This window comes from Papilio xuthus, unplaced genomic scaffold (assembly GCF_000836235.2).
Source record: "Papilio xuthus unplaced genomic scaffold, Pxut_1.1 DF828780.1, whole genome shotgun sequence".
Classification (NCBI taxonomy): Eukaryota; Metazoa; Arthropoda; class Insecta; order Lepidoptera; family Papilionidae; genus Papilio; species Papilio xuthus.
The window spans coordinates 1,496,300-1,614,392 of NW_013529869.1; the positions used below are offsets into that span (position 1 = coordinate 1,496,300).

General features: G+C 32.7%; 8 protein-coding genes and 1 long non-coding RNA gene across 14 annotated transcripts; 3 read left to right on the forward strand and 6 right to left on the reverse strand.

The window, feature by feature from the left end:
* The first annotated feature begins 22,199 nt into the window (after positions 1-22,199).
* On the forward strand, positions 22,200-24,822 carry Ser-4 (serotonin receptor 4). Its single transcript, XM_013326592.1, has 4 exons — positions 22,200-22,281; positions 22,355-22,612; positions 23,032-23,275; positions 23,804-24,822. Exons 2-4 carry the CDS (start codon positions 22,381-22,383, stop codon positions 24,666-24,668), a joined length of 1,341 nt encoding a protein of 446 aa, XP_013182046.1. The 5' UTR covers positions 22,200-22,281; positions 22,355-22,380; the 3' UTR covers positions 24,669-24,822.
* Positions 24,823-59,423: 34,601 nt separating this feature from the next.
* LOC106128208 (intraflagellar transport protein 81 homolog) lies at positions 59,424-63,712 on the reverse strand. The gene is made up of 11 exons (XM_013326500.1): positions 63,510-63,712; positions 62,891-63,096; positions 62,516-62,703; positions 62,288-62,409; positions 62,055-62,186; positions 61,850-61,981; positions 61,513-61,713; positions 60,724-60,843; positions 60,482-60,655; positions 59,865-60,251; positions 59,424-59,588 (listed from the first exon to the last, which is right to left on the reverse strand). The coding sequence occupies exons 1-11, from the start codon at positions 63,654-63,656 to the stop codon at positions 59,424-59,426; spliced, it is 1,974 nt and encodes a 657-aa protein (XP_013181954.1). The 5' UTR covers positions 63,657-63,712.
* Positions 63,713-64,093: 381 nt separating this feature from the next.
* Positions 64,094-91,903, reverse strand: milt (trafficking kinesin-binding protein milt). 6 transcript variants are annotated; one of them, XM_013326726.1, is made up of 14 exons: positions 90,226-91,903; positions 85,813-85,917; positions 83,262-83,366; positions 75,257-75,333; positions 74,821-74,985; positions 72,543-72,741; positions 69,930-70,060; positions 69,469-69,558; positions 68,945-69,165; positions 68,607-68,804; positions 68,261-68,403; positions 67,720-67,875; positions 67,479-67,626; positions 64,094-67,384 (listed from the first exon to the last, which is right to left on the reverse strand). In XM_013326726.1, the coding sequence occupies exons 1-14, from the start codon at positions 90,371-90,373 to the stop codon at positions 66,625-66,627; spliced, it is 2,646 nt and encodes an 881-aa protein (XP_013182180.1). In that variant the 5' UTR covers positions 90,374-91,903; the 3' UTR covers positions 64,094-66,624. The 6 variants fall into 6 exon arrangements, with proteins under 6 accessions (XP_013182180.1, XP_013182179.1, XP_013182182.1 ...); XM_013326725.1 differs by having other exon boundaries at positions 64,094-67,399; XM_013326728.1 differs by lacking the exons at positions 83,262-83,366; positions 85,813-85,917; positions 90,226-91,903 and adding an exon at positions 81,819-81,896 and having other exon boundaries at positions 64,094-67,399.
* Positions 91,904-93,499: 1,596 nt separating this feature from the next.
* Positions 93,500-95,078, reverse strand: LOC106128374 (uncharacterized). The gene is made up of 3 exons (XR_001228440.1): positions 94,809-95,078; positions 94,463-94,505; positions 93,500-93,589 (listed from the first exon to the last, which is right to left on the reverse strand). It is a non-coding gene; the product is annotated as an uncharacterized LOC106128374 (long non-coding RNA).
* A 361-nt stretch (positions 95,079-95,439) lies between these two features.
* On the reverse strand, positions 95,440-96,072 carry LOC106128313 (uncharacterized). The gene is made up of 3 exons (XM_013326629.1): positions 95,953-96,072; positions 95,670-95,873; positions 95,440-95,589 (listed from the first exon to the last, which is right to left on the reverse strand). Exons 1-3 carry the CDS (start codon positions 96,002-96,004, stop codon positions 95,501-95,503), a joined length of 345 nt encoding a protein of 114 aa, XP_013182083.1. The 5' UTR covers positions 96,005-96,072; the 3' UTR covers positions 95,440-95,500.
* Positions 96,073-96,365: 293 nt separating this feature from the next.
* On the forward strand, positions 96,366-98,648 carry DNApol-alpha50 (DNA primase small subunit). Its single transcript, XM_013326770.1, has 7 exons — positions 96,366-96,493; positions 96,571-96,824; positions 96,904-97,073; positions 97,353-97,551; positions 97,694-97,904; positions 97,983-98,322; positions 98,529-98,648. Exons 1-7 carry the CDS (start codon positions 96,491-96,493, stop codon positions 98,546-98,548), a joined length of 1,197 nt encoding a protein of 398 aa, XP_013182224.1. The 5' UTR covers positions 96,366-96,490; the 3' UTR covers positions 98,549-98,648.
* On the reverse strand, positions 98,636-106,689 carry Pef (penta-EF-hand domain containing protein peflin). Its single transcript, NM_001311868.1, is given in 5 exon segments — positions 98,636-99,065; positions 99,196-99,339; positions 99,519-99,750; positions 106,459-106,480; positions 106,563-106,689. Coding segments are annotated over 4 exon segments (612 nt in total). The 5' UTR covers positions 106,471-106,480; positions 106,563-106,689; the 3' UTR covers positions 98,636-98,841.
* On the reverse strand, positions 101,580-105,194 carry LOC106128400 (leucine-rich repeats and immunoglobulin-like domains protein lambik). Its single transcript, XM_013326769.1, has one exon. The coding sequence runs from the start codon at positions 104,852-104,854 to the stop codon at positions 102,173-102,175; it is 2,682 nt and encodes an 893-aa protein (XP_013182223.1). The 5' UTR covers positions 104,855-105,194; the 3' UTR covers positions 101,580-102,172.
* Positions 106,690-107,152: 463 nt separating the features above from the next.
* LOC106128236 (NECAP-like protein CG9132) lies at positions 107,153-109,762 on the forward strand. Its single transcript, XM_013326534.1, has 5 exons — positions 107,153-107,416; positions 107,489-107,694; positions 107,886-108,067; positions 108,866-109,050; positions 109,504-109,762. Exons 1-5 carry the CDS (start codon positions 107,331-107,333, stop codon positions 109,559-109,561), a joined length of 717 nt encoding a protein of 238 aa, XP_013181988.1. The 5' UTR covers positions 107,153-107,330; the 3' UTR covers positions 109,562-109,762.
* Positions 109,763-118,093: the final 8,331 nt, after the last annotated feature.

Sequence of the window (118,093 nt, forward strand, 5' to 3'; positions counted from 1 at the left end):
AATTTTGTGTTTTATTGAGTAAAAAATATCTACCTAATACGGTTTATGATTTTCAATAGGCCTACATGTTACAATATCGGGTTAGTGTCAAAAATATAATAGAACAGGTATACTTACTACTTTTTGAGTTCTAATTAAGTTAAATTAAAGACATGATTATTCGTACTTTTATCATTGTTAGAGATGTCAGAAATAATATTTTCATTTTTTTAATCTGCAATTAGTCAATTCTAAATTTTTGCTCTTAATTTTCAACAGTATACACTAACTGCAAAGATAATATGATTATAAATTTATTAACTCAGTATATTCAGAATATCTATACCGAAACTACGCTAACTGCAGTTGCGAGTTTGTATTTAAATGTACGAGTAGAGCGGTTAACTGTAATATTTTATCAGTTTTGTAAAGTTTCATATAATTTAGTATTAAACTTGTTCTGTTTTATATTAAACTGCAGCAAAGAGACAACCTTAAATCATTTAGTTCCATAATAATTTTGGGGAATAAAGTTGCTTGCAGGAATGAACAAGTCATCTTGGACTTAACACTAGGTTGGTATATAAGCAGAACTTATTGCTAGTATGGCAAGCGTCGCGAGGAATGAATACAACAACTATACCTTTACGATAGTAACTATACCTCCATGATAGTGTCGTTACTGAATAGAAAATCAACGTCAAGTATCCTCGAAAAGTTATTACTAATATTATTACTACGTATCTCCAAAAGGACGTAACGGTCTCTATGAAATTTGGCACAAATATAGAAATTGGCCTAAAAGAACATATACGCTACTTCCCAAGATTTTCTTTATTCCGCGCGAACGAAGTCGAGAGCAAAAGGTATTAAGGCGTAATCTGAACGAGTCTACAACAAGATTTGGAACGTAATATCATTGTTTATTTATCGATATAACAAAAAAGACAGGACATCGTAACTTATCTACTTTATGAGTTATTGCAACTTATTCAGACGTCGGCGTTACGTCATAAAATATATTTTGATGACCAAAACAGTTAGAAGCGCAATACTGCTTTAGGTAAATAAATAAGGTCTAATTATAGAATGGCCTTCTGTAACGAAGGTAATTTAAGCGTTAAAAGCTTCATTTCTCAAGAGACAAAATTTATGTGTGCTATTCGAACTCTCTTTCCTTGAGCGCAATTAAGAGGAGCGTGGATTAATTGGGTTAAGTAAAGCCACAGAGCATCTGTGGTAACCTAATGCGATACTGTAGGTGAACATACTCCATCAGCCAACACGGACATAAGCACTATGTATTTTATACAGGAGAGAAATAAAATGTTTAAAAAATTGTTACCTATTTTCTGGTTGAGAATTTGGTTGGCAACAATGGTAGCAGAAAAACGATAAAGGAACTGATGGGTTGTGTGAAACAGAATATTTTAATAGATTATTAGTAGTAGGTATTCGTTATTCATAAATACTTCGTCAATCCTTCATAGAGCACATACTGTTTTATTTAGTATACATAAATAGACACATTACATAAAAGTTGTCGCCCGTGACTCCGTCCGCGCGGAAAAATAAAAAAACATAATTAGTAACCTATGAGTTCTTCCAGACTATGTTAAATAGGTATGCCAAATTTCATCGAGATCCATTGAGCCGTTCTGGAGTTTCTTTCAAACATCCCTCCATCATAAGATTTGGATTTATAATATTAGCAAGATCTGAGTTTTCTACGTAATGCTTAAATTTTATTTTTGATTTTAAATTCGTATCACTACAGTATAAAAGCGTCTGAGTATAATTTATTCAAAAAGTTCGACACAGACTTTGTAATAGCTAATAGAAAATCTTCAGACAGTCGTTTATCAGAGGCAGTTTATCCTTATTGATGTTAAATATATGTTTGAGTTAAAAATAAAATAAGCTTCATTCGGATACGAAATGTTTAGAATAAGTGGCTTAAGTGTCTTCGAAAAATGAAATGGAAAACCCTCAGAGACTATTTAACATATAGATTAATAAAATAATGAATGCAAAAAAACTTGTGTAACTTAGGATTTGTTATTAAATTAAGTTGGTAAAAAAAAGATCTTATGTTACATCCGACAACAAGATGTTAATGAATTTATATTCTATGAGATTGTATTTCGTAAGTCGCTCGAGTAAGGGACTAAAAATCGCCCGTTATTATTGAAGCAAGATATTTTGAACACAATCTAGTGTTTTCGATATGATGGATAAAACATTTGAATAAAATTCTGAACATAAAACAAGAACACAGGGTGCATTGTTGCAATAATGTCCTCACGAATTCCCAGCTTCCCCTCGGTCTAGTCATTTGAAGCTACAACTTGCTCGATAGCAACAATAGCATCTTGACTTTCAATATTCCTTTTATTCGAGTTACAATACAAAATTCTAAGCCAAATTCTTGCGCTTTAAATTAAGTGTGTAATGGCGGCCATGGACAGGTCGACGCAGCGTGGACATGCCTCCTGCAAGACAGAAGACCGATACCGACCGATCTGATCATGATTGGGGAAGGCCTATGCCCATACCCATATGGCTAAAAAGAAGAAAAGTAAAATAACTATGTGCTGTATGTATGTGAATGTAAAACATTTAAAAATTAAAATATTTTTCAATCCTTTGAAATTTATTCGATGGCATTCAAATATTTCAGATACTGAATGAGCTTATTTATTATATGTACTGCATTTTTTAAGTATAACGAATGTGCCGTCAAAGCGGAAAGGTACACGTGTAGTTCTCAGTTATTCGTTTGTAAATCGCTGTACGAGAGAACCGCGATAACATAAATGTTATAAGTCTTACACTTGAATACTTCTGCATAAACAAGAATGAGTATTTATTGCCGCAAATACTTGTTGCAGTGTGTAGTAATTAATTACTAGAATGGCGTTGCTGACGCCCTTTTCTTAGCTGTAGCAAGAGACTCCGGCATTAAAAAAAAACTTAATTTGTTGACAACGGAAACGAATATTGTAGGGAAAGGAAACTCGAGCGGAAGAATTAAGGAAAAATTTGGAACATAAAATAATTAAATTGAAATATAAATGAAAATGAAAAGATTAGCACTCATTATTTATTTAAAACTGAAATTTCATGGAAACGTAAAAAGAAAGGAAAAAAATAAACATTCTAATTTTAAAATAATAATAAGTAAAAAATGTCCAAAAACAATATACAACAAGAACATATGTATAGGCAACATAGCCTATACATATGTTCTTCCAAGCTATGTTACACATCTATACCAAATTTTAACGAGATTCATGGAGCCGTTCTGGAGATACCTTCTTACAAACATCATAATATTAGTAAGATAAAACAAAATATCGAAGAGCAAAATTCTTTGAAAAAAGTAAATTAGATTACAACCCCTGGGAGGTTTAATTTCTTTCTAAATTTAGACTGAAATTTAGTCACATCACTTATGTTAATGGAGGTTCTGAAAAATAAATTGCGTCTCGTCTGAAATGACTTGAAGCGCTGTTCGATGTATAAATGTCACTGCCTCCCTTATTTTGCTGCAGAATTATACGGGCTGGTACTTTTTAGTATTAACACAAACATGCTGTATATCTCATTCACTAATTAAATTTAATCTTTATAATTGTTACAACAGCAAGTATCTCTGTTTTATAAAAAGAAAATGAGGGGGAGGGAAATATTATCCGAATTGTCTATGTTTTTGTCTAGTATTTAACAGATATATTTAATCTACTTATTATCGTATATTATAAATGCGAATGTTTGGATGGATGGATGAATATTTGTTTGAAGGTATCTCCAAAGGAACGGCTCCATGTATCTTGCTGAAATTTGACATAGATGTAGAACATAGTCTAGAAGAACGAATAGGCTACTTATTAGATTTGTTTAATTTTGCGTGGACGGAGTCACCGACGACAATTAGTTCGTTATAAAATAGCAATAAAAATGTGATATTAAATATCGTAAGGAAATAAATTAAGCAATAAATACAATACTAAGTTTTACACCGAGTTTATTATCGATACAATCACAGAAAGTTATTGAGTCAAATCTTTATAGGCCATTATTGTAGCTGTAAGAAATCATATAGTGTTTCATACTTGTAGTCAGTGTGTCTGGAATACAAAAGAGGATTCGCTTACTTTGGTAGCAATTATAAAGATTTATTGAGATAGTAATATTTACTTTCAGCTCGTACTCTTTATATGTGTAAATAATTATCTAGTAACTCCCCCTAGTGTTACATGAGTAGACAAATAAAATGTACACATAATGTATTATAACAAAAAAAGTATTTATGAGAAAAAAGATTTGTAACTGGCAGGTGAAACTTGTATACTTATATTCTTCTATAAGCATATTTTTTCTTTTTCTGTCTTTTGTTTAATTTGCGTAAAAAGTAACTTTATTAATTTATAATATTTAGACCCAAAAACAACTTTAAGTAAATACGATGTATTATAGAATTTACCTTTTGAGGTTGTTGTAACGATTTCAAAAATCAGGAGTTTAAGGCCCGGGTGCATGTAAGTGGAAAAAGATCCGACATGCAATCATCGTCTAACGAGGGTCAAACGGGGTAAGATGGCCAACATAACGAAACCTTTGTCAAATATAAATGCGAGTGTCACAATCGTATACTAACAATGCTATAGATTACATGTCTGTCATAAAAACTGTACATACAATATGTAAGAAATTCAATATTAACTTCATGTTACTTATAGATAAGCAGACCTTTTTTGTGGTCATAATGGGAGTCGAATAGTGGATGTTATCTTACTTCTAACTAATATTATAAATGCGAATGTTTGGATGGATGGATCGATTTATGTTACCAGGTCTCTTCCGAACAGCTCAACGGTATTCTTGATAAAATTTGGCACAGATATAAAACATGGTCTGGAAGAATAGATAGGCTACTATGATTTCTTTTTAATTCCGGACTAAAAACAACTTTCGTTTTTAAAACAACTATTACAATATAAATATAGGAAACACACATTCAAAAGTGATACAGCGATATGGTTTATATTTTGCAATTTCCCGAAGCGCCTTTCCAATTCATAAAACATGAATATTAAAATGTAATCTTTTAGAGGCATTTTTCTATCAGACTTCCCAAAGCTATGCGAATTCAGTCGTAACTATAAAAATTCGGTCAAAAATGGAATTGCTTTACTTACAGAAATTGGCAATTTACTTAAAACTGTATAAGGAATAGGAGAAATCTAAATCACGTATCGCTTTATGTGAAATAATTTTTTTTGGAATATCGGAAATTTTTCGATAACACCGGTAAAACCCGAACTACATAACTAAAATAATGTTGTTCTTTTGCATATTCTCTGTTAAGTGAACCGCAACTTTTTCTTACCCGCGTCCGTTTTTAGAATACAACTGAAACAATTCTTAACTTACTATGCAGTGAAACATAAGAAACAAAGTCCTTCGTATTGTATTTTATCATTTGTAAGCAAAAACATATTTTATCTTTATGAAGAAAATATAAAACAGACAACAAAAAAAGAAAATTACAACATCGTTTATAAAAGTCTTTTCGTTCATGAATATAAAGTTAAATAATGTAAAATTTTCAAAGCGAGTTAAACAGATAAGCAGCTCCCAAAGGCAAAACTTTTTAATCCTTTTCATCTGGGATAATTTATGTAAAGAGTTTTAACGACACTCCGTGACGTAGTAACGTTAAACAGACAAGTTATATGACACTCTGAAAGCGCTTAATCCTGATTATCGCCTGAACAATGGTGGAATCGTGCGTACATTGCACAATCATATCTCAACTTACATTTTAAAAACGTTAAAATAATAAGCTATATTATCATATTTCTAATACTCTATTCTAATATCTAATATCTATAATTATTTATATTATATTTAAATGCGAATGTTTACATGGATGGATGGATATTTGCAAGCAAGTATACCTTCAAGAAGGTATCTCCAGAATGGCTGAATGGATCTCGATGAAATTTGGCATACATATATTACATAATCTGGAAGTATATAGGCAATAATACATAGTTTATAAATTAAATTTATTTTTAATGGCACGCGGAGGGAGTCGCAAACGATAGCTAGTATAGGTATAAATGTTAAACCTTTAAGTAGAAAATGCACATAGTATAATTTAGTTTTAAATGAAATCGATTTTATATCCAGCGATAGTTTTAATATTTAGTTATAGTACTCAAATTACACGACACCACCAAACTGTCATTTCGTAAGTAGCAATGAACAAAGTTTGTGTCTTGTTTGTTGGTAGTTTAATTGCTCCCTCGGAGGTTTGACTTGTTTGACATCTCAGACAAGGAACTTCATTTACTTTTTCATTAATACACCTCCCGCGTGACACCTTTATCCTACGCGTCGCGCGATCATAAATCATTTTTATCGAAGCTCTCGTCCGTTCTTGCAAATTTTATGACGTCGTTGGTTGAAAAATGCGTTGTAAATATGGCTTTTTATACTTCTAATTAATTATAAATCAAGATATGCATCATTTAAGTGCTTAAGAGCATTCTTAGGGTTCGGTACCTCGAAAGGAAAAAACCGGAACCCTTATAGAATAACTTTGTTGTCCGTCCGTATGTCTGTCAAGGCCCTTTCTCTCAGGAACGCAGGAAGCTGGAATTTATATAAGTTTTGCAAATTGTTTTTGTTTGTTAAAATGTGTCTGACATCTGCAAACCTAACTACCGAATACCTTTAGGTGAATCGGTTGTGCTTTTACCATATTTTTCTATAGAATAACTCTTACGTATTGTTTATAGTTGTTATATATTTGTGTTCAGAATTGTGATGCAGTGGTAATGAGACTTTTTTTTACAAAAGTCACGTCTGAACGTCTCCGACCCATTTCATACTCGAACAGGTAACGGCATTTTTATATTGTGCATTGTTACAAATGCAACAAGCGACGTACAACGTCTCTTCGCTTGTAAAATATTCATTTCTCATTAAGAAATGGAACACTTTTTTTTAGAATTCTGTAAGAATGGAAACATAACTTTTGTATGCAGACTCTGTTTTTTTACCTTAATTGGGATAAATTCGACGTTGTTAATTTAACATAAGATCTATGTTTTTTTTTTGACTTATTACTTGTTGTGAGGTCGAAGTTATGTTAAATTAGAGATTAAAACAAACCTTTACAAACAATTTTACCTTTATAAGGCTGTAATCATAGACTTATTATAATAAAAACAAATATGTTTATATCATTAAATTAAACACTTAAACTTTTCAAAATAAATCCAAATACTAAGCGTGTGTAAAATGAATTTCTCATTTTGAATTCTACTACAAGTAAGTTGTATATAACAGTCATGTCGTAGTAAATTAGGAGAATCCTTTTAAGTTAGGTATAATTATATCTTTACCTCTGTTCTCTTACAAAAAAGCGACGCAAATGTCGTTAGCGAGGAATGGCAACGACATTTCACATTTGCTCAGAAATCGAATGTAATGCGCAAATGGATTTCACGGATGTATCGCGTTCCGAAATGCCTTAATGGATATCGTCGCTCAGCTTCACGTATTCTATTTTTATTTTGTATTGACATTTACACAAAAAGCTATAAATTGTCTAACAAATTGGATAACTTCAGACCGTTATTGATACAGTTTTCTCGTGTATACAATATTGCTTTTGTTTCAATGATTAATTTCCCGGAAACGCAGAGACGTAAGAAAGATTAACACTGTCCCGAAATATCGAAGAAAAATATACCTTTCTTGTGAAAGAGATGATTCTAGACAGTTTTTGTGGCAGTGAAGAGAAAAAAATAACAACGTATTATGTTTAATCTTAAGTAAATTTTACGTAGAATCATTTAAATTCTATTTATATAATAATATTGTGTTATGTGTTGTATATAAATAAATTTAAATGAAACACACAACAATAAGTGTACAAACATAATTAATTTAACCAGATTAATTTTGGCGCATACAAAACAATTATATATTCTGCATCTCCATTAAAGTGTCAAAGAACTTAATTTGCATAATCCTTATTTATGCTACGTTTCTCGCGGGTCGCCCAAAAATACTTTTATAAAAATGGAAGCGAGAGGTGGGTTCAATTATATAAATTTTACAAATACCGCAAACGTTGACCCTACGCATTGGAATAAGGTAACGCCTCTGATTTACATTTTAACTTTTTTTATATGCTAGGTTCACTGTAATGCGTTTAACTTAACAATTTAAACAAAACATGAAGTGATTTTTATTTAAATAGTTAAAAAAGGAATGCAGTAGTCAAAACATTATCAGCGTTTATTACAGTTTTAAAATTATATTATTGTAGCTTGAATATTTGCAATATTTGATCTTCGCTTTTTCTTTTGTTACCCCTTACATGGAAACAAATCTATAATTAATTATTAAAATTGGAGTATTTGTACTTAACAAAAAAATAAAAAATCGTACACATGATGTATTTTCGTATCTTAAAACGAAAAAGCATTTTTTTTAATTTTTATCTGTCTGTCTGCAAGTCGGTTTGTCTGTATGTCTATCAGCAAGTTCGCGTTTGTTTCAGGTTATCTCCGAAACGGCTAGTCCGATTTTTAATGTATTATTACTGGAAGATAGCTTATATTTGCTTGCGTAACTTACAGTAACTTTTTTTTAATGTCCCGCGCTGACGACGGGCGACCGCCAGTATTCGCCAATAATGTAATTCAATTCCCTTCAGAGATTCGTTAGTGTGGATAAACTCCCTGGAGCCTAGAATATGTTCCAATGACGTGCACAAACTTCTCTATTCTAAATAGATTACTGCGGACCCCAGCTTGTTATGTCGTATTCATAAGTTATGTTTCCTCGCTCGTAAATTTTCTCATATACCCATACAATCAGCATATGTTTAAGGAGTTCACACTAAATTAATGGAGTACACACAAAAAATACTAGCTGTTGCCCGCGACTATGTCCGTGTGGAATGAAAAAAATGTAATTAAATCCCGGCAATTATTTGAATTTTTTTCACCTTTCAAACCTTTCCTAGACGAATATTTCAAGAACAAGATAAGATAAATCTATTCAGCCGTTCTCGAGGTTTAGAGAGACTAACGAACAACACTTGATTTTTAGGGTTCCGTACCTCATAGGAATAAAACGTAACCATTATAGGATCACTTTGTTGTCCGTCCGTCTGTCTGTCAAGACCTTTTTTTCACATTTATAAGATTATTACTGTTTAAAAATTAATAAGTAAACTTTTTCGTATGTGAAATGTAGCATCTGTGCGTCTCAGGATTCCGCGAAAAGCGTCTCTTAAGCTACGATTAATAAAATATAATTCAAAGAAATGATATCAGTTAAAACCATATTTTATGTACAACCGTGAAAGTCTCGCGTAACACGTGTAAAATATTGTCATCTCTGTTTTTTAAAAGATAATGAAAGGGATGGCAAAATATTTATACATGTAGACAGTTGAAATATACAGTATATCGCTGTTTTCTTGATAAAGTAAATGTCTCACGTAATTCCATTAATCATTGAGTATTTTCTTTTGAGATACGATTGCTCACAAAAGTCATACTGAAACGTATTTTATATACAATTTGTATCGAGTAAAAAGTATTTTATTTACTACATATGATATTCATTTCAGTTGAAATCAGTGTGTGATCTTTTTGCTTGTAACGTGTTAAACTTAACAAAGGACACACGTACCTAGACAAAGTCATACTGAATAGGGTGTATGAATTTTTAGAATAAAAATGGATTGGACTCTATTAAGATAAATTGATTTTATTTTTAGGACATAATTTTTCAAGATATACCACCTGCTATAATATACTTAGACTTACTTATATTATAAATGGAAAAGTTTATATGGATGGATGTTTGTTTGAAGATATCTCATGAACAGCTCTACGGATCTTTTTGGTATAGCTGTAGAACATTATCTATAAGAACACATAGGGACTTCTTAAGTTTTTTTTTTAAATTGTGCACGGGCGTAGTCGCTGGCGACCGCTAGTAATTTAATAAATGTATTTTTACTATCGCGATTGACGCATAGCGATAGTATGACATAATACGTATAAGTATTACACTCGAACAGAATACGAGACCCCTATAATGAGTGTTACCACAAACCGCTATTATTCTCATACCTTTTATGTTGAAAGCGTATGGTGGTCCCTTTCTATTTCATCCTCTTCACGCAGAGTTCGTGTAGAAAATAGTAAATTTCATACAATTATATTACGATTTACTGTTTTTTTTTTACGTTTTAGGCTTGAGTGTAAATGATTGAGGAAAAAATGAAGCGCAAATTCTTGTATAAAATTAGATTTCGCGCATGTGAATGAATAGCGATTACATGTCAGTTTTACATCAACAAAAAAAAATTAACAAAGTAATCAAACCGTCGCAATTTTTGTTTTCTACAATCATTTTAATTATTATTTCATAATTAATTTTTACTATTATTCTTATATATTTAATCGTTTCACAATGTTAGTTACAATAATAATCCGATGCGGCTTGACTGATTGAAATTTTATATGCATATTCAGTACATCTGAGAATCATCTACAATCTATTTTTTAATCCGGCGCGGACAGAGTCGCGGGCAATAGCTAGTAATTTACATATAATCATAAATTTACACTAGATACTCAAAGCCTATATGTATATTTAATATCTTATATATAAAATTCTCGTGTCACAATATTCGTTCCCATACTCCTCCGAAACGGCTTGACCGATTCTCATCAAATTTTGTGAGCATATTGAGTAGGTCTGAGAATCGGCCAACATCTATTTTTCATCCCCCTAAGTGTCCACCCCTAAATTTTTATTTTTTAGCTAAACTCGCGGACGGAGTCGCGGCGACAGCTAGTACATTTATATATTTTACATAATTGAGTCATATGTTCTATGTTTTATTTTATGTGCGTAGGTGGACAACTTAAATTGTGACAATTAAATCGAGGTGAATGAGAATTCGGTCTCTAATCGCTCAAATAATGACCCTTTGTATAATAATAGATGTCATTAGGTTTTACATTACTCGGTTACAATTCGCTTTGTTCTTTACATAAAAGCTTATAGTAGACATGTAATGTTAATTCAGTAATAATCAACGTCAAAACTACGAGAACAAAAAACAAGATTATTTGGCACCTTTTAAAAAACGTTTAAATTAAATTGTTAAATCATCAATTGTCAGGCCAATTCTGAGTGTGCAATTGATCTAAAATAAAGCAATTCATTTTATTCCTAAACTAGCTGTCGCCGGCGACTCTATCCGCGCGGTATTAAAAAAAACTTAGTAGCCTATGTGTCCTTACAGGGTATGTGCTACATCTATCCCAAGTTTCAGCGAGATCCATGCAACTGTTCCGGACATACCTTCAAACAAACATCCATCCATTCAAACATTCGCTTTTATAATATTAGTAAGACTAGTAAGATTTAAACTCAGACCAGATCATCGTCCCTTCGAGTACTTTAGTAACAAAAGGTAAATATCTGTAACAAATGAAGGTAAAATCTTCATCAACCTTAATGCTTTGGGTTTCAACTTCTCGACTTAAGTATTCTTGAAACTGTAACAACTTTGGCTTGAAGTGAATCGAAAAGCCATTGTTACTGAAAGATTAATGAGAAATTTCTTGTAAACTTTCTTTGACGAATACATTTCACGGGGGGTTTCGGTAAAGCCAAGATTTTCCTTCGACTTACTGTGATTAACTATAAATAATAATTTCACTGTCTTATAAAATATAATCAACATTTAACATATGAGTAAGGTCAGAAGTAACGTAAGTAACCGTTAGTTTCTGAACCAAAATACCCTTTTTTATATCAAATGGTGGCAAATGAGCGAGCGGCCACCTGAAATCACTGAAATAGCGAAGTGACTGTTGCCCATAGACATATGCAATTGCATATGCGTTGCCTACCTCAAATCGACGGAGGAGAGGATGCACAGAAAGAAAACATTTTCATGCATCCTCTCATCCGGAAAGTCCACTTACACTTCCCATCTTTTCCTTATAAAGAAAAGAATGGGAAGGGAAAGAGAACTAAATTAGGCCTCCGGGACGCACACTCATCAGACGAAACGCGGAATTGCTCCCACTTGACGCCTGTCTTCTGTGTGGTCGTGGTATTTCACCGGGCGAGCCGGGCCGATTCGTGCGAAGATGTTAAAGCGGGCTCTACCACTGTTAAACCCTTTTAAAATATGTTGTTACCTCTGTTTTTGTAAAAGAAAATTTACGATATGTTTTCTACAGAGATTTTGTTGTCAGAAACTCACAGTTAGTGAGCGTAGTACATTCGGTTTTATTACAATAATTTCGAAAAAAAATCTAAAATGACTAGAATTATTTATCATACTACTAGCTGTCGCCCGCGAATCCATCCGTGCGGAATAAAAGAAATAACTTGATTAGTAGCCTACGTGTTCTTTCATGCTATGTTCTACATCTAAGCCAAATTTCAGTGAGATCCATGCATCCGTTCTTTAGTTACCTTCAAACAAACATCCATCCAAACATTCGCATTTATAATATTAGTAAGAAGTAAGATTGAGGCAGTTTGGACAAAAAATATATGTATTATTCGAAAACCATTATACCGTCGTTGATTAAATTAAAGGATATTAATTTAAAAGAAAGAAAATGTATCATTTTGTAGACTGGAAGGTTGCTTAAAAATGTATATGCGTATAGTTAAATATTTATAATAAAAGCATTTGATGTGATATGTGGTGATAAACAAGGACGGCAGTAGTTAAGCGAATGCAGCCTCTGTGAGTGTAGTTAAACTTAATTATTCAGGAGCGGCACGACACAAGGAGCGGGCTTTGAGAGACCTTTGTTTCCTGAGCTTTCGAGCTTTCATTTACCCTTCTAAATGGTAAAGGTCACGAGGCACTGTGTTTTGAATCAAATAGTCAATTGTCCAATAGTTATAAAAAACTATTTTTTTTTAAAAAATGCTCTTAACAGGCAGACGGACGGACAACAAAGTGATCCTATAAGGATTCCGTTTTTTGTCTTTTGAGGTACACAACCCAAAAAGGAAGAACTATTTTAACTTACCGTATTAACTGTTTTTAATTGTATAAAGTTAGTAGCTCTAAGCAACTGGTATCTTGATAGGTTTTTATGTGATTTATGAGACGAAAATATATAATATTATATATTTGCACATAATTACACATAATAATAGCCGAAAGTAACAAAAATAGATGATCTTTAAATGAAATAATGGTATAATATATCAGTAAAACCTAATTGTAAAATAAAAATTAATTTTAATTGTGTCTCATATTTTTTTTAATTCATAAGCTGCTTAATTTTATTACAACGTTTGAATCAATTTCCATAAGTCGTCGAACTCTTACTTATCATGGGATTATTAAAAACAGTGATTTCTTTGGAAGATTTAATTTCAAACAAAAGCCATTGTGATTTGTCCCAAAATCTCCAGAGTTGACAACAAAGTGTCTAACCGCTCGCCATTGTGACTTATCAAAGTTGTTTATTTTGGTGAAGGAAAATTTTGCTTAGAACTAATTCAACGTCTGTTGAAAACACTCCTGTTGTTTTCTTTTATAAGTATTGTGAATAGGCCTCGTCCGGGACAAAAAATATCTCTCAGAGGCCTTTATTCCTTTCCTTAATTTTTAACACAATAGAGGCATCTTATATATAAAATTCTCGTGTCACAATTTTCGTTCCCATACTCCTCCGAAACGGCTTGACCGATTCTCATGAAATTTTGTGTGTTTCAATCTTGCGCGGACGGAGTCGCGGGCGACAGCTAGATTACAAGATTCGTGATGTAAACATTGAATTTGTGCGCTATTATTAAAGCACTAAAGTTTATTATTGAACTGAACATTTGTTTATTATCATTACACTGTGCTGAAGCATTAATGGTTTTAATTGTTATATCAATAGTACGTATCTACAGTACGATGTTTTGTTAGGAAATTGCAGATTAACGGTCTAAATAATTAATTGTCAATTACTGCGGAATTTTCGAGAGTGGGCCGATATTAAGAATTCATTACAATATTTTAAAACTAGTAAAGTCTAGTGTATACTTTACTCTTAATATCCATAAAGATTTCTGTTTATTTTGCCCTCGTATTCAGATTAGTGTGTAGACAACATTTAAACCGTAAATTAAACTACTAATTTCTTACTTTTGCATACAAACTGGTACAATTTACAGTTATGAAGGCCTAATTTTAATTTAGTAAGAGAAATGTACATCAAGGGACTCCTGAGAGACTAATTAATATTGTTTCTGAGTAAGAAGGATGTAACTAAATAAATGTCCCATATATAACTGAGCAGAACAATATATTGAATCGTTGACGTCAACATGTTCTTTGTTAACATCTTCCATGAGTAAAAGTTACGCAATGGGATGTAATTTTTTGGTCAACAATAGTCACTAGTGTAGGCACTTCATTGAACATCAAACTCTAAGTGGATTAAATGCCCTACAAAAGACCGTTTATTGCGCACCGTCGCCCCAGTTGCGGATACAAACACTTTGTTAGGCGCAATCTTCTATTGTTTGTTCCCCAAACAATCTGTTGACCACAGCTTAAATATTTCTAGATATTGCTCTTCAACCAGTAGGAACTCCCTTTAAAGGATCAAGATAACTTTTCGTTGCTGGAAAATGGAACTAAATTGAATCACGTAGCGCTCTTTATTCTTCTAACGTTAAGTTTTATGTAAATTGGAGTCGAAATTTTTGATAAGGGTATAAGGCAAATGGCCGATAAATCTTTATTGAAAATATTAAACAAATAAATTAAAATATATTATCTCGTAAAAATATTTAATCGAATATTTTAATGAACACTAAATGTATAAGAATGCCTAACACTAGAATAATCTCTAATCTTAAATAATCTCAGATGCTAACCGAAATCGAACACCCTATCGCCGTAATCGTGCAGAGGTAATTAATAATCTATACGAGACGGTATCAATGTAAACGTTTCGGTGAGAAATTACGGCTCTGAGGTGAGAAAATCTAACCGTTGCAATAAAGCGGGCGCGTGAATTTCGGTAGGTTCGTGACGTCAGAGGGTGCGAGGGGCAAACGGAGTGTTGCGGAGCGGTGCGGGGAGAGGCGGGGCGAAGCGCGCGCCGGCGGCCGGGCCGCGTACCAAGTGGAAACTGTTGCGCGGCGGTCGCAGTCGCCGTGTTACGCGGTACAGTCGCGTACAGTAGCGCCGCCCGCCCTAGGACCCGCGCTATACGTAAACAAAACATAACTAACCATCGAAAGTTGAATGACTCCGGTGAATATTATTTTTTGACTGTCAATTGATAGTGATTTAAATCAGTGCTGATAAACAGAGACGCTGTGTGAGAGTGTACGACCGGCGTCCGCCCACTGACCGTAGTAAGGCTGTAGTAACTTCACCAGACATAACGGGGTGGATGCACCTTTATCGACACACTCAAGTAGGACACAAGTAAATATATTTCTTATATTTAACTAGCATAAAATTATTTTCATTTTAAATCAATTTATATTATGTAAGATGTACTTTGTAACTATATATTGAATTTTCTTTTGTTTTAATATGTATTATACTTGACTTAAAGTTCCACGGATTTTAATGTTAGTAAGACTCTAATAAATTCACAAAGATAAGATTAGTATTTCTATAGTAGTAGTACTATTTCTTTAATAAAGTATAATAGCACAATAGAAATATATAAATTAAATAAAAACTTTAATGATGATGTAAGGCTTTGTTAATTTATTGAAATTAAAATCATATAGAACACTAGTAAGAAATATAACTTTCTCTCTTCTTTTAAGATAGATGACATTTGCTTAGATTAAAGTCTCGTTAGTCATCAGTAAACATAATTCGTCTTAGAAATAGATAATGTACGCACGACACAATGATAAAGGCTAATTAATATGAACGGTAACGCGCTCCCATCCTTGTTAATTACTTTAACGGTTGTACAAGTAACGTCTACGCGACACTGTTTGATTTATGATGCCAGTTACTTGTTCATTACGCTTTGCTAAGCAATGCCTTTCTGTGGCATATTTAATAGGAGTATGTACTACATTTACCAGACACACTCGGGAAAGTAATTTTGATGTTTGTATGTCACTACAGTTATGACATTTTGTAGCCTAAACGACTGAATTGATTTTTATGAGTGAAGTGTCATTTCCTCTGAGTATGATGTGATATATTCAGTCAGGCATTTTGTTTTTTTAATTAACAATAGTGCTTTTTATGTCTTATTGTTGTTTATGAAGGTTATCGTTGTAAGCAGGACTTTCCATACCTAAATGTTAGTATCATTTTAGCTAGGGCTTTCTGTATCTAATATTATATAGGTTCGTACTTAATTACTATCTCTCTTCGGTGTACATGATGATTTTCTTGGGAAAATACCAGTGGTTTCCCCTTGTCTTCTGCACCAGCACTTTATGGGGTCACTTACACCCCAAGGCTTGCTGTGGCCTCTGCCAATCGGTCTCGCAATAATAACCAGTTCTTTGGTCCAACACCTTTGACCAAAAAAAGTAGTAGTAGATAAACCAAAAGCTAGAAAGAGTGGAAAAGCGTTAAGGCTTCTAGCACTATATTCATCCAACGAGAAATAAATGTATGTGTCTTATACTTATCTCAAATTCAAGTCACAATTCTGCTGTTTTTATTGTCTTCTAAAATATGAAATACATATTATTTTCCTGGCGTTAAAATAGCTCTGTTACTATTCCTCTATTTTAAGACTAAAGGAATTGTCTGTGGTCTTATTTCTGGTTTACGATACTTGTCGTAAGATATTATTTACTTTGTGGTGACTTCCTTTTATTGATTGAGGCTTATGCTATTTGAGATTCATATAAAAACTAAGTAAAGTAATTTATTGCATAAAAACAAAAAGTGTGGACGATGTCTCGTAGTATGGAAACAATTTGAAAAGTTAGTTTAAGTCAAGACGTTAAAGAAATTCTTTGTTTATTAATATTATTTATATTACATTTATTTGTGTTGTTTAATTTATTTACATTTTATTTTGTACCATATTAATAGTATCTTCGTAATTTAATTTATTCACTGGTTAATTTTTAATACGTAAAAAGGACGCTGTAAGGATACAGTTCAATGGATTTAAAGTTTAGTCCTTATACTAATGTAGTAACACAGAAACGGGTAAAAATTATATTTAAACCGTACTTTATAAATATTTTATTAGTTTTAAAAATTTTAATATGAAAGTACACTGCCTTTAATAATTACATTATTATTGTATGATTATTTTAATCAAATTAAATGTTAATAAAAAAAATTGGAACAACTTTTATAAATATTTATCGTCAAAACTAAGATTGTAAAAGCAAACCTTTATGAGTATTAATCGTTCCAAAGTGTATAAAGCGAAACTTTTTAGTAGCTCTTAAACGCAATAGTTTGCCAAAAGTGCAGTAATAAATATTTTTACACATCTAGAAATATCTAGAAGCATTTAGTATGGAAAATGATTTTCATTGGCGTATATCCAAATAGCTATTTAGCAACATACAAAACATTTGACTTGAATACTTTGTTATCCGTTGAAAACATTTTTTTTGTTTTTTTTTTTAAATTTCTTTATAAAATCGCTTAAAGGAAACAACTGTTGTAGGATTAAGTATCACAAAAGAATATAATAGGCCATTAGAAATGTTTGTTATAAAGTGATATATTCATATAAATAATATTGAAATCCTCCTTCGAAAGCCTCTCCTGCGGCTATTAGGGTTGAGAAAACCTTTCAAACTCCGATAAAGGTCAGCACTTATTAGTATCGAGAGGATTTATATGAATCTGTATTTAATTTATATTGTAACTACCAGTTCATATTCATTTGTGTATGAAATAAAAAAAATTGTTACATAAAAACATATAGGAACGTTCCTGTGTTCTCAAATATAATAGATATCGTTTTTTTTTGTTTTACATACTAATGCAACGGCTTATTACCTAACAATATTTTTATTTGCTACTCAAACAATTTGACTTTTCGATTTTTTCAACCGTGGGTTTCTTATACCCAAATCTCTGTATAAAATATATCGTCTTCTCTGTGTTTTATCTTTGACAAAACAGTATGTTTTAAACGGAAATTTTGGTATCAGAAACCCACTGTAAATCTAATTGTTTGAAGTAAAATTTCTTGTACAAATGCTTCCTAACTTAAAATAAAACACAACCACCACAAAGAGGAGACAGACCGGGATTAATAGAAGCGATTAGTAGCTGTGTTCCGTTTATAATTAAACTCTGTTATAAACTCTGATCATTTACAACATCATTTTGTAGTTAAAATCAAATTTTAATAAAGATTTCATACTTTAGTAACAAAATAAATAATGTCTTCTATATATATATATATATATATCTGACAGATTTATGGACAGACTATTTACTCTGGACGTGACATTTCCTTGTAAAATACGTCTATAGGCTAATCTTTCTCATCTAGCTATATTACACTTCATTACCTAGACTCCAAATATAATGAAACTTGTACAAAATATTAATGAACATTATATTTTTGTTTCAGAGACATTTTTTGAAGTCCGTATTTTCTTAAGACAAAGGTAAAGAATAAGGTTGACAAAGAAAACACATTTATCCACGCAAAAACAAGCTTTTATATTTCAGTATCAAACTATTCGTATCTTTTTAATGTACGAGTCAAGATACATTACAAAGACGCGAGTGAATCTACTTCGGATCGGAAACGTTGTTTCCGTCCCGTTCGGGGCGTTTAACGGAAGCCTCCGTGATACGGTTTTGTGTCGCGGATTTCTTATTCAATATTTTACCCTCTCAGGCCTACGATTTCACATTAAGAATTTGAAACGGTTTTCTTTATACTTTGATAAAAACTTTTTAAGGAATATAAATAATTTATTTCAGGTTATTTCATAACTTGCTGTTTGCGATATGCTTTTTAACGATTACTAACATTTCCGACGTTTCTGTTCTCTTTAAAAACTGTTTTGTATAACTGTTTTTCGAGAATTTCTAAATTTAAATAAAATTTATTTTTAAAGTGTGTGAACTATTTGTTCTAACCGCGCGCTTTCACTGCCTAAAACAAAAATATATTTTTTAAAAATAGAATGTTTTTCAACACAAACTATGCAATTATTTAAAAAATATATTGAATATGTTTTACTTTTAATAACATTTATTAGTAACCAGTGCTCTAATAAAATCTCAAGTGAACCGGTTTTCCATCTCTTATTTCTATTATTAAAAATAATAATTTATATAGATCTTAATGTCGCTCATCAGCTAAGTGACATTTACCCTTTTGTCCATCACTAATGGCATTCCACACAGCCATGTACATTAAATCAAATGCCATAATAATTATAAATAAACACAATAGGTTTATAAAATGGTGTTTATGAAATAAAAGTAACTCGTTCAGTATTAAATTCAAATAAAAACATTTCTCGTAACAAAAATACCTCCACATTCTTACGTACCTTTAGGCGTTTTCGTCGAAAATTGATTTTGAAACGCAAGTGATTGCCTTTTATACAAACACTTAGTTTGCCGTATATGGATTGAATTCGCGACCCCTTCAATCGATCGTTAACAGATTTTAGTACACTTGTTATTTATATTGAGAATATGGAGGCAATTTTACAAAATACATTTGAACGTAAATTGACAAGTAATTGCAAAGAAATATGTTGTGTAATATCAATGGTGTATCAATACGTGATTATGTTCTCTTAAGTAGCTATATAAATAACATACATGAATCAGTAAATTCTGTTACCGTAACATTGTTAAATCTGGCAAATTGTAAAATCAAAATAATAACAGCCTTGACGGAAAACTACAACAGTTTTCTCTATTATTTAAAAAATAAATTGAAAACAACTTAGTTGAATTCAGCGAGGTGTGATGCTCACAGCTTGTGCAGTCAGCAAACAAGGCGCCGCTAGCAATATCCCCCCCCCCCCCGAGCCGGACCCCTTCCATATTCTCTCCTCAGACAAAGCGACTCAAACTGCTTGTTTCTTAGCTAAGCCAGACCTTGTTTGTCAGAAACAAGATATTACAATTGCATTCTGAATTGGATTGTCCATTAAAATTTAAAGGATAAAGTATTCGAAATGAATTTCCACTTCTAGTAGCTTTCAATTTATTTATAAAAAAAATTCTATTAGTTTTTGGATATAGTTTTTATTGTATGAGTTTTTTATAAAAAAAAAAATTCCACTTTTTTTTCATATAATTTCTACGAAATAGTTATTTCAATACGATTTTTATGAAAATGTCATTGATATTCTATCACAATTCAATTTATTAAAAAAATTCGTAACCTTTGTTATATTACAATAAAGCGATTGACTACCATCGAATTACTTAGCTTAATGTAGTTATTTGGAACAAACCTAAAATTCTTTCGCCTGTTTTATTGTTCATGGAAAACTTTTTCAAATTATCGTCCTCGAATAAAAGTTTCTCTAATCACTCCAATTTGGGGACAGGTTTTAACGTTAAAGTTTCTAATCAAATCATATTCCTTTAAGATGATAAACTTGTAATGTCTATACAATATTTGAATATTTAGAAAAAATATTGTGATATAAAAAAACATTTACGGTTTTTAGTAACAATACAGCGCCAATAGCGTAATGGTTAAGGATACGGATTTTCGATCACGAGGCCGGGGGTTCGAATCCCGTCATTCGACTATTGTTGTGAACCATATCCTAGCACAAGCATAGAGCTTAGTTGGAATGGTAAAAGAAATATTAGTAAATTTACAAAAAAAAATCTGCTAATATTTTTATAAAAAAAAATACAGTTCTTTAAGGTTTTAGAGGACTTTTTGAAAATTTTAATCGTTTATAATAAAATTAAAATGATATTAAAATAATAATCAAATACTTATTAACATGACTTTTACCGCGTTTGTCTCCTAACTATTTAAGTTTATACATCTTATGTATACCTAAATTCTATGAAATGTAGAGTTTATTATTATAAACATCGCCAGTTGTACGTGCATAACTGGGTCGTGAAAGTCACCATACAGTAATGGGAAAATGCTATCGTTTCCGGAAACAGAGCCTTTTCCGCTGCGACATCGCGATACCGGATGTACCCATACACTCTGTTTTAATTCACATTTAGTTCAGAGTATTTAATTTTGCTTTACATTTTAACTTAAGTACTGGCTTCATTAATCGTTTAACTAATGCATCATACTAAATTTACACAAAGGAACGTAATGACTTTGAGTGCAACAATAGCTTAGCAATCCTGCAGTTTATAATTTTTCTCTTTTAATCTATGTAAACAGTAATCTCTATTTCCCTGTAATGTTGTCGCGTCACGCGTGAACGGATGGAACAATTTGGGTAATTCTTTTTTTGTTGCGTTTATAAAGCAAAAAAATGCGGAACATTTTAATTCATATTTAATATAATCTGTCATCAGCGGTTTATCCAAACAGTTACGACTTAGGGGCCTTCAAGAAAAGAGCTCCCTTAAAGGCCAGCAACGAATCTGCGGTTCCTCTGGCATTGCGGATGTCCATGGGCGTCGGACCAAATAATTTTAGGCGATTTGTTGCTCGTTTGCTCCCTTCTCCTATAAAAAAATATTCGTAGTTGAAACAGGAGAACTTCTTTTGTATCGGCTAATTGTAAATATTTGTTAATACATAGAGAAATACTTAAATAAGCGGTACAACGATTAAGAAACTTAATTTAAATCGTGTACCCTGAGGTATCATTAAAGGTTACATTTACCTCATTATTTGTAATAAGATTTCGTCTGCGGTTTCGTCGCGTCACCTACGAATACCAATTAATGATTAGTTTTAAAAGACAACATAACATTTTGCATTTAATCAATAATTCAGTATGGATTATTCCGAAAAATTAACTATATTCTCCATCTAACACAGGAAACTTTTTATAGCACGTAGTGAAACGTATAAAAATCTATTTTTTTAATTTCCTGCGATTGTTGACTATCATTAAGTCAAATTTGACTCGTCAACACGCTGTTCTGAATAGGGTTTTTTGCTACTTTTGCCAAAAAAATCTTATATTTTTATCAAAAATCTCGTACCTATTTCATAAATAAAAATTTTCCTTACAGTTTGACAACCACGGAAGGTTAAATAAACATAGATAGGATGACGATGGCGGAGCAAGCACTGGACTATACGACTAATAGTTACACGACAAACAGTAAGTAAAAAAGTATTTATTTTAAATGTTACAAATTTTATCTGTGATGATTAATATGTTTGGTGAATTACAGTAGAGGGCGTGCTTCGGTGAGACAACATGGAGGGCGCGGACGGCGAGGATCTGTTTGAATGGGAGGCGCTATACTTGCGACTGCCGGTGCAGAACTTGACCTTGAACAGCACAGACTGGGTGCCCGAAACCTGGAACGTCACCGCTGCCAACACCACCTGGTGGGACGCCGCCGCGCCCTTCGATACGCCCGCTGCAGTTCTACGCGCGGCAGTAAAAGCCGTCGCCCTTGGCTTATTGATTCTAGCAACAGTAATCGGTATGTGTAAATTTAATCTTATTTATACCTGCATTAATAAATTGTATTTGCTTCTTGAGTGTTTTTAGTATCGTAAAACTTCTAGTCGTCTCGAGATGTCGTAAAAAGTGAACTTCAAGATCCCGCGGGGTACGTATGTTTCGTTCAGCGTGTAAAATGTACTGTAGTTTCTACACACACGCTCAGAGACCTCTTAAAATGTTTAAAGTCTTTTTAGGAATTGAAAACAATACGTTTTACGAGTTACAACGAGTTACAGGTAACCAATTACCAAAGACATCCACAACAACAGAACTGTCGTAGATTAAGGAAAAAGGAACGGTGACAGGATGTTTTCATCTTAAAGGTCTAGGCTAGATCGTATTGGTTTGGAGGTCATGTCCTAGCGATCAATATTAACGTTATATTATACTTAACAGGTAACGTATTCGTGATAGCAGCTATACTTCTGGAAAGACATCTGAGAAGCGCTGCCAACCAACTGATCCTGTCTCTGGCTGTCGCCGATCTGCTAGTGGCATGTCTAGTGATGCCCCTGGGCGCAGTGTATGAGGTGGCGCAGCGCTGGACTCTCGGCCCGGAGCTCTGCGACATGTGGACCTCGGGAGACGTGCTCTGCTGCACTGCTTCTATTTTACATCTAGTTGCGATCGCGTTAGATAGGTAAGATGAAAAAAGTGCAAACGACGATGTTAACTTGAACCACTCTGTGGATAGACATGCAAATCTTGATGAGTTGCAAATAGACAAGTCCTTTAAATGAAAGGATACGATGGAAGAGTAGACATTGCCACTGAACATAAGAATAAAATTCTAGCTTTAAAATAAAAGCAAAACTATATACTTTTCAGTAGTTGCATAATTTAATCTCGACCACATATACCAAATTTTAAATCCAACAGTCAAAAGACGTTGGATTACGACTCTGAGCTTATATTATTCGTTCGAAAAGTAATATCGTAAAGAATTAGTATTAAGATATGTAGCTACCTCATTTATTGCAATTTTTTAATAATATAGGAAGTGGCAAGTTACAATCTAATGTCTGAATCTAATGGAAAATTGGCCCCATCTGTTCTCCGAAACCTCTCACCAAAATAATATTTGTGTTGGTACATTATTTATGTTATGTTAATAGATGAGATTTATTTTTGGCCTTATATAGTACATAACTTTCGCTGTCTTTTCCAGGTACTGGGCTGTGACAAATATTGACTATATTCACGCACGAACCGTTCGCCGAGTGGGCTTGATGATTGCGTGTGTTTGGATCGTGAGCTTCTTGGTGTGCATTGCACCACTTTTGGGTTGGAAGGACCCCGACTGGAATCGGCGCGTCGCCGAGGACATGCGCTGTGTTGTCAGCCAAGATGTAGGCTACCAAATATTCGCAACGGCATCATCATTCTATGTACCTGTACTGGTTATATTAATTCTGTATTGGAGAATATACCAAACTGCCAGAAAAAGAATACGAAGACGACGCGGCGCAACTGCCCGCGGCGGTGTCGGGCCCCCGCCGGTGCCTGCGGGCGGCGCGCTCGTGGCGGCCGGAGGAAGCGGCGGCATCGCAGCCGCGGTGGTGGCCGTCATAGGCCGACCTTTGCCAACCATATCAGAAACCACCACCACTGGGTTTACAAATGTTTCATCAAACAATACGAGCCCAGAGAAGCAATCATGTGCCAACGGTCTGGAGGCGGATCCGCCTACGACCGGATACGGAGCCGTGGCTGCCGCCTACTATCCGAGTTTGGTGCGACGCAAACCGAAAGAGGCCGTCGATTCGAAACGAGAGCGGAAAGCGGCGAAGACATTAGCAATAATAACTGGTGCGTTTGTAGCGTGTTGGCTCCCATTCTTTGTGCTTGCTATATTAGTTCCAACGTGTGATTGTGAAGTAAGTCCCGTGTTGACGTCATTATCCTTATGGTTAGGCTATTTTAATTCAACATTGAACCCTGTGATCTACACGGTGTTCAGCCCGGAGTTCCGGCACGCGTTCCAGCGGTTGCTGTGCGGGCGAAGGGCGCGCCGGCGCAGGCCGCCGCCATAGCCTACCCCGCTCACCCCGCCTCTTCTCCTCCAGTCGACTGACGTCATGTAGCTCCAATACACATTGTGTTACCTCGTTACATTTTCAGAGATATATTTACACCCCTTTATTTTTTGTACGTGAAGAATGGTTATTAAAATAGTTAGTCTAGATAATAAACCACAATTTTCTTTAAACGTTTGTTTTATTTACCTTTAAATTCGTATTTCTTATTATTATAAAGTACTTTACCAGTAGTACCTGTTACTTCTTATTATGCTTATTTAAAAACATTTGAAAAAGATTAGCAGATTCACCTCAGACATCAATGCGAAAAATTAAAAAAAATGTATGGAATATTCTACGTTTGTTTAAAAAATAATATTAAGAGAAAAGAATGGACCGAGGGAGTTTTTGGAGCTCACTTCTATTTGTAAGAGATGCTAAAATTGTTATAACGACATGCAAGCAACCACACGGTTCTTCTGATGTATACACCAACATTTGCTGCAATTAATATGTTCTGGTAATCGGAGATGCTAAGCTAAACGAAGAAAGAAACTATACGGAACCGGTACTCACATAACCTAAACAAAGCACAGAATAAGCTTCCAACCCGAATTTCGATACAATGCTCAGTCGAACAGTACAATCGATCAACAATGCTACTGCTAATGTTGCTACTGAATATAATTGTAAAATTAAAACACTTATCACTCTATATACAATGTAGATTAATTTTTAATATAAATTTAATGTTGTGATTTAATTTTCCCTATCTTTACAACATAATGTACCCCGTCTCCTCTAGCATTGATCGTAAACTCTAAGGGTGTCATTTAAGAACGTAATGTTCATATCTTTTATGTGCTATTAGGTTCCCCATTCGTTCGTTATAGGTCTGTGGGCAGTAACATTTTAACAGCGTTATTGAAAAGATAAGAAGTAATTACATTTTTAGATGTAATAATAGGGGACTATAAAGATGTTAGATTGATATTTAAATTTATAAATAGACTTTTTTTATAGTAGAAGGTGGTGTTGGTATGATATTAATCATCGGCTACTTGAGTTTTTCATCAAGAGCCAAAACAACAGGAATAAAGTGGGACTACTAAAATTATTACTTTTTAATTGTTATAGATTGAGATTTTTTTATATTAAAAGGAGGCAAACGAGCGAGCGGCCACCTGTAATCTCTGAAATAGCGAAGTAACCATTTCCCATAAACATACGCAATTGCATATGCGTTGCTTACCTTTAAACGACGAAGGAAGGGCACAGAAAGATTTTTTTTCCATTCATTTTCTCGTCCACAAAGTCCACTTTCACTTCCCATCCTTTCCTTATAAAAACAGGTGGGAAGAGGGCTATAATTAGGCCTCTGGGACGCAAAATTGGATAGAAGATGGAAAATTGTGATTATCACCCAGAAATAGATGAATTAAAAATACCAAATACTTAGATTAGAAACTCATACAAACAAATACTGGTATATACTTTGTTCTAGTATTTGAGGAATTCGTGAAACTCCCTCTGTACTGCCTTCATCGACGTATGACAAAACAACACGAAACTTTAGTGTGTTTTGTTTTGACCCTATTCCCCTTTCGAACAATGGAAGTGTCGATGTTCTCGGAGTAGTTGAGACGATTGTCAAGGTCAATACAACTTGGCTATAAATAAAGCAACATTTCTATTTCTCCGCTTTTATTTGAATGTTCATCTTCGTGAATACTTAATGATGTATTCAATATTTTATTTTTTGAAATAAAAGCATATAAATTGGCATATTCTAGTCAAATTTTGAATTTAATTGGACGTTGCATGTTTTATTAGTTGGTGCTGCGGATTGGCTTTCGGTTCAATAACTTCGTTAACAAAACTTTGAAAATTAAGTGTCATATGGAAGAATTAAGTTTGAGTATAGTTCTTTACAAAATAAGAAACTGTTGTTGATGTTAGTGTGCATTAAAATTATTGTGTTATATAATATAGCAGATGAATAATAATCAACATTTCCGTACCAACTTCATTAATCTCACACTTCACAGAGGAACGAAGCGCTCGGTACATTCCATACGAGTCCGTTCTTAACATACTCAAAGATTAATTTATCACATATGAATGGTAAATGTTAGCAAATGTTTATCTACGTTATATATGCTTAATAATATAAAAATTGGATGACCGAGCTTCGCTCGGTATTTTTTTTTTAAATTGTGTTTTATGGAAATTATATTTAAGTACGAATTACTAATAAAATGATGAAATATAAATACAATTTTTCGATTTTACAGATAGAAAAAGTTAAGTTTATGTTTAAGTTGATTATCGATAAAACACGAATAAAATGACATTTTCTAAAAATGATTCCTAGCTAGATCGATTTATCGCCCCCGAAACCACCTATAAACTAAATTTTATGAAAATCGTTGGAGCCGATTCCGAGATTTCAATTATATATTTATATATATACAAGAATTGCTCATTTAAAGATATAAGATATAAATTTAACAAGTCCTAGTCAAATTACAAAGGTAATGGACCACATAAATAACCAATCAATCAACCAAGTAATCCTAATGATGAACTTGAAAGTTATTTTAATTATTTTACATGAGGGTATACAAAAAAAGATCGTTAGCACTCTAAGCGAGACATCACATATTATTATTGCTGCCTTGGAGAATATAAAAAGTTTGAATGGATAGATAGACCGATGAATGTATGAATGTTAGAAGTTATCTTTAAAACGGCTTCATGGATATCACTGAAATTTAGCATAGCTGTCGAACATAGCCTGGGAGAACTAGGCTACTATTTTTTTTTAATTCCTCGCGGACAGAGTCGCGGTGACATCTAGTAATATCCTTCTGAAATAATTTAACAATAAAGGAAATATTAGACCGAAATGTTATAATTAGTTGTGAAATAAACAGTAAATTTACTTGAATTCGCATATAAATCACAGTTGATGGCTCCGACAAACGCTAGAAAATCCAATTTCAGTTTATAACTCAACATCGTAAAACGTTATTCGTATACAATTTGAACTGAGTTGAGTTTTGACTGTAACAATGAAACTCTGTGATTAAGATATAAGCATCTACATTACACTACGGATTTTAAAGAACAAAAAACATTTTTGCTTATGTTAGTAGAGATTCGTTTTATTGACTGTAACAAAAAAAAACTTTAACAAGAAAGAAAAATATGTGAAAATACGTTCTCGTTTAGTCCATGGGCGTCGTTAAACACCTCGGTGTTCACGATGCTCGTTTGCCAGCTTCTGTTTAAAAAACTATAGTAGTACCTCTCATAGAGTACTCTTTGTGAATTAGTTATTAAAAAATGCCACTAGGTAACAAATTGGTGTTATCTGGATAACTTTGTTCCAAAATCAATTTAAATCAGTCTTCTATATTTGATGTGTAAATATCACAAAATGTATTTACAATGATCTTTGTAATGTAAATAAAATAAATATTTAAAAAATATTTTATTATATTAATTAATTTCATATAACTCGGTTATTTACGTTGATTGTGTTTTAACTACAGCGTGAACGTCGCTCAGAGCAACGATGTCACCAAAAATGATCTCATTATGTTCTTACATAACACCGCAATTACCAACGTTAATAGCTTTTTGTTTATGTATTTATAACGTTTTAAAACTATGTTATTTTTAAAAAAAAAGGATTCAAGAACAGAGAGTATAAAAACAATATGCAGATGGTGCATTTATATCATTATATACGTCCCCACCGAGGGGCTCGGAGCCTACCCTCAGTTAATGGTGATTAGGCCATAGTCAACCACGCTGGCCAAGTGCGGGTTGGTTGACTTCACACATATCTTGGAATTTCTTCTCAGATATGTGCAGGTTGCATCACGATGTTTTCCTTCACCGTAAGAACGTCGGATAAATGTGCATATGTAAATCGGAAATAGAAAAACACATTGGTACATGACGGGATTCGAACCCAGGACCTGCAGATTGTATTTATATCGTTTGGGTGATTTTCAATGTTTTACTGCATTATATTAATTCATTATGTTTGTTTACATTGAAAATATTAAACAGATTAGTAAAATTATTTAGGTGTTAGAGAGCTATATTATCCCCGGACATCATACTTGATTGCTAAGTCCCGGGCAGTGTTATATAAACAAATATCCTAATTCATTTAAATGTACAAAAATTCAAGTTAAATTATTATATTATAAGAAATAATAACACGGTATCTAACTAATTCATTAGAGTAGAAATTATACTTTGGCAAACTATTATCTTATTAGACATGTTTATTACAAATCTAGTGTAATATAACAAAGTTTTTATAAGATAGAGAAGAAAGCAAATAAATAAAACGGTAAAACTACTTTATTACCCAAACGTTACAGTTCCGTCGCTCAAAGGAAATGTTTTAGATTGTTTGACACTTTCTCATTAGTTAGAAGCAAACTTCTGCTTTGGTTTAAAATGTTGCTTTCGATTTTCTCTTGTTTTACGACAGACATTACGTTGTAATGTACATTTAAATGTATTTTGCCGCACAATCAAATTAACTGTTTATTGTCTTTGCCGAAAGATCGGTAGAGTACTTCAAGAAGCGAACGTAACACCATCTCAAAGATCGGCGACGCTTCCTCTGGTATTGCTAATGTCCATGGGCGTCGTTAAATACCTGGGTGTTCCCGCTGCTCGTTTGCCCCTTTCTGTTATAAAAAAAAAGATCGGTACTGAAACATGTTGTCTCTGTTTCTTAAATAGAATTTAAAACACAATACTATGTTTCAGCAGTGAAAAAATTTAACTGTTAAATAAATGTCTTTTGATTCTAGGTCATTAGAAATAGCTAGCTTTTTTCTTTTATGTATTTTTATTCTATTGCCTTTAGGTATTTTAATTCACCAAAATAAAAGTAGAAAGGAACCACTTATGAAATAAAATAATGAAATGATACTTTTTCATTTTACAGTTTCATTTATATCTATGTTTATTTAATTTATCACTATTAAGTGTATAATACATGTTAAGCATGGTACTTATCAATATGGAATGTTTCGCTTAAAGGCGCACTTAAAATGCGTGTCAGTTGTTATCTACATTATTGTAAAGTTTCAAGTAGTTTAAGTTAACACTTTTGATGAAAGTACTATCCAATAAACACATTTCTGCATGAAAAAATTGTTTTAAGTTATGTAAAAATATTTTTAGCTACGGATATGGTCTACGACGTAGATACGTAGCCTCATACTACGGTATACTCTACGTCGTAGTATAACGTAGCATTGGACTTTTTGTAGCATTATAAAACCAAAAGCAAACGACATTTTATTCATTTGGATGACAAAAGTATTTTTTAATTTCGGGTTGATACCGGATTCTTGTCCTCTTTTTTTTCTCCGCTTTTACTTATTTTCTGCAATTTTCTTCTTACTTTCTATTTCCTATATATACCACAACATTTCATTTAATTCTTAACAAAACAGAAATTTATTTACAATCAAATTTGTAGATCGTCGTTGTATTTAAAACAATAAAATTTTGTATCGCTGTAATTTGCCTTTCTCTAATCTAGTAGATAAAATTAACATAAAGTTACGCACAAGAGAGACATTAGGAAAATAAAAGGATATGAATTATTCAAAATCTACGAATATCTTTACCGCGTGAGATAAAATAATCACATCATTATACCTTTATTATCTTATTGAACAAAACTCTGAGACAAGTAACAAGTTAAACTATTGATAAATGCCAATAACAAAATCAAGAAATATAAAAAAGTCGCTGAAAAAAAAAACAAACAGGACAAGTATTTGCTTGACTTTTACAGTTTCTGTATTCAAGTTATATTTACCTTTTTTATAACTTTATCGACTTTTTTTGTTGAATTACGATAATTTTTATTCGACAATTAAATTGTAGAAAAATTTTAATACAAAATTTGGACGTTGTCATTTGAAACCTAAAGATAGTATTGGGTAAATCAGTGATATTAGGGTACTATGCAATGGAAAGAGGCCCACGAGTTTCACGCAACGTTACTGCCTCATCTGTATGTAAATTGAGTTAATTCGAGACGGCGCGGCGGCATGAGGTGGAAGCAGAGCTTTACAGATCTATTTTTAGTTATTTAAAGTAGTTTTTTATATGCTAAGTTTCCTGATAAAATCTAGCCAACCGGTATTAATCATTACGATTACCAAATTATATTTTATTATAAAAAATAATTCATATTATTCCAAATTATTTTGTATCGGAAATAGAAAACATGATACGAGAATAGGCAAAGTATGAAATGGAACAACTTCCTTTTAAACGATAAATACAATGTTTTACTATCTATTACAATATGTATATCAATCTTAGACTATATATATATCTCTAAGAATAAATAATATTGTATAGACATGGACAAAAATTGGTCGAAATCAATTACTAGTTTTCCCCTTGGGCAATAATGAGTGTATTGACCATAAGCCCTTGAATTAATATTCTTACTATTTCCATTATTATCGTCTTAACCGATCTCGGCTCGTCCTATATTAATTTCATCACGAAGCTGTTAGTGGGCTTTTACTCCGTAACGGCTAACTCACCCTCTTACGATATGGCTTGCCAATACACTCGCCGATAGAGGGTTAATGAATGATCGGTCTAAGGATAATTACCACCAGTCTATAGTCTCTTAAAAGCTATTGAACGGCAGTTACTTTATAAAATGTCGTAATATTGAAAAAAATAAATCAAGCAAAATGCATAAAAAAATAATGTTACAAATTTTATTATAATAAAAGATGTTAATTTTTAATGCTTTGTAGTCTTATTCGGAAAACGATAAGTCGAAATTAAATAACTGGAACAAAACTATAAAAATATATTTAAGAAATGTTGACTTATTTGTTTTCTAAAACATTCCCCAGCCTATGAACCGAAACGTGTCGTATCAGCGCCATCATAGCCTGCGTCAACTAAACTAGAGCATATCCGTACATATTTGTTTACCTTCACGTTTCTTCGGGAGCAAAGCCTGGCTGAGTTTCAACTACCGTGTTAACCCTTAATTCGACGAAATTTATTATTGTAGCAAAAAAACTGTTTTTTTTTAGTAAAGTCATACGTAATTTTGTCTAAACTAGTTTAGTCGATTTTTTAATGAGTTGTTCGTCACACTGGACACCATCGAATTCCCTTAATTGACATATATAGTTCTGTTTTTTCAAAGATAAATTGTGAGATGACAATATATATCAGTACAAATTTCGCGTGTTTTCTTCGTGATATGTATGTAATTCATTTAATTAATCATGTTAAGGAGATAAGCATGAATGTTGAAAAGCAATTTTTTTTTTATATCATAAGGTGGCAAACGAGCGAGCGGCCACCTGAAATCGCTGAAATAGCGAAGCGACCGTTGCCCATAGACATACGCAATTGCATATGCGTTGCCTACCTTTAATCGACGGAGGAGAGGATGCACAGAAAGAAAATATTTTCCCTTTTGCATGCATCCTCTCAACAGGAAAGTCCACTTCCACTTCCCATCCTTTCCTTATAAGAAAAAGGGTGGGAAAGGAAAGAGGACTAATATTGGCCTCCGGGACGCACACTCATCAGACGAAACGCGGAATTGCTTCCACTTCACGCCTGTCTTCTGTGTGGTCGTGGTATTTCACCGGGCGAGCCAGGCCAATTTGTGCGAAGATGTTAAAGCGGGCTCTACCACTGTTAAAAGTTTTCAGGGATAAATAACAGGCTTTTGTGGATGCGCAAGTAGCGAACGTTTGTAAACTATTATTTTAAAAATTGGACCAGATCGAAACAATTCTTTAAACAGTTGGAAAAATATATGTATTATTAACAATTTTTGTGTAGGTAAGTGTAGTGAACGATGTTAGAGCAATGTTCTTTAGTGACATACTTTACGATTGCAACTGTAAAATTGTTTAAACTAATTGGATGACTAATAAATACTTGATTTCGCACTTGTTACATTATTGTAACTGATTATCAGCAAAGTCCTACATTAATGTTTGTTATGAACGTTGAAGATAAAATAATGGTAAGCATTTCTTTTTTTTTATAGCAGTCGAATGCTTTTTTTGCGTGGAAAACTTTTTTTTTAAATAAATATTCCTCATTTATATTCCATTAAAAATATTTTCTGAGGCGCTCGCCTTCCAACTGCCGTAACAATCTAAGTCTGAGTGTATAGTTCAAAAAAAATAGTTACATTTTGAAATGGAAGCTTTTCTGGAACGCGTTCAAGTTGCAGTCGAGATTTTTTGTTTTAAAAACAATTAGTAACACTAGTACAATTGTTTCTCGTACATAAATGTTTGCTAAGTTAACGAAAAGAGGCCATAAGTTCAAGACAGTGCTTAATGTTCCCCATTAACGCTGCAAGAGCTGAGAACAATTTAAGCTTCTTGTAAAATTTGTAACTTGAAATTGTAGCTAACATAAAAGTTTAAAATAAATTACATTTAAAACATTGTAGACTATATTATAATAGTACTTATACTTTTAAATTACAATATTTACTATTATATTTATTGTAAATACTCAATACTGGAACCCCCTTCTTACACTAAGCGACGTATTTCGAATCTAATATTTCATAGTTGCATCGGGAGTATCGCGTTGAGCTGCGTACACATTGAATCGTCAACACGAGTCTTCTACTCAGTGAGCAACTATATGTCGACTGTATAGATTTGCTAAACCAACATGAACATTTTCTCACCACGATAAAAATCACCGAATTTGATTGATTATTGATGTTGGCATTTGCGTGAGCCAAACGTTTCGATGTACGATTGTGGGCTTTTCAAACATTGTACAAACTTTATAGAGCAGTCCTAGTCAAACTGAATTATATATTCTTTAGGAACCAAAAGTAGAAAAACTTAGTCCACTTATCATACTTCTTACACGGACTAAAGTTTTCCCGACATCAGACCAAGACTTCATAAGTTTTGTCTTTTAGTATATTTATTTTAATTTTATGATATAACTTTAAGAAAACTTTTATAAATTATACACATATGAAGTTTATTAGATTAGCAAAGAAAAAGAAATGTTCCTATTTGCTTAAAATTCTGATTAAAAATACGATGTGTACGAAGCTAGTATTTTATTTAAATTTAAGTCAAAGACAGTAAGGCTAAACAAATTTATGTTGCGGTCGAAATTAATTAATCTAAATGATCAAATATTTGATTTAACTAACTATCAATGTGTAGTGATCTTGGTTAGTCAATTAATCGTTTGAAGTATCGTTGAAAATCTATATGTTATATTATTCTAAAAGTTTCACACGCAACGTGTCTGCAATATGAGGGATTAGATTGTATCAACTAAATACGACCAGAACCAGCGCCTTGTCGGTGGTTAAATATAAGGTTGCGTAAATATTCGTTGCACTATTTTACCGGCTAACATAATGTCATAATTAACGCCAACCATCAAGACGACATAATTTAAAAGTTGATATCTATTATATAATTGGGAAAAAATCTTTCAAGCGATGTTTTTAATAGGTAAAAATAATTATAAGCCATACCCATCGATCACAAAAAGCCTGCGAAGCAATTGATTACTCCACGGGGACGAAATGATCGATATTATAATTGGGGGAGCATTTACGTATTCATTATTTATTAAGACTACAAATCATTTTGTGCTGTCGATAATTGAATGGTACAATAAACAATTTTTTTTATAATTATCAAAAACATTGCTTCAAAATAATAACTCAATTTCCGACAGCCGATAATTGCTTGAATACTCGAATATTTATCTGTTTTTTTCAGATATAAATAAAGGAAATAACAATCTACTATCGCTTAAAACTCATCCGGAGATAAAATTGTTAAAATTTAACCTTTAGTAGAATAAATAAGATACTCGGAATATGTTTTATAATAAAAGGTCAGCTGGTAATAACCTCTAATATAATATCTTGATACTGTATTTGTTTTCAACGTTCAAAACGAATCGATTATTGAGCTTTACTCATCAATGTAAAACAATTTAGATTTCCACGAAAGCGATCATTAATTTCAATAGAAATGTACTCAGTACTCGTAATAACTGTAAATGTTTCGATCTTAGCTCTGAGTGCTTTTACAAAATTGTTTATAGTAGCCACTAAATATTACAACTACTGTTTGGTTTTCAAAACAAAGAACCAAAATTTCTAAGTCGAAATAGCTTCTGCTATTTATAACGTTCATTTCTGCTTTTGGTGGTGTTTCCCATTGCTGGTGATGAATATTCCATGTGAATTAATATTGGCAGTACAGACACAATGATTGCGAGATGTAGACTCGAAAACGCGGCGCTACCAAACTCATAAACTTTGAAATTAAACGTCAATTTTTCATTTCCCCAAGCGACATGATGGATGGCGCCTACTGCTTCAATTCGATTTTCTCAACGCCTTTGGTAAACCACAATTGTAAGGGTTTATTGCAGTACTTTTATAGCTTTTTATAAACGTTATGAATAATGACAATATGATTTTTTTAATATTGAATATTAAACTTCTGAAAGCTATGAAATTGGGGAGAAGATCGAAAAATTTTATGAGCCGATCATCATAACTTTTATCAGCAAATGTTATTGTTTACCGTGATCCACTATAGTGTTATTGCAAAGAACAAGAGATTATATTTAACTTAAAATCAGTGGAATGGTTTGTCAACACGCTTATTAGGTCCTAATGAACTATGATTAGCAACGTACAAGGTCAGCAAAGGGGTGACTATATTTATAGAAACACATTCATAACAAATACAATATGTTAATAATCTGCAGGATTGACCTCGAGACCTGACCGTCACAAATCAAGTTCTTAATAGCTCCTGAGTCATAAAATTTATACTAAAATCTATAAACGAATATCAAGTATAAGATACAAGTTATGAGTTAGCGCTCAGCATATTTTCTGCCGACAAAACCCCTGAATCTTGAGCACTCAAAATAAATTACATAATCTTATTTTACGGCATTCCTTGTCTCACAAATAGAATTACATGTTAGGCGATACAAGAAAAACATTACTCGGCTTCAAAGTTGACCCAATTTGGTGTATCTCCTCAGAATGCGGGTAACCAATTTTATATGTATAGATGTGCATAAAACTTTCGTATTTGCGAGCAATAGGAATCGTAATTCTTACACGATGATAATAAATTGTCTCTGTGAATTTGTAATCTATATATATAAAAGAAAGTCGTGTTAGTTATACTATTTATAACTCAAAAACGGCTTTACTGATATGGTTGAAAATTGGTGAGGAGGTAGCTTAAAGCCAGGAGACGGACATAGGATACTATTTATACATTTTTTTCGAATTTATGCCTTGAAAAGCTGCTTTTTTATATATCCACACGGATGAAGTCGCGGGCGACAGCTAGTATTTAATATTGATATATTTGTTAGTCTTGTTAAAAATAATTACCATTCTATAATAACAACAGACCGTTATTTTCTAAAATAAATGATGTTAATAAACTATTTAAATCTTTGTATGAAATTATATTTTTATTACAATACGTTTGACTTTGTAAAGTTAATACAGTTTCCTTGAAGTATACTTTTTACCTTCGACATTCAAATGCCATTATTTTTTATGTAAATCGCATTCTAACAATTGCTTTCCTTGACCGTGAAAAAGTTTTAAGGTCGCAATTTTGTGCAATGTAAAAGCTTGACATAATGACTTACCTTTGACTTACAGGCATAAATGCAAAACATTGTTTCATTTAGTAATCTACGGATATTGCTTGTAGAACAAATACTAGCATTTTAATTGCCACCATCATCAGAAGAAAATTGATTCGACTTTTCTTTCAAGTAGAAGTAGAGGCTTTTTGTAAGCTTATAAAATTCCTACGTCTTACAAAGACTTCCATACATATAGAACAAGAAAGCTCGATATTTTTTCTTCTTATAAGTTTGACTGAGCAACTTTACTCTCCCACGTCTTGCCACACTCAACAAATGTGACCTGCATCTTAATATTCATTGATCGATCTCAAGGTTTCTGTTAAAACCATCAATTTGCTGCTCATACATGCGTGGCAATTTAAAATTACTATGAGGAAGATAACTTACTGGTTATCTTTGATATGAAAATGTGTAGCACTTAAAGGGTTAACAAAACAACGAATATAATGTTGGAAAGAATTACATATTAAGATGAATAATGAGTACTTACTTCTGTTTCTGAAATTTGTAGTTCAAAGGTTTAATGTTTTGAATATCGCAATTTCAACTTAGTAGAAGAAAAACAAATAGTTGTTATCATTTTATTTGTATGTACTTCGCAAATAAAAGTTACCAATTTAATCTTCTTTTGATAGTTAAATTATAAAAGTAATAGAAACACGTAACTCTTTCAAAATGCCACAAGTAAACAATACGGAGTATTTCATTAAAATGATTTATAAAAGCTTAAGAAAGAAAATGAAACAATAAAACTTTATAGCATTGTTACAAGCGGGAATGGTAATAAATTTCAACAAAGTTTACTTTTCCTTGTAGTTTAAAACCTAGTTACAAGTTTTATATAAAAAAAATTTGTACTGAAACTCGCAGGAGAATACAATAATAATAAAAAAGACATTTCAGCAATGTGCCTTTATTCTTAATCACACTGTAACAAATCCCAAACAGTTTCGTATTCATGGTATGAGTTTTCATTGTCGTAAAACACGTACAAAACATGTCATCTCAACAAGTCATTAAATATGTAAACCAGTACAGGTTCATACGCGTTTATAAAATGGATCATAAAAACTTGAGAGGCAAACTATTTTCATTAAAACTTACACTATCACTGAGCTTGAATCTAAATAAATGATGCTATCAGGCGCTCTGCGGTTTAAACTCTTACATTGATGTACTTTGTCTATTGTCCTTTAAAGAAAATTGGAACGAAATTGTATAATATATGGCACAAAATAAAATAAAAAGAAGGACACTTTTCTTTAATTCTTTCTCACTGCTGGAAGTGTCCCAAAGCATTCTTCTACCAGATTAGGATTCTACGTCTAAGTACTACGTAAAATTTTCTCGATTTAGATACTCAAAATCGTTAAAATATGTATTAAATAATGACATTTTAATATATTAATATACTTTGGCTTAAGACGTACATTTAAAAAAGTAAATAACCTAAAAGCACTATTTCTAGACTAATCACGTTTGTCATGTGACGAGGGATCCCTAAATGAATTTGTAAATTAAGGAACCAAATTAAATTTCCTTTACGTCTTCATAAAACTTTATTACATGAACAAAATAATTAGTTTTGAAAATGTCAGATCGCACTTTTTATTATTAATAAAAATTAAGGTTAAATCGTTTGAAGTCTTTGTATATTATGCTTCGAAAGAATACCGAAAACATTGTAGGGATAGAAACATTATAATAAGTTAAAACATTTGTAACAACAATGAAACGTCCAAAGTAATAAATTGTTGTTTTAGACGCGCGCAGAGAGGAAACATTTTTAAGGCTCGTTAACTGAGTGATGGATTGCGTTTGACTTGACGTCGACGTCGACTGCCGTCAGGAGCAGCCACTAACATCGGGTTTAATTTTAATTACAGTTCAACTAGTTTTTTTTAATGATAATTGTAATTTAATGACACTGGGGTTATAAATTTTTAATTTTGCACAATTAGCTAATGCGAATGAACGAAATGCTTCTACTATATACTAATACTACCTGTACGCGTGGAATTTAAAAAAATATCTTAGTAAGTAGCCTATGTGTTCTTCCAGACTGTGTTCTACATCTGTGCCAAAGTTCATCCAGATCTGTTGAGCCGTTAAAGAGTTACCTTCTAACAAACATCCATCTAAACATTCGCATTTGTAATATTAGTAAGAAGTAAGTTTAGATCTTGAGTTCCACTTAAGGTAGCATTTATTTTAGGTACACATTCAAAGTATTTACGACAACATAAAACGTACATTACAAAAATTGGTTTTTTAAAAATCAATATTCATGCATTTATTCCTAAAATTGCTACCCATTTATATGGGAATTGTATAAAGAGTACACAATTTTCTCATAGTGCAGACGGTTTTTGAATGAAATTTGGCCGATAAAGTTTCCGTTCGCCGCGACTAACTTTAACTATGTTTAATTTGCATTTTAAAGCGTTAACTTCTCCCTACTGCGACGTATTCACATTCTATTGTTTTTGATACATTGAGGGAAATAATCGGTGGTCTTAAGACAACGAAATAAGAATGTATCATTTTGTACCCTTTGGATTTTCAAGCAACATATGAGAGCAAACGAAACAAATGAGAAAAACCTATCAAAGCAAGAATTACTAATAACGATTATATCTATGTTTGCATAAATGTGATTTTTATATATAATATATATAAATATTGACGAAAGCTGATATTTAATAAGAGACCAAAAAAATATAGGCGCTTACATTTTGCCAGCATTATCGGTCGATTTTAATATGATACCTGATTTATCTTGCCAGGTAACTTAAGCTACAATTCATAAAATGTAAGAGACTAGGTTACCCGCTAGTGTTTGTCGAGAGCCATTACTGACGCCATTAGCTAATGGACATCAAGATAAGTTAATGGGAAACAGTAAACGATTTTTCGCTAAGGTACCAAGAAAATACATCTTTTAGTGCCTATTTCCACAGCGGTTAGTTGCGCGATAGGTTGCATTTGCATGGAATTATATGTCCAATTTCTTCTGGCTAATAATCACTTACTTATTTGTTTGTCGAACATAAAAGACGTATAATAATATTCAACATAGAATATTGACATTTTATGTATAATAGAATTTAGGCAAATAAAAACAATTGCCAAACTATGGCGGATATATTTGGTGCTCACAAAAAGAATCCTCGTCAAGATGCGGTACAGTCGGAGGCAAATATTTACATAAACGAGATTACGTGACTGTGGCAAACCGACTTCCTTCCAAGTTCCACTCACGTATGCGCCATGCTCTAGACGAAACTAATTTACCTCACTTATCTTTACAGAATATTTACATTTGTTTTCTAGAAGCTTTATAAATAAAGCTTAATGTACATATGATTGAATCATGATCTCATGGCGGGTGCAACGTTAAGATTTTTTAATATTATGAAGCAATTTAAAAAAGACTAAGGTTTTTGAACCAAAATCCCCGTTTTGGTACAGACGAGAGACAGTGATGACGATATCTTTATACTGATATTTTGGTGTCAGAACCCCACGGTAAGCTGTTTCAAACAGGAAAATTCTTTTTATAGTTTTTTACGTTTTATCCAAGCCTTTTATTTTTGATTTTGTACAATCAATAAATAGAACTAACATTAGTTGTCTATGTATTAATAATGCTAACATTTCTATTAGAAATATTTTTTTCTTTTAAAAACGTAAAAATTATAAATCAGCGCTAGATAAATTGTGTTTCTATTTCACATTTTGCAACGTTAAGCGAACAAGGCACTAATTAAAGTGCAAAATGAACCGGCAAGCTTCTTTGATGCGATATGAAAAATTTAATTAGAGAAAAAATGCATATTATTTTTCCATAAAAGCAAAGCTAAATCATAGTCACGAGAGTTGGAATTAAATTAAAGGTTTAAATAAAGCCATTTTACTATTCATGTCACGTGAACAATTTTTAGCGAATCTCCTCCCAACCCGCAAGAGTATAAAGGCAATTTAAAAATTATGTATTTAAAATTAAATTACTATTTTGCTTAACTACTAATTAATCTCCTTAATCTTTTCTTCTTTGATATCTAATTTATTCAATACAAGCTATCGCCCGCGACTCCGTACGCGTGGAATGAAAAAAAAAAACTTAATCAGAAGCCTAAGTGTTCTTCTAGATTATAGTCTACATCTATGCCAAATTTCAACTATATATATGCAGCCGTTCTGAAGATACCTTCAAACATCCATCCATCCAAACATTCGCATTTATAATATAAGTAAAATGACAAGTAAGATATGTACATCTCCACTATCATAATTACGTGCTACAACATAGCCATCTCTTTTACTCTCTATTAAAAAGCAGAGATAACAGTATTAATGTAATTTATGTCTGAGGTCAGAAATGTCACCTTAATGACTTTACATACATATATTCAAATAGGGTATCGAGTATTCAGGTCCCGTGAGCGATCGATTGTGCTTGATTTATGCCAGACGTGACTTGCCAAATCAAATATATGGCACTCCAAATTTTCCAATATCATGAACGCTTCACCTAAATTGCAGCTATGAACAAAATGAAAAAAAAAACCTAAAACATTTCGATTATCTTATTATCGATATTTAGAGATATACCACCACCATATAGATGTGCGAAAATACTAAAAGTTTTAAATGATGCACTCTAATCTGTTTAATGGTACAAAGTAAGTAGGAATCTTGTAAGAACCAATTTTCAAGGTCTTATCTTGGATCTGATATCAAAATCACCTTTTAAAACATGTTAAACTTATATAAAAATGGCTAAAACACGAACGTATGTTCGAACTATTTAAACTATATTGTTATGTCTGTAATGTCGAAGATAATTACAGGAATGATGATATGTTGTATACAAAGATTTTAGTCCCAGAAACCCACGGTTAAAGTACTCTGATACTTCATCTTATTAGACAAAACATATTACATTACTTCTTATTTCCTAATTTCTTTTGTAAGGTTTTTTTTTTACAAAAATATTAGCAGATTTTTTTGTAAATTTACTATTATTTCTTTTACCACTCCAACTAAGCTCTAGGCTTGTGCTAGGATATGGTTTACGACAATAGTCGAATGGTGGGATTCGAACCCCGACCTCGTGATCGGAAATCCGTAACCTTAACCATTAGGCTATTGACGCTTCAAACAACAGTGTGATGTCTTGATAGTGCGTAATCTGCCATTGCTCTATCTTCGAAATTATAAAGAAATATTGTCTAGTTGTAGAAATACATTATTAAAATATTTAATGTTATAGAAATATGAATGATCCGATCCTTATTTAATTAACTTCGTCTCGAGCGACAAGCGTTATGACATTACGATGTCAGTTTGTCAAACAGACGAGCGTGACTCAGTTATTTAATTTCCTTCAAGTACGAAGTACTTAAAAATGTGTCTATTTATAACCCTGATAGTAGGCAGTAAATTAATATATATATGTCTTTTATAAATGTAATATTAGCTGTAGCCCGCGACTCCGATCGCGCGAGATTATAAAATAGTCCGATTCGCAGACCTATTGCATATGTATATAAAATTTCAATAAAATCGGTCAAGCTGTTTCGGACGAGTATCTTAACTAACATTTATTTATTTATTTTGACACAAGAATTTTAGATCTAACATAAACGCTATTTGAGTTTTTTTTTTATATTAAAAGTTAAACCTTATGTTCATTTTGTATAGCACCATACATACAACTTTATAAAAATATACGATCACTATAAAATAATTTTTAACTTTGTTTTTTGCTTTTCTACAAAAAAAGAAATCTTGCCACAATAAGGGTTGAGTAAGTTTTAAATTTTAGCGATAGGTTAAATGTTAAAAGAAACTTTGCTGATATAAATAATGAATGTCAGTAAAGTTTTAACACAATAGGCATTAGTGCTTAATGAACGAAGTTGCCGACCTAAAATTAATCAAGTGGTTAATTCAAAGTTTCCCGACTGTTTACAGTTAAATGAACCTTATCTAGAATGCCGTCAACCTCTGACCTCTTAACATATGCAGCTGAATAAGTTATTGAACCGTCAACGGGACCTTTTTCACTGACATAGGTTAAGATTTCTCTTCCTCTCATTAAACAAATTATACAAATGTCATTGAATACAAAAAATAATTTAGTAAAAAAAAATCGATGTCTCGGTTAATTAATAACTTAACTTGTCTATTAGTGATATATCAAAACTACAAATATGCAATACTTAAATTAAATATTTGTAATGTGTTATTTTATCGTACGAAAAATACAATTTCACTTTTATTATTGCTAAAAAAATGTTTTTCTGACATAATCTGAATTCAGTACTAAGCAGCGTTTGTTGTGAAACGATGGAATAAAAATCATAAACATCGATTACAATGCTGTAACAAAGTGACGAGGGTTAAAAACTCCCTAAAGTAAGGCCTAAAAGTTTGAAATTAAACGTCATTCCTACCCTTAGCAAGTGATGGATGATTTACTATGCGTTTTTACCACAGTCGCTGTTGTAAACGATAACATGATGCTATTATAAGATTTTCTTAATAAACAAAATTTTTCTTTCCTTTTACTGCATTTTTTTGTAAAAAATGTTAATTAAAAAACCTTGAGAGTTAAAAATATAACAGGAGATTGAAAAAAGTTAATTGAAATGTTAAAAAGTTTTTATTTATGAAAAGGGTTTTTAAGGAGCGTTTTTAGATTATTCTTAGTTTAATTAAAAAGTTTTGAGTCATTTTCATCGAGGTGTATTCGTTGAAAGTTTGCAGAAAACAATACGGCGAAATAGAATTAAAATACGGTGATAAAAATTTAAACGCACACTTTTCAAAATACTAACGTTGTATTAAATTAACGTAAAAGATTTATGTAATATTTTTTTAATTACTATTAATTATTACTATTAAGTTACTATTAAAAATAGTACTAGTTTAATTACTATTAAGTACTTTTAAATATAGTATTCTTAAAAAATGAAAATAATTTTTCTTTAAATAAAATTACACTGTTTTTAGTAAGAAGAGTAAGAATTTGAAAAGTGATCTACGAAAGCAGCAAGCATCGTATGTGTACCATAATTTAGAGAAAAAGTAGGTTGTTAACTTTAAACTTAAAGACATGACATCCCTCGTCAATGTTAACAAACTATAAAGTAAAAGTCAGCGTTTGTTCCCGACAACAACCTATTTTCTTGAGTGATAAATTTAATTGAGGCGCCAATAGTCTAATAGTTAAGGATATGAACATCTGATCACGAGATTGAGGGTTCGAATCCCACCATTCTACTATTGTCGTATACCATATCCAAGCGATACTTTCTTGAGGAGCGTTGGTGGCTCAGGAGTCAAACACTTGACTTGCAATCTGCATGTGCTGCGTTCGAATCCCGCCATGTACCAATGTGTTTTTCGATTTCCGATTTACATATGTACATTTATCCGACGTTCTTACGATGAAGGAAACCATAATGAGAAGAAACATAGAAGAAAATCAAATATAATATATGTGTGAAGTCAATCAACCCGCACTTGGCCAGCGTGGTTGACCATGGCCTAGTCACCGCTAAATTAGAATAGGCTCCGAGCCCCTCGGTGGGGACATATATGACAGCTGATGATGACTTTCTTGAAGTTTGACATTTCCCATCAGACTAAGTTTCTTAACTAAATAAGAGTATAACAAGAGGAACAATATCCATAAGAACAAATGGTATTCCATAAGAACAATAAAGTTATATACATTTAAGTAAAGTTTGTCGATCACGCTGTACGATCACCCATTAGCTAATGGACCACTCGTTGAATTTATGGCGGCAAAAGGGTAACCTTTCATCGATTTTACTTTATAATTCACCCCCTAAGTGAAATATTCTCGGACAGATATATGATATATGTGAAAAACATGACATCCTGTATTATTTTCGAAACGCTGAATATTTATGTGAAAAGTAATGTATTCAAATTTGCTTAAAAAACATTGAGTTGACAAAACATAATATTTGTTATGAAATAATTTAACATACGCAACTGAATAGTTAAATGAATAGTTTATAGTATATTATATAATTTACATATACATGGAATAGATGTAACACAATAGTCTGGAATCTTGATCTTAATAGAAACCAACCCTTGGATCCGGGCGCTTAGAATTCCAGGATCTATTTTACCTTTTAATCGGCCCCAGCTAAAGGGAATTCAATAATAATTTTCTTAAGAATCAAAGGCAAATATTTCAAAGCTACTGTCAAAGAATTTCCCCGTAGACGTGGAGCGATCAATTTACACGAAACCAAGATAAACGACAGTTGATAAACATATGCGAGAGTAAACTAAAATCGATGGGATTCCACAAAATGGGTCAACTTTGAGGGTAAGAAATGTTTTGCTGGTATCGCCGAACATATTATCTTATTTGGTAGAAAAGGAATGTCAAAGAATGGGGTTACGTTATTTATTTTGCGTGCGTACGATAGGGGAGGAATTGTCAACTGAAAATATGCCAACCGCAGTGGTATTCTGAACTCACGACCACCTATCTCTACGTATTTGGATTGCCTTTGTATCGATAGAATTGTAAGTAACGAAGATTATTTTGACAATGTATCAATATGATTGCTTAATTTAGGTTTTTTCTTTGAGAATTAGGCCAACATTTATTCTTTTTATTACTAATGTTTTTGTTTATTTTTGTTAGGGCACTTAAACTATGAAGAATTGTGAAAAACAAAAGCATAATATATTAAATATGTGTTCTAAATTCAAAACAAAATAATATAGTTGAAATGCTTTAAAATTTTAATGATTTTTTTTAAACTCAGTATAAATTAATGTATAAATCAGGAAATGTAAGTAGGTCAACATTCTCCCGATGGAGCGATGTTTGCCTATCAAGTCCATAATAGAAACTTAAGACGAAAACTATTTTCATTTAAACTTATTCCACCGCATTTCGAATCTCAATAAATGATCCCATCAAAAGCTCTACGGTTGAATGTTATTTATTACATGTGCTGAAAGTATTTACAACAGAGGCAAAAATAATTAAATAAATGTAAAACATTTTATAAATAAATCATTTTATAGAAATATTAATTAAAATGCTTTGAAGCCATTTCAAATTTTAATATAATCGATAGCTTTAACTTATTGAAATTAATAACCTGTCTTCGCTTCCCTTTCGTGAAACTGTCAAGGGTCATAACTCCCGTCTTCAGAATGTCCTAGCAATTTAATAAAATTGTGATTCATCTGTTTTTATAAATGAGTTTAGACAGCAATTGTTTAAAAGTCCACTACAGTATGCTCGCAATTACATTTCTAACAAAAAAATTAAAAAAATCACTATACCAAAGATATAATTAAAATCAGTCTTATGAGCTTATTAACTAAACAACTGTTAAAGACATTAAGCATTGTATGCTCTCTAGCAGAAGGAAGAAAATATATTCTGAAATCCCGTCCGAATCCCGTGCGAATTGACAAACATCTCAAGCTAAATGTTACCAAGATGTTTATTTTTCTCAATCTTAAGAGTATACATTTTTATATCGTGTAAATATATATGATGAATTGAAGAAAAGTTTTTGTAAAAACTTTGTAAACAATCGGCATAATTAATGGATTAGGAAAACTTGCGACTAAAAATACGGTGCAAAAAAAAAGAATAATTGAAAAAGTTTTCAGAAACCTCTGATAATGTCTACAATAAAAGAATATATGAGAGCGAAAATCTGTTGTGCCGACCCTACATAGATGTTACTACAAAGAGAAAAACAGAGCTGTACACATCTTCCAGCAAAACGATGGTGTTTAAATGTAATTTAGTTTAATTTAAATGTAATTGTAACACAGTGTTAGTTGACAGTCATGAGATAATAATGGGGAAGCACATCCCTTAATATTCCGACCCTTTATTACGTCATAAAGCATGACAAAGGGAGGTTGCGATCGGCCTTATTCAGTGGCAATCTACATATTAGATTAACTCGTCAAAACCTAATACCTCTGGCAACTGTAATGTATGATAGAACGACAATCATTAATATTGATAGGCTTTCAGTTGAGATCCTAATTGTTCGTAGAAATCTAAAACTAATTATCTAAAGCTCAGTGAATACATTTTGCCGTTAATCTTATTAATATAACACATACTACAAAAGTTTAGATGGATGGATTGATGATTGGATGAATGGATGGATGTTTCCAAAACGTGTCTCCAAAACGGATAAAAAGATCTCTCTAAAATCTGGCAAAGATGTAGAATTTAGTATGGATGAATACAGGCTACAATTTTTTTTTTAATTTCGCGCGGACCGAGTCTCGGTCACCGGCTAGTTGTAGATATATTTAAACCTTAAAATGTATGTTAATTATTTTTATTATTTACGGAATTAAAAAAATATTATAATAAACATATACATAGATGTATTCTCACACAATACTCCAGAAAGGTTGTTTGTGTGTGTGATCTGGATGTTTGAGACAAAGATAGACAGACTGGAGTGTTAGATATTATTATTATATTACGAGGACGAAGTCACGTACGACATACTAGACCCAACATCAGTTACAATTGGGCGTGACATAGTAACTATTCCCGATTGTATAAAGAAATGGATTAAAAAAATATTTCGTTGAATATTTGATAGGATACTAATGGATCAAATACTAATGGTTACATTTTGTGGGGACGAATATAAATGGTTATTTTGTCATTAATTGTTAAATGGCTTATCATATATCAATTACTGTGCCACGATATAAAAATACGAAGACTTGAATGTATCACATCGCTTTCATTGTAGTGTTTTGTTGGAATAATATAATAACCAAATATATAATTACCTAATATTTTGGGAAAAACGATGCATTTAAATGGGATAATTTGATATATTTTCTGCTAATGATTTATATTTAATGTTTTTTTTATAAAAACGAGTTAAATTTTTTCTAACACCGCATTAATACTACAAAATTAAAGGCAACTGCGCTGTACTTTACGAATCAAATAAAACAGTTTGCTATAAATATATTTATTTATTTACTGCAAAATAGTGTACTGTGAAATAGTATTTAAGTAACGAAATATAATCATAAAACACGTACCCGAGTTATATTTTTTAGATTGTTCGGGCTGTAGAACGAAAGGAAATCTTTAATTAAACATTCTGGCATTACAAAATTACGTAATATTTAAATAATACAGCCAGATAACAAAAAGAATGGATTTCCTTCAAAGTTTTAATAAACTGACAGCAGATGTTCTTGTACGAATTCTTTTTCAAATATACTTTCTCCAAGATAAATTGGACAGCGTTATAAATTAGTACAGACAAAAATAAAATTACGTACCCAGTTTTTTAATGATATATATATTATTTCAAAATTAATGAAGAGATTATAATATAACAAGGAGACCTTTTGATATAAATGTGTGGGGTACAAAGGTAGCGGTGGACTTAAGAAGATTGCTTTATATGTCTGTTGAATTAATTAAAAATTTGAAATAACGAATCATAGATCGATTTGGAGAATAAATATCTTGCACATGATGGTGATATTTCTAAACTAATATGTTCTTAGTATAAATGCGAGTGTTTAGATGGATGGATTGATATTTGTTAGAAGGTATCTCCAGAACTGCTAAACGGATCTCACCGAAATTTGGCATACATGTAGAACTACTGTACTAATTAAGTTCATTTAATTCATCGTAACAGCTAGTTTTTAATTATTTAAAAGGCGCTAGGTACATAGAAAGGGAATTTATATTAAATACTTTAGATATATAAGCGATGTTTGTGTAACATGTGTACGTCTTAAGCAATTAAGAAGATGCGTGTTGTATCATGCTTAAGCAGGGGCTGATCGCTTCGCTAAATAGGTCACTGGGGTGCTTGCGCGCCCTCTATTGTTAACTTAAACTCTTAGCGGATTATGTAACGCTTGACATCCGTGCAGCTATAAAATATAGATTTATAGTGCACATTTTTCATACCAAAAAGTTTTTATAATATAAATCAAAATTATAACGGTGACAATTCGTAAAACAAGACTGTTTTTAGCAGACATAGGCATGTAAATTATCTCAATATAAGAAATACTAGTATTTTTATCATATTAAACATTTATTTACAGACATAAATAACTTTTTTGGAATAATTATAAACATAATTTTAGTTGTTATTAAATGTTGCGTATAGTTCGTTCAATGCTTAAAAACATTCTTGGGTCTTTACGATTGCAATCAAATGAATGTTCAACCGTATACAGACTTTCTAATTTAATACTGCCTACAAAAGGAAAAGCAACGACTAAACATAAAAAAGAAACGCACTATAGGGAAAGATAATCGCCAGCAGTATTGAGATTATGTTACTGAAAGGCGTCCGGGAGTTTTTTGTGTTTTTTTTTCTTTTCAGACTTTTCTTTTTTGAACAAACATGACAATCTTTAGTCACTAAACATTAAGCATATGGAAATAAAATATTTATTTGTTAAATAAAATCTCTCATAAATTCCGAGAAATATTAAATAACTATGTTAATAAGTACGAATAATATTCTATTTCTTTTTCTTAAAATAAACTTTATCTTGGAACTAAAAGTAATATAATTATGCATTAACCGTTTCACTGCGTATAACTTTCGATAAATATTTTATAGATTACTGATATTTGATACAGCTAAACATAATATAGACTACAATATGTAACATAACATAGTTCTTTCACTTATTTTGTAGTAAAAGTGAAAAGTTGCTGGTAAACATTCTGTGAGCTGCACGATGAAGATAACACACATGTTAGTGTGAACATTTCCACATATTGTACAGGACGGCGCTTATACAAAACATCAGCTGAGAGAATTTTATTCGCGTATATTAAGCTCGGTGTAATTTAAATACAAATTCTGTCGATAACGTTCTCACCAATATTCATGCTAAAACCTCTGAAAACTGACGCTCATTGCTAATTAAATGCTAGCCTTCGTCAGCGCAGAAAAAAGCAGCCTGTAGCTAGCATGTATCGGTCAATTTCCCGTCAAAGTCCCTTCAAAATCGAAACAGCTGTTCGGAGATCATCCGGATCAAACGCGGCCTTGGTTTTTCGGTATCAGCGACGTAAATACATCATGTGTACGATTTTTTTTAATGATACATTCAAAGACTCCAATTTTTTTAGCATGTATAGCTATACAAACTCACATACATTTTTATTTATTCTACGTACCCTCGAAATTCCCATCCTGTCAGTCGGGAAAACAGAGGAATGTCTATTTGTCTGCCGGTAGTTCTCCGACTATTGAGTGTTTGAAAACTTCAGGAACAACCGAAACTTTCTAGTTTTAGCTATTTATCTCAAACTGCAAATTAAACGAATTTTGGAAATTTAAATAAATATAACCTTAAAACTTATTAGTCTGATTTTTACTAATATTGATAATTAATTTTGCCGATATACATTTTAACAGCATTAATTAATATTAAATTTAAGAAGCAGCTGATCAAATAGAAAAGTAGAACTAAACGACAACGTAATAAAAGTCAAAAAGCGTAATGGTTAAGGGGACGGATTTCCGATCACGAGGTTGGGTGTTCGAATCCCGCCATTCGACTATTGTCGTAAACCATATCCCAGCAAAAGCCTAGAGTTTATTTGGAATGGTAAAAGAAATTTTAGTAAATTTACAAAAAAAATCTGCTAATATTTTATAAAAAAAAACAACGCATATGCAAGTGCGTATGTCTATGAACAACGCTCACTTCGCTATTTCAGCGATTTCAGGGTGCTCGCTCGTTTGCCACTTTATTAAAAAAAAAAAATTTAAAAAAAAATTGTTTACATTTAATTTCATTCATATGACTGGGTCTCAAAAATTCCGCATACATACGTAAGCTTAAGTTAGTAATGTTCAGTGGTCATGCTCGATGGTGGTAATTTATAGTCTGAAAGCTTTTTCCAAAAAAATTTATTGAGACATTGGTTTGTTTTATTACTGTTGCCGTAACATCTAAACATAAATCACTAGGTAACGTAACGCTACGTGAGGTTTTACACACTTTAAAACTACATTTAATTACCGTTATTTACTGATATAGCGTTAGCGACTTAAATAACAGAAGAACGTTTTATCTTGTTGTCCATATCAAGATAGACAAAAATAAGAAATATTTGCTTCCTCTTTTTTGAGTTAATTCATACAACTTACATTCTGTCAACAAAAACCGAAAAAAATGAACATTAAAAATAGCGTAAGGTTATCAACATTTCATCTCAATCCTGAACACTAAAAAGGCAATAATTAATCTAAAAATTTAAACCGTATTAGTTGCATCCCTACTCCATAGAAAAGTGTAATTCAAACAATACTAACACTTATGATACGAGTCACAATTTAACGAATATCCCAATGATAATCACAATTTAACGAATAACAATATTAAACTCGTATATGTTATATTAACATAGGCACGGTTGTAATAGAAAATAGCATTAAATAAGATGAAAAAAATCTAATCTTTTCTTAAAGATAACAAGCTTACATTAAACGATACAGGACACTCCAGTTTATATACACTGTCATAATAATAAAATCGTTTTTGTTCGCAGACATATAAAAAGCAAAGAGAACAGCTAATGGCACATTAAAGTTATGAATGTTTCTCCGCTAAAGGACTCGGAATACTTCGAATATCAGACTCCTCGATGAATACGACAAAAGATTACACGATTATAATACATTTTCAAGCAGTAATAAACATTTATAATGTCTCCTATATTTTCGTTTCAGTAGTCAAAATAAATTTACGGTATCTTATAACATTGCGACATTCTTACTGTAGATTTTCATTGTTGAAACCCTTGTTTGAAAACATATGTCATCTCTATAATTCATTTAGATAAGACAAAGACAACAACATGTGATTTAGTGTTTCACGCTAATTTTAATTATACTTTTGTAAAGTCTATAAAATATTTATAACTTGAAATTTTATAATCTTACTTATTAACAATATTATAAATGCTAATGCTTAGTTGGATAGATATTTGTTTAAAGATATCTCTGGAACGGCTTATCGGATTTTGATGCAATTTGACATAGTTGTTGAGGATTGACTGGAAAAACATAGGCTACTTATTAAGTTTTTTTTAATTCCGCGCAGACGGAGTCACGGGCGAAGGGTAGTATAGAAATAAAGTCAATCTTGTTAAAAATAATTAAATTCAATTGACTTTGTTTTGACTTTCGTTATTGTTAGTACTGAAATAAATCGTGTATCCAATTTCGTCCAAGTGGATTGAATGATGGCAACAAAATTTAAAAGTTTTGATATAAATATAAAATGTTATTGTTTTAACATTCGAGCTTTCTAAGTGATTGTTTTATTAACTTTAATTGTTTATTCCAGTACAGTTTTTTAGTTACAGAGAGAAAATAATTATGGAGAGTACAATAAAATAGGCAAGTAAAACTTGATACATATTAATAACTACAATAATTTAATTAGAAAAATCTATATATATATATATATAAAATAAAGTTGTGTTAGTTACACTATTTATAACTCAAGAACGGCTTCACCGATATGGCTGAAAATTGGTGACGAGGTAGCTTAGAGACAAGAGACGGACATAGGATAATATTTATTCATTTTTTTTTTCGAATTTATGCCTTGAAGAGCTGCTTTTTATTTAACTTACTAATATTATAAATCTGAATGTTTAGATGGATGTGATGTGGATGGATGGATGGGGGGCCACACTAATTAAGTTTTTTTATAAATCCACGCGGACGGAGTCGCGGGCGTCAGCTATAATTTATAAGTATACGTATACAAAGCTTAATAAGTAATTAAGGTCTAACCACTACTTATTTTATTAATAACCATGCATGCTTGAGTACGCCACTCTACAATTTTCCAATTAAAATTGTGGATTTTATGCGGATGAATTGATGAAGTTTGATCCACAATATTTTTAATTATAATGCTACGAAATGGTTACGAAGGATGTCTACGCAAAATATGATATCATACTTTTAAATTAATTTATATTTAACTAGCTGTCGCCCGCGACTCCGTAAGCGTGGATATATAAAAAAACTTAATTAGTGTAGCCTATGTGTTCTTTCAGACTATGTTCTATACGTATGCCAAATTTAATCGAGCTCCGTTCAGTCATTTTAGAGATATCTTCAAACACCCACATCTCATCCATCTAAATATTCGCATTTATAATATTAGTAAGTTAAATAAAAAGCAGCTCTTCAAGGCATAAATTCGAAAAAAACAACTAAAAAAAAATTAATAAATAGTATCCTATGTCCGTCTCCTGGCTCTAAGCTACCTCCTCACCAATTTTCAGCCATATCAGTAAAGCCGTTCTTGAGTTATAGTGTAACTAACACGACTTTCTTTTATAATATATATATACATAAATAAGATCAAAAATTTCTTTCAAGTTCAGTATCTCAAATAAATCTAGATTTATTTTATAAAAAATAGCATAAGTTATGAACTAGGTAGACGTATAAATTTAAGGATGAAATAAGTACTTATGTGTCTAGATTCTAAGCACGTCGCCCATATACTTTCCTAAATCTTTCTACGCAAACGCGAAGGAATATGAAGGCAATTTTGAAAGAAATAAATAAAGTACATTGCACCTCTCTCACCATACTACTTCAAGCTAACAACTTGCGATATTACATCTTGAAATTGGAAATATGAAGAAGCTTATGTCTGGAATCTTTTATCATATTAAAAATAATATAATCGGAACATTCTTACATATTGCAGAGTTCTTCGGTACAGGGAATAATTAGAAAATGTTCACTGTAGAGGATGCCGGCGATGAGGAGAAATAAAACCGTCCGATCAACAAAAAAATCACATAAAAAAATACTGACGAATTGAAAAACTCAGAGTTTCGAATTATATTTTCAATTAAAATTTAAAATATTTAATGCCTTCTTAAAATTCATTAAAATGAAACAACTTTTACTTCATGATACTCTAACCCAATAGAAACTTTTGTTTAGTTTAGTTTTCGCTCCTTATTTTATGTTATACAGAGTCAAAAGTTTTCCTCGAAGCAAAAATTCTACGCAGTTTGGTTACTGTAACTTAATGTTAATGTTGGTAACATATGTATATTAGTAACTAGTGGTTGCTCAAGATTGCGTCAGCGCAGGAAACAAAAATAATGTAAGGGACTTCCGCACATACTAAGCTACCTTCTAGTAACAGTCCCGTGAAAATTGGTCCAGCCGTTTCGAAGATTACACGAAACAAACGCGAACTTGCCGACAGACAGATAGGAAAACATTTTAGAAATTGGTTTTTCATTACAACAAAAAATCATATTTCTAAAATGTTTTTTTTTGTTATTAAATATGACAAAAAATAAATCAAGTTTATGATTTGTATAGGCATTTAGCTTTTGCCAACAGCAACGCAAATACTTACAATGTGTTGATTTCAATAAATATAACCTTTCTAATTTTATTCAGTTAATTTCGTTGCAAATGAATCAAATAGCTGGATCAGAAAATTCGATTTCGATGGCGAATGGTACGAAAAGTGGCGTAGAAATATTAATGGTTAGCGAAGTGCAAAAGGTAGTTAAGGTTCACGAGCTTTTTTGCAAGAGGTATTTCATGTGCAAGCGGGGACGACGCCCGTCATGTCATTAAAATTCTACGCCTATTACAAAACAACATTTTAAAGACATCGACGGTAATTAATTATTGCCTTACTAGCTGACGCCCGCGACTCCGTTCGCGCAGATTTAAACATCAAAACATAATAAACTTATGTGTTCCGGAGACAAAAAACAAAAATCCATCCATCCAACTAAACTTACGCATTTATTAAATAATTTTCTTTAATGTAACATAATTCTCTTTATTGTCGAGGTCTACAACAATAATATTGTTGTTATTTAAATAACTATTGACTTATATTTTACGAAAGAGAAAAAATACGAAGTATCAATTTCTTTAAAGAATATATAGAATGTAGGATCTTAATACTTCATTAAAATTTAAACACCTGGGAAATGTATTCACGCATCACGTCTTTGAAGTTTATTGAAATTTACAACGTATACAGTCCTAGATAATGAGCTTTATGTTAGAAAGCTTTTAGAGTAGTTATATATCGCAAATCAGTCTTATTTTGGTAAATTTAATTCTAATTTGTGTTTATATAAGATATGTATGCTATTAAATAATTATTCAACGCGAAAACAAGACAAAACGCTTTTAATGTACGATGTTTTCATTGATAAATAAAAAAATGTTTCGTTCTTCGAATTGTAAGCAATGAAATTACCTTTAAATTTAAATTCAAAATGTATTTCTTTGTTACGAAAATTTTATTATCGTTTCTTTAATATATTATATTGAATAACTGTACTTTAGCGGTGATTAACCATGTCTTGATTAATATTTGTCAATTTCTAGAAAAGTGACGTTGTGGCGTTTAACTAGTGTATAGATATTATGTTAATCTTTATAAACAATTTTTTCATCTAGCAGACAGTCATCTGATAAATAAAATTACACGGTTTATAATTAATTCTCTTGTTATTAATTAATCAGAGAGCAACTTTCATTACTTGCTCGAAAGGAAACTCTCCCTTTAATTAAATTGTCAATAATAATCAGTCATGCTTCGTACAAATTTACCATAGAAACGGCCATGTTGGAAAATAAGATTGGCTTAAGTAAAGAAGCCCGTAGTTTCGTTAAATATTCTATAATTTCGCTTCTACTTGAAAATTTAAATAACAAGTACGTTTCGCTCTGTTCTCTTAAATGTTTTATATTAAAACTAGCTTTTGCCCGCGACTCCGTCCATACGAAATTAAAATAAACTTAATTAGTAGCCTATGTGTTCTTCCAGACTATGTTCAACATCTGTGCCAAATTTAAGCAAGATCCATGCAACCGTTTTGGAGATACCATCAGACCAACATCCATCCATCCATCTAAATGTTCGCATTTATAATATTAGTAAAACATGTTGTATAGATGGATGATAAAATTATTGTTCTGTTAAAAAGATCATATGATCATTAAGAATTTAAATGCCAGTTCACTAGTTATTTTCAGTACTTTAAAAATGTACACTATAAAATTGTATCCTTCATCCTGTTACTGTCACATAGTTCCATACGACAAAAGAAAGCAATCTAGTAACGGTAATAGAAAGAATACGAGTTACGGCTTAAACTTACCGCTCCAGCCCCAATAATGTCCAAAATAACTTCTTTGGTTGAAATAAAATGTAAAAAAGTGCTATTTAAATAAGTGGATGTTAGGATACACTTTAATATAAATATCAGTAAATTTTTATAAAGTCTAGACGTTGTTGATATCCTTTTGATATAAAACGCGACACTGAAATGTCAACAAATATAAAATATTCAGTTGAAAGAAACCGCTTTTGGAGTTCGTAAATTGGTTTCATTTTACCGTTTATCCTTTGTAAACGGATCGCTACGTGGCGTCTTGTTAGCTGCTGAAATATGCTACGTTACCTTTACCGCGACATACAGACAACCGAATATGAGAAAGGTTAAGTAAAAAATATAATAATAATTGATTATGCTTTTTGTAAACCGTTCGTTGAACTCGAATAGATCAACGTTTGACATACAAGTAACTGAGAGGTTAACTGATGTTGCACGTAATATTTTTAATAGTATAAGGGTTTTGTATATTTACATATCGAAATATTAATATAAAACATTTTATCAACACTCGTTCTTTAAAAAAACAGATATATGTTTTTGCATGTGTTTATTTGCATTGACGGCGGAATTAGTAAAACATTTTGATTAAGCAATTCAATTTGTTATATTTCCGCGTTTATTTTTAATTAAGGCATCAGTAGACGATGAAAGCTTTATCTAAAATATAATTATATTTGATTAAAAGGGCGTCGAAATAATTACAACTCGCCTTGAAAATAAGGCAGGAAAAGCACTGGCAGTAAAGAAATATTTTAATTTATTTTTATGAATGATACGATGATTTTCTGTGTAATAAATAACATGGGGGAGGATTAAAGAATAAATCAAAATTGTATGTGTGTGTGTGTGTGGGTGTGTGTGTATGTATTCATCACAATATTTATTTCATAGATCTTAAAAAAATAATAAACTTAACAATACTTTTTTCTCTACATTTCAACCTTTCAGCAATTAGTTGCTGATGCAAATAACCTTATCTATTCATAGAAGAATAAAAAGTGAAATATATTTTAAAGAAGAAGCTTTAAATGTCAATTGAATTAATTGCAATCTCTGAGTGGTTTATCTGCAATTCAAAGTGGCGCACGAGGCGACGCGACGCCAAAAGGCGAGCGCGGCTTAATACGATTTGCATGTCTCTTGTCATTTAGTTCTATTATTTAATGTAACATTTAGTTTATAAAGAGCATACGTAACAACTTAATTTGTTAAAAAAAAAACTATAACTGTTCAAGCGTAATTCAATGTCTTTACGTTAGAGGGCGCCACCATAAAAGTAATAAGTACTGGCACATATGGGCGCCGTGAGATTTTATATTTTTATCAAATCGAGTAGTCTTTTGTTTTATTTTTTCATTATATTTAAGAGTGAGTTTTTCCAATGAGCTGAGAAAGTGTCCTTAAAGTTTTTATTTATTATAATATATCGTAGTGTCTTGTATATGTTTTGTGTAAAGTTGTAATGATAATGATTCATAATCAACATTTTGATCGAAGAGTGTGTTGCTTTTATTTGAACAATAACAATCAACTTCTGTAATTATTTAACTAGTACACCTACATATATTTTTACATTTAAATAAACTTATCTTACTAATATAAATGCGAATGTTTAGATGGATTAATGGATGTTTGGATGGATTTTTGTTTGAAGATAGAACGGCTGAACGGATCTCGATAAAATCTGGCACAGGAGTAGAATATAGTCTGGAAGAACATATAGGCTACTAATTAAGTTTTTTTTTTTAATTTTGCGCGACGCAGTCGTTCGCGACCGTTAGATGTTTATATTTCAATATTTTTTTTTACAAAATCAAAAAACTTTCGGATGTGTAATGAAACCACTATTTTAAGATAGAAACTGGCATTTATTATAAAAAAAATAATGTTATGACTACCCTTTCTACATAATTAGACCGTCAACTACAAAACTACAACATTTTAAATAATTGTTTTGACAATTGAAATACGTCCAGAGTACTTAGAGTAGTAGATGAGATTTTCGTACTTATTGACCAATAGCAAATTATTAACAAAAAAATAGTTTAGTTAAGTTAAAGAAAATTCAAGCTCTATAAAGCCCTATGAGATAAATTTTATAAAATAAAGTAACTTTATCCTCACCGGCTGCAGAATATTAATGCGCACTTTATATTGAACTAGTGTGCAAACTTCAAGCGGCTACAAAAATTTCAGTAAACAATATTAAAATTTCTACTACGCTGCAATTTTTTCTACTGCGTTTTAAATAGTTACAATATTACTTCAAAATGTGAATTAAATGAAGAATTCGTTGTAATTGTAAAAAAAAATAGTTTTGTAAAAATTTCGACTTTTATATTATAATACACAGAAACCAAAAATATTATTCAACATAAACTGATATATAAACACGGCTAAACACTCACGTATATACGTCCGGTGGCGGCACCAACTAGTATCGAGCCCATCAGGATGAGTGGTACTGGTATTATTTAGCGGACGCGGCCGCGAAATAAAGAAATAAATAATTTAGCCGTGTTTATAGATCAGTTTAGTATAATGTCTCACGAAAGTTTGAATAATTTAATATTATTCAACAAGTATCTGAACCATTAGACATCAGAATACATCTGAATTTAAAAGAGAGGTATCCAATTATTCAGCAACACTGACAATCAGCGTATTGTCTCAAGCACTTTGCGTTACGGCAAAGGTCACGCCGTGAAACATCGCCGGCTGTTAGTATAGATAAATTTAAATTACAAATTGAATCGCAATTTGAAAAGGAAATATTGTAATATAATATTCAATGTGTATGTATACTGTACCTTTTGATCCTAACCGAATATTTCCCGAAATTCAATCCCAGAATAGGGCTCACTCGACATTGAAACGTCCGCGCAGGCCTAATCAAATTATCACACCCAACACTCTATACAGTTTAGAATTGTAGATTATCTGTTTTATTTTTATTAATCAGTTTAAATAATATATTTATTAAGGCGTTTTATTTGGCAAAATGCGTGAACTGGACATCTAAAAAAAATTGTGTCGGTGTGTCGCGATAAGCTCTCGCTCTTTCAATGTTTTAGTTCAAGAGCTATAGTCAAAAAAACCAACGCGATATTATTACTTCTTTCTGCAAAAACATAAAAATTTGGTATATTCTCTTATCTTCATCACCGAGAAAATAAAAACACATTTTCTGAATTACAAAATAAATAGAATATTTTACAAGATAAAATATATCAACTTTTTAGTGACTTCAATTTTTTATGTGTATAATGTGAACACTGAGTTTTCTTACAGATTTATTTTTAATTCATAAATTCTTTTTAATTTAACCATACTTATATTAATTTCTAAATAAAAAAATCAATCCTAAGAAAGTTTTTTTTGTTTATCTGTGCTTTCTAAAATATTTAGTCTTTGATTATGAACTAATGGTCTATGTTACCAGGATATAAAATTATTAGAAAAAAAAATCAGTCTTTGACACAGACTGCCGTCCCAAGTGATGAACTAAGAGTCTTACGAATAATTTTAGCAGTTCCTGCATCAAATAATTATAGCGCGTTGTAAAGTGCGTTGTGATTGAAATAATGAAATGAATAGTTTAAATAGAAAATTAATGACAAAAACCAACACACTGGTTGTTTCTTTCCATCACCATCAGGTTATATCGCAATTTTTTAAATCAGATATTGCTACACTCATTAAATTAATGATTAAACAATCATTTAGTGTACATTTCCCCCTTAGTGACCAATTAACAATTAATTAAGCGTGAGCATTTGTGAATGCTGAGTGATATGCATCTTGCCCTGCGGGACAGTCTCTGTACGAGCCTGCAACTTGCAGCGCAACAAGCGCAGCGTGCCCTCCCACAGCTGGATCTGCTCCTCAACCTCTCCCTGTCGGGAACTGATCTCGCGTTGCTCCTGAAATACAACCGTAAGATACCGTTCATTGACGCATCACAACACTATTGGCTAATGTTTACTGAGTGTTTTTGCGTATTTTAGATTTACCTATCCCCGTGATTTTATTTTGCAAATATTAAAACGTAAAAATTATACTACAAATCAAAATATAACTTATAAGTCGGCCTTAAAAGTGCTATCTTTTGTAGTTTATAACGCATTAAGTCAGTGAATGAACTTATTTCTGTATGAATGTAATTCAAAAAACGAAACAGAAAAGTTCATTTAAGCTACCTCTTCTAAATTCTTTACTATTTCCTCCAATTCTTTGACTCTCTTTTTCAATGTTTCCATTTTAGAGGGTTTACGCGGCGACTGCATTGCATTTTTCATTTCAAACATCACGTCCTCTTGTAAGCTTTCAGCTTTTGTTATTTTCTGCCGCAGATTTTTCCACTCGAGCTCCTTACTATTCAACTTGTCAGTCAACTCTTTGACTTGATTCTTCAAAGGCTCCATCTGGGAAGTAATGTTGATTGACGTCGCCTCGTATATTCTTTTCTTCTGTTCGTATTGCTGTTGTACCGTTTGATATTCATCTTTTATTGGTTTAATCTTGTCTGCAAGTGGTTGTATTTCTTGACGCATTTCTGACAGCTTTTGAGCCGTTTGTGCTACGATCTGGAAGAAATAAACTATTATACTTTAATATTATTTGGATTGTAACGAATTAACTCAAAAACTACTGGACCGATTAAAAACTGCATTATAACTGAGCAACAGTAGACGATATTTATTACTGGAAGAATATTTTTTATTCAACGCGGACGAAGTCACGGGCAAAGTTTAGTATTAGCATAAACTTTCTTAACCAAATGTAAATTATTATTGAAAAGTTTTTATAAATATACCTGTGATAAGTCATGTAAAGATTTTTTCGCAATCTCTGAAGGTTTATTCCTGTCTTTTTCTATCAAATCGTCTTCATCTATTTTCATCTTTTTGTGATTGAGCAATGCCATCTCGATCGTTGGGTCTGCGGTGTTCAGAATATTTAATGTTCTTGATAGTATTCCAGCTTCTACCTACGTAAAATATACATTTATATTAAACAGATAAAAGTTGCTATTGTTTAAAAAAAAACATTTCAAACCTTAAATGTGGCCAAGTTAGCTCGCTGACGTTTGTACAAGGAACTCTTTGTCCGTAACGAACTTACGTATTTCTTTAATTCTTCACCTCTTAATACCATATCTCCTAGAAGTTGCTTCACCTTTGTAATAAAACAAACATTTTTTTAATAAAACCAAAAATATACATGTAAAAATGTCTTAAGATCTTTTATCTTAGACTGAAGGCGAACAGATAAAATACGACTACCAAAAAATAAATCACGAAACCTGACACGAATCAATGCGTTTATTTGATCATCATTCTGAATATAAATAATGAAGGTATTATCGTAGCTGAATCTCCCGACGGTTCGACATAATGACCGATAACTTGAAATGGGAAAAATATCTTATTCCATCAACATCGCTTGATGGCGAAGATTTGCTTTCAGTGGAGGCGTAGGAAAGCGTTTATCTTTATATACCATTGGTTTTTCATAATGTAGTATTTGCTTCGAAGAGCGTCCGCAAATGAATAAAAGGTTCGATTTAATTATATTTTTACCTGTGGATTATTACGTATCTAAATGAGTAACGGAAATCTTAAGTCTTTTCTCCAATCTCAACAAATCTCAGAACCTTATTAAGTTTTACTTTAAGTAACATTAACTTTATTAGTAAGAGCAGTTCAAGTATTTTGTCATTTACAGTTAAACTAAACCACTAAATACGTAAAACGTAGCATTAAACGAAGTAATCTTCTACAAAAAGTGTATCAAGTCTATATATATTTTTATTGTTCATAGTAAATATATTGTCTGCTACATTACTTGCGACTGCAAATCAGCCAGTACAGCCTCATGCTCCTTAAGAGTGGCAGTGAGGTCATTGACACGGTCTGCACTGGCTTCCTTATTGCGCCTGATAACTGTCGCTTGTTGACGGAACGGTGCCAGCTTGTCGTCCTGAGGACCTGCCGCGGCCAGACGACGCTGTACCGTCTGCTCCACTTCGCTGTTCACTGCCGCTAACTATATTAAAAGTCTGAATGTATACTTTTGTATTGGATCGTCACGAGTTCTGAAATGAGCTAATATATGTACGTGTATAGCATAACATTTGTATTAAATCATTTTGTTATGTCTGTTCAAAGAGTTCAGTTCATACCTTTTCTTGCACGGCGACAATGTCTGACCGCGTTGGATGTTGTTCCATAGCAACGTTTTGCATTATGTTGAGCTCTTTTTGTAGTTGTGCACTTTCCTGTGGTAGCTTTTCCTTGACTAGATAATTATTTAGCTAAAAACAACAAACAATGAATAGTAAATAATTCAAACTACTAAGATTTTCTTATTGTTTTAAATGTTTGTACCTGGATCTCTTCTTGCAAACGTTTGATCACGTCATTCACAGATTTTGGTGTTGCGCTTTGTCCATGAATAACGTTTAAATATCTCTTCAACTGATCGGACGATAGTTTTAGTTGCGACTGTTGCATTTCATACTAAAGAAAATTGACAAAGCAAACATCGTGATGTTAAATCAAGACACTAGAGGATATTTTGATACCTTTTAAGAACGCTAAATTTAAATTTATTTTGATACCTGATTTTCCAATTCCTTTGCCCTTTCTTGTTGTAATCTCAAAGCTTTACTGTAGCTTAGTAATTCTTCCTTATTATTCACATCAATTAAGTGAACTTGAACGTTTTCTAAACGTTTAATCACTTGAATATAAAACAAAACAAATAGTATATAAATTGAAAAGAAACACTGAGACGTAAAAATAATATAAGTGTTAGTTAAATTATAAAACTATTTAAAAAGTTATACCTATATCCCTTTCGACTGCCATTTCTTTGATGTCATTGATAATCTCAGTAGCATTCTCCTTTTCCAAAAGTCTTGTTCTTTTATGAACTTCTTTGAATTCGTCCATCAAATTCTGATACAAATCCAAAAGATCTTGAATAGTGTTGTTCTGGACTACATCGGGAGGAATGTCTGGTACTTTTAGATATCTGATGAAAGAAAAAAAAACTAAACAGCTACACAATATAATGAATAAACGCCAAAATTAGACCGAATTCCTTTTATTTTCTGATTACTACATGATCCCTGAATTACGTAGACTAAATTTAATATTGTTAAAGATTTTTTATAAATGGGCGATAGTTTACGTATAGTTTCTGCTACAAAAATTCGTACTTTGCAAGATAAGCGGTCTTCTTAACTTGTTCCTTGTTAGTAAGTATCCAATGCATGACGTGGTGGATTGTCCTTGAGTCACCGGCGAGTAACTGAGCTCTGAACTGCGAGGGTTCCACGGTCGCAGGTGGACGATACTTCACACTGCCCAACATCTCTAAAAGTCGCACCGATATCGTCTCCAAATCATCTTCGCGAACGTCCAACTAATTTTCAGAATAGAATGCATATATTATGTAGTATAACTAAACGATACATAAAATAACTAATAAAAGTAACGAAATATTAAGTTGGCCAAAAAGGTTTTACTACGCATTTTTACGACCTCCGACCACCATACAACATAAAAATGTTAGTGCGAACGAGCAAGCGGATCACCTTATTTAAAGTAAACGCTGTCAATAGCTCTAACAATTACTAATTTACGGTGAGAAAATGAGACTAATGAGCACTATTAGGATAAATTAAGGCTCACAAAATCTAGATAAAATGTTTTGGTATTATTCAGCATTTGTTGCAAGCTGTTCGACTATTAAATATTACAAACCTGACTCATACATTAGGATTAGGAAAAATTGTTAGCAAAAAAATCTATGTATAACTAAAGCGAATAACTTACTTTGTCACCAGCTTTGAAGTGAACCAACAAATCGATGAGCAGTTGCAGGAGTTGCTTTTCATCCAATGAATCGAATTTGATCAAATCATAGTTTCTACCTAAAGTAGAATTTATTTCCTTCAGAATAAACTTCATCTGCTCAGTCATTTTTATTAAGATCTCTTAGCAAATTACCAAATTAAATCAAATGTTTTATAGTGATCACGAGTTTGTTACTTTGTTTTATTTAAGCCCGTTGTTTCTATGGAAACGTCAGACAACATATGAATTTTGGAATAACCGACCTCTATCGCTATGAATGCGGAAGACGCAAAGAATAAATTTTGAAGCAACGCCATCTATTGGTAATGAGAGTATTAGTAAGTTAGTTATTAGCTATGTGCATAAAGAAATTTTATTAACTTTTGATAAAAATACAGTTGAATTTTACCGCTGGGTGTCCTCTTTTCTTATTACCTGGAAAATATTAATAGGCACTAGTTCAGCATCTTTCCCTGAATGTATCAATGCATATTAATGGGAAAGAGTTGTTCCAATATTTTTTTTATTTAAATCTTTAGTAATAGGGAATGAAAAAGACATGGTAATTTTCAGAATAAATTATATTTCTATTATAATACAATCGGAGCTACTTGTATAATATTGTTTGATTCGTCAAATCTCAATCTTTCCTTACAATTTACAATTTGTGCTTCTTAGCAAACATTTTAGCTTCAATGACGATCTTATCAATTCCACACAAATATCCCCTTCACAGCTCACAGCCTTTCGTCAATACCAATCGAATATTAATCATTTTCATTTAAGATAACGACACCGATTGTAGCCACAACGGAAATTATTGACAAAAACAATTGCACCTATACAATAAATCTACCAGCGACTCTTAATATGGTTTATTCAGTTTACAAACATTTAAACCTTCACTATGGTTATCTTTTAAAATTAATCTTGACATACATTTCAACATATGTGATTTTGCGCTTGATGTTATGTATTCATTTTTAAAAACAGAATTTCAATTTAAGACAAAACTATGTAGAAAACATGCAAAAGACTCCACTGCATCTTCTCTTTCATTTTCGCTACTAACAAGAAATAGCAATATGTTTTCGTGTCTATGTTTCGGTAGTGAATACCCTAACGCCATCTGGTGTATTCTTTGTATGTTTGAAAACTGAATTAACTGCAATTAGTAAAAGTGCGATTTCCTGCTAATCGCTGTGTTGGCATAGTAACTATCTAGCACCAACGGGGAGGAGGGGCTTGAACCAATGCAAAATCCTCTATACGTGACATTTGTGGTCGAAAATTCTTTGGTAATACTGCGATATAAATTTTTATTATTTTTTATTTTCAAATATCATCAGTTAATATTGAATAAGGGATGTTCGATGATCCTATTTGTACAAAAGCACATTCTCGTGCCTCTTCCTCTGAAAAAACTGAAATGAAAATATTTTTTGATAGCTAACAGTAGAAAAAAAACTGTTAATTACTTACATGATGTAACTATTTAAAAAATTCTTTATTGATTTTTTAAACGTTCCATTAGAAACATCGATCATCCCTTAATTATATCGCCACTTGATTGAATTGTCACTTCCTCTCCCCCATTCAATAACTTAATCAACATTAATTAATAAATGTAGTAAAACAATATTCTGACAGCACGGACAGGAAACATCTGACATCTGTATATTGTGTAATTCACAATGTTCTACAATTAGTAGCCAACACTATTATCCTACTTAGCCTATGGCATGCACCATTACGCCTTTAAAACCCTGAATCTTTAAATTCTACAAAAAGAAAGAAAAGATTAACTTGAATTATTTATATGAATTATTAACGGTACATACAAATATTGGACGAACACAAAATTAACCTGCCTTTTAAAATTATTAATAATCGTATCTAATTCTCGATATTACTTGGTGATATTTTATTAAAAACATAAATAATTTGTACTCTTCTAAATTAATGATTACATTAGTTATTTACAAGTTTTCATGACTAATTGTTAGATTAGAAAAATGATTTATGTTTTTTTTCAATGGAAAATTTTAAAGCCAAAAATATTACCGTCAATGCGACTGTCAATCTAATGCACCTAATATTAACTATAATATACAATCAATTGATAACAACCTTAAAACACTTCGATACACAAAATAATACACAAATTAAGTATCTAAAGGTAAAGAATACTGGGTTATCTGTGATGTATTGATGTAAAAAATATTATCAAATCAATAAAAACCTCGCATGCTTGGTCCTTGTAATGTATCTCTCTTCGTTTTTGAGCGATCTTCAAATAAAATACTGCGTTTGTTAGGAATGTGTAAGAGAGAGAACAAAAATGCCATTACATGAGTAGAAGCGATGCCCAACACGTTCAGTATAGATCGTACAAGTCAAATTGGTGCATAGCAAATAGTGTGTCATATTTTACTGTGACATGCTCATAAGTATAACAAGAGATTTACCCAGCGATGAAATCCAAACACACAGCACCACGCACCAAAATGCTTTGAACCATCTACACTTATCATTTTTCTTTAATCAGTCGTTATAAATGCACGAATGCGCGCTCTTTGTTGAAAAAATTAACTACAAAATAAAACAATGTCAAAAAATTAACACAATAATAGGACGATACAATTAAACAAAATTCAAAAGGTAAAAAAATCTCATCTATAGGATGAATATTTGGATGACTACTTAAAAACTAATGATAGGTACCGCATACAAACTCCTCACCGAGAAATCCGATCTAAATCTAAATCACAAGTGATAAAATTATAACGGCAACTACCCGCACCTTTATCGTATTCTCAATAGCAGAAAAAATATGTAAACAATTAGTGTTTTTCAAACATTTAATGCAAAGTTAGACTTTGTCCACTCTATAAGTGTTTATGTGCATGGTTACTGTAGTATGATTTGTGTGTAGTAAATGCAACGACAAATTGACTTTAAATAATTATCAACGTAATTTATTAATAATCAATTTGCTTCTACATGAAATCTCATACTAATGTGAATACTCGATTTAGATTAAGGGTCGAGTAGCGCCAAACGTATAAGTCTCGATGCAACGAAAATTATTTATTTACAATAGTCCACCCTTTCTGCCGAACAGAAGGGAGCTGAGCGTGCCCAAAGGGGAGGACGACTGCACGGGCGGACAGGGCGCCGGAGCCGCGCCCGCAGCTCCTACCGTGCCTAGATCGGTGCGCGGCCGCGGCGCCCGCACCCGACCCCGCCGACCATTTCCTCCGCTCTTCATACTGTCTAAAGCACCGGGTGTGTCGAGAGCTCCCTGGCCAGGATGTGCGGGCACCCCGAGTGGCGTATCCGCGGGCGGGGTGGAGGGCACGGGTGCGGCGGGAGCGGCGGGTGAGCGCAGCGTGCGCTTGAGACAGGTGAGCTGCTCCATGGGGCTACGGTGAACGAGACCGGTGTAGAGCGAGCCCGGCGTCTGCAGCGCGAGCGGGGCCAGCGCCCCGTCGGCGGCTGGCGAGGCGAGGTACCGGCGGCGCAGGATGGAGGTGCCGCTGGCGATGAGGGCGTGCAGCGAGGGCGGGGCGTCGCCGGGACGAGGCGTGGCGGGCGGAGTGGCCTCCGGCGAGCCCAGCAGCGGGCTGTTGGCGGGCGTAGCGGTGGGCGAGTAGTGGTGGCGCGAGGGCGGCGCACAGAGGGAGTCGCGACGCGAGCGGTCTGGCGAGCCGGCGGCGGAGGAGCGGCGCGAGGTGAGGCGCGAGCTCCACGCGGTGCCGAGCACGCTGCTGGACAGACTGCTCATGCCGCTGCCGCATACGCTGCTCGTGCTGCTGCCCGCCAGGCTGCCGTCGTTCGGGTGCAGCACCGTACTGTCGCACACAGAACTGATTATATTATTTCTGTGTGCGACAAATGAATGAGAACCTTAAAAGCAGGCATAAAAAAGACTAAGTTGACAAATACCTGTTGGTGAAGGTGTAGATGTGGCTGGAGTGCGGTAGGCGCAGCATATCGTCGTCCTCCTCGACGTCGGACAGTCGGTACAGTCGCGAGCCCACACCCGTTGACCGACTGCCACGCACCGCGACGCCCTCTTGTTCCTCTAATAAACCTATAAATTATTGATTGATGAATGAATTGTTTTATTTTCATAAATAAACAAATTAAGATACACTAATATTTTCGGTATGTGTGTTTCACTCGCCTGACATGTTCGGCTTGGCGAGCTGCGCCCAGGTGTGCAACGTAAGCGAACCCTCCAGCGGCTTGACGATCTGCAGCTTGTGCGGCGCGCGGAACCGCGCCAGCCCGCCGCCTGCGCCCGCGCCCCACACCGCGCTCTCCTCGCTCACGTCCCGCTCTACACAACACACATACAAACGTACTTTAATATGAGTTTAAAATCGCCTATTACTTTTCAATTAAAGTATGTCACTTCGCGTCCTTTTCTGACCACAAACGGCAATGTAAGACACTTTACAAGCAGTAAAATACTTAAGCTTGCGATACTTCAACTAAACTTCGTTATCTACGTTTGCACAGCACTTGTAACTTTTGAAATTGATTGTCTTTGTTTGGTTTCAATGATGTTATTTACACACTCTACATTCCTTCGATACGTAAATACAAATATTGGACAATGTTGTAATTGATCATAACATAGCAGCGGTTCTTACGTGTCGATAACGAAGTGAACACAGTGAAGAGTAGTTTACAAGGTTTCTTATTGTTTGTAGTTAATTTACCATTGTGTTTGCGGTGTCGCAGAATGTGCGAGGCGGCGAGCGAGGCGCGGCGCGAGTCGATCTCCTGCGGCGTGAGACGACGCAGCGCGGCCGCAAGCTCCGCCGCGCCCGGAGCGCCCGGCACGCCCACACCCGACCCGCCCCTGACACAAAACAATTACATTAGTAACCTAAATTAAAATATAAAGTAGTAGATATTTTATAGTAATATAATAAAACGAAATAATAATAGATTACTACTGCTTAGAAACAAAACCTGTGAGTTAAGAAGTACTGAACAATTTGAGCCAGTGCCTTTGTAAAAATATGCTAAACTGTAACAATTTATGATTCGTTATAGACTTACGGATAAAGATCCTCAGATTCAGCGTCGGAGGAGTAGTCCAGGAAGGAGTCCGCGGATGGGGGCTTGAGCGGTGGCTTGTATGCATGCAGCGGGCCGTCCGCAACGTCGGAGCCCGCCAACGACGCGCCCGACGCGCCAGATGCACCAGACCATCTGGACGCGCACTGCACCGTCTCAAACACCTTCTGCATGCTTGAACTGGAAACAATATACTTATATATTATTGTGTCAATTGATATCGTGATAGTAATATATTTTTAACAAAATGAAATGACAGAATCTGCGTCTCACTGTCAATAAAACAGCAAAAACGATGACAAAAGGATGTATGTACTGACTGTGCGAGGGGATCGCCGATGCCGGAGTCGAGACTGAGCTCGGAGTACACAGAGGCGTGCATCTCGCGGTGCAAACTGGGCAGAGTGGGCAGGCCGGGTAGCAGGCCGGCGGCGGCCGCCACGCTTGGCATGAGGCCGCGCGCCGGCTCGCCGCGCCGCCGCAACTGCCGCATCTGCTCCTGCGCCTCCGCCAGGTGCGCCGCCACCTCCATGTACCGCTCCTGATGGAACATCAATTATCATCGTCAGCTCACTATATGTCCCCGCTGAGAGGCTCGGAGCCTAGCTTAAGACCGGGGTGACTAGGTCAGTCAACCACGCTAATAAAGTGCGGGTTGATTTATCACACGATGCGTCGAATAAATGTACATGTTCAAATCAAAAATCACACTTTCAATAATGCAAGATGAAATTAGATGATTTGGTGGTTCAAAAATGAACTATTTATAGTTCAAGAACATCGTGTGGCTATAATAAAGATGTTTAAAGTGTCTTGATAAAGAAAGAATGATAATAAAACCTACCTTGGCATCAGCCAACTCCGCTGCGAGTGCATTTTGATTTTCCCTAGTTATTTCTAAAATTCGTAACGTGTGTTCGTGTTCGGCTGACAGCTGTGAACAAAGAAATATCATAAAAAAAAACTTTAGAAAAAGTGCTTAAATCATATCCAAGTTTTCATATATAAAATTAAAAATTACAATTTGTTAATGATGATAAAAATTTGGAATGTCAATGATTGGAGATAAAAGCGCGATAACTCTATTTTTAGATTTTTTCGACCTAATTAGCTTGTTTACTTGCAAATATTATTTATGTTTTCAAGGAGGTTAACAAAATGTTTTCATTGAAGTGCTTTAAAATTTGACTAGCATGAAACTTATCTTAATACATATTTTAGTCCTTATTTTATTAAAGAGCAGATAATATATGTTTTAATATAAATGTACCAACAGTGAAGTTCTACGGTTATACTATACAATACCTGTTGCAAATTACGTTCTGTGACGACAAGCCTGGAGTTAGCACTGTCCAGTTGCTGCTGCAGATCCGCGGAGCGCTGCCTCTCCTCCGACAGTTCGGAACTCAGCACGTTCGCCTCAGTATTTGCACTGGCTGAATACATTTTATTACATTTAGTATCAGTAACCTAACAAATTACATACTATAATATTAATTATCAAATTTCATCTTGTTACTGTCAAAATTGATTAAAATAAATAAATTTAATTTTCATAAATACATTAAAAAAAAACTTAAAATTCGACGACTTAAGAAGCGAAGATAAATCATCAATAAATTTATAATCCAAGCATGGGACATATTTTCTCTCGTTACATAAAGTTTTCTTTTTGTCTTAACGGGATCGAGTTAATCTTGAGAACTAATCAAAGTTAGTAAATCCGTTTATTAATTTCTTTGTATCAGTACAAATACTTGCAACACAATAATTGCGAACGACAAAATAGTTAATTAAGATATTGAGTGCATGAATACCGATTGCTTTGGCTATGAAGAAAGTTACAGTGAACGCGCACGCCATCTATTGTTGGGCCGGCCTTGATGTTTATCAGCGAAACAATTGTTTCTTTGTTTGTACGTATATAAGTGTGTAAATATAAAAAGTACAACAAATACATTTTGATAAAATATTATATTAACAATAAATAGAAAAATAATAGATAATACGCGCTTATGCCTGTCTGCGTGTGAATTCAATAGATGGTTTTTTTTTATAATAAAAAGCGTAACTTAGTTGAAGCTAAGCTTTCAGTATTAGAAGCTTATTGAAAAAATCTTGGACTAGGTTCGATAATCTAAACAGTTTTGTTATCCTAATTTTTAATATATTGATAAACGGGAAACTTTATAATATATTACGATTTTTTTATTTGGGTTTTCTATCGGCTATTAATACAAATGTAAAAAGTTAAAAATGTTCGCGGACTTTCTTCTTCCTATATTTTCTTCTTTACGTTGACTCTTCTTACTCGATGATAAAGAATTCGTTGAAACAAGTATGGTCTGACAGGGTGCAAGTCTTCTAGAAAACACACTGCTAGGCCACCTTGTTACACCGAACTCAAATCTTCTCTTTCCTTCCTTATCTTCTGCGTAATCTTGTCCATTTTCAAAAATCGATTTACCTAAGAATTCAGACTATATTCTAACTAAACTTCGTATCATATAACATTGGTTGAATCGTTGTTAATTGATATGAAACTGAGTTTAATAGAATATGACTGACCGTGGGTTTCTTAGACTAAAATCCCCAATTACAACATATTGTTATCTCTATGTTGTCGAAGATAATGACAGGGATGACGATATGTTTTATACAGAGATTTTAATCTGAAAAGCCAACGGTTAAAAGTATAAAAATGACATAGTAGAGTTAAATAAAAGACGAGCTTTATTTTAGTTGCAAAGTTGTGTATAATTCTGTTTATCGGACGAGGAAAATGTTTAAGAAAACCACATTTTAAAGTATCATTGTGCCTTATACTTGTGATAACGTAATAACCTTGCAGTGATTTGATTTGCACTACACTAATACAAGTTCGAACGACTTACATTCGTGTGAATAGCTTATGCAATCTATAAATATATTTACTTTATCTGTTATTTGTTAAATAACAAAATTATCACATATTAGATATAAATTATTTACAATAAATAAAATTCATACCCATAGTACATTAAAACAAAATAAATTAACAATTTTAAACGCTTTGCTGTTATTTAAAACACACAAACTAAACCAAACTTAACCAAGACAATGTAAAGTATACAAAGTTAAACAGTCGTCTGTATTTTTTGTTCGAAATAAACAATGAGAACAAAGTTATTTCAAGCAGTTAACAAATTACTGCAGTAGTTAGCACGCTATTGCGGTGTAAACGGAATTTGCACAAAACAACAAATACATAATTTTGTATATATTTAAATGACAAAGGGAGAAAATAATTTCTTTTAATTACACACTGAATGATAGATTATTGAGGTTTATTTATCTGAATAGCGAACGTAGCAATATAATAAAATTAACATTTATGACAAAATAATATATGCCTGTTAATATTACAAAATATATATAAATACATATGTTTTATGTATTCCAATCGTCTCAGGCAGAATAAACTTTAATTAATGTGTGTTGTTTATCCGAACTGTTGTTAACTGAACTTAAGTTGCGATCGATTCTCCGTAGTTTCCATTGTCCGCGCGATTGGTTCCGCGCCGAGCTTTGAATTACATACCGATGTTGTAATACAACATGACGAAGCGCGAATTATATAAACAATTTGACACACAACTTATTTAGCTGTTTTTGTACTAAACGACGGCCTTATATTATTTCGTTTTACGGCCATCGGATAACACGAACATCATGAATTCCGTCTCCATACATCCATCATTTGCTCATGCGTACTAAGACATGGCTAGTATTGTCATATACACCACCATTTACATTTCTTCTTGCTATTGTTACTGTTTAACGTTAAAGTTTTGTCTCGTATTTTTTATCCATTAGATCCATAGTCAGGCTAGACAAGAGAGTAGTTGCTGAAATAAGGTAAGTAATGTGTATACTTACAGAGCTGGTTGGCGATATCCCGGAGCAGCTGTCGCTCGGCCAGCTCGGCGGAGTCAGCGCCGGCAGCGAGCCTGGCCGCCTCGTCGCGCAGCGCGCGGTTCTCCCGCTCCAGCGCGCTCGTGCGTTTGCGCAGCGCCACCGCCGTGGGTGGCTCCTGCTCCTCCGTCGGAGTGCTGTCCTCTGTGTCATTTGTTAGCACCTACATCCCAATACAAACAATATTTTTATAATTTATGGCAAAATAATATCAGTCAAAGTACTAAAGAAAAAAAAATCTTGATATGCTTTGGAAGTAACAAATGAATTTGTGAAAAATTTCAATTTAAAATGTATAATTTACTTTATTATCTAATTGACAATATGCCCAACATTTAAATAATTAATAAAATGCAAAGTAAAAATGATAATTAAAACGCTAACATCGCTCCGGTTTATACAATTTTTATCTAATAAGATAAAAATATGACACAATATTATTAAAGTCACGTAAAGGATATGCGTACGGTTATCTCGAGATTGCGATCTTTTAAATACATGCGACACCTACCCCATTTAATGTTAAAAATATAAACAAAGTACACGAGCATATGGTATCACTATGCAAACATCATATTTATGTTAAACAGTACCTAAGATCTTGACAGTGAACTCTTAAGTCTGAGTCTTTCGATTTTTTTTAATACTTCATCTTGTTCTGTCATATTATTGTTTAAACATATTCCTTTATAATCTGCACAATAAATGATTTGAACAATCGGCGTCAGCGTTACCGTAAAGTTATGACGTGGTAAACTTGAAGAATAGAATAAATAGGGCAATATACTAGTTCAATCATCAATAACATAAATAAAATACAATGATTATTGTCACATTTAAATTATTTAAAAAGAATAACACGTTAATATACCATTTAAACTTACCATTAGGCAAAACACCGGCTTGTCTTAGGTTAACGACATTGAAATAACTACCGTTGATAAATGAAGGTCAATTATCAAATGTAACAAAACATTCTGTTTATTTCCAGAGTAATAATATGAAAAACAAAAGAATACTAGCAATTACTTAATAAAAATCTATAAAACATAGTTCTATTTGACATTTTATTTAATAAAATGACGAATCTGCAAGATATTTGCATTGATCATATCACGTGATTTGTTTTTGGTAGACATCAATGTTGCCATATTGTTATTTTCACTTTATTACTTTTTATAGAATATTGAATTATACTTTAAATAATTTGCGTCTGTATTTCACATTTTTCTTTATCGAAGTATTTATTATAGTGACTTTAGTGCGGAAGATGCTTATATTGATATTTCCCATTTCCAATACTGATGTAACGGTAACGCTTGGAAGTGGATTTGCATACGGTACTAGAAGTATAGTTACGTTTAAAATAACTGATTTGAAACAGCTATGATTGAATAAAATTGTGAGTTACTAGCTGACGCCAGCGATTCCGTCCGCGCGGAATTAAAAAACTTAGTAGTTTGTGTTCTTCCAAATTATGTTCTACATCTGTGCTAAATTTCAACAGGGTCCGTTTAGCCGCTTTTGATATCTTCAAAGAAACAAACATCCATCCATCCGTCAATCTATCCATCCATACGTTGGGATTTATAATATAGGTAAGATTACTTTGGAAAAAAAAATGTAACAATACTGAACGTAAGCTTTGTAGACATAACAATTGAAAGAATCTACAAATTCTATTGTTTTACAGTGTTATCGTACTCTTAATATTTAACTTTATTAAACGAAATATGAAAGTTCTTAACATGTACATGTAACTGTTTGTGCGTGTTGATGAATTGTTGCTGCGTTCCTGCAGCTGTCATTGTAAGGAAATAAACATGAACCATACAACCGGAAATTTAATTATTCCGATTCTGAAAAGTGCAAAACAATTATAATCTATATCAGATTAGATTGCCATATTTTTTACATAATTAGTGCAACATTCTAATTACTAGTTGTCGCTTTTGTATGGGTTAATACTATTTTACCGTGGGTTTCTATTGACGCAAAACTCATATTAAAAGTATTTGACGTACAGTAAAATCTTAGTTATAAAGTAAATGCCAATGTTTAGATGGATAGATGTATGTCGGTTGGAAGGTATTTCCCGAACGGGTCAACGGATCTCATTGAAATTTGGTATTGACGTTGTTAACAACGTAGTCTGGAGAAACATATATTTTTAAATCTGCTCGGACGGTGTCGCGGACGACAGCTCGACAGCTAGTCTGGTATATCGGAAGTTTGTATTTACCTGCAGCAGTTCAGTCTTGGCGTTGAGGTCGTGCCGCAGCTGCGTGACGAGGTCCCGCGCGCCTCGCAGCTCGCCCTCGAGTGCGGTCACTCGCGACTCCAGCCGCCCGTTCGCCGCCAGCAGCTCTTTGCCAATACGAGCTGTCAGCTCCAAATCCTTCTCTTTCTACAAAACGACCAATTAAAATTTTCACTTCACATATCGACCGCCATCAGCCCTTAGACGCTCGATGGTTTGAGGACAAAATAATACCAATATACATTAACATGAGGCTACGACGTAATATGTTTACCTAGCCACTAAAACAAAACAAGATAAAGAAATTGATATATTAAGATAACCTTCTTTTAAACTAGGTCTATTAAAACATAGGTAGTATTGGGTATACTTGAATTACAAAACTTATTAATATAAAATTAAAACAGATTTCACTTACTTCTTCTAAGAGCCGTGTTACCGCTTCGATGTCATTGTAGGTCTTTGTCATTTGGCTCACCCTGTTGCTGCATAGAACTGTAAACAGAACAAAACAACTATACTTATATTTCTCTTTTTTTTAATCCGTATACATTAGAGTTTCATGTAATTATAGGAAAACATGACTAAACATGACAAAACTAAATAAAAAGAAAAAAATTATAACTGTCGAATAATGGAAAGTAAATCAAGTTTGAGTATTTTATTTGTGTATGTTCATTTTATAAAATAAACTCTCACGACTTTTTGACCTACGCTAAAAGTAATTAATAATAGCTTTCCGATTTCCACCACAAGAGAAGAGCTCTCATCATTATTGAACACAAAAAGTATAAAAAGGTTTTTGTTTTAAATTACTTAGATGTAACAAAAAAATGTCAAGAATCAAATTATAATTTACTTGTAAAGGCACTTAAACGATTAAAGCTTGTAGTCTTGTTTTACAAAGCGCGTAGCTTTTACAAAGCTCAATCTGACCCGCACCCAACGCCCCAGGTAATAAATATCGCTTCACTTTTCACTCCTATTTATTATTTAAAACACACGTAGGTACAACTTTGATTGATAAATGTAAGATATAAAGAGAAAGTTCTAAAACTAATTACTATAACAAAAATAGAACTTTTTTTTAATTTTATTGTTTCCATGATTGACCTCGCGATCAAGATGCGCGCATGCAACGACCGAAACGGGAGACGTATTACGTTTTCACATAACAACTTTCTCTCTATGCTCGTATCTAATGAAACACTATGAATTATAAACGTCTGAACAATAGTAAGAAACAACCGTACCCGACATAACACATAGAAAACTTAACGCACGCTTAAACTGTTGTGAATCGAACTGAGTCGCGTGTAACGTTTTCACCTGAAAGCATTTATTTAATCACCACTACACCAATATAGATAAGATATGTACATTCTTAAAGGACTCTACACATTGTTTAAAATAAATACGAACCCGCTAAAATATCATCGATATTATTAAGTACGCTCATTAGTCCGATTTTTAATTTACGATAACATTCTTGAATATGATTGATAATAAAAATTTATTTTATTAACGTAATTGGCTGATCAAATGTGATGATAACACTTGCGCCAACCGAAGGACCGAATAAGAGACTGCGAGTGCGGAGAACGCGCCGCCCGCGCCCGCTTCGAGCAAAACAAAGTGTTCTATTGTGCAACATGGGAAAAATGAGTACGGGAGACAAAACATGCTTACAGTTTATTGATACCTGTCTTACCAAAGATCGAGACAACACAGAAGTGACATTAAAATTAAAAAGTATTTAATCAAAAACAGAAAATAACTAACCGATATTCGTACCTTGAAGAATAACCTTAGACCTCGAAATCTAGAAATGCGAGGCTTAAAATATTGATGGTAAATGACAAAAGCATACTAAAAATAGATAATTTAGCACACCACTGAATAATATTCTTGACGTAAGCGAGTCATAACAAGAGATCGATTTGTTTTCAATTAAATTGCTTTCTAACAGCACAAGAAACTCATGAGAAAATGTTTAAATCTTGCATGCAATCAACTTGCATTGTGTTGTTCACTTTTTACAACCCCTTACCTAACACCTCGCAGTGTTTGAACGCGTAACGATTGTCTATACTACGACTTTATTTCCAGCAGCTTTCCGTGAAACGTATGTAATATCAACAGAGCAAAAAGTCCGACGAGTAAAGAGAAGGAAGGAAAAATTTGACGTTTAAATGATAAATTACTAAAGATCGATATGGTTATTGAGCTAATTATTTTAGTTCACATTCAAATATTATTGATCGCAATAAAGAAAAGAAAGAATCACGCAGTATGTAAACAGGAATATCTTCTTTATTTATATCACATTTCGGCATCTTGCCAACTACATCTACCTTCCAAACATTGTAAAACCTTCCAAACATTGACATTGAAGAGATATCATGCATTTTATATTAATTTTAACAAACACATCAAACTCAAAGGTTGATTTTAAAGTTAAAACACAATAACATAAGAGATGACGAAGATTCAAATGATCCATTTAAATCTGCAGCTTTTCCTCGTTCATTTCATTATTATTCTAAAGCAGTACTACCTCATTATTACTTAAAACATAAGATATATGACCTCAACTATAATAATAATGAATAATATTTTCTTTTTACCACCTATTGTGTCGACCCACGCGCCAAGTGAATTGTTTATTATACTGTCTGTTAATACTAACATATGATCGAATGTCGCCGCAGGTTACATAAAATATGATTGCAAATATAAATGGATGATGAAGTATTGAGGATCAAAGCAAATAGAGGAGAAAAGCAAGATAGAACATTGTGCGAAGATTAGGTAAAGAAAACACGCTGAAGTATCCGCATATCAGGTGAAGATGATGAGATGATCAGTGCGGTGGTATCAGGCGTTGCCGTACCTCGATCAAGGAGCAAGGTCCTTATGACGCGAAAGTAGAGCCGGCCGAACCTGTCGCGCGCCACATGGTACAGGAAGTCGGGGTACTCGCCGAGACACTCGCGTAGCTCTGCGTCGGGGAGGAAGCTCAGCTCGCGGAACAGTTCGCGATCGAAGCCGGGCGGCGGCGAGGCGCGCCCCCCGCCCGCGCCCTCCCCCGCGCCACCCTCCGCCGCCGCCGTGGCGTGCCCCAGCCGCGGACATCGGCCCCGCCCGCCCCGCTCACCCCTCTCCCCCGATGCACCACCACCCACAGCACACACACCCTCGAATCACACCCGACTTGCACCACCCTCCATCGACGTCCTATTGCAAATGTCCCCCGACGCTCACTGATACATAACTCATCGTAGCACTCCACTAATTATATTGTCTGTTTCGAAGTAAGTCTGGTAAAAACCTAGCAGAATCGTGAAGTATGAATTAGAGGAAAGCTATTACATTGTCACGGCACGATAACGTGTCTGTCATATTCCAAATTTATCTTGGTTTTAATATTTGAAATTCAGTTATTGGTACAATGTCTGGTTTTGCAAATTTCATTAATCAGAAACTAATAAAATTTACTAAACAACACCTCCTTTCGCGAACATTGTTAAACAAGAACTGGCGCATGATATAGTGTACTGTATAATTTATAGTATAGATTATGTTTATATCTACGGATATCAATTAAACAAAACCATTGGAATTTATGAACCGATTACCTTTAGATTACAAAAGCTAGGACATGGATGTTAGTCAATGTAATGAGAATTATTATCCATCATATAAGTAAGTCATTACAAATCACATAAACAAAAAAAAATTGTTTGTATTTATATCAGAACAAATAACAGATGATTCCTTGCCTATTGTGACAAATCATCTAGTTAAAGAACTTAGCAAACATCACGGTCAAGAGGAAATAGAAAAAGACACGATTACGCCAATTGCCTCGTAACCTCGGCGTTTATCGTTGCAAAACTTCTAGAAAATATCATTCTATCTCAGAATGCACATGATGTGCGTCGTGACTACGAATAACAAAGAGAAGATTTAAACTGGACAAGAAACTATTAAATACAATGTGAAGACGTTAAAATTATTTGTAAAGTTGTAGATGACTTACGAAGTTAATGCGCGAAAAGACTATAAAAAACAAACAATGGATACAGAAAACTAACCATGAAATTGAATATTTATTTCTACAATAGTAATAATATTAAAGAAATAATATTCAATAATATGAAATTGCTATATTGAAAAACCTGTTTAAGTTTTCAGTGACAATACCAAGTCATGTTGTAAGACGCGGCGGCAAAAGGTCGGAAAGCACGTGACGTGTTCAGTCGTCAAATAGCCTTGACTTGTTCGTGTACTGCTTTTTGACACAAGTAATATGGCGCGACGTTGTCCATTGCGATATCACGAAATGTTAATGAAATAAATATATTGCAAATGTAAATCCTCTCAATGGCAACAATAAGTTAGCTAAGACAAACTGTCAGTGATCGATTGTTTTTCAGTCAATAAAAACATCGACAAGAAATATGCTACTAAGTAAAACATTTATATAAAAAACGGTAATCTGTTGATAAGGAAGAAATTATATTCGTTTATTAGTAGAATCTTAAAACAAGTTTTATATTTATGTTGGACTTTATGAACAGACCTACCTCACTCAAGGTGTTTTCCTTTATTAAAAAACACATCTCTTTATGAATCACCCACAGCGTTATGGACGGTTTCATTGGAATGGGATACGAAATTAAAATTAAATTTGAAACAATGGACCATGTATTATAATTATGTTAAATTGATTTCGCAGACCACGTAAACTCTTGATTTGAATATTAAAACAGTTTAAACTTGCGTTGCAGTTTGTTATTTCAGCTGTGAGACATCGCCGAGTGTTTTGGATATATTATTACTAAAAATAAAAGTATACTCAAATCCTTAGGGTTTTGAGGGTCTATACCCGGGACTTATTTCATGTGCCGCATTAATTCATAAGGAAGTTCTGATGCGTATCACTTGTCTGTGAGATGACTACATTAACTGTATTACAAAATACAATAATTTAAAGAAACCTTGGCAGCAACAATGTTCAAAATATTTCAAATATTCAAAGACTATATTTAGAATAGCATTGGATTATAATTGAGGTTATGTAGGTCGAATCGTGGCCTGAAACCTATTAAAAGCGATACACATTGATCGGATTAAGTTCTTTAAATTGTAGAACTTTGGCGTCGGTTTTATCGGATACCCCGTCGCAGTTGCAAGGCCTTGGCCCGGTTATGTTGAGTATCACCCCTTTAAAAATGCTGAGCTAGCTGCATACGGTTTTATATTGCAATTTTATGTAGCACTCTAGGCCAACGTTATTGACACACGACAAGTTATTACAGAGAAAGTAAAACATGACACGTGAAAGTTTCACGAGCATCTGAATTATAATAACAAGTGATTCCCGTTAAGACCTGCTTCTTAAAAGAAATTAGACATGGGATATAATACTTGAAGTTTAATAATATTTCAAAATCAAATGTATTCTTATAAATGCATACATAGAACCTTGGTAAACTTGTGACTTGTTTACATAATAAATTGAATTAGATATTTTGCCGCAACACACGTCTGAAAATATATTAAAGTACCTTCATATAATTGAATTGTTTGCTTATTAAGTGGGTAATAAGAACTTCAAACATTAAACGTCATGACTTAATTATAACTGATAACGATAAGAACATTATCAAGACGAAGTTAATATAAGTACATTTTAATAAATTAAGTGACGTTTCTTGATACTTGTAAATACATTTACTTTACTTAAATACAATTCTACGTATGAACACAAATGAAACATCTTTTGAATACTAATTCGCTATTTCTGCTTCAATGCGGTGCGTTTAGTTGTAACTGTATTGCGTGCTACAAATTATATGTTGTAAAAATCAAACCATATCTTCTTATGAAATTATCAAAATATTAAGTACAAAACCATACATAAAATTAAAAGCAGTAAAAGTATCAAGTACTAAGAATACAATTATCATATATGCGGAGAAAATTTTAATCACCCAACACGTAATCAAATATCAAAAAAGCTTTCTTTTTTTTGGAATGTCAATAAAAACGATAAGAAAGTTTCACGATCAAGTGCATATGTATGCAGCACTGATTCACACACAATGTGTCACACACAAATTGTTATTATCGGGCAAACACCGCGCATTGAACGACCACTTCCGTCCGCACCGCGGCTATAACTAAGCTATGCTCTGGCCACGATTACGGTTGTATGGCTAGCAATATGACTGTTAAGATCGTTCACACTATTACGACTCTTATTTAGAAAGCAATTCAATTGATAATAGCATACGATATAATGATACACGGTATATTAGTAACGAGCACCGCATGTGCGTAATATCAATGCTTCGAGACGTAGGGTTAGCAGCGGGTCTTACAAAATTGATAAGAACATTAAGTTATATACAGAAATATGTTTCATTCATTATGGATTACTAAATACATATTAATTTTAAATTAGTGCTACAAAAAGCAATACAATAAACAATGTCATCAGTGAAAAAAATACTTAATCAAGACTTCATTTAAAAGCAGACTTACTCATAGCGTTATCCTTATATTCGTCTCCGTGTTTTAAAAAAATAAATATATAAGTGGATAGAAAGCTCACTAATATTTTAGCAAACATGATAATATATAAAAACGTAAAAGCTTTTTATTGATATACTGAGCCGTGTCACAATATTTATACTAATTTATTAGAGCGAAATACGGACAGGAAAGCTAAGATGGACTAAATTCTTTGTGTCCTCACGGTCAATAACTAAGTGTCTGGGGTACTGCGCAGGCTGGGGTCGGGGCAGGGGCGGCGCCGCCGTCGCTGTAGACGTTGCGCCGCTACTCCCCGATTCCCGGCCACCTCAATCGTTGGCTGGACGACTGGGCGTCGAATTTCGCACCGCGCAACCGAGATACGTTCTAAAAGGAACGATCGATGCGAAAGTATTCGCCATGCGGAGGCTGGTTACCTTACGTAAAATGCGTGTGCTGGTTCATGGCATGGCAATGGCGTGATGCGATTTCGTGATATAATTTAGCGATCGGCAGGTGATTCACGGAAGATGCGAGGTCGGTATATCAGCGAGTGCAGCGGTGCACCATTCCTCGCTATGTTTAGCGCGACCGGCGTGGTATCGATCAGCAGCACGCGTGTCGCGTCTGCACCGGCGCGGCCCGCACTGCTATCCGCGCGCCCTGCCCCGCGCATCGCCCCGCAGCCCGTCGCCGCGCACGCGCTCTGAACGCTCGCGCAACTAGCGTTAATGCGCTACAATACGAATTTTTATTTTATTACAGACAGTATCATTAAAGTTCTCATTTTACTGTCTATCAATAAACAATTAACGGCCTCTTATCAAAAGCATAATCATCATGATGTAGCAAGAAACCGCAATCCAACCAAGTCACTGTCTGCGCCGACGTCAAATCGATTTTGAGCAAAAGCCGGGAGACGCCCTGAAAGGGTTGTATCTATATCTAAGTTGTATATTATGATCATGAATCCGCAATTTAGCGGAACGAAACTATAATACCGATACCGCAATGGCAAAGAGATTGTTGCAATTTGCTTTAAGGTCAACAACTTAATGAAACAAGCAATGTTAGGTACATTACAAGGAAATTATTATTTAGCTAAGATTTTCTTCATATGCTTATATATGAAAAAGAAAAAAATATTAAAAAAAATATTTTCAGTCTTTTCGTTTAGACGGATTAGAGAAAAATATTAGTTGTTCAGCAGGAAGTGTAGCTAGATTTATTTATGAAATACGGCTACGTTGAGAAACTTGTTTTATATGCAAATATAACTACTATCTCGTAACTAGACATTAACGATTAAGGTAAAACATTCGCTTTCAGCGTACTCAATTAATATATAAAATGTAGTTCCTATTTCTTTTTTACTTTTTGTCTCTTCCATATTTTTGTAATCTTGTCTACCTAAAGTCTTAGTAACGAACAACAGGTTCTTTTTATAAAGTCGGTAAAGTTGTCCAAAGAGTGTCCAGGTTAAAAGAAGCTATAAGGTAATTTTAAGGCGTAGTTTTAATTTCCAATTGGTTCAAACATAATGTGTAAACACACAAAGAACTTCTCGTGGGCGAAATATAAATTTGTTATGTACACGTCTTAAATAAGGAAATTTCCTTACTTTACTGAGAGAAAATAATAAATAAAGAAAAATATTTTGAAACAACATCATTGAAGACAATGAAAAATCAATGGAAATAAAAACATTAGTACTTACATCCGTATCTTACTAAAGCAATTTCATAATTAATAACCATAATTGTCGTGAGAGTTTATATCTTACATTAAATGTTATTGACACTGAGAATAAAAAGGAAACAAATAACAAACATAACATAATTAAAAAAAAAACAATATATTTATTAATTAATTGTACTCACGGAAGTAATTGAGTGTTTCCCTGATCTGATCAGGCGTGAGAGCTAGGTCCTCGGAGCTGAGCGGCAGTGCCGGCGAAGGTATGAACCAGTCTTGATTCTCGTACCCTATAACAAAATATCAAATTTGAACATTTACAATCATAAATATAATTTATACGCACCAACAATGTTCAGTCACGAGCTAAAAAAGTCTGAGTACGATGAATCACACAACGTCCTCGTTACATCCAGTTCAATCGTGTTAAACTCCGCACATGTTTAAATTGGTACCACATTTGATACTAACGTGTGCACATCACTACGTTCGTTCTCACGGTCAAACACTAGCCCTGATAACTCAGGGCGCAGGTTATCAGACTAAATATTCCAACATTTTAACTACACTTTAGTCATGCCAAGACTAAAAGATTAACAGCTGTATAAACGTTCACACCGTATCAAACAGAGAACCCAAATAAAGAAATTTGGAACCCGCCCTACGAGATTAAAATATCTAGTTTCGATCAATCTTATAATGAACCTTAGAAACCGGTTTAATAGTAGCTAAAGGTACTTGTTGTTGGGAACGTATGGAATGAGAAGCTTTCACTCGGTCCAGTACACTTGTTTAATATGTAAAATTACCTTGGTCTAAATTAATTTCATTTAAAATTATAGGTAATAAGTGAAATAGTCCCTTCATTAAGGGAGATGAAGGATGTCTATCTTTGGATATCAACTATGCTGATGGACTAACATCTGCATGACTATAAATAGTTGCAGCTGCATTTTAAAATAAATTATACACACTATCCATTGAGTCCAAGAAGATATGTCCAATTCAAGGTGCTATGTCTCGTCGAGTCCCTGTCATAAGTTATCAAATTTTGTGACATAAAGTCTCCAAAAATTACATAGCAAATACTAAAATTTCATTTAAAAATAGTTATTCCGCATTTCACGTTCGAATACAGATCATTATACAATAAAATTTAAAATAGAACAGAACTAGCTTCCGACTACAGAAATAGATATATAACTATGTTATCAAAGATTCCTTCATACGTCATCAAACGTACATAAACTTGTCTGAGTTATGCGTGGAACTTCAAGTACTAGCCAGTTGACAGAGATCGCAGGTTATAAGACCGGTCAGCGGACGATGACTCGCGCCGATGAGACACCATTATTAATAGAGCCGTGCGACGCCGGCGCCGGAAACCCAGCCTCGTCGCTTTGTACGGAACATCAGTTATATGCACACTAATTAACATTCTATAACACTTATTTTTCTACACATTTAAATATCAATATTACGTAAGATTCCTTTCATGTCAAGGATAGTAAAGATATTGATTTTTTATTCATACATGTTTTAACTTATAAGGTTATTAAATTAAAGTTGAAATGATATAATGTTTTGTATTTTACAATTCAATCACTATCACGATAAGTGATGTAGGTTAAGGCTACACATAATACTGTGTCACGAACTGCTATGTTGTAAAAATAATATAAAGACATGCAAAAAGGTCTAAATTTACAATATAACACTATGGTTATCAAACAAAATAGCAATATTAAAAATAGTAAAAGTTTAAAAATATTTTCAAGACTTTTCTATCAACCCTATCGAATTCGTAGAGAAACTTTCATCTTTTTGATATGGTTTTAAATTTAAATCTCACCACAGATAGATAAGAAAGGTCACTTCACACGGAACGGAGCCGTAAAGTATAGATAAATCTTAAATACTATTAGATTAACAGACAGGTGGACGCGGTATCTGTGAGAAATATGTAAACAAAAGCGGATTAAAGCTATTTCTGTGTTGCATTTAAGCTTTATCTCTCATGATATCGATCTAGTCTCATTTATGCGCAAATGTGAAACCTTGGATGACAGAGAAGTTGGATAACCTATCAATTATACAGATTATAATATTAAATAAGCTCCCACGTTCTTCCACTATAAAGGTGGATGCATGTAAAATCAATATTGAAATGACTGCATTCACTTTACAATCAGTATATTCTAAAAATTAATGAGTCTTATTTTTAACCATGTCATTAAGATAACATTCCATATCATCTGAGCATAATACATTTGATAGCAACAACAATATTTGCACCTATCTTTTAGTTCGCATAACATACGTAATTAAACATGGCCTAGATCTGTTTTCTCGGACGTATGAAAATATCTTCAACCTCTTTTCTCAGCTACACTTATCTATCTTGACATGTTTATAAATTAAAATAAAATGTTCTTACGATGTATTGCCAGAATAAAAATAAGAATAAATACATATAAGAAAATATTGAAGATAATTTATAAATTGTAACCACATGGTAAAATAAATTAGCCCTTTTCCAAATATGTTAAAATAAAACTTATTAGTATTTCGTCTTCCTCTTATACCAATATTATGGGAAACTTTTGGTTCACAAATTGAAAGGAACAAAAATAAAATCATACGTTTGTTTTGTTTTCATTGAGAATTCGAACCTTTTGTTCACCGCGTTTTGGAAGCGCATGCGATCGCGACCACAAAGGAAAATTAAAATATTACCTCCGAATTGTGTGAGTGAGTCTGCTCGCAGGCGGTATTTCGGTATGTGCTCTTGCAACAAGCTGACGATTTCTACTTCGGGCACCTCCTCGCTGTTGCACACCTCTGCAGACAAAGTAAACACAATATTAACACAAATAACGTACGTGACAGGTTTTACTTCACTTAAAAAATACACCCATACTTGAGAGCCTGAAGAGGCAGAGATAAAGTAAACGTATTACTTTATCCAAATTTGCAACTTTGAACACATTTTACACAATGGTAGGGGATATAATTTCAGGTAACACCCATCTTTGCCACGTCTGCAATCTATGCGCTCTTTCGTCTAGGTTATCCCCTACCATAGGTCTTCTCACATTTGCACGATAGATTACTCTAGACATCCAATAGCTTATCATTAGATAAGTTTTCTTCGCGTAAGTGAAACTTTACGAGTAAAACACGAAGTAAGATATTGACTTGGCTAGAAAGTCTTAGGTTTGAATACGAAGTCGTGACTTGGAACTTGAACTTGAGTAGCGGCTAGTAGTTATACGCGGAACGTATTTGGCACGAGCGTCTACTTTCCGTATTTAGCATGGAGGCACCAGACAGAATCGATAAAGCTCCCCCTCTCTTCGGGGGGAGCGGGGAAGAGGGAAAGGGAAAAAGGAGGCGGCTCGGCGCGCCATCTGCAGGGCGTACTCCCCGAGTCCCTGCAAATATTAGTCTGGTATATGTACTTAAACAGATCAATGAGAATTTTTTAATTGTTTACGTCTCTAGGTATATCGATAATATTAATTGATATTTCCAATGCCGATATTCAATTAACTATATATATAACTATATATTAGCACCCTTAACTTAGGGTAGGCTCCGAGCCCCTCGGTGGGGACGTATAGTAAGCTGATGATGATGAGATATTTAATTTGGCCTCATATACTCATTTCAATTTGAAAGTCTTTCAAATGACTAGGCTAATGACGCTCTTCTCTTTTTATTTCTATGAGAAGACATAACGGACAAAAAGTTTCAACTTGAAGATTTCACATTTACAACCTTATGAAGATAATAATTATATGCTACACGAGATGATGCGGGAATAGGACAAGCCATTATGACATTTAATTTTACAAGTCATGATAGATTTATAAAATATTCCTTGTAAATTTTATTTGGATGCTTATATGTACATATAGCCTATCGCAAGCACATTACTTTGGTGTAGGTTTTTCTTAGCTTAAAATAATTCCAAGTTTCCTTTCCTCGGCGTGACTTTCACGATTTCACAACAGAGATGGCTACTCGCTTAAATAACAACATTTATGAAAAAGTACACGTCCTTAATATCAACATATAATAGTTAACAATCATAGAAACATATTCAATACTTCTTTCATTCAGGAAAAGGCTAAAGTACAATACTACTCCATTGTATACTACGCTATTGTATTTTTAATACATCCGATCTCGTTTGAATAACATATAATAACGTTTTACAAGATCTTTGTCGAAGAATTTCACACGTTGCAAACATTCCATTACACTGCAACATTGGATGGATTGAATTGTATTCCCGCTCTTGCAGAAGCACTCTCATTTGTAATCGTGTTCCGTAAAACCATTGTCTTTAAAGCATTTGCAATGAGTCTGGTAAATGTTCACATGGGAACAAAAACGTCAACGGTATTTTGGGAATCATCAGAAATTCATTGTCATTAAATAAATTGACATTGTTTTGATTGACTGCTTCAAACTCTGATCTCATAAAGCAGGGGTGACAAACTTTTACGAATCAACGTGTAATTTTTAACGAAATGTTTTTTGCATTCATAGACGTGCCATCAAATAATCTTTACTATGTGATTATTCAGATTTCATAGCGTATATATCTCTCCCATTCGCACCTCATATACCAAATCAAGCATCATTAAAACGAATAAAGAACACTCTATTAATATGCAGTTCAGTTGTCGAGTACCTACTTTATCTAATCTTAAAAGATAAAAATTATAGATTGCATCAAGAGCACTATTAATTTTTATTTTTAAACGCCACTCTTAACACGTGATAGCAATTTTTTGTTCAAATTAGTTACTGTTTCAAAACAAGTAGGTGTAAGAAAATCTTTAGGAAATATTGGCAATTCATGCTTAAGTACTATATGCCAAATATCGCAAAACAAATCATTATGTAATGAGAATAATCGAGAGCCAATAACTAAAATAACTACGCCTAACAATTACCATTAATTAAAGGTCTATATTTCAAATCATATTAATTCTAAATGTATTTCAGCAATACGTTACCCATTTATCTACTCTAAATGTATTTGTACAGATTATTTCTTGCTTTGAATCGCTATTGAATTATACAAACGCAGTCTGTCTAAATTGAGATAGTATAAGATCACTTGAAAATCGAATCAATACCGCTCAAGCCAGACTCGTCGCATGTAATACGTATAGAATAGTACGTATAGGCGGGGTTTGCGCCTGCGAATCTAGGGAGTCTGGCCGAATCGATCGCACCCGCTGGCATCTGTGCCCGGACTCGGAGCTTTTATAACGGCTAGTCTACAATGTCGTAACGTCTATAACAATATAGCCATTCTTCTTATTCAATTTGAGACTTAACAATATGTTCTTACAGACACTACGATAGTTGGATTTCATTATATATTGTGACGTAATTAAATTTACATTGCAAAATTCGAATGATTTTTCAGATTTTTTAGCTAGCTTCGCCCACATGCTCTTTATTAGCAACCTCTAAATTTTGTCATACACCTTTCTATAAAACAGAAAAATATGGGAACGGGGTTACCAAAATGATTAGATTTCTTGAAGCTTTTGGCTAGTGTAAATGAAAGCCCTGTCCATAAAAAAATAATAAATACACAGTAATTACAAGGGTAAATAAATAAAATTAGCTTAATATTTATTTGGTGTTTGGATTGAAAACATTTTAACGTTAATTGCCGTTTTAATTATCAGTTATCTGTTTTTAACCAGTGTCGTGCATTTACTAAATGACTAAATAAACTGTAAAGTTGAAACAATTTTCATTTTAACCGAGGCTATTAATTTAACACTGAAACTAAAAGATTCAACAAATGAACAATTAAGTGAATGCACAGATAAAATTACCGCACATTCAGAATCGAAGCACGAACAGGTAGACTGATTAAGGGCATTGACTGCTTCCCTTGCATGATTAGAATGTTAGCTGTAACCTCACACTACCGTACTAATGTTGTTTCACACTAGGGCAGAACAGTACAACAGTTCAGTACTGCTAAGTTTGAACGCACAACACCGAAACAGAATAATCCGCCTAGACAAAGTAAATTTGATCAAGGATCTCTAGTAGAATCTTCAAAATCTATCATAATATAAAACACGCAACATGAGACATATCGAACTTTATTGTCAATTCCTTAAAATTTTAACTTTTCCATCAGCGATATTTAACATACTTTGGACTGTACGGACAGTGATATTTTCACAGTAAATGTGCGGTTGAAACAATAATAGCAGTACTGCACTGTCTACTATTCTGCCTGCCGTCTTCGTGTGAATATCGTAATTACCGTACTGATGCGGCTTCTCAGTCGTACTCATTAGTACTATGTCTTTAACTTTGCAACGCAGGAGAAAGTGACATAGCTTATCTACATCTAATTATAATACTGCTAATTTAAATACATACTTGACTGGAATACTGCAATCTATTTTAAATTTATATCTTAATTATAAACGTAACACGTCTACATAAAATGAAGGAGCTGAATGCTCAGTATTACATCGCAAATAATATATATATAAATATAAATTTAGTGTTTTTAAAAGTAAAGGAAACGATGTAATATACTGACTCACTTGATGAATAAATGAAATTTGTAAGTACGACAAAAATATAACAATACGTATTTTTTATATAAATTTAAATCTCAAAACAACTTAGGATCGTATTTGAACATTATTCTTATTATTCATTGAAACAAAGTCTATTAACAGCTCCTAACAACAAACTGTATTCAAGGGTACACCATTACGACCGATAACAAAAAACAATTACTAACTAATGATTATAAATAAACTGTTGTCAAATTAATTTGAATCTAAATAATACGAACATAAAGTTTAAAGTTGGATTTTAAGTAAAAATGTTACTTTGCTACATTGCAAAAAATGGTTTGAATTTGTAATCTACTTGAAGGAATATACAACTCACTTAATTAAGTAACATATTCCAAATTATAGAACATCTTAATGTAATCTTGAAAACCAACTATGCGGTGAGTCGCCTGTCATAATACTTGTATTTTAACAATATTGCCATCCTTTTCATTATTTGTGAAAAAGCGAGATAACAATAACGTTCTTATACCGACTTCAATTGCAATTCACGGTCATGAAAACTTACCATCACTCCAAGCAAGAAGCAAATCTTGCTGTTTTTCGTGCATTTCATTGCGTCTGCGCGGCCGCGGGCGGGCTCGCCTCTCGCTCATCGTGCTACATACGCAGCCCCGGCTGTATCCCACACAGAGTCCCGATCCCACACCGCACATAGGCACATAGGTAGTTAGGACGTAAAAATAAACAAAGAGTCCACATTTACCGCGACATCTGCGGACGTGCACTGAACGCCAGCAACCCCGCTAATCATAGCTATAATCGATAATGATATTAAACGTCACTGAATTCGATAATGACACCGAATCATGGAAATTTACAGTACGATCTGTACAATATAATTATATGCTCAATACTAGTCAATAAACACTAAGATTATTAGTGCAATCACGTTACTTAGAATTTTTTTTTCGCAAAATACGAACGCTAATTAACAACAATAGATTTCAAACTATAAAAGACGGGATAAATAAACCTTAGCGCTATTGCAAATACTTTAAACAACATTTAACATTATTTAAATACACAGAAATTAAGAGACTGTTAAACCATATGTAGATTAACGACCAAAACGGTCACAAAGTTGCAGAAGTGCAGCTAAATGTGTTATCTAATCGTGTGTAATAAAGCGCAGTTTATTTTGTCAAAGTCCTGTAAATAGAACGGTTACGAGGCCACACGCACAGTTCTGGTGTGGAGGTGGTGCCGGTCGTCGCACTCGCTCGCATCGCCAATAAAAATAAGGATGTCGTCAATATGTTGGCATCAGTACGATAGGGGGGTCACCTCCGCAATGGGCTGCCCCGTTACTACACTCGACTAACGCACCCACGGCCTTGTGTATGACCTTAATAGGCACAAACAACTAAGTTTTTGTTAGACTAAAAAGCAAAAAGAATAGTGTTCCGTGAAAAGGTAATAAATTCATTTGTATAAAAAATATATAGTCTATGTATATCGTTGAGCAACTACGCCGCAGATAAAACATAAGCGCGTTATGTAAACGTTGACCCAAGCATGTATTTACTCATTATCGTTTCTTGAATGCTCTCTGAATAACCATGCCAAAATGATTTTATAAAATCTTACATTTTTAAGTGGTCTCAACCTTAACGGTATTTAATTGAACAATTTGCGCTTAATAACTGAATTGCAATCCAGCTTTTGAAGCTCGTTTTTATTAACGAAAGATTAATCATACAGTTATTTTAATAAAGTTTACCAAACACTCTTTGTACTGGTTAAGTTGATATAAAGTTTATATTGAAATGTCAAAATAACCACTGGTTAAATAATTTGAAAGTACTGCAATATAAAGCAAAGCGAATTGTTATGATCATGCAAACCGGTTCACATATATAACGCCGATACCTTTCATTGCTCTTTCTTGATTGTGAACTATATTGATGACTGGATCCACTTTATTTAAACTAACATTCTATTATAATCATAATTTGAAAAGCTTTACATTATAACGTGGCAACTCCGGGGTTTGCTTTTATTGAGATGACTTATGACTCAACTTTCCAACAGTATACCTTAACATTAGACCTTATTAAAATGAACAAAACATGAATTCTATCAAATTATCTAATAACAGTATTTTCAGCTGTTTTGTTATGTTTTTAAAGAAAAGGTAAATGTGAGGCGAGATAGCAGCGTTAGTTGGACAGGCGCGGTATAAAGCGCGGCGTTGGACTGGGCCGGCGCCCGCGCCGACCACCCGCCCGCCCAGAATAGCCGCTGGCACGATGCCAACACCTCGTTATCCCCTTCATTCATAAGCCCTACGCTTTGAAGCCTTCTCCATTATTTGTTACTTTGTCTGAAGCATAACCACAACAATAGATTTCTTACTACTAAATTGTAGAATTCTTTAGGTAGAATAGAAACTTACAAATTCTGGGAATTTTAAGAGAGAAAATGGGAAGCAGAATTCTTAATTTTGATGGCGCTAGGTTTCGATTAGATATCTCTTTAGTACAATCCCAAACTAGAATTAAGTTCATCAAATGCCCTCTCATAAGCCTTATGTCAAGAGCAGATGAACAACACGATATCATCAACTATTCCAAATTTATGTTAAAAATTTTATTATAGATACGTTTACAATTTCCCAAATAGCAAAGCTGTGCAAATAAATAACGAGCGCACTGTAAAATGTGAACTATTTCAGTGGCCTGTAAATCGACGAGTGCCAACTATTGTGTTACGAGATGACACACATAGAAATGTATTACGGCTATAAAATGAGAACGTTGCCCGCAATACTGAATTAATTATTCCCGGAATTCCATTCATACTGTTTTAACATTTATTACTTACTAATGAAGATAAGCTTTCCCTACATTACGTTTCCACAGCCGAAATATATACCAAAGCTTATCATCTAATTTTTCCCAAGACAATGAAATGGATTGTTATGTTTTTGTAAAATGCGTTACAGCATTCACAGTTACAATTTTAACCGACACATGTAACCTTGACAAATGGGAACTATCAATTATCGATTAAATTTCAACTGAAACCAGAAAATAGAAATATCATATCGGTTACTGTATTATTTCTTTGATTGTTTTACATAAAATATGCCAATAGATGACATCAGAACTAAATATATCTGTGACGGAATTGTGTTCACGTTCCCTAATGGAAACAGGAAGTGAAATACATAAAAGCAAATGTCAAAACTGAAGACTAGAAAGAAATATCCACGTCTCTCATTCTGACAAAAACAGAGATGACAATAATGTGTTACGACGGTTAAAATTAACTATTATAAAACTATCACGTCTCTAACTTTTAATTGTATAGCGCTACTGGTTACCATACGCGCGTTGACTAACTCGTTTGTTTGACATGAGTCATATGAATTGGCAATGCTATGACGAAAAACCGGTCCTTAACTTCAATTAACTCGCGTTACGTGCCTGACGTCCACATGTGATATAGTAATTGGAGTCCGTCCGTTCGCACTGCCGAAATGTTCACACACATCTCAATTCATTGCTTAATCACCTATTAATATATAATCGAAAAGAGGGCGTAGTCTTTTTGATGAAGAATGGCCTCATCATATTATTGCCAAATAAATGACCACATTAAAGCGGAATTTAAATGTCAACAAGTGGGTTTCAATAAACAGCCTCAATTTATTTGTACAGAAATTTGGAAGCATTTTTATTATCATCCAACAAGTGTGGGCTCACCATCTTTTTTAAACATGGATCTGAATGAACTGAGGAGAATCAACTCAGACTGAAAATAGTATGAAATGTTACCTGTGATCGTGGCGACGTGGCGCACAGCGCGCGGGGCTAGCGGAGGCGCGCGAGCCGCATCCTGGAGGGCCGCCAGCTTGACGAACTGCCCTGTAAAGCATATATCCATTAACCAAACATACATAACAATATGCAATAGAATAGTGTCGCAAAGGTTGGAAGAAAAATATTAAAAGCCTGATGGTTGGTATTTAAAGCTGATACATAAAACAACATTTCAAAGCAAGTTTCTGAGCCGAAAGCATATTGGCACATTTTAAGTTGTGTTTCATGTCGTTTTGGTAATCTTGTTCTACTCAATGTAATATACATAGGAGAAATTCCAACTGCATATTTTGAAATAAACTCTTAAGTTATTACAATAATTTCTTATAAACAACATAAGTTATGCTAAACAGATTAGTTACAAATGAAGGATTACCAATATTGAACACTCACATGTGGATGGAATGAAAATACATGTTCTATGTATTGAGAAAGTGCCATTGTATCTTATTTAACATTCTTAGGAAAATTAATAAAACAAGCGATGCTGTTTAATCATGGATACTTTCACTGTGCAAAAAACTGTAATTTATGTAACATTAGAATATCATTCACAATGTTATCAACTTCATCAAGTTATAACTTTCCAATTTTTTATATAAATATACTGAACAAATTAAACTCTTTATTTACTGTATGGCTAAGTTTACCAATATTTGTAATTTTATTAAAGTTATTGATAGAAGAGATACAGTATGTTTTACTTTATTGTGTATTAAAAATTAAAGATTTAATGTACATCTTATCTAATTGTTAAATTTAAGTTATGCATACCATACTTTACTTCTTCATTACTTTTTATAGGTTTTGTAATCAAGTTATCTCACATCATTAGCCTTGGTATTTTAGCGATACAGTTTTCTATATTCATAAAGCTAAGTAATTAAAATACTACTATAATGTATTTCAAATACTTACAGATCTAATTTTCCGCTTCTTTGGCCTTATATATTGTCGATTCCTGAAATAAGACGATATTTCACTTAAAAATGTACACAATATTAAAAAGTTAAAGGGAAATAGTAAAACATCTTGGAGGATCTTGCATTCTTTCTTTTATATTTTATACTTTGTTTACTTTGTAGCCGTATGGGTAAAAACATCAATCTTATCTTAAAAAGAATCTGCAGACTACAAAAACTGAATACGTGAAAAAAAAGAAATCATGATTATCTGTATTTCATAATTTAAGGCTAGACCTTACAGGCTTTGGCATTAATTAAGCAATAACCATTTTACACATAACGAGACCACCAGTACTTACACTCATATTTACATCATCGATGCCACCATGAACTCTGACCTTGTGTATAAATTTCCATTGTAGTGAGCACAACACTTAGATACTATAAATGTTAAGAAAAATCGGCACATACAAAATTTTGAAAAACAACACTGCAAATGCAATGCAGCGAGTTACCTAAGTCAGTGTAAGTCAGTAAGGTCGTGTTTAGTTCTCCATTCTCCATTCTCATTGAAAGATTGAATTTGAAACATAAGTTGTAGAGAAATTCCACAGATAATATAAACTTCAATCGATCCATTTTCAGGACAGATTAAAATACTATAACGTTTTATTTAAAAAATATATATACGGTACACATATGTTTTGGTTAATTAATGATTATAAATACATTTCTTTCTTTTGTTTCTTCAACAAAGTAGTTTTAACTTATCAAAAAAAATTATCCAGAGAATGGTATCATTAGCTCTAAAATTGCAAATCTGATAAGAATAGAGCAATTTGGCACATGAATCAATATTAAACTAGAACTTGAAATCCTTACTTTGCTTCCCTTTGGCATACAAATCAGAATAATTTTTATTCTTTTTGTTTAATGATAAATTGTAACGTAAATTGACTGATTATTTTACATATGTAAGTTTTCTGGAAAAGTTAAACAGTAATCCAAGGTTCTTGTATATTTTACAACAATCAAATGCTATAATTCTATGCTAAATTGCATAAGACACAAGAGATATAATTAAAACATAAATCAAAATACCCTGCACTGTTGCAATAAGTATGACAAACACTATTACACCTGAAAAAATTGCATAAAAATTAGTTACATTATAGTAAGCAAGTTAACAAACAAATTAGGAACTATTCTTAGCATTTTACCTTCCACCACGATAATAATAACAATTATTCCAAAAACTATAGCCAAAAGTGTAAAGGAAATAAAAATAGGTATTGTTAAGAAGCATGCGGAAATTAAAACAATCAAACACGAAATTAAGGGCTTCGTCATCAGTATCATCACTACTTTTGTAGTCAATTCTTGTATACTCTTCGATAGTTTTTCATAATAATCGGAAATGGAACCTGTAAAAGTAGCATTAAAAAACTAAGTATATGTGAAATAAAACCATATCTTGGAAATAACAACGAAATTTTATCTTACACCATGGTAGTATCGCAGCAATAATAAATGTTTTTCGTATATTCAGTTCCATTTCGTATACCTAGCGTAGAGATAAAGTTAAAGAAAAAAATAAGAATAACTCTGTGAGTTGCAATGATGAAAGATGTTGTGTATTGAGGGTACCCTTAAGTTTCATTAATTTGTTTTCTGTGTGTATAAGATTGATGTAGATATTAAAATAAAACAAAAAGAAACCGATAGAAAAAATATAAAAAGGCACGTAATTATTATTTGTTTATAAATCAATCTCATTTATTTTGATGCATTTTTATAGGTCTTGGACTAACCTGGACCTTACTTTGGATGAATGTTTAACTGCCTTTACCTTTTATATTTTAAAATTAGGTTCGGATACCCGCCAAATGCCAAACATTTTATAAACTTCAAATTTTGACATTGGAAAAGTAAAGTGCAGTAAAGTGTTTGAAAATTGTGTACATTGTGATAATATTCTACATTTATCATAAAGAATAACGATTAATTTAAGAAAACACTAATCTTTTAATAATCCGAAAACATGGTAAGCGGCTTTGCTAAAAAAAATGTTTGCAAAGTTAAAGAAGTTATACTTATAAATCCTATTTATGATTTTTTCAGGTAGGTCATGATGAAAATTTACTTTCGGACATGCTCCCAGTTTATTATACAAGGTTATTCCCTCAAAATATATTCTGTAGATGGCTTGCTTGTGGGAACAGTCCACAACCTCTATCCAACAGAGAATTGTCATTTACACTGGCTGACGATGTTTACATACGGTATTTATCAATCTGTGATCAGAAAGAATTTCAGAACTTGTTACAGAAGAAATGTCCGCACAAATTAGATATTGGTGCTGTGTATAACAATAAGTATGTATTTCAGCTTTTAATCTTTTAGTAAATACAGATTGTAAATGTTATGTGATTAAGATAATTTTATTCTTCACAGACCATCAATATCTCGTCATGATGCAGTAGTCTTAGCAAGGGAGTTAGTTTTTGATATTGATTTAACTGATTATGATGAAGTGCGAACATGTTGTCAGGAGGCTAAAGTGTGTGATAAATGCTGGAAGTTTATGGTCGTCGCTTGTGAAATTATTCATAAATCATTAAAAGGTAAATATAGCTGTAATAAACATAATAGTATAACTATGTTTTGAAAATTATGTATTATAATTACAATGTTAAGTATTCAACACTATGGCAAAATTAGTACAAATTTGTGCTTGGCCTTAGGATTAATAATTTACCATATATTACATTTTTTACCGGATATTAATTGACATTTCCTGCAAAAAGTTCCATATTTATCAAAATAACTTACATAAGTGTATACCACTTACATATTCAGCGTTCATGTAGAAGAATTATCTTCATTTGTTAATTATATTCCAGATGACTTTGGTTTCCAAAATATACTATGGGTATTTTCTGGAAGACGTGGCATTCATTGCTGGGTATCAGATTATGAGGCAAGAACTCTTGACAGTCCTGGAAGAGCAGCTGTAGCTGATTACCTTTGTTTAATAATTGGCGGTGATAATCAGAATAAAAAAGTACATTTAGGTTCAGATAATCTACATTCAAGCATCAGGTAATTTGTAACACTAGTAAATGTGAACTAGAAATCTTATCAATTTGTTAACTTAACTCCATTTGAAGTCTAGTCCTAGTATATTTGGAGTAGAATCAAAATGTTTTTATAAATTCCATAAAAATTGGTTTTCGTTTTACAGAAGAGCTGTTAGTATTATTGACAAATATTTTGATGATATTATACAAGATCAAGAATTTCTGGGAACATCAAGTAGATTACAAAAATTCCTGAAAATGATACCAGAAGATGCATTGAGGGAGCAAGTGGAAAAAAGTTTGGAGAAAATGTCGGAATCTTCTCTGGAAAGATGGAAAACATTTATTAGTATTTATGATTCATATTTAAGAGAGGTATGACTAATTTTTAGCTAGATATTTAACTACATAGCAGTTTTATGAATATCTGTATATAACTTTTTAAATTTTCAGAATGGAAATGCTATAAGAAAGATAAAATATCTTGTAGAAGAAATTAAAATACAATTCTGTTATCCACGGCTAGATGTAAATGTCACCAAAGGGTTTAACCATCTTCTCAAATCACCATTCAGTATTCATCCTAAGACAGGAAAAGTTTCAATTGTGTTCAAACCTAACAATGCAAGGAATATGAAATTAGATGAAATACCTACAATTCACACTTTACTGGACGACAGCTCACCTGATAATGTACAGCATCAAAATAATATGAGAAATGCTGTTAAAAACTTTCAAGAAGTAGTTTTCTCCCTTGAGAAAGCTGAAGCAATAAGAAAACGAAATTATGCAAGTAAGTTTTTTTTTTACCTTTGTGATAAATGGATGATATGTCATTGTTAAATGTAATGGAAATAACAAATTTATAACTGAGATATTGAGGAATCTGCCTAGGGGACTAAACGAGTCCCAAAGTGACCATTAAATTAACAATTATTACAGTTACTCTTCCATTAAATGTTTAAAATAAGAATTAAAAGATTTGTTTGTTTTTTTCAGATACAACACTAGATTTCTAAAGAGTTTATGAAAAAGCAGATTTAGATCAAGTAAAATAAATGATTTTTTTTTAATATACTTTATTATCAAATCTAGTATTCATTTGTTTTTCTATCTAGCTTTAAGCTATGGAATATAAAATTAAAGCAATGAATTATGTCAATATTAAAAATTAAAGAAAGTCTTGATGTTTCTTGCATTTCACCCAACTTAGACCGATGAGTACTTTGAAAAACATGTGCAATGCATTAAACCCATTTTATATGCATTATAGCAAAGTGAAGATTCAATTATTATAATTCGAGATTTTGTGTTATATGGAGCAGCTGAGCGCTACATTCAGGAAGTCTTCGAAGCCTATTGTCACGGTTCCGTTCTGTTGAGTGTCGCGCACTCTGAATGCTTCAGTGAAACGTTGAATCTGAATGCACAACACAATGAAACTGTCCACTGATATCATTCCGGTGTTCGGATCGCTTCTTTTTGATAAAAATTTGATGAATTCAGGCGTGAATCGGAATCCCATTTGCGACAGAGCTGTAACAAAAAAAAATATTTTCGAATGATGCCACCTTGCTTCCTGGGCTTACCAACCTTACTGTCATGAGCATATTTTTTTATCTTATTTTATGTTATAATATAATAAAATATTTAAAAAAGTTTTTACCTTTTGATAATTCTTGTTCGTCAATTTGGCCAGATTGATCGGTATCGTATGTTTTGAAAACCGCAAGCCATTGATTTATATAAGTGTACAATTTGTCAAATTCCTCGAGGTTTATATGCCCAGAACGATCCTTATCGAACATTCCTGTAATGTTTACCAAAAATCGTTGATTAGAATTTAACATAGGTACATAATATAGAAAAAACTTAGAGCAAAGAGTTGTAGCAGTAAATCTTGGATTACGTGGGAGTGACACAAGGGTAATAAATTCGTAAACATGGTATACAGTGGTAGTAGCATAGAATTAATGTAGTTATTCTCACCAATCATCAGTAGACATGCTGTATCGGAGAAATTTTGACCTTGAGCGTTCACCAAGGCGGATTTTAGTTCAGCAGCTGATATAAACCCAGATTGATCCTTATCTACTGCAGCAAACCACTGCTGTACTTGCGGTGCAATCCCTCCTGCGGGACCAACAGACGGGTACGGCCCATGGCCAATTTCCAATTGGCCAGCCGGTTGGCCGCCGAAGTTTGGTTGGCCGTAACCTGGCTAAACACGGAAGGGTCACATTTTCAAAATTAATACGAGCAAAAAATATAAATACATGGAATGTATTAGGTGATTTTATTTTTATCTCCATACCATCACATAAGAATGTCATACCCGCTTTACTACTATCCAAGGAAACAGAAATAGAATGGCAAATAATTCTAATGTAAATCATTGCAATAGTATGTGGTTGCTTATGTTTGTTACCATAAGAATAACGTAAGGTTGGCCAAGTGCATATTCTTATTAGCAACGGTTGTGGCATTCCTCTCATACGTATACAGTCAGGGCCCTTTGCGAATTTCCATTTTCAGAAAAATAGCCTTCTTCCAACGAGACAAACCTTTTTTACAAAATAACAATTAGGTAGCAACCGAATTGTTATTTTGTTGAAAAAAAAATGTCTAAAATTCACTGCTGTGAATTGGGCAAATGTTGGTATAATAATAAATAGTCGTTTACCCAGATGGATGTATGTTAAATCGCCTGGCGATATCCGCAGTTGATAATGTCTCTCATATTTTTGTATAAAGGTATATTTAGTGAAAAGAAACAAATATGTTTTAAGGACGATTTTATTCTATAAAGTTTATAAATAGTAGCAACCTTAAATTCAATGTATAAATAATACAAAACTGCTTAATTCTAATATTTACTACAAATGCTAATTAACCATATATATATTTTAGAAAATTATGGTAAAAGCACGCAAAGTACTAAGGTTTAGGAAAGAACTATACACGGAATTTTTATTGGCAATTATTGAAAAATTTAAGGCATAAGAAAACCAAAACAGTGTATTTTTTTAATTGTCTTGAGATTAAATTAATTAAAAAAACTAGGAAATCAAGGAAAAAACACGTACTAAAATGTGCGCTATATTCCAATATCTGTACTTGACAACTAAATAACATTCCTAAATAAATAGTTATAAGTTCAGAATAAACAAATTATGTAACCATCAAGAAATCAACACTTGAAATAAATTGATAATCCTGTAAACTACTGGCGGTTTGAAATTAAAGCCACATATTTTATACCTATTTCAGAGGATTTTATTTTTTGTTCAATATAGTATTTCCTCGGAAAGCTTTATAACCATGTTAAGACACTGCAAAGCAAATGCTTAATAAAATCTATTGTTAAACACCTTTAGCAATATCCTGTTAATTTCTGAAATAACACTTATAATGTATATTGTTACAAATGTTTTAATAATTTAGCCTATCAATTATATTTTCGCTGTACTTTTTAACAAATACTTTTAGTCCTGTCATTTACTAATTAGTCAAGCAAGGGTTCCAACAAATTAAATTCTTATTCTACTTGTTTTTAAATTAAACAGTATAATTTGTGCCCATATTCTAAAATCTCACTCCTTTAAAAATTAACATTACAATGCTCATCTACAACTTACTTGCTAATTACTACTTAGTACTTTCTTATTATTACCAAGTCTAATATTTTTTCATATAGTATTGTTTAAAGTGTTAAAATTTTGTAATTGAAAGAAAGTAAATAAAAATATTCTGGACGATATTTAGTTTATATTTCGTTTTTAACATTTTATGTAATCATTGTTTTATGTTATGTATTTTTTTAATCATTATTGATGTCCAAATCTATGTTACTTAAAAATATTCTTTGTAAATAACTAAGTTTATTATTTTGAAATAATTTCTATTTTAAACAACAATTTTTTAACTAAAACCAAACTCTTAATATTTTAATAGGAAATAGAACAGAAAATAGACATTATATATCTTCATAGATATTTGGTAATTTTTTTATCCAACTTTTATTTAAAAAATAGTGATTGAAATGCTCTGTTTTCAAACTCATGGACATATTTAAGAAACTTATTAGTTAATCATATATTTCTTTTATCAAAAATTACATTTTAAGCAATTTAAACCAGATGTTTTAAGCAAAAATAAAAATTAAGTTTAACAATCTCATTGGAAACAAGCTACCTTTGAAATCACAGAGATAATAAAAAGTAGTCCAGACTTGTAATACTAAATGAATTGAATCATATAAGAAATAAATTAAAATCTAATTAATATTTTATTGCCTATCAATATTATTGAATAACAATGACCATACAAATAAACGACATTCAGTCTTTTACATCAAACCAATACTGGCAAGTTTGTTATATTTTGTACTACACAATCAATATTTTAAATACCTATATTAATGCTGTTTCACTGCCTAGAGATATAAATTACTTCTGTATCTTAGGAGCAGACGGTGGAAAAAATAATTTTGAGATTCCATTACAAAAAAATTGGGTACGGTTTGTTTTTAAAATTCACTCAAATATGTATAACATTTTATGAAATATATGTGAATTTACAAAAATCTCTAGTTAGTGAAACTTTAACACTGTTAACATATCTTAATATTTTTACACATATATCTAAACATTACCACTGTGACTAGAAAAACTATAAGTAGCTGGTGTTACAGACGTATTTACACACACTTGTATAGAGGGCTTAAATGAGGAGGGCAAAAGTTTGTGAGCCTCAGGCACTGGGGAGTAACTTCTGCAAACTGCAGTCTCAAAATGCACTTGTTCACTTCTATCGGTTGGTACACCGTCAAAACTTGTCTGTTTAGCTGAATCACCTGTCCCACTGTCTTTGCATGATGAATGCTCAGATAAATTGTCTGGAAACATTTGTGGTGAATCACAATCACTATGAACCACTTGTGTCATTTTTACACTTTCACCGGGAAAAGTGTGCACAGCTCGTGCCATGCGCCTACGCGTGTGATAAATAATCACAACCCAAATTATAGAAGTTCCCACAGCACAACACACAACTGTTATTATAATAATACCAGTCATATCTTCTTCATTTACCATAATTGAAACTGGTGTTAATACCTTCATTTCTATTGTGTCTTTTTTCGTACCCAACTCATTAGTAATCTCACATTCATATTTTCCAGCATCTTTTTGTTCAACTCCGATTATAATTAATAGTTGATCTTCACCAGAGAAGAAATGGCGTTCTGTGTGCACTATGGGCACTCCATCCTTTAGCCATTTTAATACTGGTTTAGGTGAACCTGATATCATACATTGTAAAACAACAGATTCGCCACTTACAACTTCTTTATTTTCCATAGCTCTTATAAAAGATGGTTCTTGTAGAACAGTTAAGGTAGCATTTGCAATAATAGTCCCTGCATGGTTTTTAGCTGCACAGCTGTAAATGCCCATATCTGTGGTTTTAGCATTTACTATAAAAAACCTGGGATCTGAAGGCATTACATTCATTCGCCTCTCTCGAGCTGCGGGAAAGTCATTACCTCCATCCTTCTTCCAAGATATTTCAGGAGCTGGATCTCCAGAAGCAGCACAATCTAATGTAACAGTTTCTCCAGTTTTAACTGTTATATTTGTAGGAGTTTTGATAAATCGAGGAAAAGTTACAATATTTACTTTAGCCTTCATTGAATATGTTGTCCCAAATTTATTGCTCACAACACATTGATATCGGCCAGCATCCCCATTGGTAACATTAGGAATTACTAAAATAGATGTAGCTTGAGGTTGCCCCTTTTTAGTCATTGTAACATTCTCATAGACAGTAGGGTTACTCACATTACCATTATTTTTCCTCCATAAAAATGTCATATTACTAAATGGATTTGATGTTGCTGTGCATATCAAATTTGCTGACCTACTTTTAATAGCAAGATGTGATTTGGGGTGTTCAACAATTTTTGGCTTGGGAGAATTTCCACAATTATCTTCTTTAAGTTTGGAGATCAAAGCCCCACGAAGTTCAGATGGATATGCACAAGTTGCAGTAATAAATTTCTGCTCCAATTTATCTCTTATCCATTTAACTATCCATAGCAAATTGCAGTCACATAATAAAGATGATGAGTTAAGATGAAACTTTTTTATTTTTGTCATTTTCTCAAATGCATGTTGTTGGATAGAAGTTATATTATTTCCATCCAAATCTAATTCGATAACATTGGTTAATCCTTCAAAGGCTCTAGAGTTTATTGATTTTATATGGTTAGCAGATAAATTAAAAACTATCAGGTTTTGTAATTTGGAAAATGGACCTGACATATCTTCAACTGTCCAAGAAATCTTGTTATTATTTAATAATAAGGTCTGTAATTGTATCATATCACTAAAGGCTTCCTGAGATACAGATGAAATATTATTATAGCTTAGATTAAGAGTATGCAGATTAATTAAGTAATGGAAGGTACGCCCCTCTATTTCCATTAAGTAATTGTGGGACAGATCAAGTATTTTCAAGTTTTTACAAAGTTCCCAGCTATCCAAGTCAATTTTGGATATTATGTTATTTGAAAGTGATAATGTATTCAAAGATTCTAATCCATACATCCATCCTTTAGAAATAATTTTAATCTTATTATGATCCAATTGCAGCAATTTAACAGATTTAAATCCATAGAAGGCACCATCCATAATAGTGTCTATATTGTTGAATTTTAATTTCAATGTTGTTAAACTTGATAAGCCTTGAAACAGCAGACCACTTATAACATGTAACTTATTATGATTTAGTTCCAAATTTTCCAGCTTTGCTTGATGCATGAATAAATGATTCGGCAAGGTTGATATTTCATTGCGGTTCAGTTTTAGAATAATCAAATTTGTCAAATTATTTAGAGCTCCCTCATCAATCACTTTTATTTGATTCATGTTTAAACTCAAGGAAGTAATTGAATTGTTTGCTGGAAAGTGCCCTACGTCTATCGATTCGATATCATTTCGATTCATATTGATTTCTTCAATTTGGCTCGTTTTGAGAAAGTCAGGAATATAATGCAAACCATTATTATCCAACTTTAACACTTTTAAAGCATTTAATTTATCAAAATACTTTGTTACTTCTTCATTTAATCTGTTGAAGCTCAAGTCCAATTTTTCCACCCACTCTGGAATTCTTGGGATAGAAATTAAGTTCTTCTTTGAACAATCAACATATTTTTCGAGACAATCACATTTTTGTGGACATTCGTAATTTTCAATTTGAAGAGAAAACGGAAACACAAACAATAATACTACAATCGACACCAAATAATGGGAGTCTCCCATTTTTGTGCATTTGTGTATTTGCTTCGATCATTGATAGACGAATTGCGTCTTCGTTCTTACATAATTGTCAACAAAAATGTTTAATCAGAAAAGTCTATAAACAGGTCACTTAAATTATTAGTTTTTCACGGTATAAACACATCTTGCACGATATAAAAACAATGCATTTGTAAAACAACTCGGCATATTTACTGCTTGAGACTTGACCGCCATGTTCTTTACAATGTTTTTTTTAAACACTATGGATGATTTATAGGTCCATAGCCAACTGCGCATTCCTATAACCGCGCAACAACTAGCAACACCAATACGCTTAAAATATTTACACTTTTTGTTTTAAGTTTTTATATTCATGGACGTATTTTTTTATTTAATTAAGTTTTTCTAATTAAATGGTTTTTACATCATTAATCTTTTGATGCACATTTTTCGAAACTAACGGTCGCCCGCGACTTCCCACCCGGTTGTTACACACCAGCATTAGCTACCTTCCAGTCAAAGACCTGTCAAAACGGCATGGTCTGAGACTACTCTCTCGACTTCGACAACGTGGAAATAAAAACAAAAACAAGGCAGACATATTTTTTAAAAACGATTTTTCGTTGTGGGAAAACAAATACATCACTTACACGGAATATGATTTTTTTTTGATATTACATACAGACATTCTAATTTTTTGAGTGCATAGATGGCATGCGTGAATACAATTTTTTTGGTAGTACATTTGCTGAAAAATATGTTTATATGTTTCTGAAATATTCTGATAAAATGTAAAAGCTTTTGTATACCCATATTTATGTTTATTAATATATAGAATATATGTATATATGTTTTATAATACTAATTGCTTTGCTGTTTGTTTTGAATAAATCAATTTGACAAAATCACTAGCAATAAATGGCTTAATGCTACAGTACACGACTAGAATACAAACCCACATTCATACATATCTGTAAAAACATTACCTACCTATCGATCAATTTATATTCAGTGTTTTTACCTTTTTTCTACTTTAAAAATAATAAAGGCCTGAATAATGATTAATCATAAGATTGCCAACTAGGTATTGTAAAGTTTTAAATTTATGTCATCTTTGTTAATTCACATGTAAATCGTAAATTATAATAAATTAAAATTATTGAAACATACTTTATTTATTAAAATATAAGCCATACTGGCTTCAAAATTTTGAAGCCTTTTCAACTTTACTTTCTTCCAAATGAAAAGTTACAGACAATCAGTAATTGTTATATCGCTGAATATTAATGGTACCAAGTTTAAGTGCATCCTAAGTTTATATGATAATTTGTTAAAAAATGGATGAAATAAAAAAGCTAGCATTAGGACAGTATCAAGAAGCAATATAATAAGCATAAGTTTTAATAATTTACGGCAAATGCAGGGGCTGAATATTAGTGAAAATTACTGTATATATTTTTTTTATAAGTACATGTTTAATTGTTACTTCTTGATATTTTACTTTAGGTTACGATGTGAAGTTTGTTAATAACTTTTGTTTATAAGTAAGTGAATAATTTAATTCAATTAAAACTGGTTAGCATTGCAAAATTTCCTCTAAATTCTATGGGTAGCGTTTAACTTACGTTGTATGCCATTATTGTATGCCTGTAAAAACAAATTTAACACCTTTAGTAACATATTTAATATCTTATACATAGAAATTAATACATTTAGTTAAAGATTTTACCTGATACAGGAGCTTTGTAAATATTAAGATTAGTTTTTCTAGAAAGTAATTTTTTTATGTGTATCTTGTATTGTTTTGAGTTGAAACCAGTTATAAACCAACCTTAAGCTTACAATTTACAATAAACTTAATTTTGATCAACTCAAAGCTCAAACTCTAAACTGACATGACATTGACAAATGACAGCATGACATTGACGAGTGATGACCATTATGAAATAACAAATGACATCTGTTGCCATATATTTTATATACTCTTTGTCTGTTGCCTTTACCAGAGAATGCGAGTCAAAAATGTTTAACAAAAATTCTATTTAAAATTGTCCAGACTTGGTTCTCACTAGATTTGGCCGGTGTCGGTGTGTCGGTACCGATTAGGCCCCCGATGGTCTCGAAACTAGCCTCAATTTAGCCGTTTTTATTTATAGTTTTAAAAATTCTATAATTTCGCCATGTAAGTTAACAAAGGTTAGATAGGCCCTTTTCATTATTATTACACATTAATAACATGAAGTTAAATTTAAGAAATTATAAAAAATGAATGGTAACTCTTAACTTTCTCTGTTGTCAAACTTAGATAAAGCACGTCATTAATGTCAGCCAAACTATGTCAAATATGTAGGTATAGAAACATTTCAGAAGCAAAGTAGTATTGTTTAAAATAATTCTACTTATTTACCTTATAAAATCCTCCGAAATAATATTGTGTAATCTCATATTGTGAATTTTGATTAAGTTTGTGAGTAAAACGAAAAATCGATTGTTTAAAATGGACTCGTACGAAAGTGTGATACTTGTTAAGAATGAGGTGTTCGTTTTTAAGATCCCACCAAGAACTTCAAATAGAGGGTACAGGTAAGGAACAAAGTATTCCATATTTGACTACGAAATATGAGCTTAAGTAAATAAATTATATTACATTTTAAGGGCAGCAGATTGGAATTTACAAGAGCCTCAATGGACGGGGCGGATGCGTTTGGTTGCGAAAGGCGATGAGTTGATAATGAAGTTGGAGGACAAAACAACTGGAGAGTTATTTGCGAAATGTCCTATTGATAAATACCCGGGCCTGGCGTTAGAATCTGTAACTGATAGTTCCAGATATTTTGTAGTTAGAATCCAAGATGACAATGGTAAGTTGATAAGGCAAAATAGTCTTCTAATCTTAGTAATTGATTTTTTATTCAACAGTCAAATTTTAATCATCTTTAAAATAAACTTGTTACATTAAAAATATATAAATTTAAATATTGTTTAAAACCATTGAGCCTACGCTATGTCAAAGGCAAAACATAAATGATGATTTTTATCTCTGTAATTTCAGGGCGAAGTGCTTACATAGGCTTAGGCTTTGGTGATAGATCAGATTCTTTTGATCTTAACGTTGCATTACAAGATCACTTCAAATGGCTAAAGAAAGAACAAGAAGGTGAACAGTCTCAGCAGCAAAATCTTGATCTGGGCTTCAAAGATGGAGAAACCATAAAAATCAACATGAAGATTACTGTAAGTATTCATACATTTTTACAAATGCTTTTTTTAAGGGTAACAAATATATTGGACAATATTCTTTAATTACTCCATAATTCACTAGCCTTAGCTTCATTTAGGTAGAAAGATAAAATTATGCATAGGTCATAGACCTTTGTTATATTGGGTCTTATGTTAACTTTTCCTTAATGTCCCAATTTAGAGAATTCTATAATAGTGAATCATAAATGGTAAATAGCTATGAGATTTTTTTCCTATAATATAAATGTCATTAACTGTTAAAGCTATATATGTGAATTTATCAATATTTACATTATGTAAAAAAATTATATATACAGATTATTTTTTATGTTAAGGTTAAATTGACACATTCATGATAACTCAAATAGTAATATAATAAATCTATTTAATGATTAATTCTTATCAGAATTGAACACTCAGTGCACTCAACTATAGTTGCCTTATTTTGTACATATGAAATGTAATGAAATTAAATCTTATTAAGATATATTAAATAGAATTGACAATGATTTTACTAAACCTATGTATATATGAATATTTTTTTAAGCCTTCGCAAGGGATGGCACTATTGATATTAACATGTGTTAGATTAGTTGAATCTCACTGAAAAATAATACATTTTTGACCTCCCCTTTGGTGAATTTGTTGAGTTATTTGAAACCCCCCCTTTCAAGCCGAACAATTCCCAAGCAATAAATACAAAGTTATTTAATGGTTTAGTTTTTTATTCTTATAAGTTTTGAAAAAAGGTAGTTTTTGTAGCAATGTTCTATGATTGTTACAAATTTACAGAAAAAGGATGGCAGTGAAGGCAGTCGTCCAAAGCGTACGGGCGCTGCATCTGTGGGTGGCTTGTTGCCTCCGCCCCCGGGCGGCTCCCGTCTGCCCCCGCCGCCTTCGCCGCAGCACGCGCCCGCCCCTCCTGTCCCTACCCCTGCTAGTACCAACTCCGAATGGGGTGACTTCAATTCAGCAAGGTAATATATATTAATAAATGTAAGGCTCTTCCAAAGCCGATTTGATTGCTGAGACTTATGCAATCTACATATCACATAGTTTTTAAATAGTCGCTGCTATTTTCAAGATTGCGGAGCAGATATAAAGTAGGCTAAACAGTTGACATACTATTGCTATGTCTGGACTGACCGAATAGATGACTCGAGTCAATAATTTGATGTTGTGTGTATGGTGATCCAAGGATCACACTAATATAGTGTGTAACATCACTTGTGATGCAACTGGACAATATTAGTGCCTAACATTATCTGCACCACTAACAATGTGTATATTGATTATATTTGACTATACAATAAAAACTTATTAATTTAGCTTGTCAGGACATTTTTAGTGTACAATTGTTACATTTTTGTATGTAGACATTATTTGATTTTTGAAATAATTCTTATGAAATTATATCTATGTTGTTTCAGTGCCACCAATCAGAAGCCGGTGACGCCCGCCAATCAACAGAACTGGGTGCAATTTTAAAGGAATTTTGACATTAGGAAGTTATTGTGATTTGTTGTCTGTATACTTAAGGCAGGTTAGTGTGTTGCACAATACTTACAGAATACTTAATGTTAAAAGACTTTTAAATTGTATGTTCAATCAATATAGTTGAAATATATAACCAATATGTCATTGCTAGATACATAATAATGAAATATATGAAAAAATTATATATCTGTATATGTTAGTGATAGAGCAGCTTGAATTAAAATGTATATTATAGTAGCAGCAGTTACCCGCTTTTGAATAAGGGTGTACTACACATTCACAATAACATGAGAGTTGAGTAACACAAGTAGTGATCATGTAAACATGTTTGTGTAACATATGACATCCTAGTTTCAAGTTATTGTGCGATGATTGCAGCTAATTAAAAATTTTTGTGTTTTCTGATTCGAATGTAGCCGTCAAGGTAATACTTAGTTAACGAGATAATTTACAACAATAGAACAACGGCAAAGTATGTAAAAATTATATTTAATCAAAATGAATAAAAAAGAGTTTAAGCTTTTAGCACATCAAGGTTAGGTCGATTTCAATAAAAAGTGTTAACTCGTAGTTTATATGTTATACATTATGTTGAATCCTATACCTTTATCTCCTCATCAACTCACTATAAGTTCCCACTGAGGGGCTCAGTGCCTACCCTAAGTCACGGGTGACTATAAGTACTGGCAGAAAATGTTATTATAATTTTCTGATTTAAAAGTAGATATAAAACATCGCAACCCATTAATTACGTTTGTCTCGTTACCATAGTAAAAAAAAAAAAACAACGTAGATAATCTCTGTGTAAATAGCTATTTTGGCAGCGGAGTTATGTACAAAAATCGAATTTCCTTTTGCAATACAACCTGCTTTTTGTGTTTTGTTCAATCATGTACAAATGTATTTAAGACAAAACCTATTTATTCCACTATTATGTATTTCTGAAAGCTCAATATCAGCATAGCTATTGTTTAAAATACAGTCGGTTTTTTATTTAAGATTTAAATACATAAATATAATATATATAGCACATCAATTCAAAAAATTATTTGCTCATAGCTGATATGATTATTTTGAAGCTATTCAATAAATTAAAAGACAGAACAAAGTAAAAATTAATATTTCAAATAATAATAAATAAGGATACATGTATGTTTGTTAATATTTTAATTTGGGTATGTAGAAAAAAAAATTATATAATTTTCTTATTGTTCACATGCAATATTCTATTTTAATTTAAAACATCTTTTATTGCTTATGTAAAAAAAAATCATTTCTTTAATATTTTTTTTTGTAATTTTGTGTTTGGACTGTTTAATATGTCTTTATGTTTATATCTATGTATTTAAATCTTGAATTTTATTTTCAATTTCATTATAGCTAATAATTTTATGTTAATCAAAAAAATTTAAGAGAAACATTCTATATTTGAATATTAGTTTAATAAGTTTTTTTTTGGTTAAATATTGTTTATATATAGAGTTATATCTCTCTAAATATCTTTGGATTGTAAACATTTATAATTGTATGTAATATAAGTTATGGCAGTAGTACTGGGCACTTGTAAGTAAAAGAAACTTTGTTGCAACTTTGATTAAATAAAAATAAATTTATTATTATGTACTTTATTTATTTTGTGACACAATGTTAAAAACAATAGAGGCCAATGTTTAATATGATTGGTGAATCGTCTAACAACTATGGTAAGACGGTGTAAAAGTTAGGTCGAAACTACGGAAAAAAAAAGGAAGGAGAGAGATGTGTATTGAGCGAGCGTTAAACGAGTACAGACAGGAATGACTAGTTAACAATTCAAATTTGGATTAATAAACATCTTCATCCATGTAGGTAATCCAATAGTGGTCAAAAACTGTTGCTCATCATAAAATAGTAGGCGCTAAGCCCAATGGCGAATTGGCGCGAACAGACGGTAAGAAAAATAAGAAAGAAAAACAATTTCGCCTAATATTGAGTGTACTATCCATATACATTCGGAAAAATATAATTTCGTTTTGAATCAGGAAGTATACAATGATAATTTTGTATTACTAACATTATAAATGCGAATGTTAGGATGGATGAATGAATGTTTCTTTGAAGGCATCTCCGGAACGGCTGAACAGATCTCGATGAAAATTTGGCATACATATAGAACATAGTCTGGAAGAAAACATAGGCTAATATGTTTTTTTAACACCATGCGGGCGGAACTGCGGGCGACAGCTAGTAAATTTATAAATAGACTTGTTAGTCCATGATGTAATATTTTACCTTAATAAATGAAAAAGTTTAAACAAAATTAATTTTTAACTTTTATGGAGTTTTAAGTGTAAAGTTATATCCAAATGTCACTTACACGACTGTATCAAATCAAGTCTTCGGGAGATTTTCAACAACTTAATTAAGTTATTCAATTAACGAACTTAATCAAGAAATAGATATAATCGAGATATTGCTTAATTTAATTATACGTCAACAAGTTTCAAACCACTAAAGACTTAATTCGTGCATGCCCGGAGCTATTTACTTCGGTAACTTGTTAATTGAAATGTACAATGATTTAATTGAATGTTGTACTTTCATTTATAAAGTTGTAAATGTTAAAGGGCTATTTTATAGTTGAGTTGAATAATCCACTATTATATGCATTGATAAAAAAGACCATCCTCCGTATATATGTTACTCGCCACGCTTAATCGCCACGCTCGACTAAATCCAAAAATCCCCGCTTCGCCTCCCTCCTATTATTCCAGCCCAGCAAATGAAGTCATTACTGGATTAAATTTGGAAACATGTAAATCAATGTTTAAATACTGTGTTAAATATTATTTTGTTTTATTAAAGAGCCGTGTAATAATTTATTAAATTAAAAACTATCTCATTATAAGTGATTTAATAAGAAAATTAAAGAATTAAATTACTGCGAGAAATATTTTTGCAATTACTTTTGTAATTAAGTGCCACGGCTGGGGGCGTTCGCTCGTTACATCGGCGGCAAATCGGATTTCACGCCTCGCAAGGTGAAACACGTGCACTTTACGCACTCAAGCTTGTTTATCTATAAAATTAAAAGTAAGAAAATCTTAATAATATAAATCGATAATTCGGTGTCTGAGCTAGCATCATCATTCGTATTTCATATAGTGAATAAGCAGTGAAACAGATCATCCTATGCCAGCGAAGAGAGCCCTATCCTACACTGAAATGTTTTCAGTTTTGTGGTACACTTTCCTAAGAAACTATAACTCTTTCAGATTTGGTCCTTGGCACAGTAAATCCCGAAAAAATATATTGTACTTCTAATTTCTAACGTTATCTATTAGAAAATTGTAAAACAAATAAGATATAATTATAAATTAAATTTTATAAAATGTTACAAGGCGAGAATCTTCGTTTGCCCTCCTAAAGCACTTCCCTAGTCTTGATTGATTGAATGAATTATTTAAATATGAATAAAAACTTTTTATTTATTTATTAAAAAGGTACGCTAATTGCGTGATCAATAAGTACGATCAGGTCACCAAATAACATACAGACAATAAAAAACAAAGGAACATACAGATGACAGGCGTACACAAAATTCACAAAAGAGTGTTTAAATATAAAGTTTAATATGTAATGTAATGATTACTTATACATTTATGATATTTCGTAGTTAAGTTTGTCTTAAATCATTCAAAGCGGTAAGTATGTATTTTTTGTGAAATGAAATGGCGACGTAAACGATGGGATCAAAAGAATTTTTCCGCCATTGAGCACGTTTCATTCCTTAAAAGTCACTTTGACATTGAATTCCTGAAAGCCAAGGCGATTCAAAAAAAATTGCCAATAGAGGTCGATAACCATTTTCTTTATATTAGCATTTTACACAGACAAAGAAGAAAGAATGCTACATATGTTTATGAAGTACTAGCTATCGCCCGCGACTCCGTCCGCGCGAAATTAAAAAAAAACATAATTTGTAGCCTATGTGTTCTTCCAGACTATGTTCTACACCTGTGCCATATTTCATCGCGATACGTTCAGCCGTTCTGGAGATACCTTCAAACAAACATCATGAGGATAATATACATATTTTTCTTATAACTTGACGTATTCGAATATTGTATATATTATTCAGAAACATAAAGATAATGTCATATTTAAGATACACGTGGATAATCCACATTTTTCCTGTACCTGTGATAGACAGCTCCTATCCTTCCTGCAATACGGGAAATGAACTACGCAATGAGATATTTTCGGGTGAATATTATTTGGCCATTTCTAATCCGGTTTTATTTTATATACGAGTATATATTTCTTTAATATTTATTATATGTTTGAATAAATGGAGTTCTAGTTTTGTTTTGTATACATTATTGATTTAACGAAAACAAGTAATATTTTTTTTTATTCCTATTTACTTTTAGCAAATCGCATTGTGCTTTTACACAAATCCTTCCTTTTGATACCCATGTTGGGGTGTTGTACAAAAATAAGATCCGGAAATAATTTTAAGAACGTAGTAGAAGTAAATGCAGAATTATAAACATTTTATAAATGAGGTTTTTAGCTTTTAATGTTTTCAAATAATATTCGATTCACTGAAGCACATTTTATTTAGGGGTCCATCAATCTTGCTTAACAGTTAAAATATTATATGTAAACAACAAAACCAGTGTAAACCTTAAATGGAAGTGGGGTCGTAAGTTAACAAAGAGTTAAAGAATTTTGCTTCAATACCTTGTTTGTAGAATTTTTGGATTTCCAAAATGGCGGAAATTCTTTCATTAATCATTAACTTTTTAAATTAACGGTTAGATATTAGGTGTAATAGATCATTACTGTTCGTAAGAAATCTTATAGCCGGACAGACCAGCCAGTTTCTAGCACAGTCTTTTTCCTAGGGAAATTCACTAGACTAGCTGACTATTGAGAAGTATATCTACGTCTTAATTTATTTTAGAGCGTATTTTAATGAAATGTAGGCGGTGTGGCAGTGACATATGAGTTTCGTCTCAAGTCTCCAACAATTCGCGTGAACTCAACACTTATTAATTATTTTTAAGCTTACGTTATAATATACGATATTCTCGTTAAGATTGCTTTAATTATTTTATTTCAAACATAAATATTGGGGTGATGGAGATGTATGTAAGACATGTCGCCTATTTTTTTAAGGAATGATAAAAAGATTGCATTCGATCATAACGAAATGTTAATTATCGCTTCTACATAACTGAGACCACGATTTCTTACTAATATTTAAATGCGAATGTTTGGATAGATATTTGGTAGAAGATCGAGAACCAGTAAACGGATCTCTGTGACATTTTTCATAGATGTAGGACAAGTTTTATGTTTCCATGCAGACGGAGTTGCGGGCGCCAGCAAGTGTGTAAAAAAAAAGAATCATGAGAGTCGAATTTTAAAAATATATGATTTCATAGCGCACATAGACTAGTTTAAAAAATAATGTGCAAAACAATTATAACTAAATTGATTAAAAATACCACATATGTAATGTTTAACTATATAACAGTTTATTAATATACATGTAAGAGTTTAGAACACAATGAAATCACTTTAAAGACGTAAACTCGTCTCCTTTGTTTCTGGAGGGTTGCGTACAGCTGAGAGTAATTTGATGTTATTAACTTTGCTCCGCACTAAAAAGGCTTTAACCTTCTTTTTATAAATAAAAAGATTTAAGATTAAAATGTATTAAGAAGCAAGTAATCATAATAGTAAGTGAACAAAAATCTTATTGTTTTTAATAAATATACAATTAAATATTTGAACTAATTGTTGGCAAAGTTTTTCTAAATTTATTTCTTGTAAGTAAACTAAGAAAAAACACACACAAAACGCTTTAAGTATTCATAAAATGGTTTCGGTTTAGTTTATTTTGCAGGATTGCGTTTATTAGAAGTCAATTGACAGTTTGTACATCGTCCAACATATATTTAAATAAAACTGTTAGCTTAAAGAAGAATAGTCATTGCATAAAATACTTTTAATTCAGAGAGATGATTTGTAGCAAGTTCGCAGAGATTGTACGTACGCTTTGGTTACAGTACTAAAGGAATATAAGATTAGACAGTCTATGGAGACAATAATCCGTTACTAATTTACCTTCCTTTCTGAATAGCAAATGGGATGAATTGGTAATAGCATTCGCGATAATAATTTATGTAGCCATAATAAAATAATATCAGTGAGAATAACCTATTATAGTGTGTCTATTTAAGATAGATTAGTTTGACAAGTGACGCCTATAAAGTGTCGTATTAATTTTGTATTACGATTAATGCTGTACTTAATGGTTGGTTGTCATAGTGTCGTAGTGCATAACGAAGAATTAAGCACTAGAGTTGGTCTTGTAAGAATAATTTATAATATTAATCGATTTGCTATTAAATTATTCAAACTTTCGTGAGACATTATACTAAACTGATATATAAACACGGCTAAACACTCACGTATATACGTCCTATGGGCTCGAAACTAGTCGGTGCCGCCACCGGACGTATATACGTGAGTGTTTAGCCGTGTTTATATATCAATATTAATCGAACAAATAATTACACTAATTTAGGTATTTTATTACTTTTTAAAGTTAGAATAGATATTATTTGGCTATGTCTTGCAGAATTAACTAAAAAAAAACATTAAAAATATTTATTTTTGTTTGTCAACATCACAATTTTTGATTTTATTTCTTTATATATTTTAAAGGAATATAGTAGGAATATAAAGCAAAAATTTTATTTATAACGTAATTCAAAAACAATAATCACGAAATTATCGATTGCAAGTTCTATAAGAGTAAAATCGAAAACAATCTTAATCGATTTTACTCAACCTCTAGTGAATTGTCACATGAATTGTCAAACTAATCTATCCTTAATAGACATACTATACCCTATATCCTCTTTTAAAGGAATTTGCAACAATGTTAAAGCACTACGAAGGTTTGATTAATACTTTATATAGTATAACTGCTATTGTACAATACACGAGTGCTTTAGTCAAAGTTACTCTTGAAACCCGAAGTTAAATTTCCGTCCAGTGAACTGTTATTTAACAAGAATTAGTTCAAATTCAATTATTCTAACGTACAAGACCATAGACAACGAACACTGACAATTATTCTTAGTAAATACCTATCTTTATATATATAATTCTTCTGTGCGTGTGTATGTCACTGAACTTCTCTCAAACGACTGGACCGATTTTGATGAAATTTTTTGTGTGTGTTCAAGGGGATCTGGGAATGGTTTAGATTCACAATTTTGTCCGCTGGACAATGTTTTTTTAGTTAATTTTTAATTTATTAGTAGTTGTTGATTTTGGAATGTTTTACATTGGATCCGACAGACGGCGCTACCATCGCAGTGTCAAATTTTAAATAATATTCGAATTAAAGACGTGTAGACAGGACAACGTCTGTCGGGTCCGCTAGTTTATGTATATTTCTATTTGTTCGGTATAGTTGCGATGTACTGATGTCATATCAGTGACATTTTAAACTTGGCGGGTAATAGGTTAGAGACGCTAGGTCGGCTTACTTTTATTGTCCCGCACAAGTTTTGGAATCCCCCATCGCTACGGTCGGCCGCGGAGCCTGCGGGGGGGTACGGGGAAGAGAGTGAGTCTACAGTGAGGGGAGTTGAGTTTTAGCATTGGAAGTCGTCGGAAGTAGTATCGTTTTATTTAGCGTACCGGGTAGCTAAGTCCACGGTTCCGCGTTCGGTCCGATAACGGGAAGAGGTGCATCGGATGCATCGGGTGCACCAGGAGTGCAGCATTGGTGGCGCCTTTAGACTGTATGTCAGGGACTTATTTGACTCGACTGATACCGACAGAATGACTGGGCACCTGTAGGCGATGAACGGGCATCGAGGGGATAAGTGCCATTTATATACATGTGTTACAATATTAAGCCAACCCACGCAACTCGTAGTTCTGGAGGGCTGTGCCGCGGGACCCGCTCCCGTCGTGTCCGGCACACTATGTGAATTGCGCCAGAACAAGTTCCGCTACGTTGTGTTTTATGTATTCATACTTTTTGCTTGGCTATATTCGACTGGACCAATAGTCGCGATCCACCGGTCTAGTACTATACACTTAAAAAAATATATAATTGTCTAACAGTTAAATTTAGAACAACACGATTTCCCTTCAAATCGAAATATTAAAATGCGTTAAACACTCTCCGTAACTGAATTAATGGACATTGCTGTACTGTTTTAATGGAAATCCAATGTTGGACTTTTTTACTTTCATATTTTTATTATAAACTCGTACAATAACGATTCTGTAGTACCTTAATATATAGAATGATCTGATCCATAGTAGAATAAAAGTAACCTACATTGTCCGATGATTTGTAATCCATAAGCGAGAATGGCAAGGTCACATTGCCCACAGAACTGACGACCAGTGGGGCAGAAAAGTCCTGGCATGGTCGCTACGGACAACCCAACGCAGCGTGGGTAGGCCTCCCCGCAAGTAGACAGATGATTTGGTCAAGGTTGC

Coding starts and splice junctions, on each gene's coding strand:
- Ser-4 (XM_013326592.1), top strand. CDS start 22,381: ATGGAGGGCGCGGACGGCGAGGATCTGTTTGAATGGGAGGCGCTATAC. Junction 22,613..23,031: donor GATTCTAGCAACAGTAATCG/GTATGTGTAAAT, acceptor TATACTTAACAG/GTAACGTATTCGTGATAGCA. Junction 23,276..23,803: donor GTTGCGATCGCGTTAGATAG/GTAAGATGAAAA, acceptor TGTCTTTTCCAG/GTACTGGGCTGTGACAAATA.
- LOC106128208 (XM_013326500.1), bottom strand. CDS start 63,656: ATGACTGAGCAGATGAAGTTTATTCTGAAGGAAATAAATTCTACTTTA. Junction 61,714..61,849: donor TTGTCGCCGTGCAAGAAAAG/GTATGAACTGAA, acceptor CTTTTAATATAG/TTAGCGGCAGTGAACAGCGA. Junction 60,844..61,512: donor TGGCTGATTTGCAGTCGCAA/GTAATGTAGCAG, acceptor TTTATTACAAAG/GTGAAGCAACTTCTAGGAGA.
- milt (XM_013326725.1), bottom strand. CDS start 90,373: ATGTGCGGTGTGGGATCGGGACTCTGTGTGGGATACAGCCGGGGCTGC. Junction 69,559..69,929: donor CAGAACGTAATTTGCAACAG/GTATTGTATAGT, acceptor CTTTGTTCACAG/CTGTCAGCCGAACACGAACA. Junction 67,876..68,260: donor GCGACACCGCAAACACAATG/GTAAATTAACTA, acceptor TGTGTTGTGTAG/AGCGGGACGTGAGCGAGGAG.
- LOC106128313 (XM_013326629.1), bottom strand. CDS start 96,004: ATGGAACTGAATATACGAAAAACATTTATTATTGCTGCGATACTACCA. Junction 95,874..95,952: donor TGCTGCGATACTACCATGGT/GTAAGATAAAAT, acceptor CTACTTTTACAG/GTTCCATTTCCGATTATTAT. Junction 95,590..95,669: donor TATTATTATCGTGGTGGAAG/GTAAAATGCTAA, acceptor CAATTTTTTCAG/GTGTAATAGTGTTTGTCATA.
- DNApol-alpha50 (XM_013326770.1), top strand. Junction 96,825..96,903: donor GGTGCTGTGTATAACAATAA/GTATGTATTTCA, acceptor TATTCTTCACAG/ACCATCAATATCTCGTCATG. Junction 98,323..98,528: donor AAGAAAACGAAATTATGCAA/GTAAGTTTTTTT, acceptor TGTTTTTTTCAG/ATACAACACTAGATTTCTAA.
- LOC106128400 (XM_013326769.1), bottom strand. CDS start 104,854: ATGGGAGACTCCCATTATTTGGTGTCGATTGTAGTATTATTGTTTGTG.
- LOC106128236 (XM_013326534.1), top strand. CDS start 107,331: ATGGACTCGTACGAAAGTGTGATACTTGTTAAGAATGAGGTGTTCGTT. Junction 107,695..107,885: donor TAGAATCCAAGATGACAATG/GTAAGTTGATAA, acceptor CTGTAATTTCAG/GGCGAAGTGCTTACATAGGC. Junction 108,068..108,865: donor AAATCAACATGAAGATTACT/GTAAGTATTCAT, acceptor ACAAATTTACAG/AAAAAGGATGGCAGTGAAGG.